General features: G+C 45.0%; 7 protein-coding genes across 7 annotated transcripts; 2 read left to right on the top strand and 5 right to left on the bottom strand.

Moving 5' to 3' along the window:
• The first annotated feature begins 10,925 nt into the window (after nt 1-10,925).
• LOC128277986 (zwei Ig domain protein zig-8-like) lies at nt 10,926-18,593 on the top strand. The gene is made up of 8 exons (XM_053016606.1): nt 10,926-10,982; nt 13,315-13,469; nt 13,755-13,832; nt 13,926-14,058; nt 16,403-16,522; nt 16,616-16,718; nt 17,273-17,370; nt 17,812-18,593. Exons 1-8 carry the CDS (start codon nt 10,940-10,942, stop codon nt 18,084-18,086), a joined length of 1,005 nt encoding a protein of 334 aa, XP_052872566.1. The 5' UTR covers nt 10,926-10,939; the 3' UTR covers nt 18,087-18,593.
• A 1,675-nt stretch (nt 18,594-20,268) lies between these two features.
• Nucleotides 20,269-22,057, bottom strand: LOC128266892 (E3 ubiquitin-protein ligase MARCHF3-like). Its single transcript, XM_053003681.1, has 6 exons — nt 21,876-22,057; nt 21,084-21,218; nt 20,849-20,912; nt 20,582-20,731; nt 20,423-20,484; nt 20,269-20,341 (listed from the first exon to the last, which is right to left on the bottom strand). The coding sequence occupies exons 1-6, from the start codon at nt 22,055-22,057 to the stop codon at nt 20,269-20,271; spliced, it is 666 nt and encodes a 221-aa protein (XP_052859641.1).
• A 21,761-nt stretch (nt 22,058-43,818) lies between these two features.
• On the bottom strand, nt 43,819-44,661 carry LOC128268210 (carbonic anhydrase 2). Its single transcript, XM_053005246.1, has 2 exons — nt 44,509-44,661; nt 43,819-44,439 (listed from the first exon to the last, which is right to left on the bottom strand). The coding sequence occupies exons 1-2, from the start codon at nt 44,659-44,661 to the stop codon at nt 43,819-43,821; spliced, it is 774 nt and encodes a 257-aa protein (XP_052861206.1).
• Nucleotides 44,662-94,036: 49,375 nt separating this feature from the next.
• On the bottom strand, nt 94,037-95,237 carry LOC128278038 (charged multivesicular body protein 1B2). The gene is made up of 3 exons (XM_053016674.1): nt 95,040-95,237; nt 94,460-94,925; nt 94,037-94,393 (listed from the first exon to the last, which is right to left on the bottom strand). Exons 1-3 carry the CDS (start codon nt 95,059-95,061, stop codon nt 94,270-94,272), a joined length of 612 nt encoding a protein of 203 aa, XP_052872634.1. The 5' UTR covers nt 95,062-95,237; the 3' UTR covers nt 94,037-94,269.
• A 2,058-nt stretch (nt 95,238-97,295) lies between these two features.
• Nucleotides 97,296-102,446, bottom strand: LOC128277610 (trafficking protein particle complex subunit 11). The gene is made up of 8 exons (XM_053016091.1): nt 100,839-102,446; nt 100,184-100,773; nt 99,955-100,106; nt 99,322-99,884; nt 98,470-99,256; nt 98,225-98,391; nt 97,800-98,099; nt 97,296-97,722 (listed from the first exon to the last, which is right to left on the bottom strand). Exons 1-8 carry the CDS (start codon nt 102,444-102,446, stop codon nt 97,702-97,704), a joined length of 4,188 nt encoding a protein of 1,395 aa, XP_052872051.1. The 3' UTR covers nt 97,296-97,701.
• A 646-nt stretch (nt 102,447-103,092) lies between these two features.
• On the top strand, nt 103,093-104,294 carry LOC128278384 (E3 ubiquitin-protein ligase Hakai). The gene has a single exon (XM_053017110.1). It carries the CDS (start codon nt 103,093-103,095, stop codon nt 104,284-104,286), a length of 1,194 nt encoding a protein of 397 aa, XP_052873070.1. The 3' UTR covers nt 104,287-104,294.
• Nucleotides 104,295-104,508: 214 nt separating this feature from the next.
• Nucleotides 104,509-132,552, bottom strand: LOC128278044 (collagen alpha-1(XVIII) chain-like). Its single transcript, XM_053016683.1, has 12 exons — nt 132,268-132,552; nt 130,981-131,094; nt 130,591-130,659; nt 125,902-126,142; nt 124,728-124,867; nt 123,819-123,911; nt 121,128-121,256; nt 118,958-118,984; nt 115,493-115,623; nt 109,805-109,984; nt 106,342-106,569; nt 104,509-106,175 (listed from the first exon to the last, which is right to left on the bottom strand). Exons 1-12 carry the CDS (start codon nt 132,508-132,510, stop codon nt 106,112-106,114), a joined length of 1,659 nt encoding a protein of 552 aa, XP_052872643.1. The 5' UTR covers nt 132,511-132,552; the 3' UTR covers nt 104,509-106,111.
• Nucleotides 132,553-144,179: the final 11,627 nt, after the last annotated feature.

The raw sequence follows: 144,179 nt of genomic DNA, 5'->3' as shown, positions 1-144,179 counted from the left end.
GTTGTGCTCCTTATCATCACGGCCACAATCGATAGCGGTTATTGGGCCGAGTGGTGCGGATGTCCTCGATTTCGGAGTGGTAATCGTTTCTCGGTCGTGGGGAATTCCAACCGACGGCGTTGGTCGGCTCCTTTCGCTCTCTCGAACCGGTACCGGTTGATGCTGCTTTAATATCTCTGGAGTAGTCCCTGCCCTGGTCATCGATACCTTCGGCATTCGGATCAGGTTTCGCAACGGTATGTCCACGGTCCCCGCGGTGGCAACGATGCTGCGAGTTTCAGGCACATATTTACGCATTTCTTCCCCAAAACAAAGGGCCTGTGGGAATGAGTTTGCCGAAGGACAATCTACGGAGGAGAGTTGGGCAATGTAAGGAGATAATCTTTATAACGAAATGAATCGACGTATTGTCGATGTTAATTAAGTTAATTCTTGGCCATGTACAGAAGATTTTATTAGTAAAATGGCTTTTTCTACAAGCTTCTTCTAGCTTTCAGATAAGTTTTCTTCAATATGGCGATATTGGAGGTTGGAGATATTCTGGAAGATGAATAGGCTTGATTTTTCGGACCGTTTGATAATGATGAGAAATTAAACCGTGTGATAATGGTTATAATTAATTTAAAAAAGAACAGTTTTTCAACTAGATGGTAACAACCGTTCTTTGTAGATTGCTGAACCTTTTTTAAAAAAGTTCACCATTGATGTTACAGAATACAGTTTTCTGTTAATTTATGATTTTATTATTAGAGCTTTGAAAGCGACGAGCGAAAGATTTCGGAAATGTTTCTGCTTAAAGTTGTTCTGCTTGAATTTCCTTGCGCATAACGAGGAAGCGGGATGCCCGCCGGTTCAGGTTTAAAATTCACGCGCTCCTCCGGCCCTATCATAACCAATCTACCCGTTGCCAATATACACTTAGACGCACAATACTAATGGAATAATGATAAAGCATCGCATTAATCTTTAGCACAGCTTCATTTGCACTCCGCCTACGCAAGACACACTGGGCTGCCCATTGCTCCAGATATCCAGGTCCAGGGCGCGTAACGATCGGACGGTGGCGAACGGCGTTCAGCGATTAAATTACCCGTAGTTCCAGCGACGATTAATAGCGAAACAGGCGCCATCCGCCGAGGGCGGACTTTTAATAAACAATAATTTTCTTCGTCATTTCTTTGGGCGGGGGCTGGGGGCCGGGCCCGCGTAACAAACGACCTTGCCGTTGATATGTTGGACATCCAGCCACCCCGCCTTCGCCTCGGGAACGCACAGAACGGCAAAACGACCTTCCAATTGCCTTCCGTTGGCTCCGTGGAGGCCAATTTATTTATTCACAATCTCCCTAACAAGCAAATGGTAGCAACATAACTCTAGCTCAACCCAATAGGCCCGCTAACCACCCGACACCCAAAAGGTCACGGTTCGTGAAGGCAAACACCCGGATCGGGCAAACATCAGCGAGCATCAATTCCACGCGTCTTGGTCTGTTGATATCGGGGGCCAACCGCTCCGGGGGGTCCGCCGGGCGCCGCCATTGGCTTCCTTGTTGGCCGGTTGTCCGAGCCTTGTCAGATGCAATAAATAATTTAAGCCAGAATTTATACCAATATTGTGTAGTAACTTGGGCATTCTCGCTGTTCGGCCACAAATTAACCGGTTCCATCAGGGCCGAGGCCGAGCTTCGCCGAGGGAGCACATCCCAGCTGCTGAGGGCAGCAAAAAGTGGGCGTCCGACGCTTTTATTTCGGCAATAGCAAGTGCGGTAGGGGAATTAAGACGGATCTGGGCTGGTGTTACGGGGGACACGCAGCACCACGAAAGCCGCTGCTCATTGGGCATGAATAACAGCGACAGACGAGGTTGCATTCGGCGGCTGACGGCGGCTCTAATCTTTGCGCTATCCTAGCCCTATAGACCTATAAAGCTGTAGAATGGGCGTTCTACCGAACATAACGAGGTCTTCGGGGTGCAAGTTCAAAACATTTATCGCATAATCTGCCATTGTTCTAGCCGACTTTTGTTGCGTGCCCCCGATTAGGCGCTATTTCTAGCGTTCGTGCTTCGAGTCGGTTGATAACTTTTCATCAAGGGTTAGGGTTTCTGGAATTAGAACTTGGGCTAATAAAAAAATTATGGACATTAACAACAAAGTACAAGCAACCATGAGTTACTACTGGGGGGCAAAAATAACGGAAATTTGCCTGTATCTCTAAAAGTATTTAATTATTCTTCTAAATTTATGTCATCACCTTCAAACTAATCGCTACTCTGTGCGATTTATTCTATATATCCTATATTTATTCTCAGTTACAAAACGGTCCTAAGAGTTCTTTGTGGGAATAGCCTTCAACGCATTGTTCGTTTGGTGTCCAAGGAGCGTTTTCTCGGGTTTAGCGAACCAGAAGGAAGAAGTCAAAGCTGCTCCACTACCATTGTTGCGGAACGATTGTGACGAAATAATCACGAAAGCACACTCTTTGTTGACCGTTTGGTCGGTTGTATTGGAATTGATAATACACCACACCTCGATAATCAAAGACAACGGTTTCTCCTTTACGGTTTATGCTCGATGCTCCTCATGAATGTTCTAGACTCTTGCGACTACACCTGGACAATTACTCGCCTCGCCGCCCTCGCAGTATCGATGGGCAACATAAAACTGATGTGCTCAATTCGACCGTAACGATGTAATTATGCAATTCGAGGTTTGCTTTGCAGTGCTGTCGATGGTTTCCTATTGTGCACTGATTTGTGTCAACAGTCGTATATAAGTTCTCGGAACAGACAGAACGGTTTTGATACGTTTGGCAGGGTAACATATTTTAAAGGCTTCCACTAGTGCGCCTCCGGGAGGGTGTCACCGTGAATCAATACACGATTCAATCAACCGAAAGCTTTCCAGGACCCGTTCGCTCCTTTATCCCCTTGAATAATGCATTTTTAATGATGCATTCATGCCACCCCCTTGGTAAATGCAATTCAAAATTGATCGGTACCTTTCCGTATCCGTCGATGTTCCGGTCGCCAATCGACCGTCATAAAGTCCAGAAAGAATGTGCGACCCGGGGTTGGGGTTGGGACAAATGCGGCTCCGAGCACGGCGTATTGAATATCACGTATTGATTCAGTTATTATCACACTCCCGTACACAAATTCCCAACCGACACATTTTGGGTGAAAGAATTGGTACTATGTCTGGCCTTGGGTAGGAGAGTGCCCGATTTACCAATCGGTGGCTAGCGATTGAATTAACTTAACACATGAAGGACCTAGGCGAAACGAAGGACCACTTTACGGGCGGTCCCTTGGCCTGGTTCATCAAGGTCAACGTTTCTGGTGCGTTACGATGCATGCGCGTACGAAACTATCACACATGATTATTCATCCCAATTTCTGTGGATTTTTTGTTAAATTCAAATGAACCCCGAAAAATATGCAGAAATAAATTGTCGTGTGAAATCTCTAACATGGCGCAGATGTCAAGTTTTTCAAGCAAATAGAAGGGCAGCAAATCCGAAACATCCCAACAATATTGACCAGTATTGAAGGCCCCCCTTCGAGTGCGACAGGCCGATCTTGTTACGCTGTAGCTAGCTAATTTCCCCAGCGAAAAACGGGCGGAATTATACACGAGCGAATGAAACGGGCAGCCACTAAACCGATGCCGATGCCCTTGAGACACGTCCACACGTTGCATCCGCAGGAAGATTCAACTCCCACAGAACGATCTGCACTTCTGCTTGGCTGTCCACTCAGAAGTGGACACAATTGGGGACACAGATAAAACGATAAACCCGGTTATCGCCGGTCGTTGTGGGTCGCACACAGTATGTGAAAGCCCCCCGAGGCAGTGAATCTTCTTCATTAACACCAGGGCAATAAATATGCCATCTTGGTTGGGTTAGCTGGCGAAATAATTGATTTCCGACGCTTTTTTCTCCCTTCTGTGGCCACGGAACAAACAAAAATTCGGGCCTAAACGCTACTTGAAAATTGCCCCCAGCTTCGGGGCAATTTATCACGGGAGGAACACGAGAGACATAATTTTTTTTTGCCCTGCCCCGGCCCGGCCTGTGTGCACGGCCCCCCCGGGGTGTCTTGGTTTTCCTATAAATCCTTTAATTTTTCCCAACACCCAGCCTGCGGCTTTCTTGACTCATTTATTTTCATTAGCCTAAGCACCGCTGGGGACGCGAGGACGTGTATGCAATCGGCTGCGTAACCCAGCAACGGGCCCGCCACGGCACAGTGTCTCTGCCATGTGCTTTACACCCGGCGCTGGTGTGCCGGGGGCGGCTGGGTGGTTCATACTTTCCAAAAGTCTTGATAATGGATGGCCGCACACATTCAGCTGGAGTTTTGCACGAAACACGGCTCACGGAGCGTGTTCGGAGTATCCACATAAACCACTTTTGACTTTCTACACAACATCCGCTCGCTGGCTATTGCATTGTTCCGAAAGGCGCCAGCCCATGAAGCTCGCAGACAATTGAAGAAAAGCGTTACAATAGGCGTTACTGGAGGTCGTAATAAATTCGCTTAGACAAGCTTCAAAGCTTCGGAACCTTCGAGTGACACTTGGTGGGCACATTTTTGTTCATAAAACCCCGACGCAAAGCAACCCCTTTTCTTAACCGGCCAACCATCCATGATTTCGGCAATAAACCCAAGTGGAGGTGCTCAACATAGAGACCACATTCCCCTGGTGCATGCGGACCGCTGGACCACACACACACACACACACGCAGGATAAATTCGTTATGGGAAGTCAACCTGGGGCGCGTGCTGATGAACGGGTCTAATGGATGCTGCACGGACGCGCTCTCGAGGGACTCACGAGAATCGCTTTCCGGTTAACGGATGGTTCGGGGATCTCACAGGACGTTCGGTCGCCATCGGATGCTGCCTGGCTGCCTCTGCCAGGGAAATGTGGCTAGTAGCTCTCGCGAGACACTCCGCGCACTCGGGCTCCACTAGATCGCCTGGTGGTGATAGAAGCACAACAGAGAACACCGAACGACCGACCGGCGCCAATCGAGCAAGGTTCACTCCTATAAACTCGGGAGAGTACTCCGTCGTCCTGTCTGGAAACTGCAGATCCCGAGTCAGAGAGAGAGAGGGAGAGAGAGAGAGTAAGCCTGTTGACTGGGGAGCCACGAGGATGAAACAGACCCTCCATAGCCTTGTGGGATGATGCATAGGCTTCAGTTTTGGGTTCACCGTCGGTTGCAGAAGTCACGTTCGTGGTTGGTGGAGGTCAAGATATAGATCATTGGGAAGAGGTTTTTTTTCTTCTTCTCTCTGCCATGTGGCCCGCATGTGCCAGGGATGGGAAAATCCGTGTCAAGTGTCGGTGGTAAGCCAATGGGATATAAGAACCGGCCTCACGCTTGGCCTCGTTCTGTTATTATCTCAATTTGTTGTGCTGACCGAACGGGTAAATAACTCGGATAAATGTGCAGTGCTCAAGTAGCGGGCAGTGTTCTGCCCGTTAGGTTCGATTTCGTGTTCCTCAGTTTGCCAGCGAAGGTAATGAATAAGTGATTAAGCTGCACACCGTGCTTCACAGTCAACGGTCTGGTTGATTTAAACCACACACGCCGATAGCCGCGATAATGCAGTCTTGCGGCGTCAAACATTACTCACGTGTGCGACGGGTGCAATGAGGCCCCAACTCAGGTGGATTGGTCAACTGATGGATTGCAGTGCAATTGATTGGATTATGTGTTTAATGGCAGATGGCCGATAATGGATTAGATTTGCCCCGGGTCAAACCGGTTGTCGATGATCGCCGGTCGTAAGCAGCAGCAGAAGTGATAATTTCCTGTGTTTCACGCTCCAGTGGAAAAGAAGATTGCTTGTTCGGGAAGACGGCACGAAGCGTGTGGGGTTTTACATAACGCATTATAACGCATGTCGAAACGTGGCGGCACTCACATGTGTTGAAGGCAATTTAAATTTAAAACAGAAAACCAAAACAGTGAAACCCTGTAGTGTGGGCGAGGAGCCCGATTTACGAGGCCGAGCGCCGAGACATCAAACGTGCCGTTTATGGGAGTACATAATTTGGATATTCAACATTTGCCAGCTGTCAAGTGAGACTCGGTAGGTAATATATTCATTAAATTACCGTTCGCTAGAAGCTCCCGCGTTCACTTTGGCCTGACGCCCCAAAGTCCCACGTCATAAAGTATGCTTATTCCGTCAGTCACTTTTTACTCGCGGCCTGGCGCTGTAAAAGCCCTTTTATCGGGGCCCTGTAAAACAAAAAGCTATTATCAAAAGTGTATCACGGGTTTTCAATGAGCAAACCGGAATTTACAGCACTTTCGGGTCGTAATTTTATCATCGCACAGCGGGCAGAAAAAAAGCAACAGCCAAGCCGTATTAAAATTAGGCGTTGCAAGCGCTTATGTAGAAATTAAAAATTATTTTATGCTTTCGCTCCCCGTCGGGACGTTGTTTGATGTTTGAGCGCTGCGCACGTGGGTCTATTTCGGGATACAATTGAAAGAATAAATTATTATACCAACACTTGATGGGATCCAATTGATAGCGTGTGAGGAACAGCATTCGGGTGGAATGAAATTTCGATCCAGACAAGCTTCGCAATTCGCTGAATTAAGACAGGCTCTCTGTCTGATGCCATTCCGAACGGTTGGCGTGTTTAATGGTAGCTCTAGGTCCGGTTTTACGACATAAAGACGGCTTGGAAATGTTAAAACGTTCCCCGCCATTTCAAGTTCCATCGCATCACGTCATATTAACCTAATGGTGTTGTACATTCGAGTCATCGCCACTGCGACGGCCACGGTCCAGAGCATAAATATATGCCATGCCATACGCAAGCCGTGGCAAGCTACGATGCAAAAAATATTGCGGTTCTATTATCTGGAATTAAATCTTTGCAATAATGGCTTTCGCTAGCGCGTGGAATATTATTTGACACACAACGAGGCCGTGGGCCGCCGAGCTCGGGAGACCGGACCTTGGCCGACGGTACACAAATGAGTTTTTCTTACACTAGTGGCGAACGGAATAAAACAGGAAAGCGGACCAGTTTGACCCAACAAATGGTGAGAAATTGGATTTTGTTCCCTCAGGCAGGCAGGCAGGCAGGCAGTAGGTTCGTCTCTGGGTTCTTGGCCATCCGCCGGCACCGGAACTGCCTACTGACGCGGCCTAATGTGCGTGTGCCCAGCAGCCCAGCAGCCCAGTGCACCCTGCCAGGTCTTTTAAGTGGCTGGGATGGAAATTAAGGAAAAAAACACGATTGCCATCCTCATTTCAAGGCTTTTAACGATCTTGGCGAAGAAGCGATGCCCTCGGAGACTCGGATGAAATGTGCCCGGTGCTTCCTTGTAAATTTGCTCGCTGATGCCCGGCCTTCCGTCGGGAGGGCCGCGTATTCACTGCGCTAATTCCCGGTGCTGTATTATGCAGTCGACTCTGGCCGTGGAGCGTGTGAAAATTATGTTTTTTTTGTGTGTGTGTGGAATTATGATTTCTTTTTCCACAGAGGGACACACAACGGGGCGCATCTGGCGCTGTGGCGAATGAAAGGATCAGGGCGCATCGATCGGATGGGAATCGGGAATCAAACTATAGGCTTCGTAATTTGGATCTCTTCCGCCAACGAATGGTTATGCAGATGTTGCCGTCTGGCAATATGACCTAATTTAGTGTGCGGAATGATGCAATGATGCAGAAATTTAACGGGAAAATGAAAACTATTGTAAGAATTGTGGTCGGCGTGGTATGGTGGAAGAATCGTTTAACTTCTTTTCAATTAAACAGTTTTCCACTTCCAGGAGTCGTTTTTGTGCATGTGTAACAGAATTGGGTGATAATTTTAAAGCAGAGTTTGAATTTTTGGCCAACTGTTATTGATAAGAGACGCCTGTGACCTGTAAACGAAACGTGTAAAATGGCGAAAGCTTATTTAAACCCTGATATAAAGGTCGTGATTAGGTCTGCGTCGAGCCTGCATCGATGCCGAATGGCTAACGCACGCTTTCTGCACATTCCATTAATTTCCAGAATAAAATTAATTACCCCGTAGAGCGGTTATCGAGTGTGGTGCGATGAAATTCAATTACAACTTTCTGGTTCCCGTTTCATGATTCATGTCACGTGCGGCAAATCCAGTACGTTTATAGCTTTGATTGCTTTGCTTAAACGTGGGCATTAAATTAGTGACTATTTGTTTATTTCTAAATTTGAGTTGGTAAATATTTGAAATCTATGTATCAATAGTATAATGCATTACTTCAACACCAGAACTGAAGGTGAAATATTTGTCTCATCGTGTGCTGTATGACGCCGCACGTATAGCGATCGTGAGAACTATGCCGGGATCCATTAAAACCGGCAAAGAGGCGTTTTACGACCATGTATGCAGCTGTTGCCCGGCAATAAAAGTCGCATGTACAAGGCGGGTTGTTTTTTCCGTCCCTTTGGGCGGCGTCGAACAACTTCTCGGACACTGGTAGAGGGAAAACATACGATGGACCCACCGCAATACGTAGGCGTAGAGACGGGCTCATGAAACTGTGAATAGATAACAAGGACATCATTCGTCGACTGCCCCAGCGGATTATGCCGACTGTAAAATTTCTTTCAATTGCGATTTTTTCAAGAAAGTTAGAAATCCCGCCGGCAAAACTAACGAACTCGAATGTATAACGAGAGATACGAAGAGAACAGAGCGTAACAAATCAGAAGCATAATTTTGCCGGCGACACTGTTGTCGCAACAGGGCTGCGTGTGTCGCGTTTCGCCGCCGAAGAAGCCGCCAGCGTGGGGCTTGCGTAGTAAAAATGTTTTATTTATCGGTGGCTATTTCTGCTGGCGCAGCGGACAAAGTTTATAAAACCGTGCAGGGAACGGGGAACGTGCTCGTGCGTACCGTGTCGTGACTTACCGAGAGCAATTGCAACAGCCATCAAGATCATAGAGACCAGATAGGTGGATGAAGTCAATTGCCGAACCGGGCGGCCATCGATGCGAGCGGAATGTATGAAACATTCACGAACAACCGTTGTCAACATGGCACTTCCAATGATCCGGAAGGCGACACAGTGGCGTCTAACTCAATTACTCGTTGTATACCAATTGGGCATCTCCGGTGGGCCGGAGGAACCGCAACATGGCACGGTGGCGGTGGGTCATAAAAGATAGGGGTTTGGCGGATGCCTCGGAAGATTGCTTCGTGCGTCCGGAAGGTCCTTCCCTTCCCGGGGGCCTGGGGTTTTTCGGCGCGCCCGGAACCGGAGCTTCGGAACGATCCATGTCTCGGAAGGGGCCACCGTTCGCACGCTACGATGAGCTCATTTGCGTGGAAAAACTTTTTCGCTAATTCAGTTACACGCGACGCCGTGTGGGGCGCCAAACTTTGGCAACCGAAGCAAGTTAAGGCGCAAAAACAAACAGATTCCTGGTGGGAGGAAGAAGAAAGAGAAAGAGAAAAACAAACTGTAGCTTTTACAACCACCTAGACCCAAGGCGGGGGGGTGCCTCAAGTTGGGGAGTTGACTTTAAATCGCGATCTGATTTTTTAGGCTTCTCGATGTAATTTTATTATCACCCACCACACCCACCGTTGGCCGTTCGGATGAGTTACAAAGTCTTCAAAAATTTCTTGGAAGCCAAACAGTTAATTACCCATTGTTTGCACGGAACCGAAGACGGAAGATGAAGTGCATAGTGAGTGAGTTTAATATGTTTTCAGTAATAACGGAAGCGGGATTACTGAGAGCACGCTAGCTCTGTTTTCGTATCCCGCCCATCGGGACTTAGTTGGGCACCGTATGCTAAGGCTTCACGGCAGTAAGTTAGTATTACGTGGGAATATTGCCGGGAGACGATAGAGCAAAATCGATCACGTTCGGGACCAGCTCGTAGCGTTGCCCAGGACTTTACACGAGGCGCAGGTGCCAAATAGGTATTAAATTTTAGCACTACAACCTTGCTCTTTGCTAGCGCCGAAAAGGGATCGGCCCGTGACCTGACCGACCCGACGGCCCGGTGAGGTTCCAACCGTGCCAAGAAGTAGCGCAGTGTGCTCGTAGAAAATAATTAGGGCGACTCTGAAAAATAGCAGACGGCGAATGTAGTAACCAAGTTCCGGCATCTATCTCGGTGCAGGAATCAGAATATCGGAACCATTTTGTCGCACCGCGCAAATGGCGACAGCCAGCAACCCGAAGCCGAAGGGCTCGTGTATAATCAGACCGTAAATAAAATGAGCTCGAAAAAACAGTGAAATGCTCTTACTTAACCTCAGCCACAGTCGGCAGTGGGCAGTCGCACTCTCGGCGTCTAGACGCTATCGCACTATTTTCGTATTCTTTTATGATTCAATTAACCCCCACCGTGCGTTACATTTGCATATGTAGCCAAAATCCGGTCGCTTCTCGAGCGAGCCCAACCTGTGTGTTGGTAGTTGGCCAGCAGGACCCCGGACCCGGGCACTGGACAACTGCGACCCAAAGACCCCAAAGGTCGGGTGCTATTTTTCATGACCCACTTTAAATTTGTTTTCGTATCCTTGTACTTCCTGTCCTACTCTTATGCTCTCTCTCTCTCACTCTCTCTCTCTCTCTCTCTCTCAATCTGTCTCCGTTCGTCTTGCAGGACAATAAAGAGCAGCGCATCGGACCGGCTCGGAGCAGGTCAGTACGGCGAGTCTACGAAAAACGGTACGGCGTGCAAAATTTGTGCGAGAAACCAATTAGAAAATTTGCATAGCCCCGGTCCGTGTCGTCAAGGAGCGTTCCACATGAAGCGTAATCGAATGAGAGGATGCATACGATTCAGACTCAGCATGGCATTCGGAGCGACTGGAAGTAGCCCTTAGGCCAGCGCCAGCAGCAGCAGCAGCAGCAGCCGGAACGCGGAGCGAAGAATTCGTACGAGCAAGAAGTGCTAACCCAAAATGCACGTAGCCAACGTTCTGCGAGCTTCATGTATCTTTTGGGGTACGTAAATTATCTTCACATGGGAAACAAATGGGACGGCTATATGTTTTCAAATGAAAATGATGATTGGAACGATAGCCACAAATTGCACGAAGCTAGGCCCGCCAGTCAGTGTGGCTGGCACCAGGGCACACCGTCGGGCGAGAGTGAATTGGCGAAATTTGGTGTGCCCAAGGTGCTTGAGACGACCATTCCACTGCACGGAAGGACCTCGCAGGTGAACACACAAAGCACACACACACACACACAGTTGGAGTCCGAGTGCCGTTAGACACGTTTGCCGTGAGATGTTTGCCGCCATACGCAGCATGAAAATAAAATTCGTTTGCATTATTTATGCCTTAAAAGGTTGGAAATTGATTTTACGAACGACTTATCTAATAACCTCAAATGCGAAATAAAAGCTTCCACGTACGATTTTATGGTATTTTCGGTTGACTGTTGAGCCCAAGTGTGTCATCAGATTGGTGACATATTTGGGTGCATTCGAAAAAAAAAATGTTTTTTTGGCGAACACAAAATGTAATTTTTATGGTTTAGTACAAATCGGTAAATTTTTTTGTACTGTCACGTAAAAAGTGGGACTCTTTGGGACTCTCAGCTTTTCCCACAAAACCTCCCGGCTGCATTCTCCATTTCCCCTTCCGGGATTGCTGAAGGCGTTAAGGAGAAAACTTCAGGGACTCAGACTGAGTGAGTTCTCGTCTATTGAAAGTGTAAAAATTCATTGCTGCGTAGGTACGAAATAAATAATGGTCAACATACTAAAAGTCAATTTTGTCAACAGAATAAAAAACAATCTTACCAGAAAAAGGCTATTTTTGTGGGTTTTGTAGCAATCTTGAGATTGTAACTTTTGAACGTGTTTGGCGAAAATCCTTCCCCAACACTTCAAACTCTTAAGGGAAATTAAACTTCTTTTAAGACGAATTTCGAGAAGGCGTTTTCGTTGAAAGAATGCTTTGCGCGAGGATTTACTTACGAACGCGATGATTGGAAGAATGCTACTATTGTTCATGTCCTTGGAAAGGAAAATGTTTTCTCAGCTGAGAGTTATTTTAGTTAACATGATTTCTATAGAAATATTGTATAATTCTTAAGAAGTTCTTTGTTCAATCATGTTCCACTTCCGAAGCAGACGCCCATCAAGTTCTTTCTGTGCTCGTTTGATTGTCCTTTTGATAATTGTTGAGTTTTGTTGTAAATTTATGTCTACGTACTGCCAATACCAAATTACAACGCCGGAAGCTTTGTTTGTTGCATGCAACCAACAAAAATTGGTATAATTAGCCTGAGAATAATAGTACACACATTAAATTATATTTTTACAATGTAGAGATTACAATACAAGGGAGCAATATGTAAGTGAAGCATTTTTACGCCTTTAAGATGTGCATTAATTGAATCTTGAATGTTCCTTGCGCCATTGATTGGCTGGTCATTTGAACGGCTTAAGCAATCAAATGGTCAACGAGAAAGCCAAACAAATAGTCTGTTCCATTAACTCCGGAATTTCCCGAAAAACATTTGAAACTAAATACATTCACCGACACTAAGCAAAAAACAAGAAATACTAAATGACGTTCTCAGGCGATCGAAAGCAAAGAATCCTACTCCAAAGTGCTCGAATTCTAGACCGGACCGGCATCGTAGGAAAGTTACCCAACGAGCCTGTCAGTGTCATACATTTAATTCGCTTTGAAATAAAATTTAATTCCTGTAATTTAATTGCCCACCCACCGCCGGCATACTTAGGGAGCAAGAGCAGTGCACGGCAATTAGTACCGCGACCGCAGACTCGTATCTGGTCCCCGTTCTGGTTTTTTTTCGCGTCCCGTCCGTCCGCTCTGCGCCGAGTGGCGTTTCCTTGAAAAGCTTGGTTTTTAAATTAAATTTTCTCGAGAACAGCATCAGTAGCGACGGTTGTGAGATCAAACGAACCGACACTTCGTTTGAAGTTAAACGACAAACTCGCATGTTTAAATGTCCTTGCTGCGCGTTCCCGTTCGGTGGGCACGTTGGCGACCCCGGGTTGGGCGGACACTCTTGGGGGGAGGTGAAAACACGGAAGTTACTGCTCACCTGGCGGTGAAATATTAGCTTTCCACGGGTTCCGGCGAGCAAGTCCCGGCGAGCCAGAACGGCTCCGGAGCTGGCCGGGCTCCAAGAGGTGTGCGTTTAATATTTCCTCCCGTACGGACGTGCTTTTTGTGTTCGCGCCAATCCGCGCCGTGTGCCCGCGCAACATATGCCCACTGCGGCACTGCGGAGCCCTGGAGTGCCTGCCGGGCCGGACCGGTTATTGAATATTCATGTTCATCTCCAATTCTAGTTTCCGTTAGCTCGAACATGATGATGACCAGCACCACCGAGGAGTCGGCAGCCTTCCAGCCCTACTTTGACTTTGACGTGCCCCGCAACCTTACCGTGACCGTAGGTCAGACCGGTTTCCTGCACTGTCGGGTGGAGCGACTCGGTGATAAGGATGTGAGTATTTGTCAAGCGGACACGGGCCGACTCCTTCGTAGATAGTACCGTAGTGAACGTGCGCGGTTCGCACACCTGGACGCGACTAAATATCCAAATGGTTTGCAAACTATTTGGAAATCGCACGAAAATGTGTTAAGAACTCGTTAACTTCTCGCGCCGACTCGGCTCCACCGGATATACCGGATATATCTGGAAGGGAAAAAAGCTTACCCCAGAAGCCACGCATGTGCCGGGCCGGGAAGATCTCTCACGTGCCAACTTTATCAACGAACTTCTTTGCAGGTGGCCTGGATAAGGAAACGTGACCTACACATACTGACGATGGGTGCTTCAACGTACACTTCCGATCAGCGATTTCAGGTGGGTTTGGGCTTTGTCTGGCACCAACCGGCAGCCGTTTGCGCAGAGCAGCAAAAATGTAATGACCGAATTTCGCTCCACATTTGGAACCAGGTTTTACGACCGGAAAGCTCCGTCAATTGGACGCTGCAGATTAAGTATCCCCAGGTTCGCGATTCCGGCGTGTACGAGTGCCAAATCAACACCGAGCCGAAAATGTCCCTGTCCTACACACTCAACGTCATCGGTAGGTATCGGCGTGCCGCGAAGGAAAGCCAGCGGAAAGGATCGAACCGGGCTTTAATTGCCAAACCCGTCCCGACTACGGGCGAACGAGCTAACGGAGCCCCACCAAAAAGTAGCTAAGTAGTGGCGGCAGAAGCACTGTATCAGATTTGCATCCGTAATAGCAGCACTTCGTAGGGATGTGGCGGCACAAAAAAACACGTCCTTTCGGCCACCCTGGTGGTCCGTGTGGCGCTGCGCAGAACGAGCCGAGCAAAGTTCCGCACAAATCCGAATTCGAATCGAATTGAAAAATAAACCCATTCCGCAAACCCGGAACCGGAAAGTAACGGTTTTGCGAAAGGCGACTTGCCCGCAAAACGCAGGCTCCGGTCCGTCGTGACTTCAATTAAATTCCGAACTTCGGTCGGTCGGTAACTTCGGTTGGTCGGCACACTGGCAAGTCGAGTGGCGGTTGAGTCGGGGACCGGGTCGGGTTAGCGGACTTAGTTGAGGGTATTTTTTTACGTTAACCCCTTACCACCGCTGCTGCTTCCCCGCACTATAATTGAGATTAAAAACTTTGATTCTTTGGTACCCGGCCGCGTTCACTCCGCAATTCACTTTGGCAACCGGCAAAGTCTGCAAAATTTTGCTCTTTTTATTGATAAATTTTTGCAGCACAGTGCAAAGTTGTACAAACAATTTCAGTAATTCAGTTACCAAACTTACGCGCGCGGACCTATGGCCACAATCACCGGGAGATTATGGGTTTTCCTATTCCGGAGCGTATCCGGACGACGTCCAGCGTCCCTTCTTGGGGACCATCTTTGTTATCATCGCATGTTAATTGCTGTTATGGAATAATGGTGGTAGCACTTGGTAGCACCGCGCCATGGCTGCACCGGCTGGCAACGGACAGGATATTGAGTTTGAGACAGACAGAAGTACCACCCCCTGGGGGGATGGGGGCACATCGACTGGAGTTTGTGACTCTTTTCGGACCTCCTGGGCCCTGGGTGGACACCAGCGATAGAGTGGACCCGGGCGAACCCGGGCGAACCGGGGGCTTAGTTCCAATCCCTATAAGTGTCCTGTAGCTTCAGCCGTTCGCCGAATGACACGAACGGCATCCATTACGGGTCAGTGGCGAATCGCTTGGCAAAAGGATTAAACTGGCTCGCCGGAATAGGGATGTCCCTGCTAATCCGTGCTCGAGTTAATGGAGATTAGTTGATAAAACTCGAATTCGTCAAAGACGCTGATATTGGCGCGTGTGGTGGCCAAAGATACCGAACCTAGTTTTGTGTGTCGGTAACCCCATCCAAGGCCAGCGTTACGCAGTTACCATGGGTAACGCTAGGTGTGAATCTATTTGATGGCACTCCCGAGAAGTGTCCGGTCGGTGTCCATTCGCCGGCACCACAGTAGCTGAACAACCTAATAACGGGCCGCGGTATTAAGTGGGCCGCATGGTCCGTTGTGGTGATGTTTTCTTCACGCGTAATAAATTCGCAAACAAAATCATGACGTAAGTTTTCTGGCAAACATAATAAAGACAAACACCACCGCCAGGCGGCGGACGGCGAACGCACGGACACACATCCCACAACTCTATCCTACCGACCGGGTGTGTCATCTGCTACGCCATTCGCCGAAATGCACTTTGCCGGAGCAACGTACCGCTCGGCGCGCCCCGAGTTGGAGATAAATATTTGCCCACGGCTCCGGGTTTTTTGCCCTACCGTCCGCCGTTAGTTTATTTTGTGCATTTCTCGTTCCGGCGAGTCGGCGAGTTTAGTTTTCGGTCCTTCTTCGAAGCGGGGTACCGATAAACGTCCCCCCCAAAAAAAGCCCGATCCTGGGACCCGGTCTGGTCCTGTGGTTCCGGAAACTTTTCCGATATGAACAGTCACCCCCAGAGCGTGTGTGTGTGTGTGTGGCACCGTCTTTCTCCGCCCGAATGCCCGAGTGGAATTCAATTCCCGCCGCGCGCTCTCGGTGTATCGGGCCGAAGGCGACCAAAGCCCAGAAGCCCGAAACAAAACCCGAGAACAGGACCCGGCAAAGTCAACAGCACATTTTGCTATTAGTGTGCTGACGAATTTGTGCACACGTATCCCCCCCAGCAGGACGAGTGCCTACAGTCCTCTGTGTTTATCTTAGTGTCCGTAAGTGATTTTTGCTTGGCTTGCCCGCGTACTGACAGGGAACTTTCAACTGACGCCTAGGCTCTGATTATATGCGGGAACCTTCCGCAAAGCAACTTCCCCGATGGCGATGGCTCCGAAATGGGAGATATTAATGTTTTTTTGTTTTGGGTGTCTGTGTGCGGTGGTATTGTTTGTTTGGTTTGGTCTCCCCAGAGCTGCGGGCGCGAATCCTGGGACCGTCGGACATATTTATCAAATCGGGCAGCGAGATTACACTGGTCTGTGCCATCCAGCAGGGCCCCCACGAGCTGGGTACCGTCTTCTGGTACAAGGGTAAGTTGTGCCGGGCCTCGCGGCCTAGCCCCGGGCGATACTTTGCAGGATCTGCGATAACCATTCAACTATGTTCCGATTTGCCCCGTGCAGGAAACACGCTCGTCGAGTCGTCCACGCAGGAAAACGACTATCTTGCGGGTGAAAACCGACGGATTTCGATCGAGACCGATTGGACAGATGTTCTGACGTCCAGGTAATAAGATAGGTGCATTGAGGCGCGAAATTCGCCTGAAAAGGCGCTCGCTTCGGGGCCACGGACACGAAGTCGGCGTGACTTCTACGCTTCTCCGGAAAAGCTGTAGCTGTCTCCCGTGGAGTAGACTCGAGAACCATCCCCCAACGATCCCACGTAGAATGCCCAGACCCTTCATCCTGTTGAAAACCGATTGTTACCCGAAACTGCTTTCAAATTGCGGACCGTTGCTCTTGCAACCATCTGGGGGCGTATAGTTCGGCGTTACATCGGTTGGGTCGCCCGCGGACCTTTTCGGAGGCCACTTGTGGACCGTACGCGCGTCGAAGTGGGCAGTTTTGAAGTTGCCGGCAAGGCTTTTTGCCAAATTGAGGTTCCCGGTGTTAGCTTTGTTTTTATTTCCTTTTTTCGTATTTTATGTGTCTCTCTCTCTTTCTCTCGGTCAAAACACGCTGCGCCGGGCTGCACTGGACTGGCTGCACACACACACAACCCGCTTGGTGGAAAACCATTATCTGATGGCGGTGAACGGTAAATTGCCGGAATGGTGCCAGATTAAGGATAAAGCGTGCGGTCCAGAGCGATACCGGCAACTATACCTGCGTCCCGACGATGGCCAAGTCGGCGAGCGTGTACGCTCATGTAATTAGCGGTAAGTAGCGTTGGATTTTAATTACCCATTGAGCCGCTCGCCAGAGCCCTGTAGGGTTGGTATTGAATAAACCAGTCGCAATGGCAGCAGGGTTTTTGGTTAGATTTATCGTCCGCGATGTCGCGCGATGTTTGGTCTGTTTTAAAGACATTTTAGTAGATGCGGCCAATCATTGGCCAGGTAGCTGGCCGCAAGCAGAGCACGACGTTGTCTCGGAGCGAGTAACGATCGCTGTTCTGCTCTGCAACCGTCGGGCATGAAGGTGTGTGTCTCGTTTGTCCGACTGTTTGCTTTCTGTTTAATGTATGCAACTAAAACAGCGGCGAGTCACATTGCGAAATGTCGCAGCGTAGCGCACGGCGTATACTCCGCGTAATGTATTCTGCTTGAAAACAACGAACCCGTTTGTGTTTTTTTTTCTTTTCTCGTTATTTTTCCTAGGAGAGCATCCTGCGGCGATGCAACACAATTCAGCAGCATCGGACCCGCGGCCAGTGGTGCTGCACGCGCTGTACGTCCTTTTATCGCTTCTCGTGCTAATTCCGGTGCATCTGCCCCAGCCGGGCACGGGCCCGAAGATGATGAAGTCGTCCGGTCCGGCCGGGCACCGGCAGAAAGAAACCTGCGCCGAAGGCAGCACCGGCAGCAGCAGCTCATCAGAAGTGTCGATCGTTTTTTGCTGCAGTACCCACACTTTCCACGCGTACCCGAGCTAACAAGAACCGGATGCTGCCCAAGCGGACACAAATCGCTCTATCCGGCGATTGCCCGTAGGCGGCGCACCGTATCTCTAAGGATTCGTTCATTCGTTCGCCGGCAAGGACTCCGGCTCACCTCCCACGGCACGTCCCAATCAACCCGCGATCACCCTCACCTACTAGTTTCTTGCCACTACTACCACTGTCTGTAGCGTAGCCCGACGCAGCTAGATGAGTACTGTACAGCCATTATAGTTACGGGGAGCTCGATGGGGAGCCAAAAAATTGCATTCTTAGTGAGAGTTTAGAAATGTCATACACTCCTTTAAAAAAGAATAGACAAACAGACACTGAAAACTAAACTGATAACGCCGCGGGAGCTATGCGGCGCGCGCCCGCTCCCGGAGACACACAGGACAACAAATCAACGGGCGGAACCGAATCGGTGACGGGCGGTCGGATTGAATTACACAAAACATAGCACGGTTCCTTTGTAGCGCACGGATGCTGCGGGCGACATGAATGACCGCCACGGCCGTAGCCGGAAGTGTGAAAAGACCGTGTTATGATTTCTGTTTGTTTCTTCAATGCATTAAACAAAGGGGAACGGGCAGCGATGGCCCTTAAGGCCATGCTCTGCAATAGAAGGCACACTGCATTTTTATGACCCGGTTGCACCAATTGTGAAGACAGGAGAGCTGAAACAGCAAGAAAAAAAAAACGGAACGGAAGGTGACGTGACACTCAATCCGGATTGTGTTAGGGTTTTGTTGGAAGTAAAGTAATTGAGCAGACAGCATATCAGACATGAATATTTCATTGGCCTATGTGACTTTACGAAAGAAATCCCTGTCCCACTCAAGCCTACGAGCCAAATCGGGGCCCGGGAGATGCTTAAATCTTTCGCAAAGGGTAGCGATATCCATTAGCACCAACTGGCGTACCAAAGTAGTTAATTAATTTGTCATCATCTCACCGCGGCCGACTTGTATCAGCTCGGTCCCTCGGAGGGATCGATACATTTTTGGGGCCGTGTAAAACTTGCCACGTTCCGTGCCCGAGCTGAGTGGAAAGATCAAGTTGATGGTTGATGTACTTTCTCGCTTTCGCTTCGTCTCTCTCCATCCGGTCTTGTCCAAGAAGACTTTCGAACCGAGGCAGCGAAATGCGGCTTTCGCTTGGGCTACCCAGTGGCGTCCGGCGCGAACTTCGAATTCCAATCGTCACGGGACGTCTGATTATTATTGCATGAGCTAATTAAGGCTTCCGAAAACTGCTGTATCCCCCAAAGGTAGCCAATCGGCAGCTGCCGCTGGTTCCAAAGGGCGCCCGGATTCCCGGATTCGCCGGCACGGTGGCCGATGGTTATATTTCCATACTTCAGCGAGCGGAGCCCTGTGTCGTCCTTGCGAGATTAAAGATACCGAAATTTGTATCCTCAGCTTTCGCTTCAGGGAATGGGACCCCATTTACCACCGGAATTCCCAACAGCCATCGGCGGAGTAACGCTGGGGCACGGCTTCCCAAGCCGATTGAGTGGTCCTGTTAAAAGAATGGTGGTGTTGGAAAGCCTTCATTAGCTTCGCATTATTCCCCACAACGATTGGATGAAGGTAAACCAGTACCGGATAGGAAGTACAAAGTTTACATAAGGTAAGTTATTGGAGTAAGAATTAAAAATTTATAGATAACCAGATAAGGCTCCGTTTGTAAGCCCCTAGAAGCTACCGGGCTTCTTGTAGCGATTGATTCACTGTGAATCTGGCCTGACCCCAGCGAACTAGGAAATCCAATCCACTGAGGATGAAGCACTGTTTTGAGATTGGCGTAACCGGAGACTTATCTTCGCCGAAAGTTTGTAAAGCCTGGTAAAGCTCGGCGCCATGGCTGATGGCAGAATTTCAATTAACATTCGCCAAATGGCCAAAGGATAGAAGCCGGGCGCCCGGTTGGCGTTGTGGCGAAGTTTTCAGAATCTTCCTTATCCCTTTGTCACTTCGTGGGGCAAATCTTGGCGGTCTCCGGTCGGACCCGACAACCGTGTCTGGGTCAAATACAAATAATTTCCTAATGCAAATTGTTGAAGTACTTTCCACAGTTGGGTTAATTTTTTCTCGCGCACACAGGGCGCGGTTGCGCAATAACTAGTGGTGGACATCTTCGATGCTTTCGGACCGGTCGCTGGGCTCTGGGCTGGCTTCTACACCGATTCGTCCGGATAGCGGGAAAATTCTCGAACAGACAGCCGCACACATCTCGCCGACTTCCACCAGCTAGAAAACGTGCACGGTAAAATTAGGTCACGAGGGAAGGGGGGGGAGGGCGGACTGCGGCACCAGTCCGTGTCCACTTACCGATACCAGGGAAAAATGTGATCCCGCGCAATAATTAGAACGTTGCCGACGTAGGCAAGAATCTACGAATCGAGCAAAATGAGGTCTACGGTCAGTAGAGCGCCCCAAAAATGGGGACCTCGTTCCTAGGACCCCCCCTCCTGACCAAAGATAACTTACAACCAAAGACAGGAAGGAAATGGCCGCTATTTTAGCGATCTGCTCGGCGAATGGGTTGTGCTCGTAGTCCTGGAACCGTAGCACCAGCACGCTCACCAGTGTTAGCATGAAGCAAACAAACGACATGATGAAATAAATCATAAGATCGGACTGCGGGAGAAAGAGGGCACGCGCCGGAGCGGGACACGACAAAACTTTGAAGTGAAACATTCCCAGGCCGGGGTCCCTGCCGGTGCGAAAGGGTAGAGATCCCATAAACGTTCTTACCATCAAAAGGTTGCGATGGTCGGGGTTCCGGTACCACACCAGCACCGACTCGCAGCATCCATATCTGAAATGGAAATGAACGCATAAACAGAAACGGTTCGCATAATTTTAACCCCTTCGGCGCGGTGCCGGTGGCGTCGTCCAGCGGCTCTCTTCCAGCCAGCCAGCCAGCCAGTCAGCAGCAGCAGCAGCAGTGGCAACATGGCTCTAGGAGATGTTTGGCTGCAACGCTCACCTCAGTGTTTCATGGGTTTGAAATGTGTGCAAACACAGCTCGCAGCTGCTGAGTCCGGAACGGTTTAGCCACAGCTCCAGGCACTCCTGATGAACATACTTCATCGTACCCTTGCACAGGCACGGCGATATCATGCTTCGCTTCCAACGGCCGCCCATCGTCGTCGTGGGCCCCCGAATGCGGAAAGAGAGACAGAAAGGCAGCATATTTTTAGTTTAATTGATCCGGGTCATCCGGGTAATATTGGCTGAAATGGATCGTTTGTTTACCGTGATTCTACGGAGCACCAACTTGGGACGTGCGACTAAATATTGGTTAATGTATGAAGAAAAACGTGAAAATGCAGCCTGAATTAATAAAGCTGGCCCCGGTATGGCGTAATTGAAATTGCTCACACACACAGGGAGCGACGGGGCGTTGGAAAACTAATCCGGAAAACAAATCGCATCATCAAAATCGGAACCGTCCGTTGGCCGATATTTTGCAATCGCACCAATTCGCGGGCCCGGGCTACGTATGTTTGAAGTTTTGGAAACACCGTGTGTGCAGTGTGGAGATTAATTTATCGGAGTACCACAGACTGGCCCCACACAACTAGAGACCACCACCAGACGACGACGCCGGAGATAATTTGCATGTGGCAATATGCATCCAAACGGCTTTTATGCTTACCGCAGCACACCGATAACGCTGCCACACGCACGCTGCAGTCGGCACAATATGTGGGCACGATGTGTAGAGATAGAGTTTTTTGCGTGGATCTGCCGGCCCATCCCGGCCCGCCATCCTCACCTGTCCTGCTCGTCGCTCGAGCTCTGACAAATGCGGCACAGCACGGAGTCCGTGCTGCTGGCACGCGATTCGTCAAACCGGCCCACTTCCGACTGCTGCGAGTCCGTTCTATCGATACCGTCCACCGAACCGGAGCACTTCGCCGGCCCGGTTCCATCTGCGGCCGGCGGCAGAGTCTGCATCGGCCGGGGGTGGCTTGATATTTCGAAATTGGTGCAAAATTCTAATTTGGTTTCGACAAAATCAACTTAGCAAAACACAGTAGAAAAAAAACAAACGAAACGTTGGAATGTGTTTACCAAACAGATACAATTTGAGTGCCACCGACGAGCCAAGGCATGGTGAATATTCAGTCGACGGGTGCTTTGATGTCACTGTGTTTTTGGTGCGCATTGAAATTGGATAGCTTGCTGGGGTCGTTCAAGCAAATCTTTGCCGTTACTGGCGACCAAACTTACTGATCACCCAAAGCACAAGATGGTTTTTGTTAAGAAGCCACGACAAGAAATAGGGCCTTGTCTTACGGCAAACCATTTTCTGATATCGAAACAATCGAAACATCGAAACAAAAAAAAACACAACAAACTAGGAGCCAGCAAAAGTTTGCCCAAGCTTAGTTTTAGATCAGCAGGCCGATTGGCATTTGGCTGTTAATGGTGCATCAATGCGCCAGCGAAAATGTTTCGCATATAATAAAAGAATTACTTCACTCGGTACTCGATTTAATGTTTGTTGACTCAGAGTGGAGTACTTTTTTTTCAGTGTTTCAATTTAACAATGCAATAAAAAAGCGGGAAAGAAAACATGATGACGAACCCCTTTTAACTCATTCTATCGATAAATTACGGCTGGATGCGAAATGGATTTTCTTGAGCTTGATTGATTGACACACTTGATGGATTGCTGCGCGGTGCTTTACGCCAGAAGTTGGCACCCCAAGACGTTGAACGCCTTTGGCGCACCACGCGTGGGGTTAGAAAAATAATTAAATTTAATGCACTTCGCACACATACACAACCGGACTGCCAACGCCGTGATCGCTGCACCGTGTGTTTGATTGTAACAAAACGATTGCACTACAGCGCAAATGGCACTGCCATACGAGCAACGCACTACAGCATTCCTTGAGCATAATTCGCGTGCTCCTTTTATTGCTCCACTGCTGTTTGGCATTCCTTGTTTGGAACCTGAATTCACTCCTGACACCCTTGCCCGCGGAATGCCGGTCCTTAATTGGATTTCTCTGCCGATAATACGGCTTCAAGATGGCTCGCCGACTTCGCCGACATGGCATTTCGACTCGGAGCAGTTTGTTTGTCAACGCGCACGTGGGGCAGGGCGCGCGGATCCAGGAGCTAAGTTGCACAAGTTAAATAACATGCGGGTGCGTGTGCGCGCGTGTGTGTGTGCGCGTGATGTGTCTAATAGTTACGGTGATTGTTTTCCGCGGCAGGATTCGCACGCACGGGTTTTGGGCACATTCGCACGACACGACGCACGGCTGCTGACGGAGAACATAACTTGGGTGTTCAACAAGTTTTTTTTTGGCCCGGTTTTTCGCAGCACCCGCAGGCTGTTGCATATAGGAACTTCGGCGCAGCACACATTTGCATAACGTAGTTTGTTACAGGCGGCGCACTACTATATTTGCTCTAAATCATGGGCAAAGGTTGGCAAAATCATATTTCGCGCTTTCGCGGACCTGTTACATCTATTTCCCTTTTTTATGTATTTCATCTGTTGCAGAGCTGAATTCTTGGAAAAAATCTTGGGAATGCATCTTGTTTTTGTTATGAAAAGCAATTGCACTAGCACAGACAATAGTACACCCAACCGAGTACCTGCCTGAACAGCAAATAGTGTTAGGGTAACTGTTGTTTACGTACAAAGCATTGGTGATAAAACAATGCAATTAGAAGTGTTCCGAGATCGGCTGGCTTTCAAAAATTTAATTAATCGAAAAATCAATATCTGGTCGACGAAACCCAACAACCACCGGCCACGGTGGTGACGGTGGGTGAGCATGGATTTGGGCCGACTTAAAATTGCATTACTTTCCGCGGCTGAATGTCAAAGCAGAACCGCCACGAGCTTCGGCCGCCGGCTGAGCTCACTCTAGAAATTCAATTTCCCGTAACAATCCGGAATTGCTCAATTTTGCGTACAAGCAACAATAGGCGCGTGGCCCGAAAGGTGGCACCGTTCGCGAGGTACGGCAGTCCTGGCAAGATATCCATCAGCTTACAGGGCTTAGAACCGATGTCATAACGAGAAAATGAAATGTTGATTTCGTTGATTCTGTTCGTTGGCGCGGTCGCTAAGCGTTCTCTCTGTTTTACTTCTGCTCGGGGATTTCTTGTGCATCGCACTGGAAATTGGACGAACAAATGTACTCTAAACTTTGTGTTAAGCAATAGAACGAATCATTCGGCGGGCGGCTGCGAAAGCTGAAAGGGCAGCTGTAATCAGATCATTTTCTCTTGATTTGACACGTGATGTACTGCGCTGTGAGTGACGCGCAACCGGTGACCGTAGGGCGAAACCTCCGCCAAATGCCCACCCAGCTCACTTGAGAACTGGGACCGGGCCCAGGACCGGGCGCCATTCCAGAGTGCGACGAATAACGGTCAATTCTCGGGAGAAAATTCCCTTAACGGTACACGCCGGTTTACGCCATTATCCGATTGCCGAGGTATTTGGGTCTGTGAACATAATGAAACACGTGCCACCTTAAAGTGACATGCTGTAGGTTGTGTAATGCGGTAGGAAAATTCTTCGGGTCCGAATGACTAAAATGTGTATTATTTTGAATAGAATTTGCACATCAAATTCTTGTGCTTTATTCGTTTTGGTCTAATGGAGCGCGTTTTAGATTGTTAGATAATGTTTAACTTATCTGGATTATCTTCAACGATGATGTTCGAGAGTAAGTTGTGCATTTGTATTTTCAACGAATTCCAGGTCCCATTGATAATTAAATTTCAGACACACCAACTTATGGGACAAGTATCGGGATTCGGGGCAAACCCATGTTTGCCAAGCAACATTGTCGCCGAGTTAGTGTTAGTTTTTAACCAGACAGGCTAGACCGAAGATTCTATTCCAGTCCGACCAAACCGACGCACGCACGCAATTTATCTAATGGATTTCGGTGCTGAGGCCCAGCAAAAACCACATATGGTTTGCCTGCCACTTACACACTCGTTATTACTTTGAACACTGAGCACACCGCCAGCGCCGTCGGTGCGCAGCGAAAGAAAAGCTCCTTCCGGGTGGCCCCAATTCCGGGCTCCTCGGAGGCCGTGCGTTCCCAACACCCCAGCAGCCGTGCATAATGTTGGTGGCACCGAAGGCACCCGAAGATAAACTTGCACTTGCGGAAGCATCGGACGTTTTTTGTGTTGCGCAAATTGCAAAATAAATTTTCCTTCAACTCCGCTCGGGGTTGCCAGCCCCGGTGTCCTTGCCCAGCTCCCAGGACCCAGGCACAGGAGCGGATGCGTTGGATTTTAAAGTGCCCGTACTCATCACATACGAACGGGCCCCCCCTTCGGGCCGTTATTGGGGGAAGGCCTCCGGAAAGTGTGTCCTGGTTTCTGTTACCGCTTTCCTTGTTACCTTTTGTGGGTAACAAACGCACACACTCACACACACGTAGTCACGCACGCCCACAGGCGGCATTTGTGTTGGTTGCCAAGTTGCTGCAAGTGAATAGGCTTGGCTGGTATGGTTCCGGGTCTCTTCATTGTTGCGCTGCCGCGTGCTGCTCCGTACTGCTGCGGTTATGTGGCGGTGCATCGGTGCAGCTCGCCTTCCTATATTGCCGTGTGTCTCATTGGCTCGTAAATTATGGTCGGCAAAACAAACACCACCGGCGGAAGCCAGATAGATGCGGGAATGATATACATATGTTCGCCGGGCGCCGGGCTTAGAAAACAACATAAACGCTGCTGCTGAACATCAAAACCGTAGCATTGGCGAACGGTCGCATTATGAGCTGCAGCTTGGTTTCTTTTTCTCCTTCGGTTGCTCCGGCTTGCTCCGGGCAATCGGAGTTTGCGGTTTTGTGTACGTCAACGTTGTGGACGAAACCGCATTTATAAAATATGCAGCCGTCCCTGAGCGGGCTCAGTCTTGGCCGCTGGTACAATTGTGGTTCCGATTCCTAAAACTTTTACCCACCGAGCTCCACCCCACCATTTTAAAGGCATTTGATGGCCGCTTAAAGCACACCGAGCACACGAACTGTGATTCTCACACTCGAAAATGCTTTGTGTTGTGCTGTAAAAGTGTTTTCCACTCGTTTCTTGGTGGAGAAAAAGGCTGTGGAGGCCCCACTCGTCCCATTGAAGCGGTTCGACTCGAGCCGAGTGATCATGGTTTATTCAAATTCATTTTACACTGTGCCGCGATGTGTTCAAATCCCATAATGAGCCGTGCCGTCATGGTGCGGACATGCAGCGCCACGCCACGAATGGATTCGCGGAACACAATTCGGTGCCCTGCTCACTTTCGGTTCATATATCATTTCAGTTTCATTCATTAGCACCTTCGCACCAGGACGAGCTTTTAGCTGTAATGTCGAGCCATTCTTCATCCGCCACGTCCGTCCATTTTTCAACACCCCACCCAGGCGACTTTCCACGCGGGGGACGCGTCATTTTTTGTTTTCAGCAAAGGACGAACAGGCGTAGCCGTGGTCTCACAGCATGAATCATCGTGCCGCTCACCATCTAGAACTGGGGAACAGTGTACAATGTACGGTTCTTACAATACACAATACAAGAGAAACCCGTTAATTCCGCAGACGTGGCGTAGTTGAAGATTTCTGCGCCCGGCGCTGGTGACGGCCCGGCTGTTATTGACGAAGGGCGGGGCAGCCTCTTAAGGGAAGGAGGTACCGAAGCGTGCGGCAAGAGCATCTTTGGACACAGTTTCCTAATTACATCAAATGATGGTGCACTTGACTAGCGTTGGCTTCTTTCGAGCACTCGCCGAAGCCGAAACGGATTAGCGCGTGGCGACGACGACAGGGCACATGGCTCGAAGGCACCCGCGCACAACATATTGATGGAAATGATTACAGAGGTCAGCACCGCTCGGCCTGGCCCGGCCAGCACCCAACACCGTGCTTTATTTATCATCTTATTTACTCGCTTGCTCGGCTCGCTAGGGCATGACTAGGACGTTATTTGTGCAGCTTTCGTTTGATTAAAGCAAACTTTAAGCTGTTCTTCAATTAGCACTAGTGCCACCGATGCCGATCCTTCCGCCGGAAGGGAACCCCAAGCCCAGCGTACGAGGCAATTGCCGGCGGGCAAGTCGGTCCCGGCAAAGGCCAACGCTCGCCTTTAATGTCCGCGGTCACTCCTCACACGTCCGGTGCGGTTCCCGTATGGGAGATTTTTTTTTGCCATGTAATACCCAATCGCCGCTCCTACGCCCCATCGATCGATACGCAGCGTCTGCCGGTGGTGGGAAAAAGAGAGTAAGGAAAAACCATGAATCAAATCGATCCGGAAGTACCTGGTTTCCGGGGCCCCGGGCGCCAGGGGGCGTCTTTAACCTGCCAGCGTCTAATAGTTTCAAGTTCGCACCGACCCCGTCCCCGGTGGCTTTTAATCCACGTTTAATTGAAACGGTTTGTTTTATTGCCTGCCCGAAGCTCTGGCGCAGTGATACGGTTACGGCACACGGGGAGCTGCAATAAAACTCTACCGGCCACTGATGGGGTAAAGGATTTCGAAATGATAACCTGCGCACCGATTCTTTCACCGCGCACCTGGCAATCATTAGTTGTAACGGTGGCCGTGTTCGAATAGAGCGGGCGAAATCAATTTCAGCTGGAAGTCCATAAATCATCCTTCATCCGCTTGCCGCTTTTGCCGATAGATTTTTAGGGACACCCACCCCAGGGTGATAATGTTTAATCTCGCAGCGCGTGAGCTTCAATTTATTAATGGGTTCATTTATCATTTTCTGACCGGGACCTGGGCTGTAGAATCTCGAAAATAAATCTCGGATACTCGGCCACCCCCGCGGTGTCGTTGACATTACGACTGCGGAAACCGATCTTAATCCGCTCCGGTGGGTCCGTGTGACGTCATCAGGGTGACGGTCCAAAACTGTGATGCGTGCACACCTTGAACCCGTCAATGGCGATGATTTTCGCTGCGAAAGTATACCACACAGCAAAGTGACAGAAAACTTTCTTTACGAACAGAATCGAGCTTGTTTGATCGAACACAGAAATGATCTAGATATACGCAGTGCGTGAATTAAGCTTTAGATACTATGGACAAATTTCGATGACTTTGATGTTTACCAAAGAACTGATTCAACATACACAAAGCCAATCTTGAATGTATTGGATTCGAACATGATGTCGTCTATAAAACTATTTCCACATAAGACACAGATTCCCATTTTAACCTTTGCATTGTCCAATCTTTTCAAAAGAATCATCTACACTTGCTGTATAGTTAATACGCCATTGAATAGTGTGATAGGTTTGGAGTTTGAAACTTAAAAAAAAAGGCATATTCAATACGCATCGATCGTTAGTGAAATCAAGAGTAGTGAACCCGCCCTTCGATTTTGTGGGTATCTTTACCGTTGCTGCTTTTTGCAACTACAACATTTAAAAAATTAATTGGGGGTTTTGGTCTACGATGAACTGTGGCCAAAAAGCGATCTGGTCCAAAAGTTGGGAAATGTATTTTTGTTCTATAGACATGTTCGTGGAATTTTCAACTGTAAGCATGTTACAAACTTCTTCGTGCATTTTGTAGAGTTGAACATATCGAGAAGCTAGGTGTATATTAGAAACCTAGCCCAACATTAGCTGCTATTATGACCGACACCATTGTCTACGATGTGCTCCATAAATGCGTACCCAGAAGATGGTTCACCGGTTATGCACTTCATGGCTAGTTACGGTCGTACAAATGGTTAAGCTCGCAATACCAACAGCCAACGCAAAAGGCCGTATTTTGCAAGCTCCTGGCGGAAACGCGCTGGGGATGCTTACTCGTAACAACAAATGCGAACTGTACTCGAATCCCCATTGTACGAATCATCGTGCACCGTACGTGCCGGAGGAATCTCAACCGAAGAGTCCTTACATAAGGTTATCATTTCGAACCCGACCGGCAGGCGGTCATACGGGCATAGTTTCGTGTTTTCCAAACCCTGCAGCGGATTCGAGGTGGATCCAATTTGATGATGAAAATTAGTTCCTCCCTTGATTTTGTTTGCAGTTTTCCGCGCCCGGCCCCGAAGAACGTTCTTCGCAATCTTCGCACACCTACGCATCAGCACGTCCCAGCATTAATTCCGGGCCATGCTCCGTCTCTCGCCAGACACTGCGCCCGGCGAAGTGCATTTGCCCTAATGTCTCAATGGGCCGCCCCCAATGGGTATCGTCGGATATCTTTTCTGTGCCGGTTCGGAAGATGAATTTCTCGTCCGGTCCCACGCAGTCCTAGCTCGCGTGCCGGTTCGCCGCTTGCGCCTGTGTGAAAATATTTATTCAACATTTCACCACGCTCACTCGGAGCAGGCTTCCGGAGCGGAACGACAATGAAGGCAGTACACGCACTGTGCGATCGTTTCGTCTGCGGGTGGAAATCTTTTTGGAGTAACAATGCAGTGCGTCACGCCGGGCTGGGCCTGGCTTTGACCGTCATCCTTGTCGATATCCATCCGACGTCGACCGCAGTAGGCCGCAGTACATTGACAGGAGCCCTAGCCCTAGCCAGTAAGTACTGTGAGGAGACTTCTTCCCGCTGCGGTTCGACGGTGTTCGAGATTTGTGTTTGGGCTGCAGACACGCTCATTTGTTTGTTCAAGCTGTCGCCAGCAATAAAGACAAGTCCTCGCAATTTTAAACCTCAGCACATAAAACATTTATGAATGTAGAGCTCAAGGGTTTGGACCGCTTTTTCCCGCATCCGACAGCGACAAATGGTGCTTCCAAGTACGTATGCCATCTGCGAGGGACCTCCAGCGCCCGTCATCGCCATCGGTACCGGGAACCTTTCGCTGCCATGTACGTGAGATGTCATCAGCGCTTATGACACGCCATTATAATCCTCGCTCCAGCATTACCGAAATGAGCGTCGCAATTGCAATGCTTCGGAATCTCGCTTTCGGATAATGGCGGAGCAAGGATATTGGCTAGGCGTGGCACATAATGGAGACACATAACAGGATGCTTCAAACAATTTGCTCCAATCAAGTTCAAAACGGAAGTAGAAGTTTTCGCCAGTAATGTCGCGGAAGCGTAACACCAAGGGAGGAAAGAGAATTTAAAAGAAAAAGTGGACGACATTTGGCCAAAAGAAACAGTTTTGCCAACGCTGCTTCCAATCTGAGTGCGCGATAGTAGAACAAAGTCTAGTTCGGTAACATTTTTGTCGCTTCACAATTCGAGGGGGGAACAAGTATTGAAACAACTAGCGAATTGTACGTAAAAGAATTTTAAATTGATTTCTGCTATAAGCGAATTTAAGGACGCTTTGAAAGAAGTGTGAAAACTGATCAGTCACAAGCGCACACAATAAAGGCGCGTGTCTGGCGCCACTTCAACAAATCGCTCTCATCGGAGGTTTTTGTGACTGTCAAATGCTAACAAATTGCGTCGATGACACTTCCAGTAGACACTTTTGCGCTATTGTACTCCTTCGCAGGAAGGCGGCACTCCATCTCGTGGGAGTCCAGCGTGAGAAGAAGCTCCCATCCCGTCGGCAGAGAAAACCGCACCACATTGCAGCTGCATTTTCAATTGAAATTAGCACAATCCAATAAATTTTGCGAGTTATTAGTTTGCGCCAATGAATGCAATTATCGAAATTTCTGGGAGTGGCCCGATGATGTCCGCCAAGAAGATTTAATCAAAGCTTTTGATTGTTTGATCATCCAATTAGTGAAATAATTGCCCTCAGACCAGGTAAATCGAATGGAAACCAACACTTTGGAGGCCGGGCACCCGACGTAGGCACATTAGACGCAGTGTTTTAGTGCTCTGGTGGGTAATTTAATTTGGATTCGGTTGTGGCAGTTTTATGCTGGCTGCAGCGGAACGCTTTATTATGAGCAAATATCACGCCTGTGGGGCGCGCTTGTGTGGAAAAGTGGACCCGGTGGAGCATTAGACCGGTTTTTCTCCATATTCGCAAGCGTGGCAAGGATATTGTTTATTTGTTGTTAGGAAGAGCTTCACCTATCTTGTGGCATAATTAAAACAAAGAGCATAACTGCAATTTTCGTTATCGTTACGGCTCAACAGTAACGACCATTACTGCGCTAGGTGTTGGTTTAATAAGCGCATCCAATAATTGTTTTTAATTTAAACTTTTGAAATTAGAATGATTATTAAAATAACACTAAATGTTGTTTTTTACCTTAGAAGAACGGACCGGGACGTATTTAGCACTAAATGTTGTTATTTGTGTCAATTTTTTAGAGTTTTTGCTATTTTTATACTTCTTCTTTGGTAATCCATTTTAGAGCCCAAAATGGGGCATTATTGTACCAACCATGCGCCTCCATCGCTACGCAGTAAGTTCGTTAGAGTGTGAAGGATATTGCGTAGCGTAAAATTAATTATTGTAAAATACCGAACCATTAGGCTGCCGAAAAGTTGTGTCGTGGCGTCACTGAGAACATTCACAGTCCCTTATGAATATATGCTCATTTTGGTGGCGTCGTTAATGATTCCAATGACCCTTCTCACTACTTTCAGATCAGTAACCAATGTTGAACCAAAAGTTCACGTCGAGATTGAACGTATAACGTTTATAAATAAATAAACTAAGTGCAAAACATCCAATAGAGCAATAACCTTACATGTACCCTCTTTGAAAGTACCTGTGGAGCTGTGATTCGGTTCGGTTTACCTTCGCTTCTTTCGTGTGTTTTTCCTTAATTAGATATTCCGTTGCCTCTACGTCATTCAATTTACTAGTTTTCGCTGACAACAACATAAATTAACTACAGAAAGCACTTACGTATGTAGCAGAACGGAAATATCAGACAGATCCCATTAACTGAGATTTCTTGCGCCGGTAAAAAAGTATTGTTTTGTTGGGATTTAAAATTAGTTTGAATTAAAAAGGTACTCTCGGGATTAGGCTCGAAACACCAGTAGCAGAGTTGCTAAGAGGCTTAGATCAATATTTAATAAATTACAATAGGCGAAAAGGAGGTAATTAAGGACAGACGCGATAGTGAAATGTAAGTAAAAAATAATGGAAAAGACTAAACATAAATCGTATATATTGCATTGCCACTGTGTTGAAAGGATTCGGGACCGAATATATTTTAAAGTAATCCAACAGACACTTGCAAAAGCTATAAAATGTTCATTTTATTTATTGTGTTTCCTTTTAATAACCATACCAGAATAATAAAGTAAGGCGTACCTTTTCGATGCGGCTATAAAAGTCAATCAATACTTTTACTTAGTATTCTCATTATGGATGGTGGCAATGGCATTTGATGGCATCGGTTGAAAACCAAAACGATCGGCTCGCATTTGGGTCTGTTGGGTTGGGATTGAAGTGTGCATACGTCGCTCATACATGAGGGACGCACTTCGCCGAAAACACGTTTTGCAGGTGAATTATAGCATCGTTAAGATTATTATAACCAGCTCACGCCGCATTTTCGAATGTTCTTCTTGAAAAATGTATGGTAATGTGTCTTGCATACATATATGATCCCTATAACGCGGTTCCTATAACGGTTGCGCGGTTCCGCTTTCGCCCTTTGGACGAATTTTTGTATAACGATGGAGGCGCATGGTGTCGGCGCAAATGTGAATTTCTTTAGCCAGAGCGGAATCGTATCGATCGAGCTGATGGTGTTGTTTCACAAACCCATAAAATCAACAAATATTTGAAAAATATGCCTTTTGAATAATAAGATACATTGGTATCACTTGGTTTGTGACAACAGATATTATTTTTTGTCTTTATTTTACTCTCTTGAAGTTTGCTCAAAACGATCGGTCCAAAGTCATCTGAATCAAGCAATTTCCCTTCAGAGAATAACTTGTGCTTCCGATTTTGCTGATTGTTTTAACCCCATTTTTTCCATTCCACAGAAAAAAAACCTACAAAAAATATTATATAGTTCTATAGTTCAAAATGTCAGTTGAACTTTGCTCAAATGCTTTCTTCGGTAGTGAATTTTTAGTTTCCAGAATATTTGCCAGCAGCCTTCGTTTTGTTTGTTCAGCCATTTTGCAGTGACATCAGGAACGGACCAGTTATACCGTTCGCATTTCCGAACTAATTGTAGTACCGATGTCGAGCGCTACTTTCCTGCTTTCGCATGGTAGGGCATCCAAGCAGTCAAAAACTAGTGAATCCGCTACGGTCACGCGGCAACCATATGAACAAAACCAAAAAAACTAAACCAAAATACCTGAATGCGAGAAACGGGAAATATGCTAGACTAACAAGGAGGACCAAAACCGGCAATCGGCCAAACAGTTGGGTAGTTTTTTTTTCCCGTCCGCAAAATAACGAACCGTTCTGGGGTTGGAAAAGGTACTTCCGCTTTCCAATCGGCGGTAGGAGAGGCTCCGCTTTGTTTACGCTTACGTTGTGCCGATTTTTCTTCACCATATTCCCAATTCGAATATGACTCACTTTGCCAGTTTGACATTTTCTGAGGAGCTCGTCACGGCAACATGTCAAGCTAAACTGGAATACGCTCCGGTTGTGCGAAGGTTTTGATTCGCTAGAATCGACCGTTGAAGTGCTTTCGAAAATACGGCCCGTTGGTAAAAAACAACGGAAGTCAGCAATAATTTCACGCTTTATCGCACATAGGTTCCTGCGTGAGTTGCGAGTTGGATGTACAAAATGTTTGCTTAAATCCTTTCGTCCCCCACCAGACGGGCCACCAATGTTTGTCACGTTAATCTTGGCATATCAACGAAGTCATAAACCTACAACGGGTGTCCTTCATCCTGCCTTGTGGGAGAGTTTCAATTTTTTCCACATTTAACCACGAACCTTTGCTGCAGCACCGTTTGGAAAATTAAAATTCAACTCAAATCATGAAATCATCAATGGCTCAATTTCACTTTACATTTTTTGGATCTCGTTGTTTTTATGATTAACCATGATGTATTTTAAATATTTCTATAATAAAGAGATAAGGCGACCAGACCAGAACCTATCAGCGGTTGCTGGATAAGTAAGTAAGTAAAGAGATAATGTGAAACCAGTTAATTATGTAGATAAATTAAAATTTGTTCCGAAGCAAATGGGATTTAATGAATTATGCGGCACGGAATTCAATATGCTGATGTTTTCTGCTCGTTCTGCCTTTGCAAACATCAATCAGAAACGAATGTCCTGCAACGTCATTTTTTTAATTTTGGTTTGGGTGAAACTGGTCACAATATAAGCTAGCAGTAAAACTTGTGTATGTAATTTAGTATCAACAGCACGTTCGGTATTGTGCGCTGGCGATTTAATGAACACACATAATAACAAAATACACACATTACATACCAACATTCTTTCAAAACCCTGTTTGGCAATGATGTTGTCCATAGGAAGATCTGTAAGACTTTTGAACTTTGAACAGCTAAGAAAGGTTGACTCGCTAACAAATCCGAAAAAGATTGAAGACATCGTTGTTTGATAAGAGGAGTCTATGAGTTGTTGCCTTTGTCGCGAGTCTTCAGAGAGACTGCATTACAATGGTGAAGTTACCTGCTTCACCTTGTAGCATTTCATCTTTTGAACAGAAGAAAGACAATAAAAAAATCATCACCATGACATAACACTAGTCTTTAATGATGGATAAGCCGCTGAACCTACTGAACCCACATAGGATGTGTTCTCTTCCAAGTCTGCAGTATAAAACACATGGAGAAAAGCCATCAGCTCTTCCTTTCTTACACGTTTTCCGTGTAGCTTTCTGGAATGCCTTTCAAATGGTGCGTATCGTGAAAGAACAATATACATTCCAAGGCTTTATTACTTCCCATACATCATTTGAACCATCGATACACCTTTTTGTAATTCGTCACTGTGCTGTCATCCACAATTACTTCTTTTCATATCGTTGTGGACACCATTCGTTATGACAACGATTTTCTGGTTGGCCGTATACATGTTTAGGTCTTTCAGCGGTACATTTTTGATTGGGAATTTTGGTTTGATTATGTCCAAACTTTTGTGGGCAATGTTTAGTGCATACAAATTGTTCTTATAGTTAGAGTTGATAAAAAATAACCACATCGATCGTTACCAATCGCTCAGAGTCTTTCTATCCGGATGGTGGCCGATTTTCCAATACTTTTCTTATGACGTTGTAGGCATCATTTTTAATAATTCATAGACATGCTCCGTAGATTTTTCATGGTCCGTAAAAATTACATCCATTATCGGAGTTCCCTTTTCTAATTTCGCAGACCTGCTTGCTAGCAGGTGTTGCAGGGTGCGCAGATTTTGGGTTCGCCGTGAATATTCTTCCCTAACACGTGTTTGGGCGTGTTTCAGCTATCATGGACGGTGGACCTTTAATGCTCATACATATTTAAAAAAGCCCCAAACTACACGTATGCTAATCTTTTTCTAAATGCATAAGCTGATTTTACAAGCACATAATAATTCATAACAGTATTTAATTTATGAATAATATTTTCCAAGGCTTGGCAGATTAAGCACGACCGCTGAAAGATTATCATATTTTTGTTTGCGCTTGTAAGCCATAAGAAGAACAAAATAACAAAAATACCGTCTAGCCGAGCGAATATGATTTTTCGAATCATACGCGCTTCATGAATTTTAATTGGTAACGCTTCGTTCACGGAAGGTCCTCTCGTTAAAGAAGAATTCCTATTCACCATTTGCGGTTTCATCAAGATTGACAGCACATCAACACCGGCTGGCGCTAAAATACTGCGCCATCGTATGTCTCTTTTTCACGGTTCGATAAACTTATTATTCCGTACAAGTTCAAGCTCGAGCTCAAGAATATCAAGACAAGTGTGTTACGGAGTTGAGCATGTTCAAAGTTTCGATCAAACTTCGGGCTGAGACTGAGTGTATGCCATGTGCATGTACATTTTTTGCCGAAACTTCAAAACTTCTACTGAACTATAGAAAATAGTTTCTCCGGAATCTGGTCCGTAGGGTTTTCTCATAGTAAGATTTAGAGTAAAGGTGAGTGAGGTATCTTTTGCAGATAGTGGCGTTTTTCGTGACCATTTTCAAAGCTAAATACCGTTGCTTTCAGAGTGTGAGAGTGAAAGTAAAAAAAGCTCTTCAATCTTTTCACCATATAAAAGGAGAACCTCAGAGAATGAACATTAAAGGATCGGAATTGAATGGCTCGGCCAATGCCACGGCAGTGCTTTGGGTAAAAGGTGTCATCCTCCTCCTCGCGGCAGGTGGCAAAATAGGTGCCAAGATTATAGCACAATTTCGCAAAGCAATATGTTGGCTGTCTGCGTCGACCTTCAACACCGTTCGTAGGTGCCAATTCGTGCCGTAGGGCTATAATTGAAACGGTCTAAAATAAGCGACGAATGAACAAATACTCCTCTAGTTGATATAAATCTTCCGATTCTCGGAAGGTCCTAAATTGCAGAAACAGAAATATGGTACGTCCTACACTCAAACGGCTAGACAGACCATGTTCGCCATACATTTCCTTGGCCGCTATCATAGTAAATTAAAGTTGGACTCGAAAGCCTCGTATAGTTTTATAGTGAATGCAAGTATATACACTGAAACAGCAATCCATTAGTACGTTAGCATCTTTTGAATATAACAAACCAAACATGTATTGAACTGAAACTGTTGCTGTGAAGTTGTAAAATGCTCAAAACTTTTAATAGATTCATATAAAATACACTGAGGTTTTATTTGCGATAGATTGTAATATTTTGGTTAGGAAATTAAAAATTTAGCATATCTAAGAGTAACTGTGTGCTAAAGATGATAGGCAGTCGAAGTGTTTTTTTAAACGACTTCCAGCGGGACCAGACGACCTATCAGTTATGACCTTTCCACTGACCCGGCTATGGTTCCGCAGCACGGTATGTAGGGCGTGTAAATGGCGCACAGCGCTACGATGGAGAGGGTAATGGCTTTTAAATAGGGATGATGAAAATGGGGTCGGATTTCTCTTCAAAGTAATTATCTTTTCATAAACACTGCTTATTTCCATAACATTTGTTTAATCGACCGTCTGACCGGCCAAGACTTCACAGAGTATCGTCTTACTACACACTCCGTGGTGGGAAAACGTCCGCCGTATAATGAGTGGAAATTGAAAACCGGTTCGTACCGACCGGAAGGAGGATTCCTTTTCGGTTTCATGCATATTCCAACGACCTAATCTTTGGCTTCGTCCTGAGCGATGCATTATCTGGTGCACTTTGCCTTCTGCGGTCGTACTATGAGCTTGTTGAAGGTAAATATAAAGTTCGTGCATACTTTTTTACTGTTTCCATGCTTGTAGGAAATATCCGGAGATGTCTAGCACACCACACACCACGTGGATGTTAAAAGTACTTGAACTGAAAAATTCGAATCAGTTCAAACGCACAGGCAGACATGAACGTGAAAATTTCAAAGTCAGATTGCCTGCTATCGTGAATGTAAAAGATTTCTATAAACTATAACAAGGATAGAAAATTATGGCAGTAACTTTATTTCAACTATCTGGTTATCATAACATGCTTGCGTCATATGGAATTTCCGGTTGAAGATGTATTTCTCGGCCTTTCAACACATACCAAACGAATAGGACGAATAGAAACTTCGAAACTTCGCAACGCAAAGTCAATCAAAAATTGACAAGGGAAAGACAAGATGACAGGTTCTGGCAAATTTTGTCGAAAAACGTGCTACAAGTGATTGGGATCGGTCAAGAAATGTGGGGTTCCAAAGAAATTAATGGTCGTTAAGGCAAAAATCTCGTTTTTGGATTTCTGTCCCTCGGAATGCGGAAAGTTAACGCGTCGAATCAAATTTACTAAAAGAGGCTTGGTTTTGGGATACATGCGAACCTCTGGAACACATCGGACACATCTTGTAACAAATTGTGTTGCCATGGCCAGAGAATGTCAAAACATGGCCCGGACGTCAACTGCATTAAAGAAATAGCTGTGCCTAAGGTCCAGATAGATCAATGCAACCATCGTGCCACGAGACTGAAGTATTTCCTGTGTGGTTTAGAAATATGTAACAATGGTATGCTTTATCGATTCCTTTCGAACCACGCTGAGCCGTGCCTGACAAAAGGATCTACGGTATTACCGACTTTGGCATTGAAGCATGTCTTTACATACCACAGAGGAGCGTCGTTGAGCCTTGAGACAACGGGGCGCCTTTGTTGTACTTATCGTTTCCGATACCGTTTACCTACATGTACTTCTTGCACGTTGAGTATGGTTGACGAAAAATTTGCCAACAACAGGATTTCTCTCTCACAATTAGCGATTTCGTTACGGTTCATTATATGCATGCTCGTAGCCCCAAAACGTTTGTACATAAATAAGCATAATAATAACTTGTTGCTTTCAAATTTAAATATACTTTTGAATTTTTGGTTTTGATTTTCAAAAAAAACTTTGTTTGATTTACTTTGTGTAATGGATTATTTGTCAACAAATTCTATTCCACATCTAGCTTTCACAGAAAAAGCGCGCATTAGTTTCCGAGCATTGCAATGCAAAATACGAGTTTAAAAGACAATGCGCTATGAGAGATAAATTGGTAAACCCACATCCAGGTTTGATTGCATTTTTTCAGCCATATTAATAGCCTGCCAGGCTGTTTTTCTTGGGAGGTTTTCCAACCACACCAGCTGCCGTGTGTTATGGGGAAGATAAAATAACCGGATGCTTAAAATTCCTACGCACTGTCCCATTACATGAAACAATTGACAACATAATTTGCGGTGCTGGTAGTGGTCTGAATGTTTGTTTTACTGAGTCTGTTTTGTGAGGCGAGTGGGTAACGTTGTTCAAGCCGTTTTACGGGGTTTCATTTTGGAAGGTGGTGTTTGAGTAGCATAGGTTCGCTACCAGACGTTTTGCTTAGCTGCTCGAAATGTTTTTGAAGTTTAGAAAAGCGACTTAATTATTTTATTTAAACAAATTATGTGTTTGTATTATCTTTCCTACGCAAATTTAGAATGAATAGAGCAACAGGCGGCAGCATGTGGTGGTTTGCAGCAACACTTGTCAGCCCTCCTCTATTGTTGGTGATTTGGATGTTAATGGGAAAAGTTACGGATGCGATTACTTTACCGCCAACTTGGAATAAAACGTACGAAAACTGGCTCTCCTTTTGAACACCACTCAGAGCACATTAGGAAGGCTAATGAACGTAAACGATGTGGCTGTGGAAAAAGCATTGCTTCAGGCGCGTTGCTTCTTTTCCTCGAGTGATGTTCAAATGTCTGAAAATAGAATTTCGTAAAGGTTCTAACAATTGATTAGATTCTTTCCGAGACACAATCGCCAACTGTCAAATCGTATCGTCCCACAATATGGAGTGATGGGTGGTTGTTGACTGCGTCAGTCTTTTATGCTCATCTTTATTGCCCAGGATTAGACATTCTGCCTCACCATATTACAGTGCTAATGAATGTTTCAATGTTATTACAACGTTAATGAACAATAAATTTGTTATATTGATTCTTCAATTAATGCAAATTTTAACGTAGGCCACACCACGGCGGGTCTTAAAGTTCGGCAAACTCGAATTTTTATGCTCCGATCCCCTACTTTCTGGTTTGTTCGGCGCCAAACAACGGCCAAGGGGATATCATAAATCATGAACAAGCTAAAATTATTACCCGACCTTTCCAGCTTGTTTGGGTGGCCATAAAAACGGTGTCAACGCACTACCGACTAACTGGGTGCGCTGCTTGTTTATAGACTGCGTTGCCGTTTTTTTTTCCTGGACCCATAAAATAACCGTACCGCAGAAGGTACATCTTGGTCACGGCGAACGTGAAGGGACTTTTGGCTTATTCGGTCCATCCTGTGACCGCATTGGAGCGTAGACATGTTGTGACCATTCGTTCGAGATTGAGAGACAGAGCGGTATTGAAAGAGTTAGCTTTACATTGGCGGGAAGCGAACGAAAGTAGAAAAAACCCACTCTTTCCGACGTGCATCGTCAACAACGTGGATCTGGTTGCCGGCGCATCACCGTGGCGGCTTTGTTATTTATGTAGACACCCATCGATAAGTCTACTTCGGTAGCTGCGCCGTGGGTTAGGGCTACTGGTATGACGTTGTCTGCGGCAGCCAGAAGCGCTCATAAATCTCATTCACGTACCATTTCGAAGATAGTACTTGTGGCAATAGTTGATTGGATGGTAGTGATACCCTACACAAGTTCATAAATAATAAAATGTCGGAATAGAAAGTCCATCATTGAACATTATAAGGAAGCACGTAATCAAGACATCAACATCACAATGAAGGACTTACTTTTGGTAGGACTTCATCTTGTTCGAATATATTATTCATTCAGTTTTTATGTTATTATAAAATACAAAGATTTTAAATTGTTCTCTTTGAGGCCTGAGGTAATAACATCGAATTCATCAAATAACGTCAATTCATCGAATTTGTGTTTACTTGCTAGTATAGAAATTAGTAAATCAAATAGCTACTAAAGTAATCAAATCGTTGAATACTATGATGGAAATAAACATCAATTTATTCAAACGAAAGCTTTAAAACAAGGCGCTACAAACAGCGAAACTAACAATTGGGATTTTCGACCAAGCAAACAGTGCAATCTGTTGAAAATTGAATTTGAAAATACGAACAATAAGGGACCTTTACTGCGATGAAGATAAACCACTACGAATTAAGAGCAATTAGATAAATGGATTCCCGTCTCCATTTATTCATTCAAGATGTCAATCCTTTCATGCTTTTTAATCCTTTTCTTTAATTGTGTTAGAGATTCGCTTAGGCACGGCATTGTCTGTCGGCTTAGTACTGTAATTTCTGTTGCAGGCTGGTTGCTAAAAACAAATCACTTACAATACATATTTGGCATTACAACGAGCCATACTTAATATTGTTTTGACTTTTCCACAAGCACTTTGAAACACTTTTAAAGACAGTTTTATAATGTGAGGAAGCGAGTGAGCCAGACTCACAGTTTATCACTTTTGGTATTTGGTTTGAAACAAACTACGGATTCTTTATATGCCCCTTATCAATATTTATTCAACTCTTCCCACATTTTTACGCGTTAGACGGGTCATGAAATATAACGTTCTCAATACTCGAACGATGGTTCAGAGTCAAATCCTTTCCAAATATTTTTCGATTATCATTTTTATGCCGTGAAAAATGACAAATCAAAACGCGGAGGTTAATGGCGTTGGCTGCCGTCGAACTGATGGCGATTGATGGTGTGGAATGACGCTGATATAGCAGAACGTTTTAAGAAGTCCTGCTGTAAACCAAAGAAGAAGTGTTCGCTCTTAAATATGAAGATAGAAGCAACACAGACTTCCCGCCCAGTAAATCCTTGCTATCAGAAGCTTACGGAGTCTGTTCCGTCATCCGTTCTTAGATTTAGATAAAGCATATAATATTTTTCGTTCGAGTACTGCGGTGCGAAATGCCAAGCTTCGACGCAGACTGACGGTTGAACCTCTACTCTGAGAAGAAATGAAAACCTAATGAGACTATCGATTCCTCTATCAGCATGCAAAATGGCCGTAAAACGATTCTGGCAAACGATCATTGAACATCGTTTTGCCCGAATGCTTAAGGAACCAATCAACGAAGATGTGCCATTTCGATGGGCACACAGAAATGCGAGAGTTCAGAGTGTTCTTATCTCATTGGAAATGAAGAGGTCGACGAAATGTTGGTAGCTTTTAAGGTTATGGGCCCTTAATTATCTGTTAGCTTGCTTTTGATCATCGAGCGCACTCTCCATCTGTGATACTGTTACTAGAACATATTTATATCGTCATATTCAAGTGGAATATTAAGCTTTAATACAGCCAAACAGGTGACGACAAGGTTCGGGCTACGAACAAAATTGCAAATAAAAAATTATAAGATTTAAGGCAATTCTTTCCTAACTAATCTAACTAACCAAATAAACCGCTTAAACTTAACATCGAAAATAAATGTGGTAAATTGTGAGATTAATTTATTTTGTCGTAAGCAATATGTGCATATAAAAGAGAGCTGTGCGTGCTTGAATGCTTTTGTGACAAAAATAGGAAATCCATGAAAAAAAAAAACTAAAACTTGTCTCGGAAGAATCTTAGGTTTGAGTTCCCTTAATAAATGAATCGCATAATTGTTGTTACCGAAAGAATGAATTCATTAGACAAGCAATAGTAGTTTTTTATTTTGCATTGTTTCTAGTTTTCAAAAGAAGTTCTAAGCGTTTTACAGGATATAATCCGAAGCGATTTTTTGTCGGTTTGTGTCTTTGGTGAATCCGTTTGCTTCGCTGGCTTTTGAAGTGTCTTCTTTCTGCACTCAAAGAGCTCTTTGTTTTTTTGTGAACCTTGTATCCGGTTCCAGTTTTATGGGAAAGATAAAGAAAGGTTAGGCAATTTTTAAATCTACCTCGCTTCTTTCGCACGCAGGAATTGTCTTAAACTCAGATTGCAAAGGAATAACAATCTCCTTTTTTTAGCATCTCAGTGTCTTTATCTATCTTAGTATCTGTATTTCAGTTTTGCTATCGTAATAAGCTTGACTTAAAGCTTAATTCATAAAAAAGAGGCTTTCCCTTGATGATACCGCGAATGACAAATGCTACGAAACCGATTATTAATTTATTTCTTAATAAACCTTTGCCAATTCCCTTTTAAAAAATCGTAGTTCAGCATCTACTCGAAAACACTGACACTGCCGCTAAGAAACCCTTCGTATGCATAATTTAATATTTATTTCATTAAATCGTGTTAGAACTTGATTCCTGTTCTCAGACAGCACTTATCTTACGTTGTCCACCTTAACATTTAGTCTATGAATGTGGCAAAAACCCTTCTCGTGGACTGCACACTCTTGGAAAGTTTTATAAGCTTACGAAATATATTTGTTCAGCAGGCCTACTATCAGCCGACACATAATAAACGGCGGGGGACCAGGTCGCTCCTTTCCATGGCTTAAATGGTAGAAACTTTATGTTTCATGCGTCTATGCGAATGATGGGACTTTGGGTGAACTTTTCCAATCGTTCGTAATCTACGGCGACGAAAAGTTGGCCTTCTGGGACTCTGGCTACAGGTGGCATAAGTGTCAGAGAACGTTGACTATAGAAACGACAACGTACATCGTGGTAGATTCCATACCATTTCGTTGTTTACAAAACATCAGCACATTCAAATGCGTACGCAGTTGTGGCCATGTAACCTCAGAAATCCACCTAAACGCTGTATATTGATAACAAAATAGTAATTCATGAAACCAATTTACGATTTAACACACGATTTTTGCGTGCACAATAATAATACACTGATTCGATTGTAGTCCACATTCTAAGACAATAATCTCGTTATGTCTTCCGGAATTCGAACAAAGGTTTATGACGCCAAACCACGAAGCAAGAATGACCTTCAAAGTTTCTTTTATGGGCGTTATACGTTGAATATACTCATATTAATTATCACTTGTCCAATAGTGAGGCTTAGGCGCCATTAGCTGTTAGTCGACTTGAGGCAAAAGAAGCTTAGGGTGATTTTTAGAGCCAAATAGTAAAGCAGTTGTATAATAATCTCCGATTGCTTACCACATAATTCATGCAAAAAATGAAACCAATAAGCATATGTACAAGTTTAGGTAGTTTAGGAATTCAACATGTTCATTGTTTGTAAATAAAAGGTAACACAAGGTTAACTTTTTGGTTTTTTTTTCAAATATATTTGTTTAATACAAAACAGAACTTCACAGTGGCAACTACAACTTAGACAGCACGACTGAATGATTGTTTCTTACAAATAAGACCTCTGGTTTTACATCGGGAGTTTGCACCGGTCTATAGTTGTTCACTATCTTCTTGCTTTCATCCTTAGGGCAGGCCTGTAACTGCCGGAAGGCTGCCAACTGGGCACTAGAAACGTATATCGGTGTTTTGTAAACCAACCATGTAACGCTCTCGAAATAAGGCGGTGTTGTGAGTGATCCCTTGTAGGTGTAGTAATGACGGTTGAGGTCCTGCATGCCCATCCAACTCAAGCAATCCGCGTCAACGTCGATTTGGGCGCCGTAGGCTTGGATATGTTGGAGCCCGGCGACAATCTTGCCGAACGCCGGACAGTCATCGGTTCCGTAAGCTTGCACAAAAAAACCTAATACTGCCAACCCATCCGGTTTATCGACGGCCTCCGCGAAGCTCCCGTATTTGGCGTTGTAGTGCACCGCATGGGCTTCCATCGAGTACGTGCTGCCCTCTAGGGTGTGTTCGCAACCGGACCCGTCTTCTTGGCCCCAGTGAAAATGGAGCTGTTCGAAGATATACTTACTACCTAACACGCCTCCTACGATGAACGGTCGAAACGGCCGGTCACTGAATGTTATCTAGCGGAAGAAAAACGCGGTTTTGTTCGGTTTTACACAGCTCGTTGCTGCCAGCTACGTACTACTTACCATGACCGAGGAGCCGGTGTTGATCATCTTTGCCTTACCCAATCCATCCCAGTGACCAAAGTAGTCCAGTGGCTGAATGCCATCCTTTATCACCGTAGCCCGTTGACTCAACGCGATGGGACTCTGCACATTTTTTACAGTGACACTAGCCATATCTAATTCCGAGACACGGATGTGAGAATTTACTTTGCGTAAGGTTACCAATTGTTTTCTGCGATTTCCGTTCAAGTCCACGTTCGATACACATCTGAAGACAACCCAGGTGTCGATGGTGGCGACCGAAACGATCCACATGACCATTCTTTATCGCCGCCTGCTTAAGACGCCTTATCTCAGCTTATCGTGAAGGGATGAAGATACCTTCCATTTTCAGACAGCCTAGGGCAACAAAGCATAAAACGTGACCGCTAATCAGTTAAGTCACAGACTTAAAAAAGGCCCCCGTAAGTATCTCAGAATTTAATTATGGCCTTGACTGCACACGGTATGTCAGTATTAATAGCGACACGTTTTATGACATCCCGTTGGTGTACTGAAACTGCGTTATCGGTAGCAAGCGAACTGACATTCGCAAATAATGTCGGCCTTGGTATCAGAATTCATGCAGTTTATTGTTGAAAATATGTGAACCTAAAACCTTGATTGTGATGAGTTACAATTATATGGGTTCTGATACTTTTCAAATACCGATACTGATGATTAGCTGATGTTGACAATGAGAGCTACTGCCAAGAAAGCAGCGAACCACGTTCGTAATACAGGGACTAATGATATAATGGTGACACATTTTAAATCAGTTCAGAAGGCATGCTGAAAACAAATCTGACTAGACCCTATTGTAGACCATGTTGGTGTATTTTGCATTTATTTTGCAGCATTGCAGCTGTATACAAGATTTTGATCGGATTAAGAAAACATATGCATAGCAGATTTTAAAACATGTCATAACATTAGGTAAAATTTTAGCTTTTAGTTAATTGAGAGACTTATTCATAGAGACTTAATTTTGGAGACATTCTATGATGTAGCATGGACAACTGACTCGCCTTGCATTCCACCGTTCTTACATTCTTTTCTGACAAGTTGAAAAATGGATCATTTCTAGCACGCGGTATTAGAACGCCCAGGGCAACTGTGTATGACACTAGCGCAGAGTTCCATTCCTGTTGGAGCTGGGTCAACTTAGGATTCTGAAGTGCCGTCGCCTCTAACTCTGTAATTGTCGCATTTTCGTTCATAATTAACGATGAAGATGATGTTGCTTCCAAGATATAGTTATACTGCTCGCTCAGAGAGTATCAGGAGTTGGACGGATAGAATTTTTCCCAATTAGAGCCAGACTTGTCTAGGCGAAGGATGTGGACGATTGGCACCGAGATTGGAATCATGTCGTTTCCACTCTTTCGCATGCCGAGAACGCACTGCGGGTGTAGGATAGCTTAGAAATTTTAAACGAAATTGAGGTGGCTGCAGAGTATTTCTCAGTTTCTTTTGTTTGCTTCAATTTTATTGTTCCGCGGTCTTCTGTCAGTTGTCAGTTTTATCATGATTTTGGTTGCATATCCAATTGAAATTCAAATTAAGGTTATTCAATCTTTTAATTTCATTCTGGTGCTTAAATCGCATACTTGAACATACGAACAACATACTTAACTTTGGTACTTTTGCTTAAAAGTGTAATATGAATAAATAGACCAGTGATAATAGTAGTAACAGTGTGACACTATTGGCACTATTACTTTGGTAGTGTTTAGTATACTTCATTAGAATTTTTAAGCACGAATTTGTGCTCTTGCAATCGATATAGCAATGCAGAATGTGGTAACCTGGCGGTTGGCAAGGTTAGATTTAGTAAATGAATATTGCGTCGGCCACTAACTGGTGTTATGGTCGCGCTTTACTGATTATTTATTGAAGCAAGGGTTTGGCATTCAAGTGTGGATTTCGAATAAAACAATGGACTGTTATGTTCAGGCTCGCACACTCCAGAATAGATATTTCTGTATCAGGAGTGAGCCACTACATTGACATTAGGATCCGCAGCCAGACCAGACCGCTGTGTTAGCTACGAGATAGTTGCCTTATTATGGGATGGTGTAGTTTCCCCTTTTGCATGTAGCTTTGCATAAACATTGTTTGAAAGTGATGGTGTTATTAAAGAGGCATACGTAATGTACTTACAAACATATTGAAATTCTTGCAATCTTTTGTGAGGTTGTAGTGGTGCAGGTTTACTTCTCGTAATGGTTTTTAACACTAAGAACGTAATTTTTTTAATAAATTTGGTGTAATTTTGTTAATACAATGAACACTGTGGTGCAATATGGTGAAAACTGTTTTCACTGTTGGCTTACAATGTTTTTACAGTTTAGAAATTTGATAGTTCTCGTTGCCAGTGCAACTATTCTTATGTCGTAAGTGTGTTTCTTTCCAGCGGTTTGCCCTTCAATCAGTAGTCTTCTCGTGATAGCGACCACGTTCTCGTCTTCCTTGTGTGACACTTACTTCTAACCCAAAATAGACACGAGTTTTTGCAGTGCTGTTTTTTTGTTTACTTGATACATAGCTAGCTAGCTATGCCGGATTGTGAACGTAATCCAGACGTGCATAAAAAATGGTGTAAGAGACTCCACTTTACATCAGTGCCAAATGAACTACAAGTAAAGTTCTCCATTTCTCTCCGGACCAGTACTTTTGTGCCGTCGTCATCTCACCGTGAATGACTCCAATGCACTCTTTCCGGAACATAATAACGGCTAGTCGGATTACGGAAGCATTACTAAGCCGGGCGTGAGCGGAGAGAATCATATCTTGACACGCATCTGAAATGCAACATCACCACGCACCTTCGTTAATGCCACAATGAGCTTTTTATGGAGTGCCAAAGGAGTTCGGTCCGTTCCGCAAAGAAAGTGTAAGCGAGGGAGACATAGATAGAGAGAGGCTTAAGCGACCCTCGGGGACTTTTTACAACTCCATTTCGACTGCGCCTAAGCCACTTCCCAGGTTAACGGACTTGAAGAAACCATTTCGACGAAGGATCAAACCTTGAAGCCTTTTTCCCGCTTTTCGCCGTCGCGTGGAAGAAGCTGAAGTGAACCGGTTTCAAGAACCCGGGAGTATCCGTTTCGCAAAAGATTGGTCAAGATTGTAATCACGATAAACAAGCTGGCGGGCAGCTGCTAAGGCCGTGTTATATCCTTCTGGTCATTTTGCAGTGCAAAGGTGAGGTTTGAATTTTATTTTTACGTAGACTACGTTTTATAGCTCGTTACTTGAGGTGCCCTCGTTCGGCTCTGTTCAAATGAAACGACGGTTTGCAAATGGGTATGCATTCCAGGTCTAGGTTTCTAGGTCCAGGTCCTTAGAGTTAGGTTTCACGTTGGTTTTTATGTACGCTCAGCTGCGTAGTCCATAAGTTCACTCCTGTCGCGTTACTTAAAAATATAATATTTCAGATCTTATAGCAATGTTAACTTTCCTTATGTGAAACTATATATAAAATGTTTATCATCAAAATAAACATTATACAGTTTTCATAACTTTCTTCTTTTCATAACGCGACTACCCGTATTAGTGAGCTGGACGGTACCAATCGTAGCAACCGTTGCTTTGGACATCGCCGCAAGTAAACGTCAATGTGCTGTAAATTTTGAAGGTTTAAATTAAATCGAAGCCATGGAAACTGTGTGGAACAAACCGGCAAATTCCGCATTTCCGGTGCTGACTAACCGAGAACTAACCGTAAGCCTCATCGGATCGATAGCTCGTTTCACACTCGATGTACCGTGCGTCCTTTTGGGACCGGAAGAAATCACTTCTCGGCGACTGCTCATTTGGCTGTATCCCATCGTCGATAAGCTGGGAAAACTGATCGAACGAATCCGACACGTTTGTCAACATCCACAACAAATATCTATTGCTCCGAGGCACCATACCCAGCACCGGAGCACCGTGAAGGGTTCCTCGATTCGTGACAGTGTCATCCAGCATCCGATACGGCTGACACCGGCGTTGAGTAGGGAGAACATCGTTTCGAATGCGGCGTCGAGTTTAGCATTCCCCGAAGCGCCGGACAACGCGCACCGAGAGGTTTACATCCAAAGGGATGGTAATTACGCGATTCGCGAAACCACAGACATGCGCGGGGCGAACGGCACCTTTCAGCGAGTTACGAAAACTATCAGCGGACCAGACGTTGCAATTCTGACGAGCATCACGCGCCAACTGTCGGCACTTCCGTCGTTGAGTCCGGTGCGACCGGTGGACGAATGAAGGTTACGATTTGCAGACATTAAACGCACGTGTGGAGTCCGCTGGTGTTCTTAGAAAAAGTGAGCAAGAAATCCTCATGGCTGTTACACAGTGGAAATACTTTCCTCCATATTACTTTTTTAGGCGATCTTTAACCTGCACAGCTCGTCGATCACTTTGGCGGATACGAATAAAGGCAGTTTGCAAAATTCAAACTTTGCATAATTAAGCAAACAACATAATTAAATTTTCGATTAGTTAGTAATAAAACAAAAGGTAGAACGCCTAAATGACCTCAGAAAGAACTGAATCGAGCGCTACGGACGAGCGAATTCATATTTGAACGAACGAAATGGGCGTTGTCACGGAAGGCGAGCGCCATAAATTAAATCAATTTAAAACGATAACGAGAACACATTACCTTTTTTCGATCGACCCCCTCTTGGGCGTCTGGGCGAAAAAGATTTATAGCATTGTTTGTGATGGGAAGAAGGTGAGCAACGCCCACCTTCGAAGTTTTCTAAGAAAACATTTTCCAAGACGCTCGCATGTCTGCAAACCGCCAGCGCCAATGGGCCGGAAGGATGTGTTAGGCTCCGAATCTCTGCCGACCGAGCACCGGTCCATTCCTTCATCAACGGAGCTAATAAATTAGCTTTTCCGCAACAGTTGTTAGTTTTCCCACGACGTGATACTACGGTGGTCGTAGAAAAAGAAACAAAATTAAACTTTCGTTTGCTGGAAATGTGAAAATGAAGCACGTGGTGAATCGCCAGCATAGTCGTTAGCAATGTTCGAATCAATATATTTTTTTTAACTTGCCGAAATGCCCTTAGTTATAATTACACTAATTACATTTACAGAAAACAAAAGCTGACACGATGTACACCAATCATGTTACCCAATTAGTGGTTCATGGCGGGACCGTATGTTGTCAGGAATTTATTTATCATGTTATATTACGCAGGGATTGAAACCTTAGGTAATGAAGTACATTTGTGCAACGTTTGACGTTGCAGCGCAAACTGTTCAACGGGTTGTCCTCTTAGGGTGATCAATGGCAACGGCTAGCATGCTTATTTTCTCCTTTCTTTCCATTTGCAATTCACGTTTCTTTGGGGCCAATGGGGCGCGCTAGTTGCACAGCTTTTAGCGTAAAAGTTTTAGCATCCGGACAGTGCTGTGGGGGTTTTAAATAATTCGAAAAGTGCTGACCTCTCTCTTTGGCATATCGTCAACAACTTTCCGAGCAACATTTCAGGAACAGATGCAAAGCAATACTTGCTGATTATCTGCTTTCCTTCAATGGTGCTTAAAGTTGTGGACCAGGTATATTTTATTTACTTGCAAACTTTGAACAGAGAACTCGGACGAAGTTTCTGGGCACAAAATGGCCATGCAAATGCTAAGCTAAGAGACTCATTTTGTCTATCAATAAAACAAGTCCGGGCGTGGACTACATTGAACCGCTTTCTGTATTGCATCGGAAAAAGTGTTGGTTAAAGTTTTCCTTTCAGGTGCATCTAATAATAATAGACCATATTTACTTTGAAAACAGTTTGTCAGACTATGGTTTGATAATAGTATTATTTTAATCAATTAAGATCGATGTTTTAAGTGTTTTTGAATCATATGATAAACAGCCATATCCAGTGATAGCCGTCTGCCTAATCTCGGCAGTGTATCATCGAGAACATAAAGATGTTTTTCAAGAGTCACAGCTCTGAAAAGCTTGATGCCTTTTATGCGGCATGTCAATCATCTGTCTTTGCTTCCTTCCGGTGCCCGAAGAGCTCTCCACGACATCTTTTGTTCCGCCAGTATCCCTATATCTTAAGTAGCCATCTTACTAATTAATGTTGGGCCACTGATAGCATGCCGTCGCATCAGGGAACTCATCACGACCAATAACAATTCATTATCCGAACATGTAATTAGTATTATTATTTTGGACAATTGAAGTGAAAGCCCGTCACGTCGATGGATTCTAGTGACCACAGGTTTATTTCCGGTTCATTCGTTTAAATCTTATGGTATTTCTTTCTCTACGGATTAAATGGTTCTCTCTCTACAGATTAAATGGTTCCATAAGCCTCCTTTTGTTTGTCCGATGAAAGTGAACTAGAGTACACAGGACCCTATCACACCATTAGTCGTCGCTGAATAATTGATCGTTTAGTTCTACGTGCAAAAAGGATGTTTGAACAAGTTTTTGTAGCACATATCTGCGGGGCAGAAATGACGAGAGCGGCCGGGCAGCAAAGCCGAAAGTAGTGGAATTATTAATTGTGTATCGGTTGAACCGGGTGCACATACCGTGGCCCAAGCTCGATGCTTGAGGCATGTAGTTCACTGGAATACTTGTCATCATACAAAGTATTTATGCATCAATTGCGGTGCGATCGAAACAACGGCCAGTGTTTCAGCTTTCCGCCTAGTTTTAGTAAGTGCATATCTAACGGCGCCCAACTATGCACGGCGGGAAATGGTAAACACTGGGATGAAAAGCAAACAACCGCAATGGCGGTAGAGGAGGATCTCCAGAGACTGGACAAACACAACCAATGTTATCCCTAACCGGTTCGATAATAGAAATTTGAACATATTTGCTACAGGCAGGCACGCCGAGAACGTATACCTCACCAGAAGCATACCGAAAGCTAGTGCTCAATAAATCCACAGCAAATCGATTGGCAATACCGTCCGTCAACATAGACACAAAATTAAGTTTCGTTGCTCAACCACATTGGGCTAGTTTTGCGTAGTACAACGTTGTATGTTATACTGCTTTTCGAAACAAAAAAAAAACTTGCACGAGGTCTTGTGTAACAGCTACGTTTTTTTAGTGTAATGGACTACTACGAAACTATCATGTGGTTGATTCATGAGGGTTCCTGTTGCCTCAATTGTTTTGTTCTTACTACTTGGGTCGTTACAAATTATTCGATGTAATCACCAGGTTTAAATATTCACAAAAGCGCAAGACGTAGAAAAAGGTTTTTTTAATTATTAACTGTAGTTGTACTCACATAAATTGCGACAGTGGACCTAGTAATTGATGAAACCGTTAAGAAAAGGATATTTTTCTTTGATGATCAACATTCCGATAAGTAAAAAATCATAATTACCCTTAGCATTATGAGGACCAAAGAATGGTTTAGAATCGCAACGACGCACAAGAGATCCGATGTGAGCCGTGACTCAAGCTCGCTAGATTCTAGATTTATGGCACTAGAGGGCACCGACCGAACCCAAAAGCTATGACCTGACAAGTAACAGCTAATTACCAGCGTTGAAATGAGCGTTAATTATACAACTGCCGTCAAAGTGTCTCTGATGGGACAGGCCGGGGATGAGAACGGACCATTGCGGTCGGGGTTAGATGGGGTAATTAAGCGGACACCCCAATTGTGCCAAACTTTGATGTTTATGCTAGAAAGTCATCCGGTCAAGGAAGTTTGTTAGACATGAGTTGAATATTTGTGATGATGACGAAACCAAAAAAATAAAAAATGGTAAACCCTGCTATTGATTACAGGGTAGCAAGCTTTGTGATAAGATGTTGGGATCTTCAGCACTTTGAAGATCATTGCATTGGTTGGTTGTTTGGGTAAACAAACCTTTTATCTAGTGATATTAAAGAAAGGAATTACGATAAAATTTGAACCAATAAACTGTTGTTCCATAATTCTACGTTACTTCCATAAGTCATGTTGAGTCCAGTTTATCTCGTGCTATGCTTCAATTATGTCATACAAACGAAACTTTTTTATTTCTCGATAGAACCAGGTAACCGCATTCTGAAGCGCACAAAAGTACCTCGCCTTTCGTATTTTCCATTTATCTTAAAACCACCTACCTTTCCAGTTGAATAACTCGCAAACGAATGCTTACAAAGCATGTAGAGATAGAGAACATATGCAAACGAACTAATTCAATATGGCATCCTTCTATTTGCCCCGTTGCCCGCTAGTGATGTTGATCTTGTACGCTTCGCCCCTTCTAGTTATGTCGAGCTTTTTGAATTGAAGAATTTGCTCGCTAAGAAAATTATTTCTCCCGGGAGATAGTAGCTTCAAAATGGTGAAAGTTCAGTTCACGACTGGATGAAGCAACTTTTGCATTTGAATCTGCAAACCCCGCAGGTGCCAGTGGCGGATAGATCGGACAGCGTTCGTACGTTTTCTAACTTTTTGGACAAATGCAAATTTGAACCCCGGATAAAGTATTATCTTTTTTTTGAACGCTAAAGGTACGTATGTTTAATACGTTAAAGAGTAGAGAAATCTTAATAGGGGTTTGGCTTCGTTACCATATTCAACGGCCCAAAGGTCCAATATCTGAGCGGGATGTAGCAGATGCTGTTTCATTGAAAACTTTGTCAATATCCGAAGCTGCTCGAATAGTACAGAGTAATAACCCTTGTAATCCACGACAAAGTGTGTACCAATCACTAGGTTGCTGTCGAGTATTATATGCTTGGGACAGTTTATTATTTTTGGCGCATAGCAAAAGCAAGAGCATGGCGGGTAAGTGAAGGAGCGCTTGTAACGTAATTAGATGACTCGAGTTGTTTTCGTGTTGCATGTTTTCTTCGAAAGCCGACCCGTTAGACCAACACTTCGATTCTTTGGTCCGCATTAAAATATTTCAATTTTTGTTATTTCCATTAAACCGGATCGACACGCTTTTCCGACAGTTCTAGTCGGAAGGCGGAACAAAAACATTGTTGACGCAACTAGCTGGCTTCATTCGACGAAATGTTGAAGGAATGTTTATTGCAACAGTATTGCGTTTGGAACAGAAATACGCAGACAGAAAAACCATTTCGCTTGTTCTAACGAAAAATGCCGTTACTTCTTAAATAATTAATTCTGAGTAGGAAAATGAAAGTTTGATCTTTCCGAGTATTTGCCAAAGCGTGTTGCGCAATGTAGTAATTGGAAAAGATCGAATCAAGAAAGAATGTGCTACTTTTTGTAAAGTCAAAAATGGGTCTAATCGTTTGCCTTAAGTAATTACGTCAAAAATTGGGCACTAGGCACCATCGGCGTACCGTATGCTGCCAACGTGTAACCAGTGAGAAGTAGATCATACAATATTTCAGCTTTGAACCACCCAACAGTGATTTACGTTCCGATGCTGAGCTCGCTAGTCCTATCGGGGCGATAACTCACTATGCGGCGCCGAATTTGTCAAATAATCGGTCTTGTAACCACGACAGAGTGGCCGCCATAACAAGTGTGGCGCGCAGTTGTCTTCTGAAACGGCCGATACAAGCCAACTACTACTAGTGTTTGCGGAAGTTTCCATTTTCGCATCGTAATGCGACGCAGGGAGCAATAAATTATCAATGTCAATGCGTGCGCAAGTGAAAACAGTTCTCCTGTGGCGGAGTGAAACAATCCAAAATGATGTGTTGAAAACTAAACGATTCGTATCAGATCAGAGATCGTATCATGCGACAGCGAGGTCACATACAATTTGCATACATAATTTAGAGCTCTCTGCAGGGTTCGGTGGCAAACGAAACACTAAAGGCTAAACGCATTTTTAACATTCCTATAGTGTGCTGTTTAAGTTGTCAATGTGGTATCGCACAACTCAAAGTAATTGTATAGTAATTGTTATACCAATTAAAATAGCAAATAGTAAGTGCATTCTACGCTGCATAATATGGATCCAATAACTAGCACATTCTTATGAGCCATTTTCAGGGTTTGCAAACATGCATTGACGATAGCACCTCATATCGAATGCATTTCTACGCCAACTTTTAAGCCTTGTCAGTCGCGAACATGAACATTCCGCTGTACTCCGTGATCTGCATTACGACAAACGTAAAAATGTAGAAACAATTTCATTCATCCCACGGCACGGAACGTTCGGAGTTAGTTGTTTGAGCCCTCCCCACACACACTAGCGCGAGTGGAAACTGGAGAAGGACTACTCATCTGCATTGCATCTGCATCGCGGCCATGCAACAGTGAACTTAGAATTTTCGTTGCCGGCAGAAGAGATTTTCCATTTCTCGTACCTCGCGTTAAGCCACCGTAGAAGGCACCGTGTGGAAAACTGTCGGGCACGGCCCGAAAAAAAAAACAATCTATCTACAACTGAACTTCTGCGTGTAGTGAATTTATCTGCAGTGGGTTAAGAACAGTTGGATGATGATTGAAAATAAAGCACGAATTTCAATGTTGAATAATATCAATAAGCCGACTTTTGCACGGCTCGGTGACGTCAGAAAGTGCGGTTCCCAATGTGCACAAATTGAAGCTAGGGAACATTTTAGAAGTAGCAAGTAGCAGAAGCATGGGGCATGAAATAGTCGCATCTTTCCAGTTTTACTCTGCCCTAGGCGCGCTTGTGATTGTGTTGGCGAATAAGGTTCTTATGAGTAGAGGTCAAAGACACTAAATTTAAGTCCGACCTGCTTGTAATGGCAAAGCTTCTTGGCAATAAACGAACCAAGTGAATAATTTCCAACTTCGGCGCGGGGTGCATCATCGTGCTGGTTCGTGTTTTGCAAACACTTAAGCTGCGTAAGTCGGCTGCAATATGCAAAAACCACGTTTGGGTATTTTCATTAACCGCCATCGTTTATCATGCATTTGGACCGCTGACTAACGTTGATTAAACTTCAATACGGTTCACTGTTGTACTTCAAAACTAAATGATTACAAAACAAAGGATAGCGACATGTTGTGTTTCGAATGAGCTACAACGACCATCGTGTACGTGGTCTAGAAGAACTTTGTATTCTTTGTATGTCTTCCCAAGAACGCCGTTATCGTTAGCAGTCCACCGTGTTTTGAGGCACTGTTTCTGGATGCTGAAATGCTACATTACTGCACTGGTTTTCTTTCATGTTTTCGACTCGACGTACAAATTCCTAATGAAGCATCAAGTTTCAACGTGCTTGCACTGGGAGCAATAAGTTCTGAGAAGGGTGCGTCGGCTCTAAGAATTGAGCCATTTCTTACATTTTTCCCCGTCGATTTTCTCAACGGCGGTATCGGAAAAGCTTGTTTTCTAACAAACACTTCAATTGTGATTTTGCCTTTCGTCGTCGTCGTCGTCGTTGTTGGCATGTGATCCAATTTGACTGTTTGTCGTGAACGGGCGAATGCGAATAATATCATTGATCCAAATGTGTTGTCACGCTTCGTCTTCTAAATCGCGTGGTTGCAAAAATGTGTTTACGGATGCAGAGTCCCGTACAGAGTCCTGGTGTGTTAAGTGGATATATGTATACGCTTTCTGCTTTCTTCGCATGGTTCTCTCGCCGTGCTCCAGCAAATCCAGCACCACATATCCAATCTATAGTGGGTGAGCTTAAGAATGAGCAAAAAGTTGAACTATATCCGGCACAAATGGATGGTTCTTTGTTAAACTATTTAAATTTTGAATGATGTTTCATTTTCCCGATTATTGCCATAAACTGTTGTCGCATCAGACCTAAGAATTTGTTCACTGTTTTGCCTAACATTTCCCCCTAAAATGGTTGATTTATGGCCTCAGTTGGCGGGAAGAAAACTATGAATGGGAATGAATCCGGTGTAGTGTTCATTTGGATTTATATCCGGTGCTCTCCGTTAAGGATGGAAATGAGTAAACTGAGTGTCTCAGGGCATTCGAAGAACTCTTGACGCACTCGCTGATGCTCTTTTGAGAACAAACATCAAGGAGCGCTTCGGCGGGGCTACTTTTTGGCGGCAATAAACATACTCTCTGCGATAAACGAAAGGGGAAAGCTGAAAAAAAAACCCATTTTAAATCAGAAATGAACTCTATAGCCTTATGCTACGGGGTGCAGGTACCATTTCCCGCGAAATATCGGTGGTTCCAGTCCAAGTTTTTGGTCAGTCGTTTAGCGTCGACCAGGTTAGTGGAAGTCACGAAATGCGTTGACTGGAAACGGGATTTGGCAAACGTGTTTGTCGCCACGAGTCGCTGAACGATCCACTAAAACAAGAGTTATATATCTGAACAGTTGAACGTTCAATAACAATAACGGATTGCCGTAGAGTGGTGCTCGAGCTGAGTGGGCCGTAGAATTCTGTGCCGTTATTGAACACCAAACGGTCGAGTTTCGTTGGGAATTAATTTTCTTTTGGCATTGCGGCCACAACGAATACGGATAATTGGACAGTAAAATTATTTAGTCTTAGAAAAATATGTTGGAAAAAAGTTGCCCAACTTGGCGTGTAGTGCAATCCAAAAAGCAATCCACGCATTGTTTCAATCTATGAAAATTTATTATTGCTATTTTGATTTACGTGGTAAAATATTATTTATTTATTTATGTTCTAAGGTAATTCGCATTATTTTATTTTCAATCACAGTAAAATATTCAAACCAAACAATAACTTCGTAGACATAAGACACGGAACAATACTTCTTTCCTTACGTTCGTTTTGCACGACGGTTACTCATTTGTTTAGTAATGCCAACGGTAAGGTCAATCATAAAATGTTCAATGAAATACACCATTCTTGCATGACGCGACAGGCAGCTTCAGAGCATCGTTGGAACGGAATTGAAATACAAAACACCGTCGTCGTACCGTTGGAATGATGAAGTTGGTTTGACGCCCAACGGAAAGAAAAATAATAGATCATAAAACCCAAACGTGTCTAGAAAACTGATTTTCTTATTTTATTGAGTGATTGGGTGAAGCAATAAAATGATGTAACTACGCAGTGACGCAAATTGCTCCGCATATGAATACGACGTCGCAGCCGAAATAGTAACGCTTCCAATACTGGCCGATACAGTGTACAACAGGAACCGAAGAAACACACCGAAACGCCTATGGAACGGAAAACCAATCACGGTGTCGTCGAAGGGCTTCGTAATTAAATTCGAACGCTCGAATGAACAGCACTTGATGGTAAATGGTAAAAAATATCCTACAAGCATCGGCAGACTTTGTAAGTTTACAATTGTAACAGGTTGAACATGTGCCGAATCAATACGAGTCGCGTGTTGCATTGCGATGTACGATGTGCGATTCCTTAGAAAGAATGGAGAACAGCGTGTTCACCACAATGTTTTGAAACTGGAGTAATAAAGCTGTAAAAAGTATGAACAGAAGGTCTTATTATTAATTGGAATGGAAAGTATTTGATGAATTTTGGGTAGTGTAGTTATGAAGCATTTTATCATAAAAGGTTTGCTGCTATGTAACTGTGTGCTACAATATCAATCAAAACGGATAATCATTTTTCAAAACGATGGATCATACGTGACAGCTGGTTTTCGGAATCAGGGTTGCCATACATAATCCTCGAAAACAATCATGACTTAACTTTTTGAGTAAACCATAAAAAACAAACCCATCACGGAAGGAAACTTTGCCAATGAATTTCTTCCGTTTGCATTTTCGGTTGCACATCGTGTCGAGCGAACTGTGTCGTCTAGCGCTGCCGAGCATTGCGAAGTTTAAATTAAATATTTACCTATGGGGTTTCCGTTCTGTCAACGTTTATGCTTTATTTAGCACTGAACGATTATGTCTCGCACGCTACAATACACGCTCATCTGCTCGTGATAACTCGCGAATTTCGGAACGGCGGAAGTTCTCGGCACCGCAGTTCGGTAGAAGCTGCCTCAGGACTAAAAAATACATGCTCGAAACGGACCCTGGAAAAGGCTTGATGTTATTGGAGTTTTTACTTCTCCACGATTCTTAGTTACCAAAATAAATTTAAAATTCAATTAACCCCAACATCGTCACGTGCAACATGGTTTATAAAATAATCCAAAAATATGGTCAAACTTTGCATTATCATCAAAAGCAGTCGTCTTTGCCAAACCCGTCATGCGTTTTTATTCATATTGCGCGTTGATTGCTTCACCTGATGCTCAGTATGTTCCTTACAACGGTCTTACAGTTACGTAAAATAATCCTAAAAGATAAGAACTTGTAACTAGATATGAGAACTTGTAAAAATATCAAAACTTTTCCGTACACTTTGTGCTAAAAACGCACCATGAACCTAAAAGAGAAAAGACTAGAAATGGTGATTCAATTCTTGCTGCATGGTAGTTTGTCTGCGTAGTCGTTTTTATTTGTTAAGTAGAGTAGTTTGAAGCTGAACTCGCTTGTTTCACGGCGATGATACGAGAAAAACGGCTTAACCTTAACAATCAGGAAATCATCTATTTGATGGTGTTTCTCATCGACAACTATATTACATTCTCGCTAGTTTATATTTTTAATTTCCGAAATTCGGGTTTGAATAAAATTTGTAATGTTTGCTAGCTATACAGCTGGTGAAGATATTGGGAAGTATTTTTGTGAGATTTTTAGTATTACTATCTTAGACTCCTACTTGTTAGATAGATCGTCCTAGGTAGGAGGGTTGGATAACCTCTTTGGTCACGAACTTTGGGAAACTAAAAAGCAGGCCCAAACGTAATAGAAAAGTTCATTACAAAGTTGCGGTGTTGAAGTAGGTGATTAATTTGACATCATGTCGTCACGGCTGTACTTACTAACCTTATTCCCAAAGCCATCGATAATCTTTGGGCCGTGTAAAAGTTACACCATTTACTCGAACGATGAAGTTTACTATATCTTCGGTGTCAAGAATTCAATCGTGGTGAATTGAAGGACGAGCCTACTGAGTCTATACATAGAGAGGTGTGTTTGAATTTCAATCACCACGGGACGCTTGATTATTATTGCATGAGCTAATTAATGCTACCTTTTGGGTGCGTGAGCGTGAACACGAACACAGTAAGAACGCAGGCCACAATTCAGCCCAGGTGGATAGGAAGTGAAGAGAAAAACAGGGAACTACATCGTGGGATATCTATCTCACAGGGAGCAGTTTATTGGTTTTGTGAAATATTGCATGAGCTGTATCGGAGCTGGTTTCGATAGGCTGTTTGGTATGCGTAGGCTACGGTGGAATTTGTCAGCCACCAACTAATAGAAAAGTTCTTCTTGCGTATTTTCTAAAGCACCGGCAACGTGACTTTTACATCTTTAAGAACCAAACTGCGGTATTTTCAGTGGTTAAGCTGGTTTGGTTTGGAGAAAACCGTCGATGGGAATGGAAATAGGGAAAAGACTACTCGTTTATTTTGAACCACTAATTTGAGCCGAAAATGTACCATTATTGGAAGGAATTGGTCTTTACATAGTAAACCCGTATTCGTAGTACTTAGTACAAGCAATATTCATTTATGCATTTTGAGGGCAATATTTTGTTTGTTTTCAGTCATTTAGTGAGTTCATGTATACTGGATTTAGCAATTTATTCAATCGGTTGCGTAAGTAAGATTGAATATTTTGACCAGCATAAAACAAATACTCCATTTCAAATTATTGGCACTCTCTAAGCTAAAAATTACTTTAAAATAGTGGTCAGAATAATCATCTTAACGAAGAGCAATGAAAATAACCCAAAAAACGATTAGTTTACAGTAACATCCGTGAACAACACCAATATATGGAACAAGCAACCATTTCATTGGAGTAAATCCGGCGTACCAGGAATAGCATAGCGGAATTGAAAACGGGCGCAAAAAGCCAGGACGCGATAAACTTTCTAGTGAAACATTTCCACCCAGTTGGGCTCAGTTGGTGGCCGTTTAATGTTGGATCTTCAAGCAGTGCTACTTTTAGTGCCGTAAACGATTGCCCTAGTTATGATGCTGAACCAGGGCCGGTGCGCAACATTCATAGCTGCGATTGAAGCAACGGTATGTACACAGGAAATGTTCACATAATTTCACCCTTTCCGGGGCCTCAGCTTTGAATATCACGTCGAGCCCGCTGTGGTTTACTTTAAAGCATGAAGGCAACCGACGGCGACGCTTGAAGGATGTGCACCACGCCACTCACCTTGGTGTTTCGCGGGGAGCGTATGGCAACATTGCCAGCGGCAATGCCGTTCGTGAGGCTTTCCTGCCGTTCTTGATCAACGTGCTTCATTGTATCCTTGTGAAAGCAAGGCGTTGTCGTTCCACGTACACATCCGTGCCTTAGGACGGTATGAGTACGTGGAGAGATCTTGCACAGTAAATCTATGCAAAATACTCATCATATGGCACAACATAAAAAGGCAACAGCAGTAAAATCACAAAATCATAAGAACGAGCGCCAACTACCACGATGATGAGTTCCTATAAATGGCTTCCCGCAGCATAACAGTTGTGTAAAATTTATAACAATGAACCACCTCAATCCCACGATCAGCCAACGCAACGACTTTGCAGCTCTGCAACGTGGAAAGGATAAACGGGATGTCTACGTGAGCGTAAACAACCGTCATTCGGAAGAGGAAGACGGTTTCAGGATAGCAGTTACTGGTCGTAGTGTGTTAATCGCTGCTATATTAAATTCTGTCCAAAATACAAAATTAATTTGTCAGCGAATGAGTACGCAAGAAAGCAAGCCATAAATTAGTGCCACGTGCAGCATGGCAATGCTCGGACAGTTTGGATGTGGCAATATCAAAGCTATAGTGCGGTAGTTTACCAAGAATACCATCATATCGTGCACCGAGCGAAGGTGCGAAGAAAATTCACCAATCTGTTCAACAATTTGTGCATGTTGATTTAGTTACACCTATAGTAAAAAAGTAAAATTAAAATACTGCTACTGCCTATACCTATGCTAAGATTTGGAGTTTCGGAAGTATGCAGAGGCTTTATCAAAATGGTTTATTACACCGGGCATGAATATTCACAATCTGGCTAAGGAATGGTTTCCTCCGGGCTCAGTAGCTCGGTTAACTTATTAATCTCCTTTCTTAAACACACTACTCCTCCTCCACTCCTTTCCTTTCCAACCAACACTCCTTTCTTAAACACACAAATAAATTGTGAGTCCCTTGGGAATCTTTCCGGGTCAGTTTCTACATAGCGTCTGTTATTATTCTATGTTTTCATAGCTTTTATAAGAAATGATACGGAACTACATAAGCTCGTGTTGTTTTTCACGATACTGGTGAAAGGTGCAGAGCGAGATTACCGAGGGTTAGAGCATAACGATATTGGTGCATCTGTTTGTTTAGGATTTATTTAGGAGCGTAGCCCGCGCTTAGGGTGCTTGGTTGATTGTAATCAGCGGATGGCATGGTTGGGTGGACAAGAGATGCTCTCATATAGCCGGATGATGTAGAGCACATAATTATGTATTAAAACTTTCGTGATCGTACCGCAAGCACTTGTAGTGGTTGGTCAGATATCTGTTTCGTTAGCAACGGTCAGTGTATTCCCCATCCGGAACAGGATGGGTTTAGCTACTTTTGAAATCGATTATTTTACTGAAATCTAACGAAAAGGTACTTAGAAATAATATGTTTATAAGAACTTCTTTTGTTCGAAAGTACTTGAGGCATTTATGTTTGTGTTTGAAATCAAAAATAAGCAACCGCACGACAGAGAAGCACGACAATAACAAAACATTTTACTGTTAACGGTATTGGTAATGTCGGTATTATTCACACGGAAAATAATTAACCGTGAAACACAGTTTATGTTCAATCGATGCCCTGGCTCCGATGGCACCAATCTAATAGACCAAAATGTATGAAACATAAAGTGTTATACATTAGCTTGTTTTCCGCTCTTCTCATACCGTATTTCACACACGTCTTCAAGGCTGTGAATTTTGATTGTTGCCGGATACCCAAGTTGCACAACATCTTACTCTAAATTGCAGTTCCTTCCTTCCTTCTTCAGCATACCGGTGAATATTCTATGTGTGTTCTTGGTAAGCAGCTTTCATAACGACGACAAGGCGTTACGCATCTAGCCGTATTTGCATCAGCGAGCGCTACAGAAACAACGCCTTTGGACAATATTACGTAAATGATGTGTACTGCCTAATGGTAGTTTATAGTGTGGTGAAGCGTATTCTTACATACTTAGAATTACGCACGGTGGTGCCAAAGTTCTATCGTGAGCCATTCCTTAATCAATAACATTAGAGTGTAGACGAAGACATGGCTTAGGCTTAGACTAACAGAAGGCTTAGGCAACATTGAACATATTGTAGAATGCCGCATAAAAGCACCCTGAAATTTCTGCGATTGGATTAACTGTTTCTGGTTTAAGCTCACGCCGAAAGTTGTTTAGTACATGCGGCCCGAACGCAGTAGAAACTTTTGTCCGGAAGAAGCCAAATATAGTAAGAAATAGAATATAGTTTGACGGGCACACTGCCGAACGAAACGATATTGTTGTGCGATTACGTTACAAAAAGCAAAAAGTTAAGTAAGTTGAGAAATTCGCAGCTTCAATTCTGCTCCGAAGAATGCATTTATCCATTAAATGGGGAAGAAATGCTACTTAAGATTGGGTTAATTCATTGGATTTCAAGAAATGCTGGTCAGATATTTAGTTTGTAGCAGTTTTTAATGTAAGCAGTGGTAATGACGTTTAAATTTTAAGGTCACGTGCGAATGAAACTCCATAGCATGTAGGGCATTTGCAGGAGATTTTCGGGGTGCATGATTTGAACAAATCTTTATTAGGTCGTGAGCATCACCGATGACATCATGTTCATCGCCTAGGATATATTTTTGGCCCCGAGACACGAACGTCTCCTCGAAACAAGACCCAAATCGGAGCTTTGATTAAGGAAGCGAAAGCGAGTTTACGCGTTGGGTAGTGGAGCAAGGAGCCGCCTACATGACTATCGCCGAGCGGGACGTGATGAAGAGGTCAATGGGTTCGTCTAGCTGTCACCGCTGATCAGATTGAACGGATCGGCATCGGGGTGAAGTCAGGAGATGTGTCGTTTGCTTAAAATCAAGCGAAAAGGAGCGAAATACCAAGCGCCTTCGTCGCCACGGTATGTGGCCACTTCTTCCATCGGCGCATGGCTGTCCTCGAAAGCGACTCGACCGTGCTAAGCTGCTTCAAGCACCGAGTGGCGTAGGTTTGTACTTGGCGACGACCAACGTGTTGGTATCTGGAGGATGAATCATTAGCTCCGGGGAACCCTGCAAAGGATGCGACTGTGTGGCACGGATGGCTGAAGATGTGCCCATGAAAGGATGGATAAGGCCAGCGGCTATGCTTCAGAAACTCGGATGGGACGCGAAGGCCAACAAGATGGTTAGATGAAGGGCCTGAATCGAAACATAAGATCTTTTTCCCAGGGACAAAAGTTTCCTGAAATGGAAATATCGATTGGCTGAACATCAACAAATATGATTGATTCGATTACTTGGCTACGGACCACGGAAAAGAATTTGCGGACATGTTGGAACGAAACAAAAAGCCTTAATCGCATCATTCACCTGTTGTCGTGGGATTTGATCCGCTTCAGTTGTTATCACACCTGAATCTCAGTTCATCCTGCACTGCATCACGTAGAAAGCATCATCATCAGCACCATCTTCAGGCGAAACGGACTTTTACGTACAAGCTAATAGAATTAGAATACCTTAGGCCAAACCGATCGGTAAGATCCGTGAAACGGCAGCAAATAATGCCTAAAAGAAGTGTACCTTTATTCAACGTATTGATATTCTTGCAGTGTGCAACCAATCTATTTATTGAATAGTTCTACTACGCTCAATAAATGAAAACAAAAATTTTAATTATAAGTTACAGATAAACTTTTATACTGAAAAATTATTCCGAAACAGAATAGCATCTGAAATATTGATCATTTCAATTGTATTCACAATCCAAGAAGAAGAGTTAGGGTCAGTCTCCAAACCATGCTGATTGAAATCGGTCTTTCAAAAATTCACTGGTCTCATTTGGTTTCGTTGGTTGGTTTTGTCCGGTGATGGGTTTTGCTATAGTGTGTTCTCTGTTCTACATATCTATATATCTTTTGATTTGAACATTCGAGCTCTAAAAATCCTACAGTTTTTTCAATACGAAATACATAACGAAACAAAACATTCTTAGCTGAGTGTATCTTGTGGATATTTCGACCTATTTTACGATGGAGGCGCTTGGTAGCTGATGCTATTTCTTGTAATCAAAAACAAAGTTTGATACATCAAGAATAGAAACGAAATGAGTACATTTTAGGGTAAGTGTTTGGAATGGAATGTGCTTAATGAAGTACCGATATAGCTGTATTGCATTAGCTCTTACCTTCTTTTGGATATTTCGAAATCTCTCACAATGGAGGCGCTTGGTAGCTCGTAGTATTTTTTACAATCAAAAGCGGAGGCTTTTAAGCAAAAATATATTCAAAAGAATTATAGTTCTTCAAATTTGAGGAAATTATGATGATGTAGGCGATTTGGAACCATTGAAAACCGGCTAAACTTGGTTTGATCAATGGCTCTGTTAATTATTGCCATTAGTATAGCTGTTTTCATTCTAAAGTAACTTTATCTAGTTTCTACTAGTATCACTGTATTTTGAAAAGAGTTTTCGTAAAATCTTAATACAAGAAAACAAAGCTTACACATCGTTAGTTTTCATAGAAAACTTAAAATTACTACCCCAACACTAACCAATGTCTGCGTTAGCCTTGTTGGCGAAGACACAACAATTTGGAACTTTCCAGCTTTATATTAATCGTTAATTAGGCAGAACAATAGAACCAGCGGTGAACTCAAGAACGTCTTCGGGGTATGGCATATCGATTTTACAAACTTCGACTGTTGTGCGTCGCTCGACCCAGTGCCTCTCTTAAGGCACTCTTTGATGTAATTTTCGTTCCGCAGTCGTGGTCGGTGTTATGGCAATGCAAGTCGTGGGCAAGTATTAAAGGAATTTAATTTTAATTAATATGTTGTTCAGCGGCCCACAAAATGGCTATTATGGTCGCCCATAACGGCGACATCATCGTCACGAGTTTCGCATTGTTTTTTCTTCCTTCTTCAAGAAGCATTGCTTTTGTCTTATGCTGTACAACTTTTATGAAATGCCTTAAGCCAGAAAGTTGTCCGAAGAGGATCAAAAACCACCTTACAAACCTTCAAGCTGCTTGAGAAGTACGTGCGGACACATCATGATTTTTTAAACTTTTGCAATAAAAAAATCTTACTTTGGATCCGCTTTTAAAGTGTTGTCAAGCTAATAAAAATATTACAGTTGTCGCCTAATTAATGATATTAAAAATGATGTTTGGATCGTCTCTATGGGCGGGAAGTAGCGTATGTAAAAGTAATGAGAATTGTAAACTGTTATCGTTGAAATGTGTACAAAGTAAAAGTTCCCGTCGTGCTATAAATCTGTAATTTTATACAAACCGATCAAAATGCACAGCACTGACAACATTTTAAAGGTCATCGCGATAAATAAAGTCATACAAAAATCATTGCTTTTTGTAGTAAGCGTTTTTGACATATTTACCGGCAAACTCAGCATCCTCAACATTCGAACATTGAATATTCAAAAGAAGCGATCCTCCGTGATTGCGTTGCAAATTTGCATTAAAGGACAGCAATCATGTTTCATTGCTAACAACGGCAGTTGATGGTTGAATGCCGGAAATATGTTCGAATAACAAGAACAACTAGAACCGGGAGATCACCAAGCATCAGCACAGCTCGTTTTGTCACCATCAGGGACATAGTGCACCGTTCAGGAAACTTGAAATGGTATTTCCGTTTGTCAATCGATGGCTTGACTCGATGGAGTTGCTTCTGCACGTATTCATGTTACTTCTTCGTTTCATTCACTTGCCGAGCTACTTTTAAAATACATCTTGAAGTTTATGTAGGTGCAGTTTGGGAGTAGTTTGGGTTTGTTCAGCAAGACAGTCGTCGTAGGTTGCAGCCTAATTAAAATTAATTGCGTTGCCATTCACGCACTTTGTTTTTCATTGATAAGAAAAGTAAATCTCAATTCCGTGGATAAACTAATTAAAATCTATTAGTCACATCCCGGTTCTACCTAAAAGCTGAAGGTTGTGTGCTAAAATTGTTTGTTGTCAGCATCGTTACGGAAGGACCTTGGGAGCTATTACGAAAATGATATTCTCAAGCAAATACAATTAGCTTTCTTTGCTGCCATTTCCGGCCCCGTCGGGATGTGTTCTATTATTGATGGTAAGCCAATGCTCTGTACAATGGATCATTAAATCGTTGCTCGGGTCGTGCTCAGGAGCTAATTTGATCGAGTGCTAGTGGTCACTGTGTCATCGGACGTCCCAACGGAATCGTTGGTAGATCTGGTCATCCGTTCCATCAATTGATTCGTTTGTTTTTCATTTACTCATATTTATGTTTGCTCACTAATTGTTGTTGATGTAGCAGCTGTCTTTTTCAGTTTCAACTCGTCGTTTGACACTATTCCGCTGCCCGTGTTCCATCGGACGTGTTTACACTGTATTATGCAACTGATTCAATGACGAGCAATGGGTTTTCATCGGGCACCTCAAAAATTAAAGCCACGATCGATGTGCACCGGATGTGCAATAAAATGAAATGGAAACCATCAAACTGAATTACTGAGCGCTGCTCTGTACAGTAATGATTACATTATATCTTTGCACTTTTCAACAAACCGTTGGTGCTTGGGTTTTGATTTATTTTGTCTTTTTAACGCTGTTTTTTCCCCTTTTTCTAAACTACGGACTTTACTTTGTTAAAAAAAAGGCCAACAAAAACGAACTACAAAAACTTCTTGCATTAGTTATATCTTTCAAAAGTTTTCCGTAAGGGATGTTTGAAAATAGGTATAGAATCTTAAAAAAATATTACAAATAATAATAATAATGAGGCTCTTTATATCAATTATGCTTGCTATATTGCTAATATGTGCTTATAGTTTTCGAAAATTGATTTATTAAGCCCAAAATGAAATAAACTGCATGATTAAGAGATCAAAGACATACGCCATTGGGAGTGTTTATAAACCCTCTGTATGTCACAAACAGATTATACAAACAAGAAGACATTAATTTAGGTGCGTATTTTTTGCTGTGGCCCATTGTGGTGGACATCGTCCGACTACCGAAAACTTTCGTATTTACTTTTCGTGTATGCTAAGTAGGCGCACAACTTTTGTGATGTTTCGTAGCCACCGGACACACACACAGAAGGCTGTGAATTCGTTCCATTCCGGGAATCCGGCTCACCCGCGTAAAGCCACAGCTCTGAAACACATTTCGCCCGTGCAGCCAGCTTTATGTTTGTCTTCCTTTTTGGTCTTCACCGGGATGACCCGAAGTGTCCAGGCCTGGGTGAACCACACCTCGGCAGGTGGGGCGATCCAAACCTTTGAGCCGGCATTGCTGCAGGGGTCAGCCTTTTTTCCACTTTTAAATCAACAAGTAAATTTCAACAACTCTGCGCCAGGCATGTTTCGGAGGAGTTGGGAACGGGTCAGCCCGGCATTTCTTCGTCTGAATATCAAAGACTTTCGAATTTATAATTTACACCCACTCAGCCTAATTCATAACGAAATTTGAAAGGTGTAGGTTATGCATTCCGACACTAGGCCGACTGCCGTTGAGAGGCCGTTTCTTGTTTGTTTCGTCGCTCTAAAGTTTGTCTTGGTTGCACTTGCCTGGAAAAAGAAACGGGCAACAGTGGCTTCGTTTTTCACTTTGCGCCCGGTGTATGCCTATGCAAATAACCATTATTCGATTTCGCCCTGAGCAAATGGATTTCCATTTGGCTGTGGCACTGGTCACCGAGAGCAGCCACTGCCACTGACAGAGTCGGCTGTTTGGCCGACGCGCATTCGCGAATGGCGCGTAATGACCATTGCTTTGAATGTAAACCTTTGCCGTGCGCCACGTCCAGAGCTCTCTGGTAAAATCACAGTCAAAGCCGTATCGGAAACGATGTTTGCTACACTCAGGGCGCAGAGCCACATTTGATGTTGGTTACCATCTGCTGCCACTAGACACCGTGCTCGGTCCGGTTGGCCACGCTCCGATGCTGTGTGTACGATGACAACCACGATCGGATTCGTTTGATCAGTTTGCGTAGCTTTTTGACGGTTCCATATCCACCACTTTCAGAGAAGAGCATCCGTAAAGTGACACCTTCCGGTTCCCAAAATGGCCTCCAGTCGATCCAGTGTAAAACAAGCCATCGATCCATTGCGTAGTTTACGTGGTTAGTTCGTGGTTTAATAGGCGACCGGATGAGTGTGCGGCGTGTGGTACTGAGATTTGTGTACAGTTAAGTGTTGTGTTGGTCTGGCACTTGGTTTGACCATCGCTGTCCGCTTTCGGTTTCGCGTGATGATTGATATGATTATTTTGATTGGTTTCTGGGAATTGGTTTTATCATAACATTGCCTTGATTCATACCGTGCTGCCGTGGGGATATTAATATAAGCGACGAGTGTAAACGATGCACATCGATCGTACGAGCTGCGGTTGAAACGAGCTTTTCCGTTTCTTTAATGGAGCTGTTTCCAGTATATTACCTGAGCCCTTGGCGGGCGTGAGGCGAAGCGCTCACGCTCACACACTATGCGCTGCATTATACGGCAAATGATTACGCCAGCCTGAAGAAACTCAGCCGGGAATGGATGTTTCTATCTATTACGTGACAAGACTTACCGCCCTGGGCCCTGAGGGCCATTGGTCATCTCAACCCAGCTCAGGTCAGCTTCTTATGGTGTAGAATGTAATTATTGGTATTGGCTGATGGCCTTTGATCCCAGTAGGAATGTGTAGCGACGCTTAAAATGTCGAGTCTCGGGGGTTTGCAACTTCAGCTCAAACCGTAGTGGAGAATATCAATGTACAGCGCAGGATTTACGTCACGGGGTACGGCCGCCTGACCCATATTCGCTTACCCAATCCTGTGCAAATTGGCGATAAGTTGGTGATTTCACAACAAAATTACGCTACGTAGGTTCGTGGAAACGCTACACATCTGTGCCCTCGGCTATGCGTACATACGAACATACCGACCGTAAATGACCCGCTGGCATAAGTGTGCTGTTTCAGGCTGAAAGCGATAGTAATGCGGATGATTTATTATGGCTCACCATCAAAAACGTGCAACACTTAACGACAGACCGACGGCAGCTAATGACCGTGGATCCAGGGCTGGCAATCAGTTCGAAGCTGGAAACTGAAACTATGTGTGCTTCCCGGGATAGCGAAATGTTCAATTTTTGTATCCAGGATCTGGTAAAGCTCCAAATTAGTTGCAGCTGCAGTTAACTTTTATGTGCGCCAGTTTTCTGGCATTATTAAACAATAATCACCGTGCAGTTGTGGTGCACTGTAACAGTAAGAAGTTAGAAGAATGTTTGGTTTTGTTGTTTACAATGATCGCTAGTAACAGCATCGTCGGAACCTTCCGTTTGGATGTCTAAACCGCTCGCAGTGGTTAGTGTTATTCAAGTGTACCATCAAAAAAGGGATGCTTGACCCTTGATGAAGCTTTTGATGGTTTATGCCAAAACATAATGCTACTTCGGTCGGGCGAGGGGGGATTCCATGATTGCACTAGACTGTTCTAAAATTCATAACACTGCGGAACGAAACGGCGTACAATCATCGGGAACCCCAAAAACGATGCAATAGCTATGAATCATGCACACCATAACACGGAACTCCCTTGCCGAGGAGGATTCTCTGGATTGGGGTGGCCCGCACGGTACATTGGTGAATAATTTGGATGCAAATTAATGCTCGGTGGCCAAAGCTTGGGCGACCGAGTTGTACGATTTGTGTTTTTGAGCAGCGCGTGAACTCAGCCCTTATTTTCGGTATTTGATGTGGTAGAGCAAGTAATTGACTGTTTCTGATTTATTTAGTTTCAGCAGATTGTAAACTGTCAATTATAGACACGGCAGCTGGCTGTCGTGTGAAAATGGGAAAAGTTTTTCAATTATTCGCCCTCTTGCACGGCCATTGCAGATTCGGATAGCGTTCATCCAATTTTTGGCGATCTAAAGACAAACAGTGATTTGGGAGAATGAGTTGTGAAGAAACTTAACATTACACTAACTCTAACCGCCGAATTGATTTAACTGATCGTGTTTCACCACATCCCATACCTGACGCCCCAAAGGGAGACACAATTAGTTTTGCATTATCAGATGCCAGTTTCCTACAAAATTGTCTCCAGATTTATGGCACAGTAATTCGTGGTGGAACATTAAATCATGGTCTATGGTCGACATCATTCGCAAACATTGTTTTATGGTCGATGTTATGGGCTTGTTAGAAAGTGGTTGATTTTATTATCGAACAGGCCGTGTTCTACACTTATTTACGGTTAAGTTCATTAACGTGGAACGATAAAATTGGGCACGAATCCAGCTGTACCGTGTCTTCTACGGCAGTTCAATTAAAATGCGGTTTTACTGATGCGGTAATTATACTGTCTACTTTGAAGCTGCCGGCACGCCGACATTCTGAAGGTATCTGCAAACGTTGATGATAAGACGAGATAAGATTACCTAAGTAGGTTCACCCGGTAGCAAGAAATTGTCACACTGTCATGTCAATAGAAACGAGTGAAGCATTGATTTATCGACCACAAAGTTATCATAAAAGTTTTCGGATAGTGTTGTAATGAGTTCTTTGGTAATGGTACCAGACCACGTTGACGCTGATAAAGCATGTCAAACAACTAATCTTGACTGGTCAACAAATATGGGAATCAAAGCAAGAGTAGAGCTTTAAATAAATCAACATTATTCTTCAATTGTGTTTTACTGATTGCTAAACTGATTTTTGCTGAAGAATTGATAACCGCTCCAGATATAGCCCGTTTTTTGCCCGTGTGCTTGTGCTCGCCGATTGAAACCCACTTCAACTAGAGTCGTTAACATTTTCAACAGCGATTGGAAAAGTTTCATCATTCCTACTGGAAAAAGAAGTTCCCATCCATTCCAGTCGGTAAAAGTGTATAATGTTGTCATGGTAATGGACCGGTTCACAGGGTAAATATTGAAAAGTTCATTGGATGCGTTTGTATGAGTTAATTGAGATGGGGGCGAAAACACGTTTGGAGTTAGTCGTGAAACCATGTAGAGAAGAATTCCTTACTAGAGGTGACATGTCTTGGTCTGTGAACATGCGTGTCCTCGACATGCGCAGTTACTGAATATTAGCGTTTGGATATGAAGGTAATAACAATCAGCATGGAAATTTTAGTACCAGTTGTACAAGACAACACATTTACTTTATTTTGGCATTTGCTGTTTCGCATCCTTGTGAGCTATAAGGAATCAAAACAAACGTTAATAAAAGTATAATCGAGAAAATCACTTCATAAAAAGAGACTAATCCGTTTTATTAAAAGGATTACTTCGTTAGCTCTCCTTTAATGTAAAATATGTGGTAGATGGTAGACAAACGAAAACTTGACTACCCCAGACACATTGTCGACCTTACGCTCCGAACATTGAATGAATATTCAAGCTCAAGCAGATGGAAAGGCTCAAAAGTCTAGGTGGAAAAGATAGACACATTTGCGCTTCTACAACAACCCTTTTGTAATGTTTTGTCGAATGTATGTTAAAATGCCGCTCACGAGTTCAATGGCAAAAAAGCGTTGGAATTGCTGTGAAATTGGATCGCCATTCTCCGAAACTGTGTTTCTGACTCACATGCGAACCCTTCCGTTGGGTCGAAATCGGAAGTAGACATGAATGAAAGGGGAAGTAAATTTTTGTACTTTGAGTCCTAAGGGTCACAACTAACACCGGATGCACCGTCCGGGCACCGTGGAACGAAACGGCAAAGTGTATTTTCATGTCGTAAAAACTATCGCGCTTGAGTGCTACTGGAAAATCATTAGGTATCCCTTCGATGTGAAATAGAGTAGAATTAAATTGTAGTGTCTTGTATTTTGTTCCACTGGCACGAAATGGCTCCTATTACCTCAACGCTTGTCCTTCCCATTTACGATCTACGCACTCACATTTTTCCACGTCCAAACAGGTTAGCCGAGCTGCTGTTACTAACCCAAGCAAATTGAACCGGAAGATGGCTTGACCTTTTTGAAGGACAGGATGGCTAATCGCAAGGAATTTGATTTTATGATGTCTGGGATGGCTAAAAAAATAAGCTACGATAAACCTCAATCTGCTGTTTAAGAGCCATGGCACTGTTCTTACAGAATTATGCTCTTTGACTCTTTGAACAGAATTACGTCTAGTTGTGACACTGAAAACCCAAATTCGGTTCGATTTTTCTTGTCAGCGCATCGATGAAAAAGATAATCTAATTTTCATAACTAATCTAACTCGTATCCTTCACATTAATGTATATAAAAGCGTTCGTATAAAAACTTGCTTTGTACACAATGCGAACCTCATTTTTGCTCAATTCTATAGACACTCTTACTTTTTTTCTTTATGAAATATTGCATTCGCTTCTTCGTCTCGGGACTGCAGACGGTCCGATAACATGCACTGTTCGTTCTATCAGGGGCATGGCTGAATGATAATTAAGATCGTATCACCGTAAACGTTTCCGACCAGCCCTGTCGGCTTGTCGTTTGCGTTGATAAGAACGCCTCGAACATAAGCATTTCAGTGTGCTGTGTGTTAATGGTATGTTATGGTAGATAGCTTATTCACCGATTCTTGCAAAACGATTTTGAATGGGCGCTCCGGATAGACGCCTTAGTGTAATTTCGCATAGGTTGAGTGCTGAAACCAATGATGGGGCCATTATGTTTTCATTTGAATTCAGTTCATTGCGCTCGACACTCAATGTCTGTCAAAAGTCATCTTTCGGTACAGCAGCTTCCAGTCGACAAGCGTAGAGACTTCATAATCGAAGTCACGTGGCCGGATAACAAAAAAAAAAAATAACATACTTTTGTGATAGGTCCCGACATTTGCAGCGCATATATGAAGTTCCCGGAATTTCGGTGTCAACATTCGTCCAATGAACCGTGCGTACTACAGTTGAATGAAACCACAAGGAAGTTTGTGTATAAATTACGAACACCTAAAAACGCACAATTGACGTTATAAAAAGTTGAACTAAAACAACAGACGACGAAGAATTTATTTTCATATGGTCAAAGTTTTGATATGCCCTTCAAAAGTTGAACCCTATCATTACCTTATTGGACAAAAGGTAGTAGAAATTTCATATCTGTCAAAAGCCAAACCACCGTGCTCATATTTTTTACAGTACAAATCGTAAATTTTTCAACTGCACACTGCCACTGACATGGAACACTCATTTTCAACCATAAATCTTAACGTGCGAAATGCCTTTGTTCGATATACTGAACTACTTTTCAGCGGATGAAATCCGCTTTCTATACGAAACAAAATGATAAAAAAGATCTTGCTGCTTTTAAAATGTAGACCAAATTTGAAAAGCTGTCTTGGAGTGGCTCAGAGTATTTCAAGATAGCATAAATAAATATAAAATAAGAATCTGAGAAATGGCAGAACAGAAAGAGTGATTCCAAAACGAGATGCATTTGAATGTTCTTTCATAGTCGGTAACAGAGAAAAATTCTAAACGGCACCGTATTCAAATATTTCAATTCTTTTATTTTCGTTTCCCAATCTCAAGCGACAAATAAAAAAGGGAGTCTATTGTTAACTTTAGTTTTTCGTACAGCAAAGCGTTGAGCAACGAACAGAATAAAGTACTCCGAGTAGAATCAAATGCAAAATGTGCCCGTTCTAGATTACGGTTCAATTTGGCAGTTGAAACGAGAGTAAAATGACGTACCTTTGTTAATTAAATTAATGGTTCTAATGTCGAGTTCTTCTGCCGGATAACTTTGCCATCTTTGCCGGATAACGGTAGAGGTGCCGAAAGAAGAAGAATGTTGAGTGCACGTTTCAAGAATAATAATAAGGTAATGGAGAACAACTTACCTTTTTCGCCTTAATTCCTGCTTTGTTCTAACTCCTATAAAGAAGACGTACGCGAAGGCAAAAAAAAAATTTCACTAAGAGCAGGTTGTTAATTGCTGACTTTAAGTATTCCAAGCATCGGTAGATTTATTAGGTTTAAGTTTCGACATTTATTGAAATCGATTCGCTGGGCACTTTTGCGTACTGTTAGCGTTCCACTGGAAATCGTATCAATCACTGTTGCGTTGCCTTTTTCTGGCCAGTTCTGTGCCTCAACCAAGGACCAAGGCCGTAGTTTGGTTGGGGTCGGTTTTTAGTTTTTATGACCCTCACAACTGCCCACACCAGTTCTTTTATGACTTTTGCCGACGATTTCATGGCGTTTAGTTTTAGGCTTGGGACATTTAAGCTGTAACAATCTACTACATAAGACTTTGAAAAGTCAAAGCGTTTTTTTGTTCCACTTGTCCATAAACTTCTTGACCTTCGGCCGCTTTAGTGGCGGTTGGAACACCACCGAACGAGTGAAACGCTTAGAAACGAAATCGGATTAGGTGTATATATATTTTTTCTCCGAAACGCACATAAAACGGTGGCTTTTGGCTTAAAATATTGAAATCAAACGCTTCGTCTAGCACGATGCAGAGTCTCGTCGTAGGGGAACCCGACCGGGGAAGCATAGGAACCAAATCTTTTACATGGCCCTGGTTTTCGTTCGCATTGTGTCATTTTATTACTTCCGCCGACTCCACCACCGGGCCCGGGTTTCCGTTATCCGGGTTTGTGGATGATGAAAGTAAATGTTATCATGACGATAACCACAGCAAAGGCGCCACAGTGTCTCGAGATTTATTTGTCTTTCGCCTCGAGGAAGGGACACGCTTCAATAGATCCTGTGCCCCAGCACAGTTCCCCTTGAACTCTGGTTGTCTATGGTCAATGTTTGAGGTTTGCGGTACATGCCTGCACGGCGATATTGGGTGGACCTTTTTGAGAAATTGTAAGACAGATTTATTCTAGGGTACTTTACTTGTTGATCTTATTGATCATTTTAATTGCTCCAGGCTTCTATAAAACGTTTCGCAAACAAAATTAACACACGACCAAAACTGGAAAACATTTATGCAGATGCAGCTCACTGACAAGACGGTTGTAGTACGAAGTATTTTGAGTAACTTTTCGAAGTACATACAGTAAGAGTAAAGGTAAGATTAAGTTTAGGTTATACAATGAACAAATGCACATAGCCGTTCTCCTATGAGCCTCAACGAGGCATAATTTCACGGCAGCACCAATGGACTAATCAATTATCGCCCTACAGTAGCTGTTTGCAGGCCTCCGTCCGACATGTTGCAATATGGCGGGGGACAAGCACATAAATTTACAATTCAACGACGTCAACACTGCGTCAAGCGTCATTTCATTTCGACGTCCATATTAACGTGTAATTGTTTACGACAGCTTAGGGAATTATTATTATGTTGGGGAAAGCGTACGGCGCACGTCGGGATGGGAAGCTGACCCGCGTGAAAGGTGGTCGACAAGAACACCTGAAATGCGCGCAACATCTTACACACCAACCAACGAAGCTTTACACGTATATGCCACAAGTTGCGGTGGATCTAATCAGGCGAGGCGCCGGTAGTCGGCAGCACAAGAGGTCGGTTTTTGTGGCAAACGAATTCATATTCGTACCCAAACCCGGGCGGCTTTGTGTCAAAGGAGTACCTCGGTGCGGTTTCGCCGTCGCCACTATATTCATGTTATGTTTGACGTTTTTTATGCGCACCGTGCTCTCAGCGAAGCAATAAGTTCTGGTTTACCGAAACGGGATCTGGCTTTCGAAACATTAAACATATTGCACATTTCTTTATGCGACATCTGAGGGTAGAATAAACTTACTGGTGGCATCCTTACCGGTGGCAGCACAGCACAAGACGGCTCTCACATTCGCCGGTTGAAGGGATCATTATGACCTGTGCATCTTTATTTCCGTCGTGCTTTGGGGCTTTTTCTCGATTAGGTACAACGTGGGCCACAGGTTACGATGAAGACGCATTTCCTGGTGGTTTTTTTGCATATTTAGTAACGTGATTTATTTATTTTTTCTTGATCTTAGTTTTCTCCGACTAAACCGTAGTAACTGTATTACTGATTTAACTTGAAGACCTGCAATGTTCTCCATCACGTGGGGCGCTTGTATTGAGCTTGTTCGGTTGTAGGATGTTGAAGCTTTCCCTTATTGTTGACGTTGTTCGTTTAGTGTTCAATTGTTGCTCTATCGCTGATTGGTAATCCGTTCTCCATTTTTGGTGTATTGTAGTTGCCGGTAGTTGTTTTTCCCGTTCGGTTTACAGTGTGGCAAACAAAACGAGAAGAACAGAATACAATGAATATTTCATAAACAAAATGTACAACAGTCGTCGTCAAAAGTCTCGTTCAAATTCGCTCTGGGACCTTCTTTCGACTTTTTTTCAAGGCAAAACTATTACAACATCAACCCGGTTGGTTCGTTCGTTCTCGAATGTTGAACGCCAATTGTCACGCCATGCTCACAGCGATAGCAACAACTTGTGTGTCCGTAGCCCGCAAAGTAAAGTGACTAATTAATAAGCTCCAGTGGAAGTATCGAAAGGTAGAGACCGCAGGCTAGCATAAAATTCAAACCATTTTCTTTTGGTCGTTCCCCGTAGGCCATTTCAATTAGAAAACAACCGGAGAGAAATGGCACTTTGAGTTGGCCACCGTTCTCTGCCGTTGCCGGGTGCCATACAGACACCTTTTTGTGCTGTTGATGGAAGGAACAGCGGGAGAAACATCCCCCTCACATCACACGAAACTGCTCGAAAAGTGGTAAAATACCCTCGGCCCTTCCTTCGCCGCCCACCTACCTTGCAAAAAGAGGCAATTGATGGTTCTTTAACACCTGGCAAACGCCTTTCAAGGCCTTCCGAAGCGCTTTTCCGTGGCCCTGTGCGCTAAGCTGTTTGGATGATTTTGGCTCGCAGCAGAATAATTACTTCCGGCTACTTTCACGACGAAACATAAATATGGCTTTGAGTTTGACAAACTTTTCGAGTGGCGGCGGCGATGCCGGTGGGAAAAGGAACATAATTTAAAAAAAGGAGACAATTTCGTACGTGTCAAGGACAGCACGTTTTTATTGACTGGATCGTCGGGGGACAATCATCCCCCATAAAGTTCGCTGGCAGCTTAAGAATAAAAACACAATTTTAATCACTTAATCGGGTTCACTCAACGTAAAGTGGGCGAGCACAAAGCTTTTGTAAAAGCTATTATTATTATGAAAACAAAAAACTGACTGAAAATCAATGAATTTTCGAAGGGTCAGCTGCCGAATGCCGTTTTTGTCGCACAATGACCAGTTGCTGCTGCTGGGTAACTGGTTCATGCTCTCGCCACGCGGTCGCTCTCATTTTCCCCGAGAGCTTCTCGCAGTATTCGGTGAGTGAAGAGTTCACCCATCAGTATCCTTCAATAGCGCGTTAAATCGAAGGGAAGAACCTCGCTAAACGTAATTTGAGTTGGGTCGTTTCGGAATGTGTACAGCGCAAACGTGGTTCCGGTGCGGCTATGCGCCACGTTTCTTTTTTTGTTTTTCACATAATCCTTTTAAAAGCAAAAGCACCTTCACGAGAAAGCACCAAATCGTGCCATAAAATTGCTTCTTTGCTTCTTTAGGGCAAGTTCACACCTCGCACCGTTAAATCGCTTTCGATGCCCAATCGATTGTTCTATCTTCCGCCAAGACAGTTTGGCAATATGGGAATGGCTGGAATATCCCGACGTGGATGTGGATGACACCGGAATTAGTTTGGAATTTCGAACGGTATGCGAAAGGCGGATGGAAAGAGGAACCAACACGGCATATTTCTAAAATGAAATAATTTCGGTGGTGGCGAAAAAATGCGTTAAGAATGCGTTGGAAGCTTCAATAGAGTTAGCAGTCTTCGATTGTGATCGTATCTGGTTTCGGAACAGACGACTCTTTAAGCCTTCGTTCGCCGTACGGGACAAGGCGGTTAGTAGATGGGAAAGATTAAAGGTGACTAGGAATGTAGATAAATCTAGTTCATTGGTTTTCTCGTAAATCAACCCAGTTTTCTTGGTAGGCAGGAAGTTATTGAAATATTTGAATGGGATTAGATTGCAATATAAATGCCCAATTAACGCTTAAAACGTGCTAGAAACTATGACCTAAGGGCTCTTATTCTGACTGATCAATTCCCATTACCTAAATGGTACGTAAGTGTGGGACTATTGCAAACTGAACATTATCCATTCCCTAACATGTGTGAATGAAATGGCACAAAAGTGAAACACATATGTTTAGATTGCCTTTGCAGCGCAAATGCACATCCCACACTTCGCAAACAACGGAACACATACTTATTAGGTCTTGGGAACGGCAATTTGGATCCTATATTCGGAACCCACGACGCCAGATTCAATTTTGCAAATGAAGTATCAACCAGTCGCCGCGAACGGCATGACGGGTTTTTTCCGTGCGAAAAGCGAGGAACGAGGAAGACCCAAAAGTAGTAAGCAATTTTCGTTTCTATTTGGCTTTCTTCTCCTGTCAACGCCAGACACGGTTCTTAATTGAGGCCTGAGAATGGCGCCAGGTTCAATTTATCTCTCTGCAATAAGTAATTTGCGTACCATTCCAATTTCCATCGCAATTATACCATTTCGCTCGGCTTGGCGCGGCCAATTGTGAATGTGTTGTTTATTACACTGCTACGGTGTGGCACACACACCCACACGCGGTGACTACTGTTTTTAATGTTGTGTACAATATCGATCGATTATTATTGGCAAAGTGTGTAAGGTTGCTGAAATTATACACGTGATTCGTGGCTGACGTGCTTTTTTCGGCCACGCAGCACCCGCAGTATAGAACCCAGAAAAAGTGGTATCAATATTTTCTGTGATGTTGCGCCGGCCGAAGCAAATTGTCAGGACAGTTTTGCGTCCGTGTGATTTAGGGGGCTACGCTCAACAGGCTGGAATAACGTGCACTGTTTGCCAGCTCTGGGAAACGCCACTTACCGCATGAACGCAGCGTTCGGACGCAGCAACTATTTGCTCATCTGTTTCACCTCACACGAGGCCTGACCGGCCGAGGTGCAATGGAGTATGAAATTGTTTCTGGGCGGCCCTCGTTCAGTGTCTTGACGAAGACGAATGGAAGGCGAAAGCATATCGGCGCGATGTGCTAGTGTTTCTAAATGTTTTCGGTTGAGAGAATGTTTGAATTTGGGTTGATGTTTTGCCGTCTGTTTCACCGATATCGAACTCCTGCGAAAGCCTTCCGCCCGACATATTGATCCGTAACAAAGCTCCAGTGACCGCGGGAAGAAGAACAGGAATTTGAACAAAAACCTCCACTCTTCCGCCGCAATCTGAAGTACCATTTAAACTTTCATAAGGGTCCGCCTTTTGCGCCGTTCGGCTCGGCCAAGACGAACAGTGTGCCACACTCAAGTGTTTGCCGCTCCGGGTGTATCTTCCCAGCGAAACTAGTTCCAAGACCTACTCGTTGGAAGCCCCTTCTTGCCATGCTTTATTGCATTTTCGCAATGATTTTCGTGAACAGGTAAATATTGGGATATTAATGTTGTTAGCACGTTGGCAGCCCGACCGTTTACCTGGGTATCGACGGAAAACTCAACATCGGCGATGCGATGGCACTGTGAAGTGTACTCGAGAGTTTGGATTTTTGCTAGAAAACATAATGCATTTCTCAATAAATTACTAGTTACTTTTTTGCCGTCAAACAAACATTCGAATCTTATCTCAAAACAATGATGGTTTTTATTACAAATCACATTTTCACCGAATGTTGTCCAGGAAAACATGCCTGGACAACATTCGGTGAAAATGTGAATTGTAATAAAAACCATCAAGTTCTCAAACGAATTTCCAAATTACTAAACTTTTTAGAAAATTCACTCCTTTTTATGGGAATCGAATCTAACAAACTCGACGTAACAATCCTTTACAGTATAATTTAGTTGACAGCTTTACTTGGAGGTGTTGGGTTGCGCGTTATTAAAATAATCAATTAAGTAAAGCTGCTTAGCCCCAACTGTGCACCACACTTCACCATGATTGATTGATCCGGGTTCTAAACCATTTATTTTTTGGGTGAAAGGCCGCGAAACACGCCGAATACCACCAGCACACAACGTTACGGTGTAACGCAAAAAACGTCGAAAGTTTCGCAGGGATCTTTAAACGGATGTAAATGAAATCACGTCTAATAGAGTAAAGCTGTTGGCATTCCAGTAGAGAAAGAAAATCCGATAAATTCTTAATACCACCACCAATGCGCCCAACACAGCGCGTTTACAAGCACGACTGGTCAACAGTCGGACTTTTCGCCCGTTGGTTTCCCTTTTTGTAGTCCGAAAATTTGTTTCAAAAGGCGAAAAGACTTCATGTCGGCTGAATAAACACAAATCAGTCCTTGAAGGCTCAAATCTTTGTGCCTTGAATGGAAGACTTACGGGTAGGTTCGGGGCAGGCTTTGGCTCTCCCGATTGTAACACTAAACAGTTGACCAAGTACGATGCTAGAGTGCGAATATTTCTCCATTAAAACATATTAATAGAGTGACTATTTTAGAGAAACACATTTAATTTAGTAAATGTTGTAAAAATCATACTAATTGTAATGAAAACATAACGTGAAAAGGCAGCTTTTTTGGTAAATTCAATAACCAGATTTTAGTGTTTTTTTGCAGCAATACTGCGAGCAAGACATTGCTCAGCACAAGGTTAAAATGCGCAACCCTCTAAGCGTATACTCCAAGCACAAAAACTAGGACTTGTGGCTAAGAATCAGCATAACTGTTTCAAATGAATGTAAAAAACACCCTTGAGTTGTGCACTCAAATGTGTTTTGTGTGCCATGGTTTTAAATGGTTACATCTTTCCGTTGCTCGAAACTGCGCTGGTAGACAAACTACCGCTGCTCAAGCACTAATCTCGAGCATTTGGTCGCCAATGAGTTGAAGGGCCCTTGGGCAGGAGACTGAAGAATAAAAACTGGGCATGTTGATTCGACCGTGTGCGATCCTGCCATGTGTCACAGTAAAATGTTGCACTCGAGCACACGAAACCAACTGCTAGGGATGTCTGCCAGTATTTGCACGTTTTTTTCCGAAGATTGTTACGAATACGAAAATTTGCTTTTGGCATTTTTGTAAAGACTTCAGTACATGATGTTAAGCTTACATTTTCCATATGGATTGAACATTTTGCTCTACGAATTCTTTTGGTGGTTGTAGTATCAATTTATATATTTATAATTGTCATGAATAATAATCAGGCATCGCTTAGAGGCATTCTCAATCAGGTGATTTCTCTCGATTTAATCGTTTGATAAGAAGCGGTGCTGAATTGCTTTGAAGTGATGAACAAAGGTTACACTTATACTGGACTAGTATTAGTTAGCGAAGTGGCAGTGAAGAGGTTTATTGAAATAAGCTCACCAATCGCTCGAATGGGAGGTATTTGCATTGATGAAAAAAAACCGTTTTCCAATTTTCCAATTTTCCACGACACCTTCCCGAAGCTCCATGCACGGGTTGAAGTGCTAAACTAGCGTGGCTTGAAGTGTTGATTGATATATTCCATCAAGCAGCGCCGGGAACACGTCATCTTGACGCATAGTGAAAATGGTGGCGACAGTCTGCTGTTGTGCTTCTTAATATGATTACCAGCAAATCTGCCGACACTTCGATGGGGCTCGCTGGTGACTCTTTCGAACGGCACGAGTAGCTTGCGTAACCTGGTCGATATCAACGGGGAGGTCTTTCAGTGCGCGTGGGCTAAGGTTGCTGAATGAAAGGTTTGCAGGATTCATTATTAAACATTGTACTCTAAATTAAATTACAATACCGATACTGTCCAAACCGAACGAACATTTTGAGTCTTGTACGGAGAGCCAAACATGTGCAACTTGAGTACAAATTATTGTGTCAGCCAATGTTCGAACTTGAAACACTTTTTTGAACACATAAAGTTATTATATCATTTAAGTCATTTCAACCGAGTTACGTACAACGATCAATGAACGAGTTTATTCGTTGTCAATTGTGATTCTTTTCCACTAGGCGTTAATTCGTTTTTCGGTTCGATGTGAAAAAGTCAGAAATCGAAGTTAAACATTGCGCAGTAGTGCGCCATGGTAAAGGATCGTAGGATCGACCAACGGCACAAGGGTAGCATCTACTTTGTCAAATACATCAAAACTTATCTCGGGTGTCAACTCGATGTATAGTACCAATTTCCCAGTTCGTAGCGTTACGCCGAAATGGAAATTTAACAATCACCAAAATTCATCGCCGGACCCCGACAAGAGCAATAGGTTTCGCTCGGTGGGACACAACGGACGAACGGATCGGTTCGGATTGCATTGTAAAAAGTAGATAAGAGTTTCCGACTTTCCGTTGCCTGTACCGATGCTTCTGCCGTCCCCGTTGAACCGTGACGCAATACTTTCTGGTAAGCGTGAATAGGCTGCCGGAGTGCGCAGGACACGTGTAAGAAAAAACGCTCATAACGTGATGTAAACGACTGCAAAAAAACGAAGGACTTTTTTCCATGGACAATATTTTATTTTTATTTCAAAATTCACCGACTATCTCAGGTGTGAGACTGTGAGGTGTGGTTTGATCTGAAAGTGTACCATATTTCAGTCAAACATTTTGATGAATGTAAATTGTGCTACATTCGACGCCAGATTTGTTGCAGCATCATCAGCATTCTATAGTTTATGATGGGTGTGTTTGCCAGTATCTGTTCTGTTCGTATTCGCGTTGCAAAAAAGGTATGGTGACTTTCCGTGGAGTCTGTAGCAAAAAAATAAATCATTCGTCTATTCCTCTCTACGTTCAGCTTGGACGGAATTCGCCAAAATTTGTAGCTTGCATAGCATGGCCCACGGTCAAGGTGATGAAGCCATTGAATCAGAAAATTGAAATTTCAATTCGAATGCAAATGGTTCCGATTGAAACTATTTTTAACTAGAGCGTTACTGCGACGAATAGCCTGAGCAGCTGAAGGGCTGAAGTTAGAGGACATTTGTTACTGGAGCACTCGAATATGAAAGTTGAGGAAGGTAATCCTTTTTGAACTGCATTCTAGCACACTCATGGAATAAAAATTCAAACTAAATTAAACGCCGTCGTAACTGTGCATTGAAATATTTTTGTGTTAATCCTCAGAAATGAAAAAAACGGATTTTGAAAACACTGCACCTTTCTATCAACCACATGACAAACTTCTTGTTTGAAGAAAAAGTTATGTTCCGAAGTTCCGCTTTGAACCCTTTACTGGGTGGCTCACGCGCGAATTGAGCTCAACCCGACTGAATTGGTGTACGGATCACAAAACTTTGGAGTTTTGCTTGCAAACCCTTTCAGTTTACAGTACCGTTTGCCTCTGCTCTTGACCACGTTTATCAACATTTTAAAGTCATGTGTGCTTTAAGTACCGAAAGTCCATCGTTTATTATATTTGCGTACATTTCATTCGTATGAAATCCACTTGGCGGAGGATTGCAGTGTACACTCTTTAAGTTATATTGCCGCTTCAAAGAGGTCGAACGTGCTTAGCGTGGCACTCGAAACGGAACTGCCTCGGTCTTGTTAAATTATGCGAACACTCTCTGTTTATACGTTCGTTCCTATTTCGGAAATGGATACTGTGAATCCGAAATCGTGTTGCCTCTTGATCCGACCGATCGTAAACTTTTGATGGTTAAGGACACTCTCTGGGAGGCTTCATTTTACGCCCTTACACACCATGTGAGAGTTAGAGCTGAGCTGAGAGAGGTGACACTTTAAAGTTAACTGTATTTCGGTTTGTTTCTGTTTCATATGCAAACACACGGTGTACTCGTTTTCTGTTGCGTTTGATTATGTGATAAAGACGGTTTTTAAAATGTCTACATCGATCATGTTGCTTTATTCTACAATGCTAAAGTACATTGGAAATAAACTTTGGGATTGATAAATAAATTCCTCGATACATTGCGAGAAGTACACTGGTCATAGACTAGTTTTTGCGCACAAAACAAAACCGTATTACTCAAATTTTTGGACAACCATCGCTTTTATTTCCTTTCCAGTTTGCTCATGTGCTATCCATTTTGACAGCTATCCCTCAGAATTGAGCTCAAATTATGGAAAGATCAAACGCTCATCCTTTCGGCCATGAGTGACAGTTGTGAAGGGTAAGTCCATATAGTACACTTGCTTCGTTATACAAATAAACAAAAAAGACTTGAATTCAATCGCCAGCATTTCGTTTCACTTTATTGTGTTGAAGGTGTTTGCAGTTTGACAGACCTATCGCTGCATTTTTCAACATTTTAGATGCTACGTTCTTTCTCTGAGGAATAAATATTTCGGACGACATTCAAATATATTCAAATATGTGTAGTTCATTTCGAAATGCATTATGTATTATGTATGAATAACGTATTTATCTTAGTTGTACTATTGTTGTAATATTAATTGCCGTTATTAAGGGTAATTGTAGGTAAACACGTTATTGAATGTTATGCTTCAATACTCAAAGCGAAATTTCGCCATGAATTTCCATCAAACATTCAACTGCGGGAAAGATATAAATAGCATTTGATGGTGGACTTGGGCTGAATTTTCAAACAAATCGAGTACCTAGGAGCGATTCTAAGAAACATTCCAGCAAAGAGCATTCAGAATCACTATCTTAAAAACCGTTTCCTACCATCGAACGCTTTTCGTTCCTGGTAATAAAAGGAATTTTGTTTCACTTCCTAGAAACTATAGAACATAATAACGAAACATGAAGCAAAATTAAATTTAATCAATTGTAGTATCAAGGAACTTATTATCGACCGTATTGTGGAGTTGCGCAAGACAAACACAAAGCTCATCCAAATAAAGGTGTCCTATCCAATCTTTCTTCATTCATTCATTCAAACGATCTTTATTCATTGTTGAACATTTCAAAAATAAACTACGACGATATTATTTTATTAAGCCTACGCCTACAGCTCTTGCCACATTCACACATATTTTCCAGAAGGGTACATTTCTCAACATCCAAAGTGCACCCGTACCCGTATCTGAAAAGTTGAAAAATTTCGATCACTTGGAGCACCATGACCCAACTTTTGCCTTCATGCTTCCGCAGGCGGCATGCCTGTTGACGGGGCATTACAATCTTTCTCTATCATACCCTTTTCCCTCGTTCCAAAAACCACGAATCAACTCAGCGCAGGAATGTAACAATGGGTAACATCGAATACCAACGGTTGGATGCTCGGTAAAATACGTGGATATTAGCGAAAAATGAATGAATGTGAAAGAAATCATTCTTCGTCTAATGTTCTCCTTTGAAGAATGTTGGCGAAACTCGTGATATGGAAATTGTTGTTTCTACGCTTTTCGGTTGGTCTTATCGTGCATGTCGTTTTATCTTCACTGAGAACAACGTGTGGAACGGCTACGAGCGCAGAATGTGTAATTTTGTGTGTGATTTGACTTGCGTCCAACAATCAAGCTAGACGGCTAACGATTCTTCCGGACAAACACAACGGTGCACATAATGCTTTCGGGATTTGGGAAGGATTTAAGATCTTAGCCTTGAGCCTCGCAGGTGTAGCTTGATTTACTTTGTTTCACTGCGAAATGTTTTTTTTGAAAAATACGTTAGCAATTGAGTTTGTTGTCGAATTTGTGCTGAAAATCCTTGTAATTTTCAGTGTAAATCGTGAAAACTTCAGGAGCACAAACAATAAAATTGCGAAAGGTAGTCGGTGTAAGCTATCCACAACAATTTGTTTTTTTCTATAAAACAAGAATATTGAATCTATTTCCACCGACTGCTCAAAACTGTGCTTCCATAGGGTAAGCAAATAGGCACAGTGTGATTGGAGGCATGTAAACTTTAAATAATAAAGATCACGCTGCGAACGATTCCAGAGGTTTCTATTGTGTGTGAATCGTTTTTCATGGTTTGCATTCAATTTATCTGCGCTATTTACACAAATCACCGGGCATACAAACCTAACTAACGAACTAAACTAACGAATCTTTAAGTCTGTCTGGTTTTACAAAGGTGACGGAAACGCTCGGGTTGGTTCTGGGTTAAGCAGTGATTAAAAAAAAAGAGAAGTAATCAGGGGTCGGACGAAAGAAAACCGAATTCTTCTATTACTTGGACATATTTCATCTAAAAATCAATCAACTGCCTCTCACTCACTGGCCTGATCGTTTCATTCAAATTCATTTTCCTTCAGTTACTACGTGATTGATTTTTCTGATTCACAAAACAGTGCAGCGAATCTTTACAAAGGACACACTTTTTGTGCGTGGAAAACCGCTACAAGCACCGACTTTGGAATTCTTCGTCGAAATTCAAAATACATCGATTTCTTCATAATTCTGTGCAGAACGATATGACGCTTCATAACTGTTGCCGTTGAACGAACGAACGTAAAAAAACGTAAAATGGTTTTGTCGGCAAAGTTAAAGTCGTGAAGCGGTGCCCACATTTTTGTGCAAATATTTTCACCAGTGTTAGAACTCTTTTCCTTCCGCTAAAATGATCATAAGAGTTTTGGATAATTTAGAAGTTAACTAATTCCATGTTCAGATCAAAGCTTTTAAATTGCTCAAATTATTGTTGAAAGTAAGCCTAAATATTTATAAAAAAGCTTGTTGCACGAAGCTTGTTTTAGTAACTGGAACGAACTCGAAATATTGATCAATTTCAGAGTTTAGTGGGGATAGTTTAAAAAACATTTTGCCCAGATTGAAGCGGCATATGCTACGAAACGGTTGATCAAATAGTACAGTTGATGCTCATCAAATACGTTAACCAGAGCTTTGATGTGGCTCGGGCGCGTTCAAACACTTCAGGGTTGAGTTTTCCAATCGGACAAAAAAAACGAAGCACCATCACCCGTTTCGGCAGCCATTACTGGCAGTAGCAAAAAAGGGAGGGAACAGACCATAACCAAGCACATCACTTCATGTTTTGCCTACCGAAACCGGACATCTATTTGATGTACGCCGAGTAATTGAGATGGTCGCCACACTGTCGCCTTCCGGATCGTTTCTAGTGTCATGTTGACAACAGTTGCTCTGATTGTTCCACATATCGCTCGGTGGCTCGGTGTAACGTGGCGCTCCTCGCCAAAGGTTTGGTCGCCAATCAAGTGCTACGCCCTATTGGTTCATGCGCTTATTGCTGGCGCAATTGCTCGTCGCATGTGACGACGACGACGACGACGGCTCCGGAACGATGTTTTCAACGTTGTATCTTACTCGACCATCTGAAGGCTCGTAAACTCTGCTCGCGCTTCGCCGATAAATAGAAATGTGCCCGTCGAGGGAATGATAAATAAAATATTTTTAGTGTAAATGTTTCCTCCCGATTGCGCACCGGACGTTTTCCGGATGCTCCGCTGCCCGACAACAGGCAGTCGATAAATTTATTGTCATACGGGAATCGATTTGTTACATATCGGTCAGGTTTTTGATTTCGTTCTCGATTCTTTTCCTTCGCCAGGCGACGGTTGATTTTGTTCCAAGAAGTCGGGGAAACTTTTTCACCGTTGTGGCTTCGTTCATGATACATTGACGGCAGCAAATATTTTAAGCACGGTGTGCCTCCCCGGGGAGAGCCATCGACGAAGCAAAGTTTTGGCAAAGACAAATCGATCAATATAGGAGTATAAAAAGAGTGATACATAAAAGCATGCGTCTCCAGCCTAGGTTGGAGGTCTGCGCCTCGCAATCCTCGCACTGTCTGGGCGTTTTATGACTTGCAATTCGATCATAACCTGAAACAAACCCACAGCAACACGCTCAATTTAATAACGAAGCGTGGCGCAACAGCTTGAAGCGTAAATGTTGACAATCCTGCCCGTTAATCGTGCCAACGGCGCAATAAGTAATTTGAATTCATCATCAGTTGCTGTCGAAAAATACAATTAATGCCAAAGTGTCATTAATTTGACAATTCAATGAGGCTCGCGCTACTAGAACCCCTACGGGACGGAACGAAAATATTCCATGTCGTATAATGCAAATAGGGCAATTGTGGTAATTTTATTGCAATAGCTATCGAAGACATAGTCAATGGCGTTTCCCTAACAGAATAAAATAAATCCCAATATGCAATGCAGGATAGTAGAACTATGAGAGTCAAAAAGGCCCTCAATTTTAAATGCACATCCTCCTTGATTTTAGGGCTTTTTTGAGCTTCGTATTTATAGCATGGTGTAAGGTAGAATAGTAAAATGTAAATAGAAAAAGGCATTCCCTTATTAGAAAAGCTATCGTTTGGTCTTGAAGTGAAAAATTCAATTCGCTGGCACCACAGCATTCCTTCAGCACAGGGTTCTACCTAAAACAATCCCGCTCAACATAATATTCATGAGAGTTTGTTGTTTTTTTCCAAATCATCACGGCAATGGTACCTTTCCCTACCGAACGCTTCAGAAATCTTTTAAACAAAATTACGAAAAGGGGAATCCAAATAAACAGAATTACACTCCTGCGTGTATCCTCAGCGCTCGTTTACTTTTGCTCTAACGGTGGTGATTTGGAACATTCATCATCATTAACTAGCCAAACTTTGCCGAGACATGACCTTGCCACCTTGCCACCTATGGAAACCAAGGCTACAAGATTAATGGCGGTCGGAGTGAAACTCTGGAAACAGTGATTTTTCTGGTTTCGCTCCTTTTCAAGCAAACCCATCGTGCTCATCACAAACTCCTTCATACACACATACACACACACACACACGCATCAATCCGGCCCACAGTTGAGTTGGAAGCTCTTTTTCGAGAGATTCCTGCATGCTTGCTACACTTTGGCGACATAATACCACACCGAAGACATGTGATAACGAACCAAACTGCTCCTAGCAACCGTGAACCCGACACTAACCGAACCGGAGTCGGTGCCGAACGTAAACTGTTACAATATTTTCGCACACTTAGGAGCGAGCGTCACACGTATCTCCCGGCTCCTGGTGACGCTCTGTACACAATGAGAGTTTATTTCGTCCTTGGTCCTTCTGCGAACGCGGGCCGACAAGGCTCGCGCTCTCGGGGTTTGTCTTATTAAAGCAAGGTTGCAGAGTAATGTGCCAAGCGCCAAGGATATGCTCCAGCAATCGTCAAAGAAACAGAACCGATCCTGGAGGTGTCCCGGCGGAAAAAATATGCAACAACTTTTTGCTTTTAGTGTTCCTTTCGGAGTTGAAAACATAAACGATGTAAATATTGAACGATGAGAATATTGAAATATAAAAATATGAAAACACTAAGGATCAAATTAAAGATCCCTATCGAGTTGAAACAATTTGAAAAGGGAGACAAAAAGAGGGAGAAGGGAGAACAAGGGAGAAGCTACACTGTGTGTTAGAGACATTTTATATACACACATAGAGAAATTGTTTTACTTAAAAATATAAATTGAAACATGAAAGAGAAAAGTGTAACACGAGGTCAACAGTTTGCTTTCTTTAATGAAAAACGAAATGAAAAAAAAAGTGATAAATGATCGTAGGGTTAACAAACTTTTTTTTGTTCTTTCGTCGTGCCCCGTACGTGTACCTTCTAATAACTAGCGATTGAACTAATCTATTAAATGGTGGTTATTGGAGAAAGGCTGGCGATAAATCAATGTCATTTTAAAAATATGATCAACCCAACGCATCGTACGATTTCCGCGTTTTTCGAGAGCAGTGCACGTAGGGGGTTGCGTGGAGGAGTTCTTTTACATACTATTTTTTATTTAAAAATGTGCTGGCTCAGGACGCCAATTTGGTGTTATTGTAGGTATTTTACTCCTAGCCATAAATCACTCATGATATCATTTCAGCTGATTGAATTGATTGGGTCCGATCCAGTTTGGATTTGCTAAGCGATGATCTGCTGCTGTTGATTTTAAAATGTGCAATTAGTATTTCTTTTATTCAACGATCTGAGAAAATATTTATCATTTGCAGCAGTTTATTATTTTCTTTAATTTCCAAATGTTTGACTAGGCTTTGAAGACTAGGGATTGAATAGGACGTTTGAATAAATTAACAATAAACCAATGAAATGATCAATAACTCAATAAATTTACTCAACAATTGTATTTCTAGAATCCTTTTGAATTAGTTTGAACAACTCGTTTCTTTTGAAACGTTTGTTTAACTATTTTATACTATCTTTTTGATTTTGAAGTATACCCTATTCCGATTAAACTTGATGCGGATTCTATTTTTGAGTAATATCATGTTTGTAGCTTCCAATGATGTTTTACAATGCACGTTTCACGGTGAGTTGATAGATTCTGGTGGGTTTTTTGTAAGCCCATTTTAAAACGAAGTCTTCTCTGGTAAGCGGAAACTTTAATCAGTCTAAAGAAGGTCGGCCTCTTTAATCGATGGTTGAAACTGTCTTACCTTTTGCGATGGGATACAAGCAACGCGATTTCAGGAAAAACCAATCCCACTTGCATTAAATAGGTGCACAACACTAAAACCGGAAATTGTCCCTAATTGTCGCAATAAACTTGATTTACAGCTTCCGCTATTTTAGCTTGCGTCCCGAACACGGTACAATTTGTCGTGACAATGTGCGTCACTAGCGGGAGCCGAAAAACGGACGCAACCGTTCAAAACTGGAATACACCGAAAAAGAAAGGGAAATAAATGGTAATCGTTGATGTTGATGGTGACTGGAACGACCAGTCTGGTCTCTGTCGGCTGAGATAGTAATTAATGGATGTCGTTTATTCCATTCATTCAACAGCCATAACTCATGTTGAAAGTGGGCGTAAAAACACCCCTATCGATTGATTTCAATTACAATCAAATTGGCCAAATTCAACTCATATCATAATAACTTGGCTTCCAGGATGGCGTAGTTACTGTGCGAATGAATCGCTACGAAATAAGGCACCATCGATCATCGATTGTACAGTCTTTAGAATCACAAAGAACTTGAAACTGCTTTTACCACCTACTTGGACGCTGTGAATGGAATATTTGACGGCATACCGCAAGATTCGTTTAATGGAAAATGCAAACACAAGGCAATACCGGTATCATCTAAAATGCTGGCTTGATTCCTTCGAGAACTTATCTGTTTGCCTTGGTCACTGGCATAAAAATGTGGCTGACCTGGGATCCATGCTGAGAAAAGGCGCTTTGCGGATTTGTACGAAGTGATCTCATCGTTGGTATTTAATTTCTGAGCCTCAATTCACAATCACAATTGCATTCTTGCCATGCCGTTCCATTCGGTTAGCCAGCTGTTCTGATGTAATTCACCACAGGAACTTGTGAATCCAATCAGTGTCGAACGAAGCCTTTGCGTGACTCCCTAGACGGACTTCACCGCACGATGATAAACCTGGCCACTGAAACCAGTCGGACGCTCTGGCTGCACAGCAAGCGCCGTTTTTGGTTTGTCTATCGAAGCAGATCAATCCTGTGCCAAAGGTCTCCGTTAGCTCGTTTTAGGATATGTCCCCTGTCACGAAGCTGGTGTTGTGTAGCATACGCATCCGAGGATGGGCATGCTGTGACCGTAGTCAGAGATAACCACCTGGATTCCGATTGGCACTCCGCCTCGTTGGTCCAATCGCATGGATATACTTATCAAAACAGAACACTTCTTCCATCCACAGCACAGAAACATCCTGCCGAATGGTGACGTGTTCTTGGCAGGGAATGGTACACTTTAGCGTACACCGACTGCCTGCTGCCTACCAGTTTACCGTAACCGGCCAGCACGGCGAGTAACTTGGTGTCCAACTTGAAAATGTGCCCTCATTAGATATCCACAATGAGACCAATGGTCCAATTAGACCGCTTCTCGAAATCTAAATCGACCGCTCGAAATCAGAGTCTGCTGCACGTTGTACTTAACGACCACAGGGCATGCCGTCACCAGCACGATCTTCACTAATCGAACCAAACTCGTCGGGAACGACGTTACGTAAAACAAGGCAATCTGGTATTTGGGCCGCCCCTATTGCGGTTAGAACCAGAGAAACCGCAACCGGACCACAAACCATCTTGGACGATGTACTTTGGTGTGAGAGTCTGCCATCGTACCGGTGAGACCTTTTTGTGCTTCAGCGGAGGTAAAATAACGGTTGAGGTTCAACTTTTTGATTGATCTCAAACCGGTAACGGGTGGTCGATGGTGAAAGCGAGCGTCAAAGATAATCGGTACTAAGTGATACTCTACGGTGTTTATAATACGAGCAAGTATTCGCCACTTGTGGATGCCCTCTTAGAACGGAGACTTTGCGGGGTTTAAATAGTTATTAAGCCGCCACTAGCAATTAGAACAAGATGAGTTATCAATAGGAGTTGAATAAATGGATCAAAACTGCTATCGGTATGCTAATAATCTTATGTACTGGTACATGGCAGAAAAGTTAATTAGTCTACGATTGTTTGTTACAATTTTTTATCAAACTCTTATAGCCCATCGCAAACGCTACCTATTTTACTACAGATGTATCCTACCAAACGCTTCCCAAGCCACCCAAAACGCTTCCCGAAGCGTTTGAAAAACTCACCCAGCACCCCAGCAGTGACGTCAGCACAGATAAAAAAACAGTCGAAGGGCCGGAAGGGCGTTGGTAGTATTTTCGCATGGCGCTGGCGCTGAGGCATCGTTCGAATAGTTTGAGTGCCCCTTCTACTGCGTTCAAGTTCTGGCTATTGGGGGCTAGTAGTCGTGCGAATTCCGATCACCCTTTTCCCTTAACAAGGGGCTGAACTTTGTAGGGGGTGTTGGTCCTTCCGAGAAATTAAATGTTGCCGAATGGAGCACCTGCCTCGGTAAAACAAAATGGGCCATCCCCAGCCACGTGCTTTCGTTTATACTATCTTTCCGAAAATACGAGTCCAGAGCAAACACTGGCCTAACTAGAAACCGTCCCAAGGCAGCAACTGTATGAACGGGTGAACGACCTTCAACCTCTTCTTTCTCTTTTCCCATTTTCTAGCCACTAAACGTTTATTTTGCCAAATATGAATTGTTTGTTTCGCAAATAAGATACCATTCACGTTTCGGGTCATGTTTGCATGCTTTACATTATCTGACTGTGGTAGGAATGCTTCAAGTTCCTATTCAGCCCGTCATTCCATGTTATTAAATTGCCGTCTCGAGATGCCGCTCAAACCCTGAAAGCAGTAGCTTCGGAATGGGCGGAAATGGTGAATCAAGTTAGATAGGTTTCCCCGTGGTTCAACATTGTCCTGCCCTACGTGGCAGTGTATAAAGCATTCGCTTCCCGTATAAAACCAAATATTAAAAACCCCTACAACAGAAATACCCGTAACATTATACATTTTGAAAGGAAATAGGAGATAGTCGGACAGATTGGTGGAATTCCAAAGGCTAGGCTTACGTAGGGAATTGCAATTCCGGCAATTCCACAGGCTTATGTAGTTTCGAATTTGAAAATTCATCCAAGAAAAACTTCGTACATTAAAAAAGCATTCGCGCTGTGTGTGGCTGTTTATATTTATTTTTACAGTTAACGAATAACGGAGAGAATAGCGCCCTACACAGGGAACATAGGGATTCAATTTTCTTGCTTTTGTCCCCCAGATGGTTGAGTGACAGCTTAGTTCACACCACTAATTGAATACATGGATTCTCAAATGAGTTTAACGTAGTCTTCTTCAGCTGATTGCTTCTATCGTCACCGGTGAGCATTGCAATCACGGAATTAACAACCATTGGAAAACACTATTCTGCTTGCCGTAGACGCGCGAGACGGGCGGTCAGTTCATCCTGTTCCATCGAGATCTGTGACGCAGAACCGATTGATACGTTCGATGGTCCGGAAGGTAGTTCCATATTCAGCTCGAGCCTGCAAACAATGATACTTGGTAAAAGTGAGAGTTCTTCGCTACAACCAAAAGCCACTAGCGCATACCCTGCTTCATCCGCAACTCTTTGCATAAGCGATTCGACGTCATCCTGTGGAACCGACGTGGTCGTTGTTTGCGACATGGTGTTTTCCATGTACGAACTCTGAACATCCAGGTCCTCAAACTGTGACTCGAACTTGTCCATCAGACCAGAGATTTTTTCCAAGTTCATACCTTTCATCGCTGCGTCCATCGCCTTCACTACGCCAGCCATCGAGTTAGTTACGTTGCGCGTGGTGAGAGCGGTCTGGACACGGCTGGCTACGGCATCAACCCGAGCACTCATCCGCAGATAGTTGAGCGATTGATTCTTCTGTCGAATGGCATTCTCGGCGTGGATTCGCGCGACCTCGGTGTTGCCCTTTTGGATCGCCTTCTTGGTCTTCAGAATTTCCGCTTTCTCTTCCTTCTCACACTTCTTGGCGTTCCGTTCAAGGTCCTTCACTGCAAATTTCAAATTAAACATATGTTCTACGCAGAAAAGGCAGAGTTAAGGAAATGATCGAGAACGCAAGCGAAAGCCGATACACGGCAAATTAATGTGACTAATGGGCATGCTTGGGCAAGCTTCTTTGAAAAGGATGCTTTCCATCGCCGAGATCGACATGTCGTTCCCCGTTTCGGACGGTTTCGTCACACTTTTAACACAAAATGAACAACTTCTAAAGACCACTTGATTTCGCACCAATCTGGGCCAAACTAGCGAAGACCACTGATCGGCAAATAATTAGTAAATTACAGAAATTTGTTCCGAGTTAAAGGAAAGATGACTCAGTTTCGAATGTTTTCAATGCCTTTGTTTACAGCAACGACATTGACATTGACAGCTCGCAGTCGGCGCGGGATCAATTCCGAAAAACGACCCTGAAGGGCGAGTTGTTTTGAAACGTCAGTTGCTACATCGTAGCACTTCACAAAACAAGCTGGGACTTGAGATTCCGTATTCTTTTTTTTTAATGTTTAATTTAGTTTTTAAAGCCATATTCTTCTTGGTCATTGAGTTAAACAATATCATCTTTTTAATGGCGTGCAACGAACACGAATAACAACGTTCGTGTTCAGTTTGGCCCCGAAAAACAACTAAGAAAACAACAAAAGCAGTGGTTGCAGAGTACAGGGTAACTTGGACCTGTTTTTTTTTTTACGGAAATCGTTTGTCAATTATTACCGGTCAACTATTACATGCGGTTTCTCCGTTACTGGTTAATTTTCTGTGCAAGACGAAAACTGAACATCTTACTGGGCCAGAAACAAGGCGTCTAATTGTGTTACATAAAGTATGGATAATCCAGTAGAGGGTAAGCGTATACTAGAAGCTAAGAAGGAGAATTAATCCAAATACATCCAAATATTATGTTCATTTGTTTTAGATGACGAATTTGTGGTAGAGTCTTCACAGGCTCCTACACTGCGCTCTAATGGAAGAAAAGACAGGAAAAGTTACGCAGCATATTTTGCGATGCCAAGGATAAAAATGCCACGGCAAAAAAAACCAAGGCCGAGGAAAGAGCGACCGAAACCATCTTTGGAGAAGAACTCGCAGAACTTAAATGATTTGAACAAAGAAAATTTGGCAGATACAAACCTATCTCGAAACGTATCGGAAGAGCTCATACTGATGAGTGGCACACCGTTCCCCGCAGCGCCTGCTTTATTTGAGGCACATCCAAACGAACGTATCGATAGGCGTCCTTCGTTGGACCTGTTTCAACATCGGGAGCAGCAGGTTGCAGGATACATCTTCCATCAGACAGAAAGCGTCCAGCAGGAGGAGCAAAATTTGGATCGTTTTTTGGACGGGTTTAAAGCGAGTTACGATGTAGTGAGTAAACGTGTGGCCAGCACACCTTACCCTTCCACGGCTGATAGAACCACCAACCCGTACGATGCAACAACATCAGCAGCTTTGGTTGACCGTTCGAGTTGCATGGAGTCTTCAGAGATCGTGAGCGATGCGCAGAAGCTTCTACTTCGAAGGCCTGTTACATGCACGATAGTAACAAGCAATGCTTGCCCTCCTGATAACAAGATAAGGATCTCTAGTATAGTTAGCACACTATCCAACTCCTCTGGAGAGATTCTTGATAGTGGGATGATGGAATCTTCAAACGGAAGTAAGACCAGCATACCAGTTTCTCAGGCCAATCTTCTTTTCAACGGTCATTCTATGACGTTCTCCAACGCCGTTTCTTTACCACGCACAGCAGCGTCAGTCAACGCCGTTTCTTTACCACGCACAGCAGCGATCCTGCCTGCCGCTACGATCACCCGGCAATCACGTGCCGAATACCATGCAATTGCTCTGCATGTTCAGACTGAACCATTGAATTTGTCGAATGTAAAACCTTTTGAAGCCGGAAGTTCCCGAACACACCCGAACCGTTTGTCTACTACAAAATGCGCGACCGACCCCGTACTTCACACATCGGTAGGTACAATCGGACATGATAATAATGCGGCTTGGCAGCAAAAATCCTACAAACCAACCGTGAAACATGTCGCTGCGCAAGCTTGCAGACGTCCTCGGTGCAGAAATGTTGGCATACAGAATCAGCTCGAAAACTATTTCGAAATGACGTCCTCCAACATACATTCGCTGGCGCTGGAACTCGGCGTAAACCCTGAAAACTTGCTCAGAAAGATGCTGAAGGTCGCCTACAGCCGGATGCCTGCGCACGAGCTACGCGCGTGGCAGGAACGTACTATGTTCAACGCACTGACTCGCGATGATCCCAACTTTCCGAATGAAGCAAATTTTACGTTTGAAAATCCACACAGTTTGTGGCCAAGAAGCGACGATGATTAAACTCATACGGCCGAGTGTGGCCGCGGCCAATCAAAACAACATTTTATTGCCTTTCTTCGGTTGATTTCGGTTTTCTCCACGTATAGAGAATTCCGCAAATTACATTCTGCCAAAATTGAATTACTTTTGGTTTGCGTTCACCGTTCACCTAAGCCAAACAGTTCTCTGTCTTAGCTCATCTCTGCCAATAAACACTTTTGTCATCCACGACAAAGAGAACGATTTTCGCTATTGCAATATTGATTACCCTACCATTTCACCGTTCTGCTGCAAGCACCACTCGTTGGACCACCGTACCGCACCGATCAGAGCGGCATTAAATCAACTGAAATTTACTAAACCAACCCAACGTTTCCTACGCGTGCCACCTTCTTTCGCCGTCGACGAGCCGGTGGAACCTAGAGGCCATTCGCCCCGATATTTCTGCGATTAACGTTACAATCACAGTGTCCTTGTAGGTGGCTGAAAAAACATACGGATCAGAAATCCAACGTGCGGTCGGCTAACAGAATGACCACGGTTGGTCTAGGGCAACTTACGTGGATGAACACCATCTTTGGAATCCATCGTTGCACCAGGGCGGCTAGTTCGGCTTTACGCTGCGCGTCTGCACCGCTATCCGGTATCACATCGTCGTCGGCTAGAGCCGCCTCTGGCAGTGGCTGTGCCCCGGCAGCCGGGGCCGGGTTTCCACCAGCATCGGGCGCAACCAATGTGCTTGGGGACTGGAAGGTTTGATACTCTAACTGTAGCTCCGGCAGCAGCTGCCAGCCAGCCTTTAACGGGCATAGATTGAACAGCAGATCGTACGAAGAGTAGGAAAATATCGTTACGTTAAACTGTGACGAAAGCAAAACGGAAGAGTTACGAAACAGATTCTATTTTAAAGGTTCAACAATATTATTAATGCTGGCAACAGCAGGAATATTAGTTCCACATAACATGCGAAGCCTGCCGAACTTACCTGTCGATGACCGGCAAACATAAAGCTATCCGAACTATTCAATATTGCTTGCAGATGCACTATCCTGCGCGTAGGATTTCGCAAGGTGATGCGAAAAGTCATCGGCGTTCGAACGTACATTCGTTGGTCCAGGTAGCAGTACAGGTTGAGGGGAGGATCAACGACCTCTGCAAGCAGTAACCATTTTCCAGTGAGTACATCGTGATCATTAATCCGGCTCTCGAACGGACACGAAATGTACTCACCAATACCATTGATAATAAATTTCGATTCGTTTACCACTACCGGAGTCCGTGTTCGACACCATCGAACGCAGTACAGCCCAAAAACTGGCCACTGGTCACCAGCGTGTTCCGTACGTCCGTAGTTTGCATTAATGAATCCATTCCTGTCGTTGTTCGTCAACTTAACACTGTCCAACCCGTGATTGTAGACGTTTTTGGTAACACTTTTACCACCGTCATCAGGCGCGTGTCCTGCGCCTTTCGAACCCGAGGGTCCTGTAATCGACTCGTTGAGGGGCAATGGCCTCACTTTGAATTCCTCCACGCTTCCGGTTGATGTGGTCATCGTGGAGGTTACCGATATACCCTTGCCTAAAACCGTCGGTGTCGGTTGATCGCCATCCGCCGCCGATGGTGGTCCGTCGGCACAAGCAGAAGCATCCAAGGCAGCATGGGGGGAAGCATGAGTTAGAGAAAGGTTCATTTGACTCGTAAGCTGGGCACTGGTGCTACCGATTATCGTGGCGTTGGTCGGCAGTTTTGAAAGCAAATTCTTCTGATACTGCTCGTCACTCCGCTGTCCGCTACTGTGTGGCGTTCCGATCATAGGCCCACCGTGATCGGGCGTTTGCGAACGGTTAAAGACTAGCCGGGTATCGTTGGTTAGGTAATTCTCTTGAGACACCCAATCGCGCGAACAATTGATGGCGCTCAGCAGCTTCAGTTCTTCGAATCGGCTCGCCGGGTGCAGCGCTGTTCCTAGCACCATCGCACTGCATTTATATGGTTTTTCCATTATGTTATGATCCTGAAAAGAAGAGTGGCAATTAAAACCGTACCCATGAAGCTCACTCTAATAATAAGCGCACTCACACTGACGAACTGCGTTTCGAGTATGTTGATCGGATCAGGTGATTTCACTTCCATGTTGAGCCGGAGCAGAAAATCCTCGTTGCGATACGCCTGCCCGAGCGCTTCCCGGCTGAGCGTGTAGAACCGACCGGTAAGCTTGATCTCTTCCACGCACGGTATCACCACTGTATCCTCCTTGATCTTGCGCACCTGCTCGTCGGCCAAATACTCGATTTTCACATTGTGGTTGTTGACGTACCGTTGCAGACTCTTCTCGCTGGCCAGTAGCTTCGCTAGATCCTCTTTCTCGCTGTTCGGTGTCGAGGGAGAATCGATTGCTGCTACGTTGCCACCAGCGATCCCGTTTGGAACTGAGGGACCGACACCGGGAGTCACCGTTTTGCTTTGGTGCAAGTTTTCCATCTGATAGTACATTTTCTGTCGCAACTCGATGTTGCCCGCTACCAGACTAGTTAGGTAGTAGGAAACAGTCGTGGACGATTGCATCTGCAGCTCGCCGATGTCGATCTGAACGTGGGAATGGATCTTTTGCATCGGCTGACTGAGGTCCGTTGTGACAAACACTGGAACGAAGCGTAGTTTTGTGTTACCCTTTTGCACTTTACAGAGCAGCCTGCTTCCGGTTTTGCTTACCGCTGTTTCGTAGCAACTGCGGCACGCTGATGCCAACACCGACGTTTTGCAGACAAAGATCGGAGTGGTTGGCGATACTGGTGGTCACCTGATAGAATTCGTTCGTCAGCATCGGTTGGTTGGTTGGAAGGGTCTGGGAGCTTAGGTGGAAGCTGAAAGAGGATCGAAAATGGTTATCGAATCTATGGGATTCAATCGCTTCCGATCAATTCTGTGCATAGTCACGTACGTCGGAATGATGTAACACGAGCTGATGACCGCGATCCGCTCCATACAGTCGCCGTGCGGGTTGTACGATTTAAAGTGTTTGTTGTTGTTCAGCTTCTCGCGCAACGACATCACGGCGAACGTTCGGTCGGAGCCCATTTGTAATTCGAGGCGAAACAGATGCACGTCGATGCTCTCGCTAAACAGATACCGTTCGCCAACGAACACCACCCTGTAGCACTTGTCCGGTTCCAGAATGAACTCTTCGAAGGCTTTTAGACGGTGCTCGTCGCTGTTGTCGCTTTCTTCACTTCCATCGTACTCGGCGTACTGTAGCGCTGTGATGCGCACGCTGCTTGATTTGAGGTCCGTCAGGAGCAGGGAAATATTGCGCACCTTCAACGGAACTTCCACCATCGAGCGAACGTAGAGCCGAAGCTGCAATTTTTCATCGTTTTTTATTTGTCGCTTTTCGAACGTCACACGACACTCAAGTAGATCGTTTAGCCGATCGAGATCGAGTTTAATGGGGCTGCTAAACGACGCGAGTGCCGTTTGCCAGCTGGCTGTTAGTTCCGGGGCATTCTGGCTGCTCGACACCGGCGAAACGTTCTGGGGAACGTAAAAAAGTAAATATCAATTATGAGTTACTTCAACCTCAACGGTTAGTTACTTACGTGAAACACTTTCCAGAGGTTTTCGAGGATTAAAATACGCTCTTGCTTCTCCATGGCGATCCGCGGGGACAGTGCCTCGACGCTGCAGCCAATAAAGTCGGGTACCGAGGCCGAGAGGTACGCCGAGTGCAGGGTCTTCAATAGCACCTGCGTGAAGATAGTATACCACTTGTCGACACGATAGTCGGTCAGCATGAGTGAGTAGAGTGTGAGGGCTTTTGCGTGATCGCCACTCTTCAAATACTCCTCGGCCATATCGATCGCCAGCTTCTTGCGAAAGCGAAGACACTTGTAAACCTTAAACTGTGCCATTGCTTTGCCCAGCAGCGCAATTTTCTCCGTAGAGTGGTTGACGGACCTTTCGTTCTCCTGCACCAAGCCGATGATCTGCTGTTCCGATACCGGCTCGCCCGTTTTGGTGCCACGGATGCCGAAAAAGTCACTGTACAAGGCCGAGTTGCTAACCGGTGGCCCAAGTTCCGCCGAAAGCACCGCATTGGCGAGGGCCATACATTGCAGGAACGAGTCCTTGCGCATCCCTACGTATTCGGCCGCCTTGTGGAAGTAGATTCCCGGGTGTTGCGTTTGCAGCGGGGCCAGCCCGTTCTTGACCGCATCGCAAAACAGCTCCCCAAAGGCACTGTACTGTACGCTCAGCCAGGCGTAGTGTTCGAACAGCAGCTCCTTGAAACCGGTCCGGTTTCGATACTTTTGGACGTGGTTCTTGAAGTGCGAAATGGAATCTTTCGGGGCGTTCAGGCGGAAGAAGAGCCGGCAGATTTTGTAGTTCACGAAGCCGGCAATGGTTTTCAGCTCGAGACAGTTCGTGTCGACGATGCGCACCTCGTCCAGATAGGTGTACGTTTGTCGGTAGTGCCGCAGGGCGTTTGATTGGTCGAGCTTCAGCTCGGAGATGAACGCCAGCTTGAACTGATGGCGGATCTTCAGCAAGAGGTGAGCATCGGTCAGCTGTTCACGGTGCATCCGGATCTGCTTCATCATCTGCGCGTAGTACGATTGAGCCAACTCCAAGAACGCCGACTGGAGGCGGAAGATGTGGCCCATCAGGTGGTCGTTGTGCGGAAGTACGAACAACATTTTCGCGTTGATATCACAGTTGCTGGTCAACTGAGCGGCTCGCTCCGAAGCCAGCAGATCATCGCCCTGCGCCAAGTGTTGGCCCCGCTGCAGCAGTGCGATTGCGATGCGAGTGTTTCTTCCCTGCAGCGAGTTCTTGAGCACCTGAATGGTGGCCGCACACTGAAGCTGCTTTTCCGTCCATTGCGGATCGTTCCACTCGAGGTCCTGAAACAGTACCACCACCGCAGGCAGGACGTGTAGATGTTTCAGCATCCAGTTTCGTTTGAGAATGCCTTTGGGGGAGTACCATTCGTAGGACTGGTGCTTCGGTTTCGACACCGGAAACTCATAGCTCGCGGGCAGCAGCTTGTATTGGATCGATTCACTGTCCGGTTTCTTCGCATTGTTGAACGCATCCCACACGCATTTGTGGATGGCATTCCGGGGCACGTCCAGCCCAGAAAGGCCGACCAACGGGGCGGCCGTCGTCAGCAGTTCCGATGGCAGTACGCTAGCATCGAGTGACATATTCCACGGCACTCTGTAGGCCCACGTCGCTGATGGGTTGGCGAACTGATGAGGTATGAAACTGTTATCGAAACGAAGTCGATCTTCAATTACCTCCGCAGGCTGTGGGGAGAGTGTTGACCGAAATTAGGGCTCGAACGTATCCACACTATTGCCACGCCAACCGACGGCAACGCGGCATAACGGGAACTTCGTCAGGCTCTGTTCCTTTGTGGTTTTTGGTATTTGCAGCACTTCTAGAGGACGCCCCTGATTATTTCACCGAGTTATCAATCGAACGCCCGAAAGGAGATCGAAGAGAATACACTGTGTCAGCGGATGATGACAAAGTTCCTGTCCATACTCAAGCAGTCACCATTGTGGTTTAGCTATCCGGGGTGTCGGTTCTTACACACGTTCGTGGCTATGATTAGTACACAAAGCAATTCTTGCATGGACGACTAACAGTCCGAAGTTTGTGTTTGACTCTGAAACGGATGCTATAAACACAGTTTGTTACCGAACGTCATTCGGTAACATTCCCAACGAAACGTCAAAATCGGCATCATTGGCCAACAAAAGTTTCGTTAAATTTGTTGACAGCCATTTCTGAAGTTAGTAAATTGTTTACCTTTGCTCTGCTAACGAAATAAAGTGGAAGTTAGAAATGGATTCCGACGACGGTGGTCCCAAGAAAGCGGCCAGGGGCCGAGGACGAACGCGCAGCGCACGGGGTCGAGGCCGCGGACGTGGCCGTGGACGTGGGAAAAAGGCTTCACGTGTCATCTCGTCCGATGAGGAAGAGGAAGTGGCGTCCCCAGAACCGGAGAAGGACCCGATCGATGAGTTGCCGGCGGATGGTGCGAAGCATCGTACGGTGGAGTTGGCACCGACCAAAGAGCTGCCGGCACCACCACCACCGGTTGTAGTGCCGGAGCCGGAGCCAGAATTGCTGCCTCCGACGATCAGCGCGCCGCTTATTATCGATATGGAGGCGGATATTTCGCAGCTCGAGGCACCGACATTCACGACCATTACACGGGGCCCACCCGAACCAATGCTGCATCTTAACTGGAATCATAAAGTGAGTCTGATCGGTGAAAAGGTGTTGAATCCAATGATCTACTGCTGTGATCAGTGTGACAAACCGATTCTCATCTATGGCCGAATGATTCCGTGTAAGCACGTTTTCTGCCTGCGCTGCGCGCGCTCCGAAACGTTCAAGGTGTGCCCACGTTGCAAGGAGAAAGTGATTCGTGTAGAACAGACGGCGCTGGGAACGGTGTTTATGTGCACGCACGGTGGCACCCGGTACGGCAATGCAGGCTGCCGGCGGACGTACCTCTCGCAGCGCGACCTCCAGGCGCACATCAACCATCGACATGTGACGAATCCCGCACCACTAGCAATGCCTCATCCGGGCGCTCCGACATCGTTAAATAATGCACCCCAAATGCAGCAGCAGCAGCAACAAAACCCGCTCGAACTGTCGCCAAGAAGCAAAATGCTTGCTGAGAAGTTAGGAGGGGCACCGGCCGCTGGACACGGAATGCCGATGAGGAAAAACTCTAGCGAGCAACTGAACTCGCCGCGCTCGGGAATGATGCGTGGATCGGGAGGCAATGATTTCGAATCCTACACGCATAGCTACAGCGCCGGTTCCACCGGTTACTCTAGTGCTCACTCCGGTTCACAGCATGGCGCACAGCACTTACCGAGCAGCGTTTCGCAACAACAGTCTGCCCATGTCCGTGCCAGCTACTCTCCGTATGGACAGCAGGCGTCGCCGACGACTACCGCATCGACGCCGTCGGCCTCTTCTTCCATATGGAGTCAATCTACCAGCCAATATTACCGATGAATGCTCACTGGCCACGTCCTTCGCTTTATGTTCGAAGTTTGAAAATAAAATGTGTAAACATATCGATGTTTCCGTTTGGTGTACAATTATGAGCTACTGTTTGGCAAAAACATGAGAAACACGAGATTTTACAGCTTACCTTTCGTTGACTTGCTCAAGGTAATGACGAGTAATTCAAATAAGAAACAATGCAAACTTTCAGATTGGGTTTGAATTTTATTACAGCAAGTCAATTTTCAGTTCTCCTTCTGGGTACCGTAACAGTTGATTACATTCGGATCTTTTCCACACCGTTATCTTGACTCCAAAATTGCTTATATTCTACGCCCATAGTTTTAACAAAAAATAAACGGAAACAATCGTTAAACTCATTAGCTATGTAATATGCACAAAGCTTGTACGTTGGCTTCAATATTTTGTCGTTGCAGTCACCACGACGAGCTGCATAAAAACGGCGCCGATGGCTTGTACCCTTCCTTTGTTAGTAAATACGAGTTTTATTTGCCTTTTCCCATGGCGCACTTTTGAAACAAAACTTAGAAAGTAGTTAAAATACTATTGGGTAAGAGTAGAAGTGATGTGACTGGAGAGAAATGAAACCGGAAATGTTTAGTCCCACAACGAATAGGTAAATTGAACTTGGCTGAATGACGCCCGGCACATCGATTTTGCAGACATAAATGTTTCTGTAAATTGCTGCTAGATTTTACCATCATATTCACAACACGATTTTGTCTTCAATTTAACTAGTTGTTCCTATTGGTTTCGTTTCATTATTGTTCACTTGCGCGCACGATGCGTAAGTTTTTCGACGGGGTTGCCCATTTTCCCACTTTCTAACGGATGAGTTGTGTTGTCTGGTGAAATGAAACGTTACACAAGATGGTTGCGCATAAAGTGATAATTTAGGCATAACGAGAGTTGTGCTTAGACCCCAAATCGAAGACAGTTGCGTTTGGTTTTCATTCAGCGTACTGTTACTTACAATATGTTGCTGCTTAATTCGGATAAAAACCTGCCTCCCAACAACGGTGAGACTTATATCGTTAACTAAGCGTCTTCGCGATTCGCTAAGTGTAAGTACACACTAATAAAATCAATGACTGTGGCATTAATTTGACTATCAACGTGACAAGAGTTCGGTAGTGTATCGACTCGGAATTTGACTTTTGTTGACACGGTTAGACTTTTAGTTTAGTAAGCATTAATTGAATCTCGTGTTAGCGCGCTCAGCCCCAGCCCTGTTTTATTGCTAACATTTTACGCCTTCTAACACATCCGTTGTACTGTTCTTACGCGCTAAAATGGTTTAATTTATCTCCTTAACTGTTTGTATGCCTTTTTCACCTCTCTACCCTCTTCTTATGGTACAAGTGTGCACAAAATAGGACATAAAAAATCAATTCGAAAAAATAGACCACGATTTCCGTTAAAATTACTTATTATCATTAGTTCTTAAATCAGTTTCAATGTCATCGATGGCTGATCCGTCGATCGTTTCTTAAAATATATGCCCTTTTCCCGTGTGCTGTGTCCCACGTTAGCTATCCGCTGGCACTTCGCTAATTACTCGACGCATCCTCTGGAACATGTGGTACTGTTCCCAATCCTTCGGGGTTCATAAGTTCATTTCTAGTAGTTCAATCGGCGCTTTCAACTTACGCGACTTTCGAGCGATCGGACGATAAACGGGAAGTTTGTGATGTGTTTGTTTCAATATGACGATGACGATGATGACGGTGGACATCCTTCGCTATTACGGTAACGACGGCTTTTGTGTGATGAGTATTTGGAAAATTTAAATCTATGCGAATTTCTCTTATCTTTACACCGTGACGATACTATGCAGATATCGCCTGTACTCTTCTTCATTGGCAAACTCATGTTGGCTGAAACGGGAACAGATAGAAAGCGATCTTTATAATCAATATCATCCATCGGTACCGGTACAGTCTCTCTATCAATTATTTGAACATTTTTCATTATTAATTTAAAGTTCCGAATGCCCTCCGACATACAATGCGACCTTACGGTGCTCTGTCACCCATATCTTACCTTCTAGTGTCCCTTCGTTTCCGCCTCCGGTCCTGTGGTACCGCCTCAACGCAGAGCACTATGAACCGATTATCACAGGAAAACCGTTCCTGGTCTAGTAATTTATTGCCAAGTAAACTACTGGCCAGACCAACCTTGTCCGGCGATGGCGAGTGCCAAGCATCGCAGTAAGTGTCTATGGCACGCTCACCGAGCGCACTGGAACCGTGCCACACCAGCTTCTGGGGCCTGTGGATGAATAGTAGGAAAATTGGGGTTAATATCTCGTGCCACCCTTACGCCAAAGTTTTGGGCAATTTTAGAATACTTTGGCCAAATTGAGGAATCTGTGCATAATGGCCGTCGATGATGGCGTAGCTTAACGACACGGCGATTAATATAATATTATTAAATTTGGATAACATTTTCTACACGCATTACTTTATGAAATAATGAAATACACAAAAGTTTCATTACATATCATCAATGTGTGAAAGATTTAATAGTGGGATTTTGAACTGATAACTGTAGAAGAATTACCGATAAAGAGCAATTTTATTCAATCAAAAACGACGCAACTTTTATCATGCTGGGTCTTTTAAAGAGCCGGCGCATATTTATACACCGCTCGGCCTCCTGAAGGAATGGGTCCAAAAAACCTAGGGGTAACATCACATAGGGTACACCAGCCCTGTCCAGGGAGCATAATGGCAGCTCATTTTCCTTCCACATGCTTCACTGCTTAATGTAGCTTGCAGCGTTTGTAGAGGCAACAAATTGCAAAACATTAGCAGAAAACCTTGGCAGAATAGGGTGGGGGTGCCAATAAACCGGCTGCCGTGTCGGGGATTTTGGGTTGCTACCTTGACCATGGTGGACAGGCGGATGGCATTAACAAATTCAGCCGAACGTCATCCGATCCTCATAAACACTTTACCGCTTCCGTTCAGGACGCGATGTTCCGCTTGGTTTATGAGCACCAAAAGGCAAATCGGGAAATTAGCTTTGAAAGTAATAGCTTTAGGGTTACAGTCTGCAAAAGGTGAATGTGGCTTCCACTGACGGTGCCGTCAGAAAATTAAGCCTTCAGAAACATTGGCACTCACAGAAACATTGACCTTTCGCAATCCTGTGGGTGGCAATCGCAATCCTTAAAACCAGTCCTATTCAATCTTCTTATGGTAGAGTTCTCGAGCAACCAGGGAACCAGGTGTCAGGTAAAATGAAAAAAATTGTATTTAAACATCTGGCCGATGAATGAAATTGGAAAACAGTGCACATTGTGTGCTAAAATTCTGTTGCGAGTGTTGATCGATGAAGCGGCCACGGACTATTAATTGGTGGTGCTGCATCCTGCAACGAGGACATAGAATTTTCGTAAATTGTAGGCAGTTGGTAGGCTTGGCCAAGCACGGTGTGCATTTATTTCTGTTTTTTCGGAAAATGAAGTTAAAATATCAGCATTATCCTCTTAGTCAAATGCTCTAGGTTCTTGGCTCTTCTTTGGTGGGTATCATTCGTGGTTGACAATGGGTCATAGGTGAGCCCTATCGTGACGCCAGTAGGAGCAAAATTTTGGGGCGGTGACACCGACTTACACACAAAGCAAAGGAAATAGAAAAATACTCCATTCAAAATTGTTATTTCCGGGCCATAGAGTGACATTTTTGCGAAAGCCGCGTCGGGTGGCCAGGCCCGACTCGGTGATTGACGGCGATTATTGAATAGAAAAATAAAACTGCCACAAGCCACAGGCTCTGCCTGGAGATGTTGATTGGGCCCCGGATTTACGTGTCACTTCATTCGATTGGCAAATTTGATTTGACACATATTTTATTGTAACATCTTCTCCGACTGTACCAGGGTGGTTCAGGCAGGAATATGAATGTGGCAAGCGAAAGAGCATCAGCCTCTACGGTCCGGGCACCGGATACCCGGAGAACGTGTGTGATTGATACAATCTGCTCAAAATCGGATGAATGCATGACCCGGACGACCCCAGCAAGTGATCTCGTGGACGTTTAATTGGATTTTGCTCCCTTTCGAGCCGGCATTGGTTGGACAGTATGCTGCGGAGCAAATGGAAAAGCAGCATTTAATCCCTGACGATGTTGCCGTTCGGTTTAGTTTCTGTAGGGTTCTTACGTTTTGTTACTATTCTTATTCGAAGAAACATGTCCCCAGCAAGCTCTGCGGTCATGTCTCCTCCCGGGCCTCAACCGTCACTTTCGGTCGAATAAATTATGTCCATCGCTGTGATAAATTGCGAATTATCATGAGAGTCATTTGTGGCTGCAAACGATAATGGTCGATGAATTCGAAGCCACAGAGCACCTCCGGAACTGTACGTCCGTGTCGGGCGAGTGGAAGACATTTCTTTTCCGATGCCTGTCGGCAAAGGACCCAAGGGTATCATTGATTTAGAAATCGGAACGAGCCTGAACATCTAGTGTAAAGCTTCTGCGTCCAAGGCCAACACCTTTCAGGGAAAAGCAAGGTTCGGGGTACGGCCAGGTGATGATGGGACTATGCAAGGAGCACCAGTCAGGACGGGCAAATCATCAAAGAGCACCCAATCAAGAATTAGAAATTGATTGAATTGTGGCAAACGATGCAATTTGGAAAAAGGAAAATGTCTGTGCTATCACGGAGGAATAAATCTGAACCAGGTTGATACATCATTTGGGAATCTCAAAGGATTGCTTCGAGAATTTATTTTGCTTGAGACACCGAAGAAGTGAATCGACAATTTCTTTGGAATGACGAACTCCCAAAGGGGAAACTGAAATTTTTATTGTAAAACTCGTTTCTATAGCGTATTGATGTGGGTCCATTTTATATTAAAATTAAATAATACATCTTAAGTTGCAAAGGTACAACGTATCATGATGGTGTCAGTAGAATAGCAAACAGTTCCTGCTGACAAATGTTTTCTTAAATTGAACATAAACACATCCTTGTTTTTATAATACTGATGACCGAATCCTCACAAGTGGGCCATCGGATGTGGCAGCTAATGGGAGGATCAAATCTCAAGCAGAAGCAATAAGTCCAAAGGCTAACGAAGGTCGGGGTCTCGTGTGGTGAACCTAGCGGTGGAGAGCATTAATTTCCATTCCCTCGAGGATATCCGTCACCGGTGCTCGGACTTAAGCCGATGACAAAGCTGACATGCTTGTGTGGTTTGCTTCCGACGTCCATCTTCAAACGTGCGTCCTATTAGAAGTTTTGGGTAGCATTGCTACTACAACCAAACCACATTAGGTGTTGGGGGACCGTTGTAGCTATAATCTCTGAAAAATGAGTCCCCGAAGGAGATTTGTCATGCCGTGGTAGAGACTTTTCCTTCCCGTCAGTTCCGGGCCGATCGACCGACAGTTCGTCAATAATTTGTGCCTTTTTTAGAGCAGCGAGTGAGTGACATAAAACCATCTATACGGGCGTAAGCAGGGTGTAGGAATTGGGGTTGTTGCTACACACTTACCACGCCATGTCAGTGAGGACGTTCTTCCCGCTGAAGCTATAAATCCGTGGGGCCTGCGAGAAGAAGCCTCCTTGGCCGTTGAAGATTCCATTCCACGTGTTGAACAGCACGTCACCGCGGGTGTTCACCACAGACAGCTCACGATCTGCTATTCGTACGATCGAGTCCAGGTTTTGGATTCTGTAAGTAGATGAGTGAAAAAAATGGCATGTTAGTCACGCGTGGCGCTGCTTCAATCGCCAGCCGTGGTCAATAATTTCTGAGAGCACCGCATACGGAAGACGGGATCCAACCAGTGTCAGACGAACTCGTGCTCAAACTTTTCGGGAACGTCAACTGGGACTTTTCGAGCATGTGAGTGATGTAATAAACAGAATCCCGCGAGGGAGTGGAAACGTTTGTCACTAAACTTCCTCCTTAGTTCGATCCTGAGGTACATACTTTAAATTGTTCAGAATAGCAAATTACCAACAAGACTCAGCTCAGCTTTGTACGTCGCAATTTTTATAACCCCGCCTTTCTTGATGAGGTAACAGAGAGCAGCTTTCGTGGGACATAAAATGTAGCGTCCCGAGGTGTTGATGCGCACCTCTAGTCGTGTCACGGCATGTTTCATACCGGGAACGTACCGGGAGCTGTGTCTCATTTGTGGATTAGGCTCGGTTGACAAAAGATTAGGGGTTAGGTTTCGTGTCCATTAACTAGACTTTCCACAGAGTTTCGTAAACTTCTTCTAACAGAGCGTGAGCAGAAGCAGCGTAGCGTGCTCCGGACTTGAGTTTGTAGAGCGGATTAGGTACGTAACCGAGCAATAAAATTATCCCACCGCACGCTGTGAGGTGAAAATTGAGTAATAAAATTCTCCATCGCCAACGTGCCATTAGCTGTTCCGAACTTCGTGACGTTTACAATCTACGCCATCTTGCCATCTTTTCGGTTCGCTGTAGTACATCACCCGGTCGGGTTCGGGTTCAACTTATTTTACACCGAATGCGAACCCAACCGGTAGCATCTCATCCACTTCGCCGATACCAATTGCCATGAATAATGAAACGTTTCAAATGCATAGTTGAAATATTAAAACCGCCTCGCAGTCCGACGCGGCATGACGGCATCTCGGACCAATTCTAGCGTTCGTTGCTGTTCGGAACACAGTGTCGGGCTGTCGGGTCGACCAAGAAGCAGCACTTCTCGCCATGGCACAGGCTGGAGTGGCGCACCGAGCTGGGCGCCATGTAGACAGCGAAGCATTCTACTCGAAATCTAGACCCAGTTCGGAGGCAGATTCTTTAGGTCAAAGGTAGTAGCAGAAGTGGCCATGTATGCACACCTGGCGGCGCCGGGCAAGTTGCTCTGTGCTGATGCACTACAAAATGCATGCCGTGCAACGGGATGCCATTGCTGAAGTTTAATTTTCTTTCAGCCCTGCCTGAGCGCACTAGGCCGGGTCACAGCGGGTGTCTTGGACTGTCGGATGGTTTCAGGAGAGATTTTTTCCTTCTTAAAACACGTTGAAAAGCGCTGCAGTTAGTGGCCCGGTGCACAGCTACATTCGTTGTCAAGTTGGATGAAAAGTTTCGAGAGTCGAATTCGACTTTTTACAAATTAGAATTACCTATTTCGAATACATTTAAAAGCATTAACGATGGAATGTTTCAGGGAATGAATGAAAAGGATATCAAATGGTTGATTTTCCATGTTTAACCAGGCTGCATCGTGTTATCATTCGCTTTATTATCGGCATATTTATGCATTCGAATAGACCAGCGCTCGAAATCTTTGACCTTCAAATAGGATCTTGCACTTTTGCTATCCTTATACGTCATAATACTTCAAAGATGCTTAAACTATTACTCTTAGGTGAACTGATGAAAGATAACATTGAATGAAGATGAGTTATGTGAATATTAAATGTGAACATTTAATATTGAACATAACGAAAAGAGCTACTTTTCAAGCAAGAAACTTATCAATTCGTGCGATGGCGAACGAAACGCCCCAAGGCATCGGGCCGCGTTGGTCGGTCACGATGGTCGGTTAGACAGATAATTTGCATTTTCATCTTTCCGTCCGCCCAGCATGACGTTCTCGGTGGCGCTGACCGGCTGGCCTTCCGGTACGGGAGTGTCAGTGCGATTCTATTTCGGCGATGGTTTTGGTGTTTTGTTTAATTTTGTCGCAGTCCCGTTCACGTCGTCGACCGACGGTTGCGCCAGCAAACGTGGCCGCCAAACGTGGCCTACCGACCGACCGACTGTGGTCGTCGAAGGACATATCCCCATTCTGGGTCACCGAATCATCGGATCGAAAGGAAGTATCGTTTTGTCGCCAAATCGCAAAGCAATCCCAAAACACCGACACCGACCGTCAGCAAGTAAGTGGTGCGATGTTCGATGTCTAAAATTGCATCCTAATTGGATTGGCGTCCGGAGGTGCACGAGAAGCATGTGAGAAGCACAATCTTTGCGTTGGGGGTGCCTCTGGCTGTGGTCGGAATTCTTAGAGCCTCGAGGTTACATGTTAGCGATGGAGAACGCTCCATGATACCACGAGGCGTTCCTGTGGTTGGTGTTAATTTTATTATGGTCAGCTTTGTGGGGGATAACGGTGACCCTGTGGCCCGGTACGGAGCACCGGCTCAACCGCTGTACGTCGGCTTATCCAAGTTTTCACACGCCATTGGACGCAGTCGGTGATTTGGGCCGAACACGATAAATGAAGCTTTATTTAGCCGATGTTGGGATCCGGGAAAACGGAAGATCGAATCGACATGAAGATGAAGATTTTTTCTGCCGTTGGAAAGCATTTTAATTACTTTGCAGTGCTGCCCCAGTTTCGAGTTCCATGGCTTAATGGAATCTGTTCTGATGTAATGGAAATCGAAGAGTGACACCTGACTGTCTGACCGATCGAAAATCGAAACGGAGCAAACGATCATTCAAGATGATTAAACTTTCAAACAGTTTACCGCATGTTGTGAATAATTAAAGGCTATTTTGTCCTGTAATTGCTTTAGGGGATGGCGACAGCAGAACCGCGTCTCATCGTGTCCATGGATTAGCCTTTGAGCTTTGAGGTTTCGAGTTTTACAATAGACGTGGGACATAACTTTCCGTAGTTAGTAAAATAGAAGAACAATTGAATATTTTTGTAGATTCCGTATTTCAAGATTTAGGGATCAATTTTCTCACTATTGCTCTTAAACAACTTTAAAAGCTTCCAACTGCCGGATGTTTTATTTTGTGTCCGAAACTGAGAACAATTATCAGACCGACATCGTGCTTACTCGCATTGCCCAAATGTCTGTTTAGCGTGTTGGTGACTTTTGACGTTTTGTTTCATGTGGTAAGACACCTAATTTCCCGTTATGTAAGTCAGTAATGCGCCGGTAAATTCAATAAAAGCCTCCGCATTTTCTGCTCCGGCCCAATAAACTACCGCCTCTAAAACATCCATTTGCTGGCCCGCAATGTCGTGGAGTGTCTGGAAAATTTCTTACCCAACTATGCAGGACGACGCAATTTTCAGGCCCGTCATTTGCCGGCGAGCTTGAAACTCTTTGCCAGAGAGAAACTCTAGACACACCGGAGTACGGGTTAGCTACGCTCGAACGGAGGATCGGCCACCGTTGTTTGGCGTCGAAAGGAAAAGTTTGGGCCGTGTTCCACCCCGCCCTGAGGTGGAAAGCTAACGTCAAACCGTCGGGAGTGGCTAGTTAGCGGAAGGATTTGTTCATAAATCCTACAAACCGTCCGCGTCCAAAACGCCAACCGTCCCCGAGGACCCGATGTGTTTCGTTAACCGAGTCGTAGAGGATAATCTTCCCCTCGTCATCGTCGTGGAGGCGTTGTTAGGACGTAATGTTGCTGTACGCGAAGCTTATTCGCCAGACACACGTACACATATGTTTCGACAGTATTTAAATCCGTTTCCACCGATGGCATGCAAAAGCCGGTGCCGGTGCTGCGCGTAACGAAAATCTCTTCCGGATGTGAGTTTCGCTAAATTTAGCGGAGTGCCCGAAATGGACGCAAGAAGTGGCGATGTGGCCCAATTGGTGCTTTGGGATACACTCGACGTCCGCTGGCGCGTCAGCGAGCAACCGTTACGATGAACAATTCGTTGTCGTGACGAAGAAGGTTTGCAACCGACGCGATGCGAGACCGACGTTGGGCTAGGACGAGGAAAATTGGCCAACAAAATGAATGGCATCCCAAAAGTTTGGTTGACAGCAAATCGTGCTTCGGTCGCGCGCTGGCAAACCGTTAACCATTGAGAAAATGAATCTAATTTAAATTTTACAGATTCCAGTAATTTTGCTCACGAAATTAAATTGCGATAATAAGTAGAGTTTGATCTGGCCAGGCCGGGGAACCCTTTGGAGAAACTGCTCCACATCCTGCGGCTTACCGGGCGTAGCAAAAAAAAAATCATTGTAAAATTCGCCGCTTTCGGAGGCAGTCGCGGTGTGATTAATTAGGTGCTGAAACTGCGCAACAAACTCATTCTGGAGATTGTTTGGTCGCTGGTTGGTATTCACAGGGCATTGCCGAAAATAGCCACTAGGGAATGCCACTCAGGGGTTCCGTTCACGCAAAGTTGGAATAATATAGTACCGCTGATGTGGAGTTTCCCGTCCAAGCACGTCGATGTTTAATTAGAAAAATGAGATTCGCCCTGTCGCCCCCCAGGAGGGCAAAACATTTTAACGTGGGATGTTGTAAATTTGAGAATCATTACGCACCGTTGGGGGGCGCATTCGGGGACTCAGCCACCCGTACCCGATGGTGACCGGGGATTCCTTGTTTATTACGACACTGGGTTGTCGTGGAAAATGCGGAAAAGAAAAATACACACGTCGGTAACAATTGTAAAGTTGCACTAGAAGCTAATTCGTCATTCTGGCCGTTGCAAATTCATGAGATTGTATCCTTTGGACATTAAAAAATCCATAAAAAATTGTAATATGTTCGATTCATAATGTTGGTTTGGGTTTAGACGGGCTCAAAGATCAATTTTTCATAATGATCATATCTTGACTGCTTTTCTTTATGGTTCATTGGATAAAAATCGATATAAAAATGGAATTGGTATTACAACAGTTCACTATTGTTTTCCCTAATCCGTTGTAGAAACAAGCGTTGAGTTGGGCATATTTTCTATTTCGCTTTCGCCCAAAATGCGTAGCTTCACTTAATTTGGAAGACAGTTTTAGAAACACTTTTATAGGTAAAGCATCGCCAATCAAGCGGCGTGGCAATATTTTCCAACGGATGGCTCGAGTGTCCGTCAGCATGGCAGCGTGGTTGACGAACGCAAAGCCAAACAATCCGAAGCCACCCACGGATCCCCGAACGCTGCCCGATGGCGAAGCTTTTTATTTGATTTACGTGATTCAATGCTCGGGGAAGAAAAATAAAACTTCCAACAGCAAACCACGTGACCACGGGGGTGGTCCGGCTGATTTCATTATGGTGGCAATCGCCACGAGGTCTCGAGTGGTTTGATGGAGCACCAGCCCAGCCCGCGAACGAACGCAGAGCAAACGGCAGCCTTAGCCGTCACCGAAAGACCAATTTTCTAAACGTTTGACGGTCGAACGTGGCATTGGAAGATGATAAAAATGATTCATACGGGAAAGAAAAATGGAAAGAAACACGCAGAACACACACACAGGCACACACTTACCTCGACGACAGGAAAGCCCTAAATGTCCCCAGGAGACCGGCTCGGCGGGCCTGACGATAGCACGCGAAGTCGGCACCGCGGATGCCCTGCATGTCGCCCGGGTACGGCTCGTTAAGTGCTGCCATCCGCAACTGGCCGAAAGAGAAGAAGAAGAACGTACATAAGTAGGTTGGCGAGGAACACAAACAATTACAGAAAGTGCTGAGAGCGGTCGGAAAGTTAAGTCAAATCGTGAGCTGTACGCTTCGCAACGAGCCGTGGAATTGCATGATAGTGGTATTGCCAAGAGAAAGTCAAAAGGCCGCCACGCAGCAGCTCGCGAGCTCGAACACTCGGTGCCACGTGAACGCTAAAATAAAGAAATTAAAGTGACGAATGAGTACGCAAGGGTGATGAAAAGAATTCGAGAACTGAAACCCCTGAAGGATGGTGCCACACAATCCAAGTGGAGCAAGGTTTTATTTTCGTTTGGTGAAGCAAAGCGAAGAAAGCGCATTCCGTTGGGCTGAACGCAAACCCATCGGCACCCACTTGACCTGAAAAGTGGTGGGCAAGGACATTGTTAAAATGCGACGCGAAGCACCGCAAAAAAAACATGAAGGTCTCGCTGTGATTGGAGGTCTCGGGCGAAAGTAATCAAATTATCATACAATAAAGATTTTAAAGCAGCCCCGCAGAAAACGGCCAGGGGCCGACATGATGAAGGGCGCGATTGGATTGCAGAACAAGACCAAGGCCAAGAAGGTGGACAGAAGAGCAATCAACGAATCTTGCAAACCAATCGATCTTGAATCGTCCGGAAGCCGCGAAGGGCCCAAACGGAGCGCCCACGATCACTTTGCCGAGTGACGCGAGAGAACAAAAAAAATGGGTGGACAAGCCAGGAAGAAATCAAATAGAGTGAATCGGGCCGTGAGTGCAATCGAACGGCGAGCATAAATGAGAACACTTTTTTGATTATTATCCTCTCGTCATTTGGAGCTTGATGGCCGAAGAAGAAAATTGCTGTTTGCGCTGAGGACCAGAAAAATGATTGCTGATTGCCGATTCAAAATTCCAAGGACAATGAAATCGTACTGCCTTGCCGGGGAGTGAATTAAGCTGAATAGCCTTTGTAGCCTGTGAGGGGAATTTTTTTTGAGGCATCACCGTGTTCGAAAGCGCTCAAGTAAGGCAGCTCAACGGTTTGAAAATCGGTTTGCCATGGCACCATTTTTCAACTCACAATTTTCGCATTTCTGGTCCGTTTTATCGGAATTGTTTAAAGTTTTTACTCAAATAAGTTAGCTCATTTTCCAAGTAAGTTATTGAAACATTTGAGGCCGTCACTATGGGCAACGTGGCGGAAAACCTAAACACTATCGTTTGTCGCTGGACTTTACATAGACTGAACGCCATCTGACTGACCAAACGCAACGCAAAAGTGTACGAGGGACACTCGAGTGTAAATGAGATTGGCACTCAGAGGCAACCAAACGCACTCACACACACACAAAAACGTTGATTTAAATCGTAATTGCCAAAATTCAATTACAGTAATCGAATCGCTCATGGCGTGTTTAAAACTACACCGACGCTTTGAGGCGCCCCTTGAGAACGAGAGTTCCGCTTGGTCCGTCCGCTTCGAGGGTTGGCGATTTTTTGTCAGGTTTTTCGTCAAATTAAAAGTTGATGGCTCCCGCTCGATGAACGAATCATAACGGCGTTTCGCAAGCGAGGGTCACAGACAGCTTTCGCTTCGGCCTAGGACGCTCCACACGGACGGAGCAAGAACGTGGAGAACACTTAACGTGCGGAGATTGAGGCTGACGCGAGTAGGGTATTTTGTATTTAATTAAAATTGGATGAAAAGTACATCCACCGTGGTGCGACACACAGCGGCGCTCTGTGCAATGGCTTCACCTTGAACGCTGACGATGCTGGTAAAGTGACGTTTTGGGAGCGTTAATTTTTAGTTCCCTGCCGACACCCTGCATGGCACCGGGGACACAGCGAAACGGGACGTGCAGCATAATTACAGTAATCGATGGATGCATTACCAGAGCCGGCAGGCGCTCGTTAAACACTAACGGAGCCATAATCGCCGCCCATGGCTTTCGGGGGCATAAATCATCTCGATAATCGCACATGATCCAAACATCAACACTGTGGTGCGGTTCGTTCGTTGTTCAAGCTGAATCGTAATGCAATCTCTTGCCCACTGCTGTGCAAACGTGACTTCTTGCGATCGAAAAATGCACTGGTGTAAGATTTCGGTTACAAAATTATGATTATTATCGTTCGTTACGATCGTAATAAATGTTTTGCTTCGTCCACCTCCGTGTGCGGCATTGTTTGGTCGGGCAATTCCATGATCTTTTGGTCATAGCTTCGGACATGCGAATGCGACCATCAACACGATCGTATGTGATAATTTATGAGCATCGCGTAAGAGCGACATTGGCTGATGGTCGATAAGTCGTTCCACAACTCAACATTAGCGCAATTCTCAACACTTTATCCATCGTTGGTTCCGTACACGTCCCGGTTTCTAATTCGGACACCAGCTTTAGGTTTCTTGCCACGTGCAACCGTGACGTGCCAGGCGCCTCCATTCGCACGAACGTTCGCCTCGATTCGGGCTCGGAACCACCAATAACCGGAACGGAATAAATTTAAAAACATGGAGTAATAATGCAACGGAGTGTCCGTAATAAAGTCGAAGGCGAAGAAAATATTTGCTTTCAGAGGCGAATCGCATCGAGCGATTCGGGATGGAAGTAGATTGTGTCCCGCAACACCCGGAACATGCATCATTTGGCCGGTCGGGCAAACTAATCAAACCGAATGCCGGGCGAACAGTAATGCGCGATGTGGAACCGGGAACCGGAATTCGATTGCCGGAGAAGCCGGAGATGTAAAGATAAGTGCCGTAAGACTATCGGGGCGCGCCTTGCGGGTGAGGCAGAATTGACCGTAATAAGATCCCCTCGCGTGTCCAGCCCCGTCCCGCCCCGCGTGCCGTCGCCGGCTTCCGGTGTTCCGGTGAAGATAATATCGGATAAAATGGATGTTTGAATAAATAAAGCTCAAGCAGTGGCGCATCGGAAAGGAAATTCGCAGAAATAATAATAAATAAACGAACGGCAACGGCGGGCTACGGGTGGGTGCACAAGGACTCGCGCCCTCGGCCGGCAGGGGTAAGATTTTCGTAAAGGGAAAGCAGAGACGGCAGAGAAAAAAAGCATTAGAAACCATGACCCCGGGATAAGTCACAGGGGTGGCGCGAGTGGGCCGCCACGAAATAAAACGGCATGGCGAAACGAACAAAGCGTACAGCGTATGTTGAAGTGAGCGAGACAAAAAAGAAAACAAAAGCGAAATAGTAAAATATTGCCAACGAAAGTCGACGAAAGAGGCCCAAGGGGAGGTCAGGCCAAACACGGCTCGCCTCTGGAAGAACGAATCATTTGGCAAAATATTTACCGACTCATACTCCGGTGTGGCGGTGAACTACGTACGGCCGTGTTTTGGTGGTTCAGAGGGTTTTTTTCGGAGCGATGTTTTATATCCATTTTATACATTTATATAGTTAGTCGGGTGGTTATAATGGTGAGCAGCACCGGTGTCGACGACGTTGTAGCGATCGTAGTTTTATTTTTATGGATTGTTAGTGGTCCGAAAGCGCAGCACAGAGAGAGAGAGAGAGAGAGAGAGAGAGAGAAAGAGAGAAGAAAGAGAAAAATGTGAAATCATTCGTAGGCCGGAACACGCGAATATTATGAAGAAAAGGCGCGTTGAAATGTCGCCGGTTTACACGTCGTCATCGTCGTTCTCGCCCTAGCCCTGGAGAACGCCCTTCGCGTCGTCTTCTTCTGTGACTTCTGGCCATCGTTTTATTGCCAGCTTTTATTACCGCTAGATGTGTATATTTTAGGGCTTTTTTCTGGCGCTTCTGCTGGCAAAAATAAAACGCTGAAACGCGGTCCGTCCTGTCAGCCGAAGGGAGAAGAAAAAAACCACAGACACAGACAGGAACGGCGACAGGAAACAGGATCATCTGCTTAGCCTGCCGGGCCCGTCTTGTTTATGTTGGCCACGGCAGTTGGCCACGTGGCCTAGTTTTTGGCACACGACAGGCGCCCGAAATGGGCCCCAAATGGTGTCCTGGCACGGCAAAAATATGAAAATATTATCCCAGCTTATCTTCACTACCGGTGGGCGTGGGGTCCTGGGTTTGAAGAATGTCACTGCGGTGCTTTCCGGGTTTTTTTTTCTACGCTCTCTACTTCGCCCAGTGAGCCAGAGGAGGCATTAATGGCAATTTGCGACGTAGGAACACACTGTGGGCTGTGCCCATTGAGGGTTAATTGAAGAACCCACGAATGCGAACGGGAGTTTTTTCGGCAACCGAAAGCGAAACCCTGTCCAGCACTATCGCGGGTTTCGCTTGGGAGCGACAGGACTCGTTCCGTTCGGTTGGCCAACCACTAATTTTGTAGAAGCACAAAGAATGAAATAAAACGGGGCACTTCGGAGGTATTAGCGTCGCTAGTGGCAACTGTTGGCTGGTGCCGAGTACCGAATTTTCGTACCGAAGGTAATAAAAATAAATAAAAATATAGAAACTCAACATAAAGCACACACACACACACACCGCCCGGTGATGAAGAGTCGCTTTAAATTATAAATATTGGATTATTATTCCACCGCATCAAACAAAAACAAAACACAGGCCCTCCAGAACATAAATTCCAATGACAGCGATTGCGCGATAAATTTCCGGCCACGCTTCAGCGCTTCGCCCGATGCGCTTCCGGTTCCGCGATGAAGATTTTTATTCATGGGTTTGTTGTGTTGGTTTTTTTTCTCTCGTTTTTCGGTTGGTCGGGTCGGCTCAAATTTGCTTTGTTTTGCCTTCCGGTGACGAGCATCGATTGTGTTTGCTCAGTGGGCTTACGCTTTTGTTTGCGTGCTATTTGCGGCCCAACTTTCTCTTACACACATACGCGAAAGCTTCCGGTGGCGGACGAAAGAAATGGCAAACGAAGTCGCGGTGTACGTTGCGCGATACGTTTCCGAGAAACCATTACCGGGCTCTGTTTTAATTGGCCACAAACGTGTTGGTCGTGGTGTTGTGGGTTGTTTAATGGATGGTTTGTGTACGACTATGCCTCAGATGGTTTTCACTTTCAAGTGGTTGCGGTGTTGAGTTCTCGCCGGTCGATTGGTCGAGTATGGGTGAGATATCATTATGTTTGTAATAATGTTTGCGATTGTGGCCTTAATTACGCTTAATGGCATCGTATGAAATCCACTACACTCTCTGTGTGGAACTTATCAATCAGCAACAACACAGAAATGCCATCAAACTAGATATGCTAGATGGTCATCGACAGCAACCGGAAAAATAATCTCCCAATCGTCCGTAATCGCTGGTCGGTTGTGGTGGCCGCAGAAACACCGGAAATGAAGAGCTCAAGCTCGGGGCCCAATGTAGCATAACGGTGCCGCTCGGTCGGTGTACAAATTACGCATTTGGCAGCATTTGACACACAGGTTAGTCACAACATTGACCCACCACCGGCATGTCCGGTCCGAATAATGTTTGTTTAGCAAGCAATAACGGCCACAGCCACCGGCCTGGCCAACTTACCGATGATCCTTCTCCCGCTTGTGGAAGGTTGTTGATGAGATTCGATACCTGCAACTGGTCCGAACGTTGCGGTGGGATGCCAGTGGTAGTTGGTGGTGCCTGGGTTGCTATCGGCACCAGTGTTCCGAGCTAGAAAAGAGTTAAAAAGATTTATTAACTCTTAATTATGCAGTTTTCTCGAAATTACACTGTGTGTTAAACAATCTCAACATATCAATCTGATTAGTTCCAACATAATATTGTGGTGTGATATTCTTTTAAATAAAACTAGCCGACCGGCGAAGGATTAATATTCCTAGGCAACCAGCTACTGCTATCAGAAATGAATCGGTTGTGAGCAAGGAAAAGCCTCAGAGTACTTAATCAATTAAAGTGTTAGACTAATTTGAATAATAAAATATGCCCGAAATAATTATCTTTATACGCCATACGCCAGTATATTTGTAAAATAAAATTAAAATTAAACAAATGTTGATAAAACCAGTGGCTTGTCAGCTGTTTTATAAAGCTAAAAACCGTTACATTCGTATAGCTGAACGTGTTAAAACACATTTAATTAAAACAGGATAATTCTGCTGTAGCCCCACAGTGCTCGTCAACGATGATGTAAAACTATATTTTCAAATTCTTCTCGATGCAGCGTTGCTGAACAATTCTACCAGTTTTTTCACTGTAATTTATTCTGTTGCCGCTCGGTTCGGCAAAACAAAAAAACTTTTGTACTCGCCAGGCATTCTTATGACGCTACAACGATGCCAAGGGCGCACGAAATAGTTCCAATTACTGCATTTTCCATTTTCTCTTTGCTAAGCATTATCCTTTTACGCGGACCACAACTTCATTTCCTGTACCAGGTGCTGACCGATCGTCCGTCCGTTGCGTGCGCGATTAATGTACCTACACAAAGCACATTACGAAATTGACTTCATGGAACCGTTTCATAAGTTGCTCGCATTGTTTCGAGATTAAGTTCACCTTTCAGCTAACGCCAGCAAGACGTGCTGGTCATTACCGGGGCTTTGGCAAATGCACATTTGCTTAATGTTTTTGTGCGCTTTCGCACTTTTTGTGTTTTTTTAAATACGTATTTTCAAGGGGATTTTATACTTCGTGTACGCTTCCATTCGCACATATATAACGTTATAGAACCGTTGAAAATTTGAATTTAATCCTAAGTTTTTGACGTCGTGCATCGAGTTACTGATAAAGTCAGTGTCGTTGTGGGGATATGGATGAGTTGGATCGAAAAATTTCAAACGGTCGAACCTGCTTCGACATTCCATTCACTGGATTGCCATTTATCTTATCGCGTGGATGCAAGTGGATAAGGAAACACTGTTTCCTGGTGGTTCAAACTTTAAAAAAAAGGTTTAAACAATCTGTTTTACTATTTTTAGGTTTTAGAAGAACGGACTTGGCCGTTTCTATACCGTTTCACTTATTTATGATAAATATTTGTTTTTCCTGACAACTTTAATATTTAAATTCTGGTGACCGATTTGCTTGCTCTGTTTTCGGTTTTCTTTTATCGGTTTTCCTTTCTGTCGATGTAACACACCGATGCCGATGTATATTATTTTACATACAAAATGCATGCAAAACATGTATCCACATTTTTTACGCATTTGTTTCGTACAACCGCTCACAACGCACCGCGGGCGATGGTTGTTTTTTAATTGAAATTAAGTGGTTTCGGCGAAGCGTTATTCGTTATGTGGTTTCGCTGCAAACTTTGTTGTGACCGCCCACGCTGTGGGGGCTGCGTGTGGTGGGATTTTGTGCAACTGTCAATAGTAAAATACTGCCGCCTCGTTCCAGTTTGTTTAAAACAATGCCCGGAACATGGGATTAAAAAACGGGCGATGAAAGGGAATTAAATTTAATTACGCTTCCAGTGATAGCTCGCGGCAGTTTATGCACTTCCCTGACAGTGATGTTGATGATTGGTGTCATTGTATTTCTAGAAAATGTTGAGCGTGCAATGTCACCAATTTGTTGAATGATTCCTCGCCAAGCGGATGCTGGAATTGATTTAAAGTATTTAGAGCATTCATTCACTGATGCATGGAAAATACAGCGCGGAAAACGAGTCTAGTTGAGATTCAATCAACCGGGTCCATTGTGAAATCATGCACCGTTTGGGTAGCTCATTACGTTCGTGTATAATTTATTAACAGTTATCAATGACGACTATGAATACATAATAACCATAAACAGGGAACGTTGTGGGTGTTGTTTTCTTTGAGACGATCCCATTCGCTAAGCCAACACTCTGACACTTTTGTATCAATGGGACATTGAAGGTGTAGAAGCCATATTAACATTAATATCCATCAGCTATTCACCAGTAGCCGGTGAAACATGAGCTTGAGGTAAGCCAGAGCTTTAGTCAGATGAATTTGGAATGGCAAATACACGACTAGTAAGGTCAGATATGATATGACTAGATTAAGCTCTTCTCTGTTTTCCCGCATCCTTCTCGGATGGCGGTTGTAACCGTTGATGTTGATAAACTTGACCAACAAGCATAAAGTATCGTATAACGATGCCATAACGACGCGAAGCAATTGATTTTGGCCGCGAAAGAATTTATGCTGAATGCTGTGGGATGCCCAACAGAATGTCTTTTCGCAGATCGATACAATAAGGTGTCAACGAAGCGTAAAAAGGAAGCAGTTATCGTACACTTACCGCAATATACTGCCAACCTTTGTTCACTCGCACCAGCAGTGCTTCTTCGTCAATGACGTAGGCGAGCGTCCCCACCGGAGTTGTAGAAGACATCTGCAGGATATACATTTAAAAGATAAAGTGAGTATGAGATAAGGTACGCTGTTTGTTACGTCCGTCGTCTGTTTGTATTTGGCTTAAGTGAAGCGAAAAGTACTATACATTATTGATGTGTTTCCTAAACAAACGATTTGTTTCATAATTTTAATTCGATTAAAGGATCGTTTGTTGTACACTAGCGATTGCCTCAGAAGTCAGGGATTGTTGAAGACCGTGCTTCGAAAAGGCGAAAACAGGACCGGCAAGTAAAGCGTTGTTGAGTGCAAATCACTTCCGTAGGGTTGCATGTGACTTTTCAGAATTGCAAGACGGCATGAGGAACATCTTGATTACCGTAGCTCATTAAGGATAACCGAAAGGATTAGAATCTGATGTACTCATTTCCTTGGTAACTTTGCATTCCGCGTTTTCTCTGGCGCCCTTTTTTTGTAACTCGCTCTCGCTTTTACGTCTGCATTTGTTTAACGAAATTGATTCTTTGAATCAGGAAAAGCCCAATAAGAAGTGCCATGCTGTCTTCGTAAAGGTCCAGTGAATTGCCTCGGTGGGTCTCTCTCGGTTTGCGAGTCCTTTCAACACACAGTGAGTTGATGGAGCTGCTCTTGAGGTGGGACGAATGATTACTGATGCCATGAATAATTGATATCACTACGAAACTGACACGGTCGCCTGCCACTCATATCCTTTTTTTCTACGATCCTTCCCATTTTTCTCCGATTCTCCTCTTATTTCACACACACACACACGTATGCGATCCAAAGGATTATGGATTCTACGGACGGCCAGTGCTTTGGAAGCAACAGCACTTACCTTTGACATGGTTTCTGCATTCTGGTACGTAACGGCTCCTGGCACGATGCGTACATTAGGCCCGTAAGCGCTTGGTATCTCGTCACTGTCGTGCAAGGATCGTCCTGCCGGCCCCGGTGGACCCGGTGGCCCTGGAGGTCCTGTAGCGAAGCAACAGAATCGAGCAAATGGAAATGAGCGCGAGCATTATGCTACAGATTGGTTTCTCTAAGTGGAAGCCATTACTCTGCCAGTAACTAGTGGGCGGATACAACTACGTGGGCAGGGCAATAGATGAGGATCATTACCAACAGAGGAAACATAATATGTGAACATGTAGAAAGGAGTACAATGTAGAATCACGCACGGCTTACGCCTAGTTTTAGTAGATCATAAATCATGTGCTGCTCATGGAGACAAGTGTCAGAAAGGCACGGGACCAAACACTACGCTCGTAAAAACACACCGTTACAGAGAGCAACAGAGATTAACATTGTCTCCGGTGCAGGCCAAGACCGCTCGGCCGGATAAGAAGAAGATTACTCATGCTAAATTTATTTTCATTTGAAGGGTGTTTTAAACAAAACCAACTCTCAAATCTTCTAGCAAGGATTAAAACCAAAAGCCGTGATGTGAGTTGAAGAATGAAGGGAAGGTTCATGGAGCGCTAAAGCGAACCAGTTCGCGTACCGGGCGTGCTGTCTTCGTAGTGGTCCTTGTGGTGTTTCAGTTCCCTCAGCGCCTTCAGCTCATCCAAACTGGACCGGCCTCCTTTTGGGGAAGGCGAAGGATCGGAAGGTTACCCGGGCCGATCCGTTCCAGACAGGTGTCAGGTGCGATTTTTGCGGTCGTTTGATGTCGGTCGCCGGCCCGGTGATGGTTCCGACAAGTAATTAATTGCGTGCGGCGTGTTTGATGTGTTTCATATTGTTATTTCGGGAATGTTGGTGATGTTGGCGAAAGGTGGGTGGCAGGCGATGATGTTTGCGATAATGATGGGTTTTATTGTGTGTTCCGATGGCACAATTGAGTTTGTTACAAACGGCAGTGAAACAGAAAGAAAATGTTATTGTAAGTGGTATTAATTTTGCGGTGGCAAGCTGTCCGTCTATTTTATTTACAGAAAAACAGCACGACATGCGACGGTGCTGTGGGAGACGGCGAACGTGGCGTCTTCCAAAAGCCCCGAGCTTACCCTGACGTCCGTAGAAGTGCTGCGAGTCGCTGCTGTAGAACGGACTCCGCGAATCCATGCCCGGATCACCCTTTTCGCCGACGATCGATAGCCCGGGCGGGCCCGGCGGTCCAGGTGGGCCCGGCGGTCCTGGCATCGGGATGTACTGTACGCCGCCATCACCGGAAGCTGCCGGTAGCCCGGGCGGTCCCGGCAATCCGTCGCGCCCGTCAATTCCGCGGTCTCCTTTGTCACCTTTCGACTGCGTTCAAAGACAGAATGAAGCAATCAGACCGGAAAAAAGCCGGCAATAAAAAGTTTGCAATCCTTTGCCTTGCAGGATTTGCGTGGTTCTCCCACTAGTCATGCAGTCATCATCATCATCGTCATCGTCGGTTGAAAGTTTGCCATTGTTTATTCATAACACACGCCGTACTGGTGCGCCCCATTCTATTTGGAAGCCTGGAGGGCGCCGGTGTCCTTGGTACTGTGACACATTAGTACCGAGTGTCGACAGCATCCTTGCAAGGACGCCAGGGGTCTCTAGTATGGCAACTACCACTGCAAATGAAGTGGCTCGTGTACTTCCGTCTGCTGCACCTGCTGTTTCACTGAGCAGTATTGTGCCGAGAACCGGCGTGAGGGCAACGTTTCTTAAACGCGCTCTACGACAGTGTGTCAAGTCAGCAGGATAAGGACTCTGGTATTGGGACTGTATGCGTGCGCACCGACAGTACAGGGGATAGAGATTTGCTTCGTTAATCTGGATAGCAGCACAAACACATGCAAGAGCACATTATTTGGCATCAACGCTTGTCGCAGGACACACGACGCGTGCCGTGTCTTAGTGTCGAGGAACATTTCCTTTCGCACCATTTTACTATGGGAGAGAGCGCGCGGGAGAAAAAAACCGAAAAAGGAGAGAGAGCGAGAGAGAGAACCTAGCATCAAAGGAAGCACATGTGTGCGCTACGTTCGCCATCGTTGCTTTGGCTATGTGCTCGACCGTAGCCTACTAAAGTTGATCCGCTTTTTAGGGGATGCATTATTTATAAAGTGCATTAACTTCGCTGCGCATGAACCGAACGTGGAGGTTTCCTGTAGTTTCGAGCAGCCGCGATGACAGCGTGTGCGAGAACGAATTCGGCTAAGGCTTTACTACCAATCGGTGTCCCTAAACAGTTTTCCCAGCAAGTTTCCGAGTGAAATGAAGCACCGCGCATGGGATTTTGGGGACGAAAGTTTCGCCGTTCGTTTCAAGCGTAACAAAAAAAACATAACACTGGATAGTACTTTCCGAGCACTGGCGCACTGTATCTGGCACGCTGAGGCGCTGGCATCGAAAGGATTGAAGGGTAAGAATTTTAGGGCAGCAAAAATGGAGACGCCTGGGGCCTCATGACCGTGCGATGGAGCCGCCTGGTGCTCCACGAGAGTTGAAAACCCCTTCTGGCGCTGATGGCGTAAATTGAACAATCGAGTCTCGTCTCGAGGGTATTGGGAAACGAGCAGAAGCAGAATGCTGCAGTAATCATGCTTGATTCCTTCCATCCCGCTCGTGACGCTTCGGGGGCTTTTGACGAAAATGTCGGTCTGTAAAATCTTGAGCAACATTATCGTTCCTCGCGGTAATGAGTTTAGCGTTTTATCACATTGCATTCGGGTGGATTGAGTTGGGCCTCTAGAACAATCAACGAAATGGTTCCGCTGATTACGGCTGCTGAAATTTGAATGAGCATTGATCGATCCCCAGCACCCATTCAACCAGAACCAATAATGAAGATGATATTGCTTCATCCTGGCCACGCCTATTTGTAGACTACTGAAAGCGATTTGAAAATCAATAATCCTAAATATATAATATCATTCAGGATTTTAACACAGAACATAGCAATACTCTCCACAACACATTAAGTCACCGAAAGTATACTTTCCTTTCAAATTGTACTTTGCCAACGCGCAAAAGAAATTAGCTCGTTTGGTCGATGATTTAAAGGAGTGCTACTACGGATGAAGAAACAACCGTCGGGTGGAACGGATTGACATCATTTTCACACGGGATAATGCAATGCTAATCACAACATGATTTATGCACTCGAAAAGACCATACACAGACACGCGCATTAGCACCCGGCCACGGGGAAGGAGGCGAACGCCCAGGGCAACGTTTGGTAATTTTGTTTCATTTTATTTTGAACACAAATGGCGTAAAAAAATCTGCAAACACGAACCAACCGAAAACGCCACTGGGAGGAAGACGTCAGTTCCAGTTTCGTCCGGAAAGGGGGGTTGCAAATTTTCGGAAGCCCCGTTTTTGTTCCAACCCGAGCTATGGTCGCAGTGCGCCCATTTTGGTCATTTTTCTGCGACGATGCCCAAGAGAGAGAGCGAGAGAGCAAGGGGGCTACTGTGGGTAGTACGAAGGGCAGCGTCGCAAAGCACGGCCAAAGACAAAATACTCGTGAAACTCGCCCCAGAAGCGGTGGCGATGCAAAAACCGGGGACGCTTCGAATAATCGCACTATCCCGGCAAGCAAAATGGCCGAAGAATGCAGACAAGCGTTTAGGGTGGAAAATTTATGACCTAGAAACGGGGTAGCGATTTCAGGAATGTGCTGGAGCCCGCCTGGGTTGGAAACGCTTGCGACTGCTTGCGGGCCCCGAGACCGAGCACACTAGTTTTCGTGTAGTTTAGTGAGATTGTTGCTGGATTTTTGTTTGCGCTCCCGCTATAACTGCTTCGTGTTCGCTATCGTATCGCGCCTCGCGTGGGTTCAATCCGAAGCCTGAAGTCAAGCCGTTTGGTTGAAGGGAACGAACCCAACGCGTCCCGTGCCCGAGTCCTACATTGTTCGACTCGATACCCGATACTGTGCTGCTGGTGGTGGTGCAAGTTGGCTCGGAACAGGGTCGCCAGATCCTCCACCGCCTGATGGGGAAGAAAATTATCGCCCCACACTAAACCAACGGACTTTCGCTGGCGTACCAACGGTTTGAGGAGTTCCCGCCCGCGAAGGACAGGTCCCAGGGAAGCTGGTGTCGGGCGGTCGAAAGGAGGTGTGCGAACGCGTTGAGGTGGAAGTTTTGCCGTGATTTAGCGCTTGCTCCAAAAGTTGGACGTGGCGCAACGGTACGGCGGGGCCGTCCGTTTATGGGGTGCCGCTTTTCGAACCTGTCAGGCAGCCGCACGAGCGAGCCGTGATTTCTCGCGAACCGCCCGAAAGCTCGGTTGATTTGTGGATGCTTCTCTCCGTTCGTGCTGGTCAAAACATTTGCCGCCTTGGCGAGCGCCGCCTTCCACTATTTATGAGACTCTGGTTCTACTGGCATACTGAAGCACATTTTGCATAAAAGTTTTGGATACTTTTCGTGCTTCGGTTATGCCTCGAGGTGCTACTTTTAGAAGGGCGCACGTCTTATGGTTTTGGATGTCTAAGATTGTGAAACCAACTATTTGATTTTTCTAGAAACTGCCCAAAAAGCTAGTTATTTATCAAACAAGAGCAGAAACATGGGTAGAATTAATCCTTTCTGTATTTTATGTTTCCAGTACTCCAATAAAGGTGTTAAAGGTAAATAATTTCTAGGAAAATTTCCGTTATTATGTACTGCCACAAAGAAGGTTGGCTGATGAATGTTCCGCGTTGTTTGTGCTTTGTGAGTAACCTAGACACTCTTCGAGTGAAATAGTTCACCAAAAATAAAAAATAAAACCAAATGCCCGCACCACGCTGGCGAAAGTTCTGTCACACACTGTCCGTCCGGCCAGAGGTGAGAGAAAAATGCAGCGAAAAACTGGAGCCCAACACCATCCATTATGAAGCCTTGCGGTCCTGCTCGCCATTCAGTTCATGGCCCGACGATAAACTTTCGCTTAATTTTCAAACCGAGCGGTCAGTCAGAGATTTAGAAAGTCATGATTAATTAAGTAGCCTCCGGTGACTCTTATTATATTGCCGGCGGTCAGGGCGAAAGTTGCAATGGCTGCAGCCGCAGCCGGATTAAGAGCGCTGCACTTTTCTCTTTCGGTATGATTGGAATGTATTAAAAAAAAAGCCGGCTCAAAGTTGCTGACAGACGGTTGGGTTTTAAGCTACGATAAAAGCTGGAGCTTGAGTTCGAGTTCGAGCTCTGGTTGGCTCATGTGGCGGGGCTCATAGGTGTAGGAGCATTTCCACAATTGGTGGAGTAAAGCGAGCAGCTACGGGGTAATTCCTTAGAAAGTCTCATTAGTACTCTGTATCGACCGAGTTGTCGACAGCACAATGGAAATGTGAATCAATTGCACCTTAACAAGTTTGCGGATACCAAACCCTACCACTGTTAGGGTAAGTGACTTGTGTTTCTGTGTAATCTTTCTTATAGGAATCGGGACGTAGCACGTAATGTGGATTACAGCGAGGACATCGAAAGTTGAATTTTATTGCGTCAATACGATTTCATGCTGAGAATGGAGCTATAATTTTGAGCATTACTGTAAATGAAGACTAGTTCTAGAAAACAGTTAACGTACTATTCTTATACGACCTTTTATTGTCTTGCAGAAACAGGATTGAAGCATATAACTGTCTCTGAAGAGCATCAGCAGTCGACGGAAATAGTGGAAAATGGCTGTAACTTGTCGGCGAAAAATGACTAAACAATGGCAAAGATTGCGACAACGATTTCATTGCGCTGTAACATAAGCTCGTCAACAGTTTCACTACTTACGGCGCGTAACGCTAGGCTGTCTCCTTTTTCTCCTTTCTGCCCTGGATCGCCCTTCGGCCCCTGTCGTCCCTGTTTAAAGTATTTAGAGATTGGAGAAAAGTTAATACCATCGACAAAATCTGCTGGCAGCTGGCAGGTTCCGCTGGTGCAAAGGCCAAGACTGCTGTAATGATAACCCTGTGGAATGCGTTGGCTTGTGTCGCATCACCATGAACAGCTTGGAGGTGTGAGGATGGTTTAATTTGTTTTTACCACGCAACGTGTTCTGGATTGCCGAGGGCCGGGAATATTGGGCCGTGCACCCGCACGACGTCGACGGTCGAACTTACGGTGGTCATTAGGTTATGTTGTGCTGATTTTTATCACTACTCAACTGGAACTGGTACTTACCGGCCACGTTTCGCCCATGCCGCCCGGTTTACCCGGTGGCCCGATCGGACCCGGTGGGCCCGTTTTGCCCCTCCGTCCCCGCTGTCCACGTTCGCCTTTGTCGCCTTTGTTGGCCTACGAAGAACACGAAGCAACCGTATTTCCCATTTACCGTATTACGAGGACAATAATTGCAATAAAATTAAAGGGTGTATTTTGGTAAAGGATTGGCCATTAGCTATTTGAAGTCGTCACGATGAAATTGATACGAAGGGTGATTCGAGGTATTAAACGCTCGAAAACAGTCACGAAAAATTGTACACCATGTCGACGATGTGTAAAATATGTAATCCAATTCAATTGAATCTGTACATTAGGTTTAATGATGTTTTTTTAACACTTTTGCGGATTCGTTTGAATGATTCAATATTTAATTTTATCTAGAAACTGAGCCACTGGTTAGCATAAAATGATGGTAAAAAGTACTATAATTATGATACATACGGGTCACAAAACCCACACTAGGATTAGACCCTTTTGTTACTCCACCATAGAAGTGGACTTGAAAATGACCTGCGACCGAGTAGAACGTATACATACCGTCTGCTAGTGTGCCGCTTTTTCCATCAAACAATTTAGTGGAACGCACAGGGGCGCACAGACTAAGGGCTGCCTGATTCATGCTCCGTTCAGCTGAACGGATTTTCTATGCTGTCATGGTCTTTTCGTAGCGTTTTTCGCCCGCAGCATACATTGCACGGGGTCGAGAGCAATCGTTTTTAATAAAAAGAAAATGCCTTGCAATAGGGTTTTGCATACGCCAACAATGCACACAGGACAACCGAGTGCACGGAACATACAAAGAATCCGGTGCATCCTGTGTTTTCGATGGCATTGCTCGCCAAAAGGCCCGCGCTGGAATGTTGCCCTCGTGACGGGCGAACGCGCACGTTCACGTTCACTGTGAAGGCAAGCAGCCGGAGGCCAACAATGTTAGGAAGCTAATAAACTACAAACTGCTGCTCAGCGGCGCTGGCCGGTCCTGTGGTGCGCTAGGCTAGGCAGCGTCAGCATCATTTAGTCGGGGCCCACGAGTCTGGTAGCCGATCCGATTTGCTGCATCCGTAATGTGGCCGTCACCGGAGGTGCCACGAGAATGTGAATGATGTCACGATAAATTGTCCAATAAACTGGACCCGGAAGGAGTTCCAGCTCAAGATGGAGCGAATCGCGGAGGGTGGTTTTCGTGAAAGAATACAAAGAACTAACACGCTACTGGAAAAGAGCCGACCCATCGGTTGCACTTACCCGCGAGGAGTTGAACGCCACGTTTTCGTTGATGATGAACTCGGGCCCCTTGTCGCCCTTCGCTCCCGGCGTGCCCCGTTCGCCCTTGTCCCCCGGCAGACCCGGATGCCCCGGGAGACCGGTTTCACCGGGCAGCCCGGGGCTACCGTCGAAACCGTTTGGCCCACGGGGTCCCGGAGGTCCGGCTGGTCCCGCCTGGCAATGGCAGCTACCGTTGGAACCGCCTTCGGACTGGATGACCATCCCGGGAGGACCGGGTGGTCCGGCGGGGCCCAGATCTCCCGTGTTACCTTTCTCGCCCTTCGGTCCGGAAGCTCCCGTTTGGCCGGGGATCCCTGGAATGCCGGGAGTACCGGTCGGTCCTTTCGGGCCTGGCTGTCCGTGCGTCCCTTGGTGGCCCTGGATTGTTTTCCGAAGAGGAACGAGTTAATAAACGGTTTCAATTGGAGAAGTACACAACCTAATACTGGGTGTTAGCAGATGGTTTATTACACTAGTGAGCAGCATGCTGAGTAGTTGCGAAATCTTGAGAGTAAAACATAATTTAATATAACTACAACATAAGCAGACAGGAAAGCTACTTCCCAACAAAACCATATTGCGCCAAAACACTTATCTCCATTCGGGTTCGGTAAATGAGCAAAAAAGTAATTCACCGGTGCCATAGTTGTCACGTACGTTAGCAGTTCCAACGCGACAAAACTCCAATCGTGATGCTTTATCATAATTCCAACTTCTCGTGACCGTAAGCAACCAACATAGCGCCGTCCAAAACGTTACCCGAGCGAACACCGGGACACCGTTTGTGGAGCAAACTTTTCATGCACTTTTGCTGGCGCTCCAGCGACCCGCAGATGGAAATGAGGTAAGGTCGGTTGATTCTCAGGTTTTCCATTTGCTTTTTGGGCGAGATTTTGTGTGCTCCCAAAGTACAGATCTTGCGCGGGTTGTACTTGACGGGGCCATGACGCCTACCGGCTGTTGGTGGGTTGTTTTGTGGGCAACGAAATTAAAGAGCATTGTTCGCCCAAAATGGGAAGGTGTGCAACAATTCGAAGCATGCTGAAAGGAGCTGCTAACGTGTTGGGGAGTAGTATTTTTCGTTTTAAAAATTGTAACTAACACACAGCAGACGTAGAACTTAAATGCTGAGCAAGAAATTAATCTACTCAGTTCGAGTTCCGAAGTAGTTCGGTGTTCAAAGGTTTGGTCGAAATGCTGTCTACTGGCACACTCCTGCCCCAGCAAGTGGTGTCCTTCATAAGATGACGCTCGCAGTCACCGCCATCCACAGATTTGCGAAATTCACCACGGTGTCACATGCTTCTCGCTTCAATTCACGTTCCAAGTGCACCATTATCGATCTCCACTTTAACGGTTCAGCGAAAGTGGTAATAATTACATCACAACAGCTACCGACGCTAAGAGCAACGCAAATTACGCGTATTGGCAAATTGATTACAACGAAAAACGAAATGAAAAAAAGCAAACCGAAGCATACGTCTACATAAAGCAACGCATAAACACAAAAGTGGACAACATCAAAGAACTGGAGAGGCGAATAAAAATCGGTGTTCGGGGGTTTTCACGCGACCATACCCGTTCGCCTTTGGCACCGGTCAGACCCGGATCACCGCGGTCCCCTTTGGTGCCGTGTTCGCCCTTCTCGCCCGGGAATCCGAACTCGCCCTTCTCGCCCGGTTCCCCCTTCAGTCCGGGCGATCCACCACGCATCCCCTGGATCGGTGAGCCCAGCATCGATTCCTGCGGTGCCGACCGAAAGGTTTAGGAAGGATGGAACAATCGGAAGGGTAAATCAGGGTATGGGAAGGATGGAACAATCGGACGGGTAAATCAAATCGGGTTGGTAGGTAGACCCCACATTCCATTGAGGTTTGCCAGGTGCCAGGTTTGTTGGAGTGGTCGGAAGGTGAAGACAGAAAAAGAGAGAGAGCAAACAGAGAGACGATACCCGGTTAGAGTTGGCTCCTTCTAGTTGAGCGAAAGTTTTGAACCGAAAAGATGATTAGAAAAAAGAAAACAGGTTCGCCCTCCGAAAGTGTCCCCGAACGAAGAAGTCACCGGAGCGCTTGTCGTCGCGAAGCCATTATTCTAGGTCGCTTCCCATTGCCCGCATTTGCTGTCAGTGTCGCGGAGGTTAAACGATCTGGTCTCGGGCTCGGCTTCTGGAGGAAGCCAACCAAAAGCTGGTTCCAGAATAGAACCCGCGCAATAAAGAACGTGAAGCGAAACAAAATGGTGAAAACTTTTCTGCGAGTTGCGAGACACTTTTCTGCTGCTGGTTTCGGGTGCGGGGCGAGCGATGAAGTTGTACCGACCCGGTGCTGATTGTCAGAACTTATGAGCCGGCTGGCCGCCCTTGTCAGTGTCTTGGTTCCGTGTCTAGTGCTGGGACTGTAGGTACAAGCGGCGTATAAATATTGTTTTATTGTACCGGCCATTCATCATTCGTCTTGCCGGTGCGTTTTTGCTGACTTCCATATTTCAATTGTAGAACAGTCCTTGATCCGTCTCGCACCTGGGGACACCGGCCGGTGTGTGCAAAGGTGCTCTCGTGGGTCATCTCTCTCGGCAGGTGGAACGTAAAGTGGTGTTGTTGAATAAATAAGCATCACAAATTGAATGGAACCAGATTTAGCCGCATATTCCGCGCTACGGACTCTACGGTTAGTGTCAGGGTGCGCCATAAGCCGTTTCGTTGGTGGACGTTCTTTTGATCTTCTTCTGGGTGCACTCTATTGTGTGTAGCTGGGGCCGTGCTGGGGCCGTATGGTATTCCGAAGAGCGATGCACATTTTAATCATGGCGGCCAGCAGTGGTCACAACACAAGCGCGGCTATAGATTTAATTGCATTCCTTGCGGGCTTGTGCCGCGATGGGCGGCGAATTGCATGCTGTGACCAATTCCATTTGGCATTCTGCCACCTAAGCGACTTGTTTTATTATTTATCCAAAACGTCATAAAATTATTCGATTGTAGCTCTAGAGCGGCCATCTTGATTTGGGAAGTTCTTCGTTCCTCCAGATGAGAATGAGTTTCGTTGAACAAGAGCGAGAGAGAGTTGCGGTGTCTTCCAAGTGGTCACCTCTCCAACTTCATCAACCTTTCACCTTCCGGGTCGCTAGCTGGGTCGACTAATGAACTCCTCCGATGAGACCTGGTAGTGTTCCCTGCTACGAGGCCTACACGCTGAAAACATCAAAAGCGACCCCATAATGAACCTGCCCTTCCCCCACACCACACACACACAAACAGGTTTGCCCGGATCCCACTTGGCTGTACCTTGAACATCCGCGACGGATTCCAATTAGTCTAGAAATAGTTAAGTTATAAATGCGTTATGGTTTCAAACAGGAGATCGGAAACAGAAACAGAAAAAAACACAGATAGAAAGAGATAGAAACAACTGATGCGTTAGTAGTGCTGCGTTGCCGTTGCTTATTAGTGGCTGAAATGAGGCGGGTTAGGGGGGGGCCTAATTAGGTCCGACCACTTTTGACGGTGGACGGGCCAGAGAATGCCGGGTGGTGGGTTAGTTTCGCTTGTGGCCGCCTGCTGGCCTGCAACACTTACATCATAGTTCTCCGGAAGCCCCGGAGGTCCCGGTGGTCCGGCGGGCCCCGGTACGCCCGGAGCCCCATCCAACCCCGGTTCCCCCTTGCTTCCCTGCAGACCCTCCGATCCGGCGGCGCCCTGGTCACCGCGGTCCCCCCTGTCGCCCTTGGGCCCGGGGAGGCCACGCTCGCCCTGCGGACCAGTGACACCCTGTGAACACGGAGAGAGACGGACAGTGTTAGACAGTGTGACCGCGGCACCTCCGACCGCGACCGCGACTTACCGTCAGACCGGGGGTTCCCGTCTTGCCCTCCTTGCCGGGCATTCCTTGAGGCCCGCGGAGATACTCGCGAAGCTTGCTGTCCATTTTGAGCTCCTCGATGATGAGCGTCGCGTTGCACGAACACTGACCGGGGTACTTCCGGTTGGGCAGCGTGTCGTAGAGCTGCGTGGAAAAGGATAGACCCCTGGTTTAGACTTTTGCGCATGATTCTCCATCACTTTCGATCGCCTCTCACCTGCGACAGTCGTTTCTGTGAGTGTGCCCAAGTGTCCAAGCGGAGTTAGCGGTTAGCGTGAAGAGAACGCACAAGACCCGGGGGGGTTAGTGTCCAGCACCCGTTACATTGCTCTCGGGGGTTCTACTTACCAGCTCGTCGCCGGATCCATCGTTGTCGAAGTACCCGCCGCCCTTGGGTCCAGCAGCTCCCGGTGCACCCGGTGGTCCCGGAGGCCCCTGCGGTCCGGGGGGACCCGGTGGCCCCCGGATACTCTCACCCTTGACGCCCCGCTCACCCTTGTCACCCTTCAGTCGGTAGCCGTATTCGGGCGGTGGTGGCGAAATCATCGGTGGCTCGTTGAAGCCCCCATCGTCATCACCACTTTGCTGGAAAATTCAAACAACACCAAGAGAGCAAAAGAAAAAAACAGTTATTAATAAACTGACCGCGGGCCATGGGTTTCCCTTTTCCTCCCATTAGCCTTCCCGGATGGTTTAACGGTTATGGAGCGATCATGTCCGCATTGGCGTTGGAGACGCCACACCTTCCACATTCGCAGATAATCGAACCGGTTCCTGGGGTCGTTCTTGGAAGCTTCGTAGACAGACGGGAAAATCGCTCAACAAACGAGCGCGATTAGTGTAATTAGCGGGCCAGGCCGGCTATTAATGTTTCGGTCACGCTCCTTAAACGATCCCCCCCCCCTCTCTCTCTCTCTCTCTCTCTCCCTCTCTGTCGTCGTTTCGCCTAATCAACTTGGTGGCCACCGGCTAAGATTGGAAAAGCAAAACAAAGCGGTGCGCTTTTCCGGCCGTACAGTGGCAAAAAAGTTAGATAATTGCCTTCCATCCATCGATGGTGGTGTTCCTCGAAACGAAGTGTTTTATCGTATTCCGGGAATGGGGATTACGACGGCCACACCGCAGCCAGCCGTAACAAAACCGGCACTCGGGGTTGTCCTCGGAGATCCACGGAAACGGCCAGCAGCAGTGTACCGAAAGTTTCGCTTAATTTATTCTGATTAGATCGTTTTTGACTTGATTGGTGCGATGGTTGATGGGTTGGTTTCCCGCGAGACGTGCGAAAAGTGTTGCCAACAACGCTTATCCGGAGCTATCGAGACCCGATTCGTGCGATTTAGTTTTCCGATCTGCTTCCGATCTGTTCTGCTAGCCGAGGAACGTGAGCCGTGTAGCCAGCGATCGTTCAAGGGTCCTGCTGAGAAACTCACTTAGCATTGGAGATAATTTAGCCGTCCCTGGGTGAAGCGGTTCGATTCGGGGCCGAAAAAAAAAATTGAGAAACAATTTTGGCCAACAAAAACTGGGAAACCTACAAAAGGTTGAAAACTCCCGTAAAGTAAATGTATTTGATTATCATATTTTATCGATTGGGCCGATCCCGGCTGCGGCCCAAGTTTATCCAGTCGATTGATAAATTGTTGAGCCCCCCGCAGCAACAGCAACGAGAAAAACGGCACGGCACGAAAAAGTAGAGTAAACGGAATTAGGAATTTGTTGAACATCCTTCAGAAGAACCCAACATTCCGCAAGGGTACACCACCCTTTCTGATGGGCCATCAAATTCCTCGATCCGCGCAAGATTTTCGCTCCACGGTCCACGGTATCCTTCCAGGAAGAAGGCATTTCAACTAATCCGCATTCGGTCGACAACGCGGACGAAGGGACGGCCTACGGGACAATCGAATCTTAGCAACGCAACGCTCGCCTGGGCTCCGGCGTTGGGTAAGCGTTTATTTCCGCCTATTTGCTAAAACAGCACCGAACGGGGCCCGCAACTAGCGTGAAGAAAGTGTTGAAGTTGCGAAGCAGAAGTGTGTCAGGAAGAAAAAAATCCTCCGAACAAAAGGGCGACCAAAAAGGCGGGAGCTGCTGTTTTGTAAACGTGTCACCGCTACACGGAACACTGAAAAGCGAAGCATTAACGCTCCGATAAATTTGAATAGGTTTCGCCCAAGAAAGCTAACCCTGGCAGGAACTTCGACGCTTTTTGGTTCCAAGGGCCGTTCCCGGGGTTTGTAAGGATAATGGACGTAGACATTTGAACGCCGTTTAAACGCCGAGCTTGATGCGCGATGTTGATGCCTCCCGCGAGTGAGAAATCATTGGGATGAAGTGTGAAGCGGATCATGTCCTTAGAGTGAGTGAAAAGAGAACCGTGTCGAAGCGCCCGAGCTTTGGCGCGGGTCCACGTTTCTTCTGTCAAGTTCGTCTCATTGTCTCTCGAAACGATCCGCGGTCCGGACAGCGGAGCAGCAGACAAAAGCGTAATAAGAGAAAAGTGCATATTCAAGTAGTGGTTGGAGCGGTTGCCAAACAATGTTTGGAAACCGATTAAAATCATAACGTTTCGTGTCCGCCAAGAGGATAATATTTCTGCTGGGTCCTGTCGCACCCGAACTCCCAAAACAATCAATCAGAATGCCTTACTGGAGCGCCTTTTGGTGCCGTCAAAGTCCGCAAGTCGCAGATTAAGACCGGTCTATCGAGAAAGATCCTCGGAGTCATAATTGGTACAAGTCTAAAGAAATATCCGTATCACTTTCAGAGCCTTCCCGGGGCCACTCAAAGGACGAGGCTTATTTGACGATTTCAAAAGAAATGGGATAAGTTCAACCCACGAACGACTCGTCTGGTGCGCGAGGATTATGGGCGCCAAAAGTCTCGGAACAAGATGAAAGCCAAAGATTACGCTTCGTCGGACGACCATGGTCGGCCAGGACCATTGGGCTGCCGTTCACTCACAAAATGGATGGTTCAAATATTTGTCGAAGAATAATTAAAACTTCGACCAAATTGACAACGAGACGCAGTTCCGTGCCGGAACTGCTCTCTGAGCTCCGCGGGTCCAGGAGGAGAACTGACTTGGGCGCTGGTTGGCTTTGGTGCGAACAATGGGGTTGCGGTGCGGTGTGTTTTAATGAGTTTGTGTTTGACCGCCTTGTTGGAAGCAATGCGCCGAGCTGGGAGCACTTCACAATTCTTAGCAAACTCATCCCTTTGAATTGGTCCCACCGACCTTGCAAGACGTTGCATTCGTTGGATTAAAACGATTCCTGCAAGAGCAGGGCCATTACCGGTGATCGCGGACGTCACTGGAAACATGCTATTACCGTGAAGGCAGCTGCAGCGAGCGGCACCATCGCAGGTACTGCGGAACGGATGCTTCACGCCAGCAGGGCTGAATCCCTGAACACTCTACTCGGGGTGTCTCTGGTGGCAGCGCTCACTTTCCCACGAGGATGCGACTGCGTCGTCAGCACATCTGCGACCGGTACGAAGATCGCTGCCAGGAACTTGTCAACACTCCCAACACACGGGGCTTGGCAGTGGGATGCGTGTGTGTTGAAATAACTTAATTAAACCCACTCAGCCGCGTGGGACCATAAACTTATTAATTTAATTTCGCCCCATTTCTGGTAAGTTTCGCTCTCGCTGTCAGCGGCGGTAACACCTTTTATTCGTCGGACCTGCGACTCTTTTCGCACCCGAACACCGGAGCCATTTCTTGCGCTTCTCTCTTTTGGTTGCAGATGTGGTTAGTTAAAAGAAACCGGGGCGAAGCGTGTAACATGCAGCGTTATTAGGTTCCGTATCTTAGCGGTCTCATTCTCAACTTGCCCGTATGTGGGCGTCCGAATGGAAATAAATTGCTAATCGTGTTATGGTGAAAGTTTTTCTAACCGTCGATGGAAAAGGATTTTTCTATGGAAATGGCGCAAATAGCGACCATACTTTCTTCATCGTGCATATTTTGAAAGGACCCCCGGAAGTTTTCGTCACCGACTTGGGAGCAGTTGACTTCAACCGTGTGCGATGCAGTCTTACTGGCAGCTGGTCATGGAGCCTATTATTTCTACCTAGAAAGTGACGTAAGATCCTTATCGCTTATTCTATTTCGCAATTTTAGAACATCGACATGCAGCTCTACGCTAGTGATACGGACCGCAACTGGGGCAGGGTTTAGCGTCACGCCACTTTTCGCAATGGCACGGTTCGTTGACAAGCTTTTAGCGTTACCGAAGCAGTTGATATCAGACGACTGTTGACTGTCTGCCAGAAGGTCTTGTTTACGGCAAGTTTCCAAGTGCCAATAACCTCTTCTGTCCGACAAACCGCTAGAAGGAACCGCTCTGTATTCTGCCGGAGTGCGGGTGTGTTACTATATCAAATACCACGCAAATTGGCGTCTTTACCTTTGATTCGTCAACCGATCCTTCACATATCATGGCGGCCCGTGAAGAACGTTCGCCGCTCTATGATGATAATGGTTACTGGCTGCTAAGGGCTCCCAAACCATTTATCGAAACCTTGGGCGGGAGCGCAAAGATTTTTGCAGCCTCGAATTTCTCACAACAAACGTCGTGGGCACGGGAACTGGGTAACGCATGCCAGGATGTCAAACGCTTTAAGGCAGCTGTCAACTTGTCATCATAACACTCCGGGAGGATTGTGGTTTGGTTTTGCGATCCAATCCGGAAAAAGACCCTCAGTCTATACTGTCGGTGTGAGAAGCGAATGGATTCCAAACATTGGCTATACGGTGTGGCGGAACGATCCACGGTCTCGTAGTGGCAAGAAAGAGTGCCCTGGTGCCTTGTGGAGAGACATTTAATTCGGGCACACGCCATCTACACTTTTGACGCAGCCGAATTCAGAGACACCTCGTTGGAGGAGCCCACTCCGGGATGGCTCTAGCAATTCTTCATGGTTCAAGTTGGTTTGGCAGCCTCTACCTTATGCCGATCGTCAAGCGTTGGCTGGGCTGTATTTCGCTGTCATGGCGCCTACTCGAGAACGGCGAACGTCAACCGTCGTGCTATATTTCCACGAACTCCCATTTCTAAGTTTCAAATTTCAGCCAGCAACACCGGGAAAGAGCTATGCTACGCAGCGAGGCAGCAGCGTCAGCTCCGTAGGCGGATACTGCTTATAAAGTCGGAACGTGTCTTTGGCGCTCTTTGTGTTGGGCGATCCACCCAAACGCAGCTATCGCTTCCAAAAAGGCAGATAGGTGTCGTGCGGTACGTCGTACATTTTATTGCCCAATTCGTAAATCGAGCATTGCGTGCGCTCGTACCGTTACCAAGAACTTTGCGCGAAGAATAGTGGCGGTCCCGGGTCTCCTGTAGGCAGGTGGAGCGAATGATGGTAATTTTTGAATGCTCCTTCGAAATTGGATACCTTAAACGGTGCTGTCTAAGGTTCTGTACGTCACATGCGTACATCAACGGTGACGGTGTGGCACCAAATTCGTGGGCTCATAAAAGCGGCGCGCACACACACGCACGCACGGGTAATGACGTAAACACAATTTGCCGCAACCTTTTCCCCCTTCGGATTCAACGCCCAGGGGGTGTGGGTTCAAGGTAGCTCAAGTTCGACGGCAATGGTTCTGAACACGCCGTTCGTTTTTAACTAGGGCGCAGATACTCTCACGAGGGAGCGGTTGAAATCACGGGATTCCTGGATTAATTACTCTTGGCGTAACATTTTACGAGTGCATTCGGGCGATAGTTCCCCCAGAACGACGTCCCGCTCTTGAATCGAGCAGACCGAAGGGCCGAGACTACGTTTCATGAACCTGAGTCAAGTGCACTGATCCATTCCATGTAAAGTACGTGGTCAGCAACCGGAAGCCTGTTCATCGCCGCAACCGTGAACACTTCGGGGTGACCCTTCTTGATACACGCCAAGAGCCCATCTTGTCTGTAATGAGTATCGGTACCGAGATCTTGGCTTGCAAAACCACCGATCATGTTCCCTTTAATTTAGCGAATTCTGCCGCATTCGTGAAGGATGAATTGCCTTGCTGATTTAGTAATTGAGTTAAGCATTTCGGAGCATAAATTGAGAGGTCTTCGGTTGCATACTTAATACTGCTGAGACTCTCTAATTCGCCCATGAAAGTTATACATATTTTATTTCTACTCAAAATGTTTGATTATTGATGACTCTGGTCGTTTGAAAGCGAGGAAGAGAACTAATAATGCTACAAATTCCATGACCATTTCATTTTAGACCGACGCGAACGGAGAGTCAAATAGCACGTTCAACCTCAGAATTGCTAACCAGATGATGAGCGTTAATTGCATTTAATTCGTTGTATCAATTCGTTATTTGATTGTGTTTAGGGTTTCGGTTGGTTTCAATCCAATTCGGAATTTCTGTTGAAATTTGGAATATTAAATATTTTTCCAATACAAAAAGCATTAACGTTGTAGAGCAAAATTCAAGAGAAACTTGATGAACTCGCAACGCGCTCTTGATGAAGGGCCTCAAAGTATTCCAATTTCTATCTGGCTTGCATGACCAGCGGCCATCCTCTCGGTGAGACCACAAAAACAATAAAAGTTCTCCTCAAAAATTTGTCCAACTTTTCCCAGACCACAAGATGGCCCCTGGTGTCGAAAACCTCAAGTCCAGATAGTGTCCACATTCACATTATCGTCCAAATTCCTTGGCACCGCCCAGGGAAGTCCTTTCCATCCCCAGGTTGGGTGATGCGTGACAGATGGTGTAAATCGTTCCGTCACCGATAACGCGCAACACAAACCAGATAGTGACCGGGGAGGGTTAGCTGTGGGTGTGGCTCAGGAACTCGGAAAATGAATTTTGGTGGTCTGCCATGAAAAGCGTGAAAACGAGCCAGTTCGTAAACAGGTGCTTTGGCCTTTCTGCAGCTTGATGAGCCGTCTTTGCTTGTTCCAATGTTTGACTCCTCGTGATCCTCGTTGGATTATTCTGCCTTATCGTGCGTATGATTGTCGGATGGTTGAGAGAAGTTATGGAAAAATGTGTTGGAATCCTTCGGATTCTTTTGATAGAAATCAATTGTCAAGTTGGTTTTTGTTGTTAAACCGATAGTTTGTTGGTTGTTTGTTGTTCTGCCTGAAGTGTCCCTGTTTTATGTTAACTATATTTCTGGCATGAGCTCCCTGGCCAAACGGGAACCAATGAGACGAACCTATTTGACCAGGAGACGGCCCAAAGTCCTGGGACTAATGAAACCAACAAAGTGTACCATACGCCACGGCACCCTGACGGCAACGAGGGTCTCTGCTCCAGCGCGTCCTAAACAAATTTAATTAACTGCGTTCATCGAAGCCCGCAGCTCCATCGCCTCCCCGTTGGTGAGCCTAAAGTTCCTCTGGAAGTGGCGCTGCCAGACTCCCTGCCTGCCTCGGCTTAGAATCGTTGTAAAAAATCCTTGACCGTCTAGATTTTTGTTTGGCCCTCGTAACGTTAACTAGCAGAGCAGAGCAGCAAACAGATGGGACTTCAAATAGGTGACCCAAAATAAAATCAACTGCGTCAGCGAAGGGCCGAAAAATGAAAATGAACACAGTGCCATAATAAAGCAGCATACCACCACAAAAAAATCGCGCCGAAGAATGTTTCACGACTGACGAGCACTCGGTTCGAGTGTCCTGCACGCACACACGGCCATCCGGAGGTAGGAATGCTATAGCGAAGAACCGCTAATTTGCGGAAGAAACACAAAGGACAATCCGGAAAACCGTAATTGGATCGGCCTGGAAGTAGGTAATGTCATGAATTTTTACGCAATTTCTTGTCGTCACACCATACAGAATTTGTAATCCTTGCGGATTCAGGGTTGGCGACGAAAATTGGTATACGTTTTCGTTGAACTCCGAATGTTGGTAAAAGAAGATTTTTACCGGGATTAAGTGCTCTGATTATCAACTGCTAAATTTTGAAACTATTCGAGATGTCAAATAATTGTAAACAAAATAAATGAGAGTCGACTAGAGCTTTCAACTCTTCCATATTTCGTTACAATTTTTTATGATT

This window comes from Anopheles cruzii, chromosome 2, assembly GCF_943734635.1.
Source record: "Anopheles cruzii chromosome 2, idAnoCruzAS_RS32_06, whole genome shotgun sequence".
NCBI lineage: Eukaryota > Metazoa > Arthropoda > Insecta > Diptera > Culicidae > Anopheles > Anopheles cruzii.
The sequence above is the reverse complement of the archived record's forward strand: the minus strand, read 5'-3'. Positions and strand labels throughout refer to the sequence as shown.

Excerpts from the sequence above, each read along its gene's own strand:
- LOC128278044 (XM_053016683.1), bottom strand. The coding sequence starts at position 132,510 with ATGGTCATCCAGTCCGAAGGCGGTTCCAACGGTAGCTGCCATTGCCAG. Across the intron at positions 123,912-124,727 it reads ATGCAGAAACCATGTCAAAG|ATGTCTTCTACAACTCCGGT; the intron begins GTAAGTGCTGTT and ends TATATCCTGCAG. Across the intron at positions 118,985-121,127 it reads AAGCGGGAGAAGGATCATCG|TTCACCGCCACACCGGAGTA; the intron begins GTAAGTTGGCCA and ends GGCCGTACGTAG.
- LOC128277610 (XM_053016091.1), bottom strand. The coding sequence starts at position 102,446 with ATGTCACTCGATGCTAGCGTACTGCCATCGGAACTGCTGACGACGGCC. Across the intron at positions 100,774-100,838 it reads ACCTCTGGAAAGTGTTTCAC|AACGTTTCGCCGGTGTCGAG; the intron begins GTAAGTAACTAA and ends TACGTTCCCCAG. Across the intron at positions 97,723-97,799 it reads CAAAGATGGTGTTCATCCAC|CCACCTACAAGGACACTGTG; the intron begins GTAAGTTGCCCT and ends ATGTTTTTTCAG.
- LOC128278038 (XM_053016674.1), bottom strand. The coding sequence starts at position 95,061 with ATGTCGATCTCGGCGATGGAAA. Across the intron at positions 94,926-95,039 it reads GTCGATCTCGGCGATGGAAA|AACATATGTTTAATTTGAAA; the intron begins GCATCCTTTTCA and ends TTTTCTGCGTAG. Across the intron at positions 94,394-94,459 it reads AGAGTTGCGGATGAAGCAGG|GCTCGAGCTGAATATGGAAC; the intron begins GTATGCGCTAGT and ends CATTGTTTGCAG.
- LOC128277986 (XM_053016606.1), top strand. The coding sequence starts at position 10,940 with ATGCACGTAGCCAACGTTCTGCGAGCTTCATGTATCTTTTGGG. Across the intron at positions 14,059-16,402 it reads CTACACACTCAACGTCATCG|AGCTGCGGGCGCGAATCCTG; the intron begins GTAGGTATCGGC and ends TGGTCTCCCCAG. Across the intron at positions 16,719-17,272 it reads ACAGATGTTCTGACGTCCAG|ATTAAGGATAAAGCGTGCGG; the intron begins GTAATAAGATAG and ends GAATGGTGCCAG.
- LOC128266892 (XM_053003681.1), bottom strand. The coding sequence starts at position 22,057 with ATGCAGACTCTGCCGCCGGCCGCAGATGGAACCGGGCCGGCGAAGTGC. Across the intron at positions 20,732-20,848 it reads ACCATCGCAACCTTTTGATG|TCCGATCTTATGATTTATTT; the intron begins GTAAGAACGTTT and ends TTTCTCCCGCAG. Across the intron at positions 20,342-20,422 it reads CACATTTTTCCCTGGTATCG|CTGGTGGAAGTCGGCGAGAT; the intron begins GTAAGTGGACAC and ends CACGTTTTCTAG.
- LOC128278384 (XM_053017110.1), top strand. The coding sequence starts at position 103,093 with ATGGATTCCGACGACGGTGGTCCCAAGAAAGCGGCCAGGGGCCGAGGA.
- LOC128268210 (XM_053005246.1), bottom strand. The coding sequence starts at position 44,661 with ATGGCTAGTGTCACTGTAAAAAATGTGCAGAGTCCCATCGCGTTGAGT. Across the intron at positions 44,440-44,508 it reads ACACCGGCTCCTCGGTCATG|ATAACATTCAGTGACCGGCC; the intron begins GTAAGTAGTACG and ends TTCTTCCGCTAG.